The sequence below is a fragment of the Perca fluviatilis genome, chromosome 16, assembly GCF_010015445.1.
Source record: "Perca fluviatilis chromosome 16, GENO_Pfluv_1.0, whole genome shotgun sequence".
In the NCBI taxonomy this organism is placed as follows: Eukaryota; Metazoa; Chordata; class Actinopteri; order Perciformes; family Percidae; genus Perca; species Perca fluviatilis.
The window spans coordinates 30,359,833-30,504,011 of record NC_053127.1 but is presented as its reverse complement, the minus strand read 5'-3'; the positions used below and the strand labels follow the sequence as shown (position 1 = coordinate 30,504,011).

The following is a 144,179-nucleotide window of genomic DNA, read 5'->3' as shown; positions in this document are numbered from 1 at the left end:
CAACATACTATACTATGACTTTTTCCATCACTTTTTTCGACATACTACACTATGACTTCTTTGGACATGCTATAATATGACTTTTTCTCACTTTTTACGACATAACATGACTTCTTTCAACATACTATACTTTGACAATTCATCACTTTTTCGACATACTATACTATGACTTTTTTATCACTTTTTTCGACGTACTGTCATGACATTTTCCAAAATGCTATACTATGACTTTTTTAGAAATGCTATAGTATGAGTTTTTTCAACCTACTGTATTATGACATTTTATCACTTTTCTCGACATACTATAATATAATTTTTTTTGACATGCAGTACTATGACTTTTTAATTGCTTTTTCCAATATACTATGTACTATACTATATACAGTACACTACTGTAAGATCCAATGGCATTATTGAGTATTTTCATTTTACCAGAAGTAATGGATGGACAGAAGCCACATGCAACCAAGGACATCATATCCTATAATCATTGTTCATCCTCCTTTCTGTAATCAAACAGGTCAGTAATATCATGTTGAGAAAATAAAATGATATTTGGGCGTCCCGTTACCCAATTTGTGACTCAGGTTAAAAGTTTGCTTACATTGAATTGGTATAATCCTAGCAATCTGGCGGGCACAAGAGAGCAATTTCAAAAAAATGTCTTCAGCAGTTCGAATATTTGAAACATTTCTGCAGGACTGCTTTCCCTTGAGAAGATTCAGCAAGTTAAGGCTGATGTTATACCTGCCTAATAATAGAAAATTAACTACCAGTGTGGAGGAGATTTTCTTTTTTGTTAGTTGGCTAATTAAAGTAACCTGTGGTGTTGTACTTTCAGCATTGCATCTGAGTAAAGACCTATTTCAGAGTCAGTGAATCTGGAGCTGCTGGAAGGTAAAATTGTTTGTGTTCCCATTAATATCTATTACTACTATCTAATACATAGCTTGTTATCAACCCCTGTTTTAGATGTAAGTTAAGTTAAATGTTAGTTAAATGAAAATAAAGGTACTGCTGAATGTTACAATATTTTTCTGTGATCATTATATGCACTCCCTGGTTCTCATGTTAGATATGATAATAGGGAATCACGTGTCAGGGGTCCCAGCCAACCTTTATCACAGGGCCTGCTGCAGTGTTTTCACCCCCTTCTGTATCTTCAACCTACAATATCAAGACACAGGAATAGGCCTGGATGCCCCATGGAATAGTTTTCTGTAATGGGATATCACCACTTTTGAAAAATCTATACCAGGTCTGTGGTTCATCCACTCAATTAATTATTTGATTTAATGTTAGAAAAGAGAAGATTGAGTTAATTACAAGCTCAAGGCCAGTTCAGTTAAATAATCCAAAATACGTATGCAACCTTTTATGTGACTTAAAAAAAATAAATAAATAAAGAGCGTAATAGATGTTAATAAATCCATTTTATTATGATCTACTTCACATGCTGCACATACTGTGTTCAGTAATGGACAATAGGACCCATTTCAGTCGCATCCACTAACTGGAACAATTTTGTAGAAAGTAAATCAACTTGCACTCCTTTACAATGTTATTATTTATTTATGAGTGTGTGTGTGTGTGTGTGTGTGTGTGTGTGTGTGTGTGTGTGTGTGTGTGTGTGTGTGTGTGTGTATGTGTGTGTGTGTGTGTATGCTTGCATGCATAAGTGTGTGTGCTTGTACAGTTAACAAGTGTGAGCCAACTGAACAGTGATTGTTAAAATCACAAGAACAAGGAAATAGACACAATTGGAATCAAATCACAAGCACAACATCTACATTCTCTAGAAAGCTGACAGCTCAGAGAGGTTCATGTCATCAGGTGAACAGAAGTGATGGAGGGGAGACCCAATACAAATTAGACATTGATTTGATTTTAAAAGCATCAGTCATACGGCGTAAAAGCACTGGCGACTGTGTGGGATCATTTTACCCAGCCAGAGGGAAATGCCATTAACGGAGCTCCAGTAGAGCTGCAATATCGTTTGATTATGACGCCTTGCTAAGACTGTCCATGAAATCATGACCCAAGCAATCACAGCAATGCATGTGGCTTTATATTCCCCCTGAATTAAAGATAATCAGTTTTTGACAATTTATGAGAAGACTTCTTTTAGTTTGCTGTTAACTTTACATGGGTATAATACACTGATTGTGACATAAGAAAAACTATTAAAACTTAAAGCTCTACTGCAGCTACACAAGTGTCATTGAAGTAAAAAACAGAACCAGCTAAATGATAGATGACAGATTTAAATACATACAGTACACCCATCATTTGATAATGTATTCTTTTTGTATATATCATTATAAGTTAGTAATTACACACAGACTTTCACAAAGATACTATTTAGCTCCAGACCACCCCGCCCCCCTACCCCCACCCTTACTTTTCAGTTCATGGCGGTGCAGTTTGATGACATGCAAGACCAGGCCCACATCAAGTGACGAGGCAGCTGACAGCGCCCGCTCTATGACTTCACATCCTGCTTCTTTTTCTGGAATTTCCTGAACTGCGACTGGATGGCGACAGCGGCCTTCTCCGTCTCCGGGTTTTCCATGTCGATGTCAAAGTCCTCGGGGAGGTTGTTCTTGTTCTTCTCATCTGTGGAGAGGAGGTGGGGGGGGGGGAATGGCAGGATTGATGTGTGTCAGCAGCTTTATGAATCTCCAGGAGTGAGAGTCCTAAACCTCTTATCCATCCATCCATCCATCCATCCATCCATCCATCCATCCATCCATTCATCCATTCATCCATTCATCCATACATCCATGCATTACCTATTCATAGTAAATTGCTGCTAGTTCAACTACATTCACATTTGCGTAATGATTCAAGTAGTTTTAATTACGTTTTGGCTGTTTTTAAATTAATTTAACCCATATTCAAACAGTATTCTTTTTGGTTTACCAGAGAAGAGACTTCAAGGATAAGTTATTTTATTTCTTCCTTAATTTTGATGTATTATATTGTTGAGTTTAGACAATTATTTGACACTATAACTCAGAAAACCCTCTGTTTAGTTAGCTAAACAGAGGGTAAACTCTGGGAAAAGAACAAATTATTTCACATAAACATTATTTCACAAAAAACAACACAGTTTTTTTTTTGTCTCTGTTGCAGTTTTTAAAGAGTGAGCACATATCAGACTTAAATGTCTTTAGAGATGTCTGAAATTCAATAAAAAGGACAGTCCAGAAGCCCACACATTGACAAACAAGGCTAACTGCTCTCCGCAGTCTGATAGAGAACACAATGGTCTTTTATGACAGAAGACAAACTCCTCTAATCCTCCAATTATAAATAGCAGCAGACTAATAGTCAAACTTCTTTCTTAAAGAGCCCCTATTATTCTCCTTTTCAGCACCATATTTGTACTCTTGGGGTTTACTACAAATAGGTTTGCATGATTTCAAAAAATCATATTATGTTTCTCATACTGTCAATTGCTGTAGCTTCTCCAACTGAAACACTCTGTCTGAGCTCTTGGCCCACCCTCCTGAAAAGCCCTGCTGTGATTGGTCAGCTGGCCCACTCTGTTGTGATTGGTCAAACAAACAAACAAATAAGCAACAAGACGGGCTGTGCTTGCTCAGGCATCACCTATAGGCAGCACATATGGAAAACTGGGCTGGCTTTCTCAATCAATGACATCACTAATTGAGGAATTTCAAACAGGAATGTGGGCGAGGCTTTTCAAGCAGTTGAGAAAAAGTGCTGTCTGTGGGAGAGAACACTCAATTTGGAGTGAAATGTGTTTTTTTGTACTTTATACATCTATTACACACACAAACAACTATACAACACACTAAATGAGGGGGGGGGGTGATCCAAAAAAGCTCTTTATTATTGATACTGTAGTGTATACCATCCTCCTGTGTGAAGAGAACAAGACATGCCTCGTTGAAATGAGAAGAAAAAGATACGCTGCTGATTCAAAGGTATCTCACAAAGACATCCTGCACAGCAAAACCACATCCTCGGTGCTGAAGTAAATAGTGAGGAAGACTGAAGCCAGCCAAGTCGGTGCTGACTGCTCAAACACCCAACATGCAGATTAAAACAAGTGAAAAGCAGCCAGTTGTTTATTCGAGCAACACAGTTGTCATGCAGTACAGTGCTCCGTGCGTGACTGTGCTGACCTGCAAGCTGTGATGTAGCATAAACAAAGATTTTTCCAAACGGCACACTTACGTTTAGATGGAACCTTTTGTTGACCTTGGCATTGACATGGCAATGAAAACAAATTCATATTTCATGATTGCAGAAGCCACACACACACACACACACACACACACACAAAATGACAACCGCTCCACAGGGTCAATGCCCTTTACTCCACAGAGAGCGTAGGACTTTATAAGTCTGCACATCACAGTTTCAGTAATGTGTTTTGCTGCTGCGTGAATGAATCACATTGCCACAATGAATGATGGGATTATTTCCATAAGAGGTTTGGGAAAGGTCATGTTCAAATTGGTTCCTGTGAGACTTAAAGCAACCTAAGAGTATATGGACAATGATTGATGAAGGCCCAGTCTAAAGGATACTGAGCACCTAAACCACAAATGGGTGACCTGTGAAGTCAAGCAATGCCTATGGATACTGAACCAGGGGCGTAGCACTAAATCCCGGGTCCTGTAGAAAGGCATTCTCTATTCATTCTAGCATCTTTTTGGGCCCTCGGTACTCAGTCCCATTTCCAGTCCCAGTCCGACACCCCTGTAGTCTGCGTATATCCACAACGTTCCATTTCCGGGATTGCACCGTTGCCGGCGGAAATTCTGCTGGATGTCACTCTTTTCGGCCCGATGTCCGTAACCTTCCTCTTTCTTTGTGTTGGCATTTGAAACTCTTATACTCACAACTCAACTACATAATTGTCTCGAAAGAAATGTCAAAGGTAAGAGTTTTCCTCGCTTTTTTGTTCCTTTTTTTGTGTATGAATTACATTTTCACATCAGGGTAAATCCATCCATCTGTCCAATCTGAGTTTTCTGTTGCACGACTTAACCAACTTTTGAACGAGCACGTTCCACCAAAACAAGTTCCTTCCCGAGGCTATTTTGCTGCGGCACCGTGGCTCTGTCCGGAGCTTGGCGCCGCCCAAGACGATTGTGATTGGTTTAAAGAAATGCCAATCAACCAGGGTACGTTTTTCCCTCATCCAGGAATGCTGTGTGGACTAGTGAGACCCTCATCCACAGCGCTGTGGAGGAAGGTCTGGCAAAGCGAGACTACCCCCGTACTGAACCACAGGTTAGACTCCAATATATTACAACAAACAATGGAAAAAGAAACATATTTATTTCCTTCAAACTGTAAGCTGCTGTGTCCATAGAAAAAGGCTAAGTTATTTATTTCCATACAGACAGGATGCCCTGTCAGTCAATCCCTAATGGTCATGACAGCTAACAAGAAAAGAAGCATCTTTCAATGGAAAGACTTGAAAAATGTTACTGGGACTCCTGTTCTATTTCTCTTTTTAATAAATTCAAAGAGATACAATACAGGATATTAGTACATAGGCAACACAGAACCCCTCTTGAACAAAATGTATCTTAGTAGATATGGTTTGTGTATTAGCCCTTGTGCTGTCTTCCCGTCAACCTTGAAAAAAACTTTTTTGACGCCTTTTATTCACAGTTTGTTTTTGCTTTTTCCAACGTTAAATGCGAGAAATTGTTAAATTTTTCTTCTACACATTTTCAGCGCTTATTTCTACGTCACATATTTTCTGATATAAAACAAAAATTGAAGTCAGCACAAGGGTTAAGTGTAAATTGACAGCTGGAACTTACATGCATCATTTGTTTTTAGAGTTGATCAAATATAACTACGCTCTGGCCATGCACAGCCAGGAGATTAGTACTGTTTTTTTATTAGATTTTTGCCTTAAAATTACATTCTAGATATTTACTATGTATGGGGTACCAATACAATTCTTACCAGGTCCCCATTCAAAGACAGATATGTAAGTACAAGGGAACACAACAAGAGGTTAGAGAATGAGGGAAATGATTGTGTTTAAGTGGTATTTAAATCAAAGTTGTTAGCACCTAATACATGATTACAGGGTACAGTAATATTGTTACTGGTAAATTAGAGAAATGGGTTAACAGTGTTGTAATTGTAATTAAATGAAATTAGTTATTTGTACTTTTAAATTTAAGAAAATGTACTTAGCAAAATGACATTTTGATCATGTAGTGTAGTGTACAGTATTTTTGCTGCCAGAGAACAAAACATTAGGATTGTTCCGAGCATTTGAATAACTCCCAGTAATTTTCATTTATTTCTAGTTCCCTTCAAAACACAAATTTGTTACCCTTACCATTAGGTACCCGGGGTTACCATGGTACAGCAGGAGCACACAAATAATTACACAAATATTAGACAATTGTGAGTTGTAATCTAAAGCTTTAATGTTAATGTTTGTAATTTTACTTGGCCTGCATCTTCAGAGGAAACCTTGGACTCACGTAGATCTCAGATGGACATCCTTTCTTTATAGCATGAAAGACATACTGTTCTATGAAAAACCTCCTACAGAAATTTAAAAGGCTCAGTTCCAAATTAAAAGGAAATGAATGGCAACAGCTATATGGATCTATGAGCGCCTCTGATAAATCGTTGGCCCAGTGAGCTGATCCAAAAAGGGAAGGGCGTACTACATCGTTGGGGTCCTGACATTTCTGTGGATTTGCCTCTACACAATAGTATGGTATGAATGTTTAGTTTAGTATGTTTACATGCAGGGTTGGGTCAGATTACTTTGAAATGTAATCCATTACTGACTACAAATTACATGGTAATTTTTGTAATCAGTAACGTAATCAGTTGGATTACCCAAAACATGTAACGTAATCTGATTACTTTAGGATTACGCTTAGATCACTTCAATAAATATGCACCTTAAGTAAAACAGAAGTGATACATTTTTCTCATTATTATTTCATTACATCTGTATCAACGTTACCTAAGCTAACTAACAAGTCGAGTGATGTTAGAATGAATCCCAGGATAACCTTAAGAGAGCCATTAAAAAAAAAATCCAATATAACATTATGAGCGGTCGACATAACGTTTAGCCTAACCATCGCTACCATGATCAACACTGATGTGGCAAATGCAAATTTAACCTTCACTAAATGGTGAAATAACTGAAACCATTAGTTTATCATCATTGGACCACCCCACCTGATAGCTAGCAATGTTTGAACGATGCCGAGCATGTTCCTGTAATGTTAACGTTAACGTTCAATTTACCGCCAAGTGTTTCTTCAGATTTGAAGTAGATGTTAGCACCGTTGATAATACTTGCACTTTTGGTTTGCACAACTTGCACACAACCATTCACATTATTATTTTCCAATGTCTTTCAATTGAAGTTGTGGCAATATTGCCAACTAGTAAACACATTTTTCCCAACTGAAACGGGTCTGTCTTTCGACGTCAACGGCTTCTCCATCTTGAGTTTTGATTTGAAATTTTTTCTTGTAAAGAAACTACACAGGCAATTGGATGATAGTGACATCTAGTGGACAAAGGAATGAACTGCTTGTCAAATTAAAACAGGCTATTGTAAAAAAGTTGCATTGTTTGCATGATAAAATGTAATCAGGTAATCCCCAACAATGTAACTGTAATCTGTAATTTTTTATTATTTACCTGATTTTTGAAATCTGATTATGTAATCCAGATTACATGTAATCTGTTACTACCCAACCCTGTTTACATGTGTATAAAATGTATACATGTGTTTAACATCTTTACTGACAAGGGAATCATTTTTGTATGACCTCCATTTTGTTGCCCTCTCTCTTATATTTTATTGGGCCTGTGATGTTTAGTATTATGATAATGTGTTGAGAATTATAGAAAAAAATCTATTTATCTTTAAAAATAGTTTTCCTAAACTGTACATTTGTTTGAGTGAATTGGAGTTCAGTAACCTTCCTAAACCAAAAACATAAGAAGGCGGTTCAAAGTGTGAAAATGTCAAATGAATTAAATTCCCGCCTCTATCAAATTCAATTAAGCTGCCTAAAATCCCTCCCGATCACTGCCGGATGTTCCCCTGCGGACTGAGCCTGAGCTGCAATACACTTCATCATCCGAGAAGTTGGGACAGAAATCCATTTCAACACGGTGTCTTAACAGTGTTATCAGCAGCCGCAGAGAGAGAACAGAGGTGACATGTGGTCTCCAGGTACATAGAGCTTCTTTATGTGCAGAATGGGTCTGTGGAGCCATTTAGCGGTGAATGGGCTGCTATTAACCTGCTGCATCCATTGTGTTAGGAGAAGGTTGACTTCAAGGAGTGGAGGAGATTACATTCAGTGATTCCTCAGTGTATTCTATCATAATGCCGCCATGAAACCTAATTTTGTGCAGACTGCAAAAAGCACTTCAAAGGTACACAGTATCTGCTTGCATGGTTCAAACTTGGATAACCGGTAACACAACACAACCTGCTAAATGAACATTCATGACATACAACATACAGCTTTTTTTTTTTCCAAAGCACGGTTAACATCTGTTAATTCTGCAAGCCAGAGAGGAAATGTCAGACTAATTTACATGCGTCTCACCTGAGCTGAGGTCATGAAAAAACATGATTCCCTACTCTGAGATTAATTAGAAACAGGCTTTTGTTCTTGCATACTTCAATTTTGCCAGGATGACAGTTCTGCATTTAAAACCATTTATGAATTTCAAAGGATCCTGCCAAGTACCACAAGCCCAATTTTTCGGTTTATAGCTTAAGGGAGTTGGATTACATTATTATGCCAACAATACAATGGCCCAGTATGCAAAGTAGGTCTCTGTCCTGTGAATTGTTACCATGGTAGAGGAAACCTCTCTATCACCATAACCCCTGTGGTATATGATGTTTCTTATGCAAAAGCACAGAGATATTCAAATCAACTTCTCTGTCAAATTCTCTCAGATTTTAATATGAAATGCAATACGTTTGGGGATGTTAAGACATTTTAGAAAAAATAAGTGAGCTATGTATACTGTTTGAACAAACTGAACAAATGTATTGTTCGCAGGATAAGCCCTTTGAGATGCAACACTCTTTTTCAACAGGGTCCTGATTGCATCTCACCAACTATTAAGAGGTGTACACGGCACACAAAACACAGCAACAAAGAAAAAAGAAAAAAAGAGCACTTACAAAATACATGAATTCATAATTATAAATGTAAACATTATAAGCAAGATAAATCTAATTTATGATAAGAAAAGATTGGTTTTGAATAATCCAAAATATGTTGTAGATTGTGAAGATAAATTATTAAACCAATGGAAGCCTAAGCAGTGTTTTCTTCTTCTTCTTCATACCAGTTTATGTCGGGACAGATAGAGGGGACAGTTTAGACTCAAATTTCTTCTCATTAAGAAGAAGCTTTTTGGCATGAAACCATGTCTGAATGATGTATACATAATTGTGTCATCTGCAAACAGATGAAAACTACAATCATAGATGATTGATTAAAGATCACGTGAATTAATACAATAAATGTGATTTGAGGATTGACCCCTGGCAGACTCCTTTCTTTCTGTTAACAAATGCGAATTTTAACTTTACACATTTATCACTTTTTTTAATTATACTAATAATACATAAAAGTCAAGGCAGACAACACTCCAGGTCACGTTTACATTTACTTGTTGATTAGGGTCTATATTTAAATCTATTTACTTAATGAACTATGTTATTCAAATCAAATTACAATCAGAGGAACTGTAGAATTTGAGTTTTGATTTCACCTATACTAATATTGATATAATATAATTGAGCTGTCCATTCTAGTTCGTGCTTTTCATTCAAACAAGAGCACATTAGTAACATTCTGTAGTTCTGCATGGCTGTACTTTTCAGACTGAACATGATGAAATACCTTGGCCAGCAGATGGTTTGCTGTTTCCAGTCGTTGCTCCAGATGCTTGTCTCTGCAAAGCAAACAGAGAAAAACATAATCATCATCATTTCTTTTTTTTTTTTTTAAGGATAACGAAAGAACACCCTGGGCCCTATCTTGCACCCAGCGCAATTGACTTTGTACACCGATGCATGTATCATTCCTATTTTGCACCCGCCGCACAGCGGACTTTTCTCTCCACAGACTCACGTTGGTAAATTAGGGAATGAACTTGCGCTCCCGGGGGCGGTTCAGCGAAAAGAGGAGGCGTGTTTAGGCACAAACGTTGCCTGGTGCTATTTTGCAGTTTCAGAAAACATTTCCACCACAGACCAGGAAAAACCTGGTCTAAAGTCAGTGGCGCGTTATTCAGATGCTATTTTAAGGGCGCATTGTGGTTGCACACCGCGCATACACTTTGCTTCTCTCATCTCACGGACCCAGCAGTTCCCATTTTTGCAAACCATACTTAAACACAAGGAAAAATATGACATTTCCGTGAATCACATGCAGTTGATGAAATATTAGAGGACTTAAGGAGATGTGATGTTGAACTGTATGTGCCGATGCCATAACCCAAATGCCCCAGCAGCAGCACGGGAGAGGAGAGACAGAAGAGCTGCATTGTCTATAGTGAGGTAATCTCGGTCTAATATTAGACTACATTTCAAAAATATCACCATGCATTCATAACCTTGTGATATTTACATTTTGTCAAAAATAAAAATCAATAGCAAACATCGGTCTCCTCGGCTGTGAACCGCTCCTGGCATGCGCCCGTGGATTTATTAAGAGCGTGCGCCTAGCAAATCCACCATTATAATAGCAATCCGCAATGGAACAAGCGCGCCTGTTTTTAAAGGGAATGTGAGATTAACTGATTGGTTTATAGCACGTTATGCCCAAACCACACCTATGAGTAATGTAGCTACTTCAGACCAACCCATTTTTGATTTGCGTCGGGTGCAAGAGTCATTTATCTCGCCGGTATAATAGCAACAGCGCCCGAGATCCGCCCACAAAGCTACTTGCATATCAAATGTGGAATATGTCTTATGTAGCATCCTAAAGTTATCGTCACACTAAAGCCAGTCACACTGAACATGTTGCAGGACAGCCTCTGCTTTGTATGAGGGGAGCTGGAATGAGACGTGGATGTTTCTGCTGGAAAGGCACGCTCACTCTGCCGGCTCTAACAGCTTCCGACTGTTCTCCCCTGGCAGGCTGGTGCTGCTCTGCAACATTACAAGATGCACTCAGCTTCCACTACCGTGTGTGTGCGAGAAGGTTTGCTGCAGATGCATCATTTAGATCTTAACATGTTCCAATTATTTACTTAACATCCTGTTTGTTTTTTTACCAAGACCCATGTGTTATCAATGTAAGAGCATCATTCATACAGTTAAGTGTTGTGGGTGTGATTTGATTTGATTTATAGCACATTATATTTCGCTAATTCACCTGCCCCAAACCAAATTATTAAACCGGTGCCTTCAATGAACTTCAAATGCCAAAGCAGTGTTTATGTATGCGAGTCAGGTGGGAACAAAGCAAAATCAAACTGGCAAAAGAAACCCAACACCTTCCTCCTATGTCCCTGTGTGCCACCACGAGAGCCAGCGGAAGAGGAACTTGTTTGGCAGCGTGGCCATCTGTCTTCTCTGTTTACACGCAGAACTCAAAGTGAGTCAATGCCGCTGGGATTCCCAGCACCACGCTCACTCACTCTCATCTGCTTGATTGTGCTCACGTATTCAGCGGGGCAAGAGCGGTGCCACACAGTAATGGCGCCATACATCACACCTCCACCCACCAAGCGTCCAGGCGTCAGGGAGCAGGGCAACAGTGTTTGAGTGATTGTCACATTGTGCAGTTGAAAGATGCAGTACATTGTCGAGAAATGAAGACAAATACACTATATGCTGAAATCAAAAACCAGCTGCAGCTCACAACTTTGTGATGCTCGTTGCTGTCCTTGGACTCCATTTTCTTTTTCACATTTATTCTTTGGTCGTCTCGTTTTCGCTCTCTCGCTTTAGCCTTTAGCTTTAACTATCACAACAATTAACAATAAGGAGATGGACCATGGCTGTAGTGTAGACCCACCAACAAAAACTGCATGGGAGGAGCTAATCCAAGTTCAAACATTTAGACGTGTTCTGTATTCAGCTACAAAATATTTGTAGACTTCTTGAGAGGGCTAAAAAAAAATCTCCCTGATCACGCTAAGAGGAGGTGTTGTGCTATTTGTGTCGGTGGTTTGCTGGCTTGTGATGAAAGTATCCAGAGTACGATTATTTTTGTCTCTAACAGAGTCTGTATCAGTCATGCCACACTGTTACTTCAAACCTCAAAAGTTGTGACTGGAAGGCAACAATAAAGTGATCATGTTATCGTACAAACACTGAGGAAGTGAATCCTTTGCTGCTCGTCTTTTCTTCCTTTCTTCCCTATACAGCACTTAGATCATCATCATTACCATCTCCACCTCCCTCTGTCTCAGACTCTCATTTTTTCTCTTTCTGCCTGGATACAGTTACATAACAGCTCCAGTCCTAATGTGCAATGGGATAACTCTCCACACATTAGCACTTTTTTCCCGCACTATTCCCTTTTCCGCTCAAGCGTTCCTTTCCAGTGGAGGTTTTATCTCACTTATTCCAGCACATGCTTGGCTTTCATGTGCCTGATAAACATGGAGGGAACAGCGAGAAGAAAGGAGCATTTGCATAAAAATTCATACGAGGATTTTCTGAAGCAGTGAGTGAATTTCAAATGAGATGTTTGCCATGGCCCATCTCGGTCTTTGCTCAAGCTTGGCACTGCTTGATTCCCATCACTTGCTCACTTCTAGCAGTTGAGGAGGTATTGTCGCTCTGTTTGCCAGCAGCATATTTACATAACAAAAGGACTCAAAACCTCAATGGGAGTTTTGAACGGTAAAAGAGAAAACAGTAGTTGAGCGGGAGCAGCAATGCTGATGTTTGCCTTTTTTTGTGTGTGAGTTCAAATCAATTACACTGTAGGATATCACAACTGAATGATGTTTCCTGAAATAAAGCACAGCACAGCCTCTAAACCTAAACTCATGACAAACTGTCAGAAGCAAAAGCGTCATGTTTCCTCCCTGGCAGGAAGGTTTTTTCTTCATACGTTCTTCATGAAAAGATCTCACTGAGAATAAATACACATCACACTTTGCCAACTTTCAGTTTTACTCAAAGATTATGTAACTTTTCTAAGGCCACAGTGCTGCCTGCCTCCTCGTTAAAAGTCTATTTAAAGACCTTGAAAGCCACAGAAACAATCACAATCTGATAACTCTGATGCTAATGGTTAACCTTCTAAACAGTGCTTATAAAGACCGAAGTTTGTACTGAACTGAACATAACATCTTGGGCTAGCGACAGACTGAACGTATCACTCAACTTAAGAATCAGAATCAGTACTGAAAGTCGTGGCCGTTTGAACAGTAATGTGTTTAATGTTGCTTTCAAACAAAACGTAGTCTATATCGTTGACGTGTCATTCACGGGATTGTCCCTGTCCTGTCGGAAATTCCGCCGGATGCCCCTCATTTTCGGCCAGATGTCCCTCACCTTCCGCTTTCTTTGTGCACTCTAAACTCTCGCAACACATTTTCTAAAATATGTCACATACATTACAAAAGCTAAAGATACTGTTTCCCTGAAACTTTAAAGGAATGGGCTTCACACATCCCATCAAAATGATGAATGAGAGCGGCATGCTGTCATTGGAGCACATCTGAACACCTCTCTCTGTCTGTGGTCGTCCACTTTTCATTAACCCTCACACCTGTCAGCTGTGACCTGGACTCCATCACATATCTGTCTCATTTAAAGGATCACACCTTGGCCATTAGCACTGGCAAAGGAGCAGGTGCCACAGGAGCTTTACTGTGGTGTCTGATTAGAAAAACTAAAGATCAGAAATGCTTTGTAAAATGCTTTACAAACGATTTTAAAAGCAGACCAAATCAACAGCAGTTTGGAGGTAAAAAAGTATGAAGAACTTTGAAAGTAGGTGAAACTATGATTAGAGTCCCAAATCAGCGTTTTAAATGGTGATCTGACAGATGAGATTTGGCCCGGCTAAGCCTCTCAAGCAGGTTACTGTGAGCTCTCAGAGCATTGATGGCAGAGGACTCTTTTTAATCTACATTTGGGAGAATTCAGTTTGGACCTAAATATTTTTAATCTCGCTTTGGAACAGCCAGTAGCAACCTGCTGGGTTCACACAGGGTTAAAGGATGTTTGAGGTAATGAAATCATCCATTTGTAAAAGCTGCCCTGTGCAGCATGTTTTGTATAATACGTTGTGTATCTGAAATAACTGCGTCCCGCAACCAATCAGTGTCCGGTGAGGAGCTGCTGGCAGCGTGTCAGCGGCGACTGTTCGCTCAAAACAACAATAGCGTACGTAGACAGATGGTTCATCCAATCACCTGCCTCTTTTTTAAAATACCTTCCCTTTTCCAAACAGTTTCCAATGACGGCTTCTTAGATAGCTCTGTGTTAACTGGCACATCAGGTTAGGTGACTGGTGCTGCGGATGTGATGATTTACAACACACAACTGTTTCCTTAACATAGGGAAGTTACAACTCTGGTGAACACCAGTAGTGTCTCACAACAAGCTATGTCCACTGGGAAGCCACCATATAGCCTAGTCCAGTATTTAGCAGTGTGCTTGTGGCCCATATATCCAGTCATTTTCTTAGCAAAAGCAGTGGGTGATTGCCACATACAGAGACAGGCCAACGCACCAACTATCTAAAAATGGCTGAACTCCACCTTCATCTGCCATTAAGAATAATACATTTTGTTTGCTGGCTTGAACACTTGCTTTCTGTATAGTGATGTCCTCATACCTCTTGCTGCCATTTGGGGTCACCATGATGCAAATTTGCAAAAATGTTCATCCATCCCACCATCCTTTCCTTTCTGGAGCAGCTTTTGCTGTGCAGTATTGCAGTACAATTCTAAATCTGTCAACAGATAGTCTCGCATTGCCAGACCTTCCTCCACAGCACTGTGGAAGAAGGTCTGGCTAGTCCACAAAACATTCCTGGATAAAAGAAAAACGTGAGCTGGTTTATTGGCATTTCTTTAAACCAATCACAATCGCCTTGGGCGGCGGACGCAGCAACGGTGCCTCTGGCAGGAACTTGTTTTGGTGGAACATGTGCACGTAGGGAGGTGAGCTTTGGAATTAAAATGGCTGTTGAGTGTGTGATGAGAATTTTACTCCAAAAAAGGATAAATACAATTTGATTGTCGGTTCGAGCTCGGAGGATGTTTCCTGCATAGACCGGAGTTTAGAATGCCAACACAAAGAAAGTGGAAGGCGAGGGACATCCAGCAGAATCTCCGGCGGCACCTGAACAATCTCGTAAATCACACGTCGTCGATAGAGTCTAGTCAACAGGTAACCCATACCAAGACACTAAATTCAGGGTGATATTGTATTTTTGCTCCAGTTAGAATGTGAGCAGCTGCACTACACAGGCTGCTGATAGGACACAATCAAAACTATGAAAAATCATGTATGCTACCCTGGTTAAAAAAGGTTAAAAAGCTTGCACAACAGCACTCACGGTTTTAGATATTATCACCTCATAAAGTTGATATGGCGAACGGGTTGGCAAACAGCTGCCGGCTGCGGGCCATAAAACCAAAAGGATGATCTGAAAATCTCCGTAGAGCTGAGAGGAACTGTAGAGCCGGGTGATGATTTGCTTTCATCACTACGAGCGGCACCGTTCACATACAGGTAGCTACATGGTCAATTGTTAATATACGCCCTTCTATGTCATCAGGGGACCCTTAATTAAGTACATCTTCAACTATTTATCAATGTTTACACTATTGTCGGGCTTAATAATTCAAACAATGACTAAAACATGTTTTCTATGTAGCTGTATAAGCACATACACATGCACCCATGGCCACCGTGAAACCACAGAGCCCCTTCCCCCGCAAAAAAAACAAATCCCAATCTTGTCTATTGATATGGTAACCTGTACAGTCAGTAGTATTGTATGTATTGTATTGTATATGTTATTTGTAACAACTTGGTTAATCCTTTCACAGGCTACAGTTTACTATTTGCATTGACTGTAATAGTATTACTATTATGCTCATTTCTGCTGCACAACTCCCAAAGCAACAGACACTCTTCCAGGCCCGCCAAACAGCACAGCTTCTCATTAGGAAGCTGGACGAAGATCACGGGTCTCACATGCCTTCAGTGCCAATAATGTGGCGAGCTAAACTGAAGCTAACAAAGTGCTGCTGGCTGGTGTACAGCGTGTGCAGCGATGCCGTGCCGTCAGAGTCCCCGAGGAGGAAGCGCAGTGTTCGCCTGCACTCAGTCCCATATGCTGGAGACGGAGGTCTCCAGCAATTACATTGCTAATGATGATGTCCTTCTGTACAGTGTATGTGTCGCAGATGGCTCTGTCTGCCATGCTTGACTTGACTAACAGTTTACAAAGCTTGATAAACACTAGAAAATGTTATTTTCTTTACCCTTGAGCTACTGAATCAAAACCCAGGAATGTTTTTATAATTATGTCTGTCTCATGGCAGAAGTCTAGATGTAGTATGCTCAGTGTACAAAATATCAGTATCAGCCCTCAAAGCTTCAATATCTGCGGATGTTTTTACAGTTTTCAAAGGTGATCCACAATGAAAATCTGCGGAATTTAGCAGACTGTTTTTTTCTGCTTGTGGTGGAGATGTTTCACATTCTGAGTTTAAAATTTTTTTTTTTATTAATTAGCTTAAAATCTGCGCGGAAAATTCTGCGGAAAATTCTGCGGAAAATTCTGCGAAATTCTGCGTCTCCAGATTCCGTGTGGCTCACAGGTTATATGGATCAAAAAAGGTTAGGGGCCGTAGGCTGCGCCGTGTGCTAAGGTGCATTATCTTGGGTATCCATCCTTTAAAATTATCCTCACTGATGTTTTAGATTGAAATACATTGAAATAGAGGACATGTTTTTGGGTAGGCTATTGCATTTAATAGCCTAGTTGAGTTCATTACATTTTTCATTTTTTCTGTTTACTGATTTAGGACAGTAACAGTGATAATTGGTCTGCTGTTGATGCAGAGTGCATCCATACAAATGAATTATATACAGCTGTCGGATTGCTTTCCAGAATCAGCAATCAGCAAAGGCTCAAATTTGCATCCACAGAGCCAGGATGAGTTGCATCAGTGCCATTTCCATCACCGCTCTTTATGTGATGTTCACATGTGTTTATAAAACACTACACTGGCATGAAGGGTTGGCGTGGACATGGAGGAAATTGGTGAAATAAATAAATTACCTTCCCAGCGTGTGGGGGGGGGTTGGGGGGGGGCTATTTTTGGTTCTTATGGCAGCTCAGGCTCCCCAGAGAGACACCATGCTGCACTCAGGATCTATTAACAATTTAACGAGGAGACAGCAAAACTAGGTCACAGACAGCTCATCCCAGCACCCCTACAACTCCTTAACAGCTTCCCCATCATCAGACTGCAAACAACCGTGGACAGCGTGGAAGAGTGACACTGCTGAGGAATGATTTACTGAACGATGGTGGATGTTAGAATAATTTACATTATCAAAGGATAGACGGAACCACTGAAGTTATATCAAAGTTTGTTTACTTGCAAGTCAAGTCAAATTCAAGCACTTACAGCAAAGCACAAAATATGACTGTAAGCCTCGAACAGTAGCTTATTTATGTGTGAAATATAATTATAACAGAATTTGATGTCATAAGTTGTCTATCTTGTCAGTTGAGATGTTGTCTCCTCTATCTGGTCAGACTCGATGGCGTCCCCTTTATCGGGTTAAAGAGACGCATGTTCTGTCCTCGAGCCCCAGTCAAGATAGCCATATTCGTGATCCGTGATAAGCCATATTCCAGGTGGAGGGTGGGGGTGTGGCCTTGACCAACTGCAACTTTGCTCGTTTGAAAGCCATGATGTCTCTCTCTCTCATGGGTGGGCCAAATTCTCTGGCAAATCAGAGAAAGGGGAGGTAACCTTGCTCCTTATAAGGAGCAAGATTCCAGATCGGTCCATCTGAGCTTTCATTTTCTCAAAGGCAGAGCAGGATACCCAGGGCTCCGTTTACACCTATCACCATTTCTAGCCACTGGGGGACCATAGGCAGGCTGGGGGAATGCATATTAATGTTAAAAAACCTCATAAAGGGACATTTTCATGCCATGGGACCTTTAAGGAACTGTTAAACAGCTTTTGGAGATGAACAGCAACTTGCCTTTCTTTAAAGCGATAGTGCACAACTATTTTATATTAATGAACGTCCGTTACATTCAAGCCATTGCCAAATGAGTTGATACAAAGCTAACTAAGACTATCAGCTCCACACAACTCTCTCTGCATTTCTCAGTATGACTATGTTCAGAAACTGGTGCCACCCGGCGACTTTAGCGCATAGCAGCTCGAGTGATGCGTTTCACGTCACCGCTAAGAAAAAACAATGGCAACGTTCAGCTTTGGAGGCAAAGAGGACATAAGAATTACAATATAATTACCTCTTCTGTAGTCTATACCGACGACGTTTCATTTCCGGGATTGCTCCGGTGCTGCCGGATATTCCGCCGGATGTCCCTCGTATTCGGACGGATGTCCGTCACCTTCCTCTTTCTTTGTTTCTTTGTTCTTTGTGTTGGTGTTCTAAACTCCGGTGGATTTCTGAGGACTATGGTTAACTGCTCCTCAGATCTCTGCAGGGTAAATCCAGACAGCTAGCTAGACTATCTGTCAAATAGGAGTTTTCTCTCGCACGGCTAAAAGAACTTTTGTACATAAGTTCCCTCTCGAGGCTATTTTGCAGAGGGACAGTTATTGCGTCCAACGCAAGATGATTGTGATTGGTTTAAAGAAATGCCAGACCCTCCTTTGCAGCGCTGTGGAGGAAGGGTCCGGCAATGCAAGACTACCTCTTTTGAAAAGTCCATCATGTTTTTGTTAAGATTATTTTTGGGGGCTTTTTCTGCCTTTAATGGACAGCTAGGTGAGAAAGGAGAGAGAGAGGGGGAAGACTTGCAGGGAATCATCACAGGTCAGAGTCAAACCCTGGACCTCTGTGTCGAGGCACAAACCTCTAAATGTATGTGCGCCTGATCTACCCACTGAGCCAACCCAGCCACATCCGTTTTTAAATCCTCCGTGTCCTCCTTGAGCTACTAGCAACTGCGTGGAGGAGGTGTAGGGGTGGTGTGCGATCATGTGGATGCACCAACAGTGTTGTTGTCATTGCTTAGAATTCCTCATCCATTTTAAACTGTTTTCAGTGTATTTAAAACCTGACATTTTCCTAAATAAATGCAGTTTGGTAAATCAAGCACACACGACAGAAACTACACACCATAGCTTTAAAGATGTAACACACTGTAGAAGACATGATGTCACAGTGAGATATTTACAGCGCAGGTACAACCAAGTTTAAAATAGAACTTTCTTTATAAGTGATCTGAAACATTTGTTAAAACAAAGCCCTTGTACAAAGTTGCTCCGGTTAACCAATGCAGTACAAGTACATTTTCTCAAGTACTGTACTTGAGTACAAATTTAGAGTACTTACCTGAGCATTTCCAGTTTCCTCTACGTTATACTTCTACTGCTATACTTCTACACTCCATTTCAGATGGAAATTGGCCTCATTTATCTGACAGCTGTAGTTACTAGTTACTGTTCAAGTCACGGTTTAACATGTCAAACATATGTTTTCAAAAATATTATGCATTCTTATGAATTAAACTACATAACAGTATATTAAGTAGTTAAAATGAGCCGTTCCTTGACAACATTAAAATCATAAATGACATGAATGCATCAATAATGATATTCCAGCAAAGTATCAGCCGTCAACACTTTGCAGCAGGCAAAACAGCTTCCTAATGAACTCCAGAAGAGTCATTCGTTCCAATAAAGACTTTGAATTGAGCTACTTCTCATTGTTCTCCTGTGAAAAGTTGTCAAACTCATTAAGTGTCTTCAACAAAAGCAGATTATTATTTCATCTGCTACGGGAATTTCAATAATATAGAAAATAACAAAAGCAAATTCCAATTCATCACCAGCACTTAAGGAAAATAAGTGAACTGTCAGTTGGTGTAATATTGGAAAATGTCTGTCCACCTTAAAACTGTGTTCCCGGTAAAAAAAAAAAAAAAAACAGATTGTGTATGTGGCAGTGTCCTCTTCTCATGCATCAAGGCTGTTGTTTCAGAAAGAAAAGCTAGAAAATGAAAGCTGGCTGACTTCCTTCTCATCTTTATCTCATGCTGACACGTCCACTAATTAAAGTCAGTCAGTTACACAGCAGACTGCAATTTAATTGGTAGTATTAATCTTGAAGACAGCTTTGCGGTAGAAAAATGGGTAAACGGGAGTGACTACTGGGAGGACAACTATATTGAAGCGCAAGTGACTGATAAAGTTCGCTCAAACATTGTCATTGCCATCCTTACACCCTGCCTCTATCACGAAAAAATGGCTAATGTTTAAATATTGTGGTAATGCTCATATACTACAGTCAGGTCCATAAATATTGGGACATCGACACAATTCTAATCTTTTTGGCTCTATATACCACCACAATGGATTTGAAATGAAACGAACAAGATGTGCTTTAACTGCAGACTTTAATTTGAGGGTATTTACATCCAAATCAGGTGAACGGTGTAGGAATTACAACAGTTTGTATATGTGCCTCCCACTTTTTAAGGGACCAAAAGTAATGGGACAATTGGCTGCTCAACTGTTCCATGGCCAGGTGTGTGTTATTCCCTCATTATCCCATTTACAAGGAGCAGATAAACGGTCCAGAGTTCATTTCAAGTGTGCTATTTGCATTTGGAATCTGTTGCTGTCAACTCTCAATATGAGATCCAAAGAGCTGTCATTATCAGTGAAGCAAGCCATCATTAGGCTGAAAAAACAAAACAAACAAAAACATTAGGTGTGGCTAAATCAACTGTTTGGAACATTTTTAAAAAGAAAGAACGCACCGGTGAGCTCAGCAACACCAAAAGACCCGGAAGACCATGGAAAACAACTGTGGTGGATGACCGAAGAATTCTTTCCCTGGTGAAGAAAACACCCTTTACAATAATTGGCCAGATCAAGAACACTCTCCAGGAGGTAGGTGTATGTGTGTCAAAGTCAACAATCGAGAGAAGATTTCACCAGAGTGAATACAGAGGGTTCACCACGAGATGTAAACCATTGGTGAGCCTCAAAAACCATTGTGGTGGTGTATAGAGCCAAAAAGATTAGAATTGTGTCGATGTCCCAATATTTATGGACCTGACTGTATAGAGTTTATGATAAAATGGTTATTTGTCAGATTAGAGATGATTACATAAGAGTTTCAGCATGAGGACATAAGAGGATGGTAACATGTCAAAGCTTCTCTAGGCCTTTGCACAGTGCTTTAGCAGCCAGCTACGAGTTTACCAAGACGTTTTCCTGGCATCATATTTAGCTACTCACTGGTATAGTTAAACTCAAAGTCGATTCATTTAAATGAGACTAGTGCGGTGGCCTTTCAAAACGTGTCTGTTTGGAACAGGACGATTGCTTGGTCTGTGGTATTGCAGCTCGCAGCGTTCTCAAGAGCCGTTCATCCAAACAACTTCACACTCAATACTAGGCTTCCTTGGGTCCTTAGCAATATGCCTGCCATGACATAGTTGGACCCAGGGTCCAAAATTAGCACCTGCCACATGCCAAATGCGAGTAAAAACCCGGTAACACTTTACTTGAAGGTATCGACATAATCGTGACATGACACTGTCATAACTATGACATGACACAAACGTCATAAACGTTATAACCAAGTCATGAACTTTTATGACTTCTGTCATTAAGTGTCATTTGGTTTGTGTCATGACAAGTTGACATTGTTTGGGTTGTCTTGATTATGACAAGTTGACATTAATTAAAGTGGCATTACCAAAAGTTGTCTTGGTCATGACAAGTTGACATTAAATTTCTTTGGAGTGTCCTTATTAAGACAATTTGACAGTAAACAGAATTACATTATGTCAAGTTGTCATGACAAAGACATCCTTTGGTAATGTCATCCTGGTTAATGTCAAGTTGTCATTATAAAGACAACCCAAACAATGTCAACTTGTCATGACGAAAACCAAATGACACTTAATGACAGAAGTCATAAACGTTTATGACTTGTTGATAACGTTTATGACACGTTCATGATAGTGTAATGTCATAGTTAAGACAGTGTCATGTCACGATTATGTCGATACCTTCAAGTAAAGTGTTACCAAAAACCCTATGTCGGCGAATAAAATAAATGACATCAGCTGCCATTGGCGGGTTGCTGAAAGAGGCCTACAGTACTTTTCTACAAACTCAACACTACAACATTGATGGACAATGTTTTGTTTCGCATCGACTCTCTACACTGGTGGCAGCTTGCAACGTATGACCTTCAATGGTTGCATTGCAATTCTTTGATTTACCCTTGCTATCAACCATCGCTATGGTTATGCTTACTTTATCTAACTAAGGTACCACAGATGAGAATTTTAAGCTAACCGCAAAAATAGTCTGCAAGTTTGTGGCGGCACATTGCTGGAATAGATCAACCGAAAAGGAAAAAATGAAGCACACAGTGGAAGTACGCACAGATAAGGGGAGATTGAAATCAGTCCACAGACTGTTATATGCAACCAATACAGTCGGGGAAGGTCTCAGTTTTTAAGTTACAACCGTTCACACATTGGCAATACTGTACAAAGTGATTCATAAATGTAAATTGCTTCACATAGTACCTTTTAAATGCTGAAAGAAAATCAATAATATACAAGGGATTTTATGGATATAGTGTTTTCATCACTTGACAGGTAAATTTTTTCTTAATATTCCTTTAAAGTGTAATGCAATATTGCAGATTAAATCAAGGTGGTTTCAAGTGTATTAGAAGGCAGTCAGTGAATGTTAACCAGTCTCCCTCTGTGAGATTATATGCAATTCCCCCGAGAAATGATGTGTGACATTTTAACAGCTTGTGAGCAAAAGATGATGATGCTGCTATAGCACTGATCCCGTTTTGGTAATTTAGGTGTAATCTGCTCTATTCTTCTCTTGTGTTGACCATTCACATCCCACTTCTCACTCCCTGATGTGTGTCGTTTTCTCTCCGCAAAGCCCGGCAGAAGCCCAGATTACCCCGGAGGCCGGGTTACAGCGAGTAAAGGCACCACCAAAGCCTGCTGACAGTTTAGATGGATTACAGATTATTTCAATGTAATCTCTGTTCATTGTTTAAAGCGGGATTAGGGTCAGTCTGCATGCCTCACAACAAATCACAGAGAATTGAAGATTCAAAATGTGTTTCTCAGGTCAACAAGTGAGAAAAGATTCACATTAAATCAACACCCTCATTTGATATTTGAATATTTGCTCCAGAGTTGCAGAGGCTTTTTCTTTCTAATCACCACTTTAGTCTGGATCGCAATCACTTTATCAGTCTTAAATCAACAACAGGGAGTTTTAAAGAAAACCATCCCGACCACATTTCCCCATCTCAGCTTGCTGTCCTTTTCTTTTACCATGATCAGCAACTTCTAACTATCTTATCTCATTAATTCAATAAAAAGAGCTCTAGTCCACTTTGGATGATGAAACAAATGGCTTTGCCAAGTATCCACCATAGCCCCCACTTTCTGTAATTAATGTACGGTGTAGGTGAACACAAGAAACCAAATGTCAAGAGACTTAAATGTTGATGTATTGATTGAAGGATAGGTCGCCTATATTTAAGCAGATATCCTCCTCAGTATTAAAGCAGATATCCTCAATAATTACATTTTCAAACAGATTTTATGCAGATAACTAAGAAATTGTGGAAATATTTCCACCTAATCCAAGATGAGACTCTTGACCCAAATGCATGACAAGCCTTTGATGAATGAGTTACTTAATTACAGAGTGAATGTAAAGTCACCACTCTAAACTTGTATCAGTCAGAAGATACACTTCTCAATGAGGGTCTCAACGAGAGTCTTAAAGCCCTGCTACTGGCCCCTACCAACCATGTTACCAAGGCGATTTGACTACGACTGACCGACGGTGACTTCCTCACAGCCCAGTGCTCTCACTGATGGCCAAAAAATATTTAGGGACAGAACAGAGTCGATGATTAAAAATGTAACTAACTGAGTTTAGTTGTTTTACAGGTGATCTAGACAGATATCATTTTGGTGTGAAACTAACTGGTAATGGGATACGGAAGAAATCATTATTGTTCCCTGAAAATCAGAAAAGTGGAACTGACATATCTTGGCAACCGCACACACACACACACACACACACACACACACACACACACACACACACACACACACACACACACACACACACACAGTTGGCTGGAGCCTCTCCACTGAGTGCCATCTAATTAAAGTTTTGTTGAACAACCTGAGGCTTAAAAAGAGGAGGAGTAAGTCTCCAGATCATCCTGCGAGCCAAACAGTTCAACAGCAGGCACCAATGACACTGTGTTATACTGAAATATTCACATCAGATGGGTTGAAAAAGATGCTTGTTTGCTATTTAAAAGTCAATAAAACTATATACAGTAGGTTGTTTATTCTGACCCTTTATATGACCCATTAGAACGCTTTGCATCCTCATATCTAAACCAGACAGGAACAGTAACAGTTTTAAACACATCGTTAACGTTGTCAAACGGTTGCAATTTGGTTTAGGCACCAAAACTACTTAGATAAAGCTACATTGTGTAAGAATTATTCCCATCTAGCGGTGAAATTGTATATGACAACCGACTGAATATTACTTTCTAGCCCTTCCCATTCCGAGCACGTTTTAACTCTTACGGTGGCCGAACCCGAAATTAGCTCTTAGTATCTCTGTCGTTTACACGCAGCTGTAAAAGCGCGAAAGGCGGAGGTATGTCCCTCATTGGCTAATGTATTTTAAAGATGGAGGCGCGACATGGCTGCCGCCATTCGAGCGACTCGCTCGTATGTATTCTGAATGATTCTATATGGCAGATTCTACGCTTAAGAGAATATTTTGATTAGTTGGTGGAAGTAATTACATATGAATGAGCACATATTTGTGAAAGAACAAAGGGGTTTTGCAAAGAATCAACTCAAAAAATTACACAGTGTAGGTTTAAGTTTGGAAAAATATCATGGTTTGGGTTAAAATTATACTTCACTTACTTCTTAATTATGCAAGGTTTTTCCTGCATAGGGGAATTTTTGGCGCCCCCCTCCCAAAGAGGTTTTAGCCAGCCCCAAAGGAAAATCACCAGCGCCAAAATGATGAGAATTGAGAATAAAAACAGCAATTCAAATTCTCTCTGAAAGGGTTTAAGAGCAATTGACCAAACAATTGTTGAACAAGGAGAACATTAAATTTCAGTTTTATCGTCCAGAGTCAGCTTGTCTCCCGGTGATTTATTAAAGGTCCCATGGCATGAAAATCTCACTTTATGAGGTTTTTTTTAACATTAATATGCATTCCCCCAGCCTGCCTATGGTCCCCCAGTGACTAGAAATGGTGATAGGTGTAAACCGAGCCCTGGGTATCCTGCTCTGCCTTTGAGAAAATGAAAGCTCAGATGGGCCGATCTGGAATATTGCTCCTTATGAGGTCATAAGGAGCAAGGTTACCTCCCCTTTCTCTGCTTTGCCCGCCCAGAGAATTTGGACCGTCCATGAGAGAGAGAGACATCATGGCTTTCAAACGAGGAAAGTGGCAGTTGGGCAAGACCATCCCCCCTCCCCCCTTCAGAGACTTCAGATACAGTATTAGGGGACCACTAAGGCCTATATAAAAGAGACTTCAGATACAGTATTAGGGAACACTAAGGTCTATATAAAAGAGACTTCAGATACAGTATTAGGGGACCACTAAGGTCTATATAAAAGAGACTTCAGATACAGTATTAGGGGACCACTAAGGCATATATAAAAGAGACTTCAGATTTTTTTTTTTTTAAACCAGTTTTGTTAATTGGGTTTTTATTTATTCAAGCATGATATACATTGTTGTTTATCAAATTGTCAGAAATAACAGGTAATGCTTAGATTTCTGTCAAATAAGGTAATTTATTCTCCACTTTACTGTACGCGGATTAATCATGCTTACTGTCGTGTGTAGTCAACCCCGTCAAAGTTGTAATAGCTGCTTGAAAAAATGACTTATGTGGGCGTTTTTTTTGATGATTATCATACGTTACTGTATACCACAATCAGCATTAGATGGCAATGATTTTGAGAACTATCTACACAAATAGGTAATATGTGGTGAAATTGCAGAAACGCACATTGTTAATGTCAGTCTCCATGTTGTCATCATTTGCTAGATAGTGCAGTCTGAGAATGCAGAATTGTTCATCACCATGGCGACAGACCACCCATTTAAGCTACTTTCACCACAGGAACCTCAAATTGCTTGTTGTTTATGGACACAGCTAAAAAAAATCAGCTGCAGCAGTACCAACGCAGACTAGGATGAGGTTACAGCCTCATTATCCCAGCACGATAAAACAATTCATTTGGCAATAATATTGATTTGTTGTAAAGCAATTATACATGTTGTGTGTGATTTATAGTATCTGATCTCCCTGGCTGTGAAGCAGTTTGTGTTGAGTGGATTGTTGTAATGCAGTTACAGTGAAACATGGCTGTGGGCTTTTATAGATGATATACAGTCTGTACTTTCTTGAGATGATATTAGCAATGTTCAAGAGAAACAAGCTGCTATAATCTTTTCTTGATTTTTGTAGTGACACTACAGATCGGTCGATTGAATCAACTGATCGTTCAGTCGACAAAATCGTTTCAGTGTTAGTGGAGAATTTCTTAAGTCAAGGACTGCCCTAATCCTTGTGGCCCCTTACAAAAAAAGCAGTGTTTAGTTGGGGGCCATTTTGTTACATTTCTATGAGTTGTTAGCAGTTCCACCAAAAGAGTGATATCCACTAGATTTTTTTTTTAGATGGTTTCAAAGAGGTAAAGCTATCCAATATTTATCATAAAACACACTGTCAGCTTTCAAAGAAAGGCCCTCAAAACCCACCTTGTGTGTTTTTATCTATCTTGCAATTTTACTTTTTACATAGAATACAAAAGCTAATTTTTGTATCCTATGTAAAGTGTCTTTGAGGACTTCGAAAAGCGCTACATAAATCCAATGTATTATTATATTTTCATATGACAAATAGACTAAATAATCCCTCAGGCTTTGAAGACAGGCAGGGAGTGGTAATTAAGCGAGAGTTCTCTCTTCTGTCTAGAAAAATGCTCCAACCTGGACAGGGGAACGTCATAATGATCTAAAAAGAATTTATCCTGATGAGCACAAAGGAACCATAAAAACGTTGTGTGAGTCTGAGCAGAATAAAGGTATGCCAGAGCAGTGGAGTGTGGAGGCAGACGGAGCTTGCCATTGATTTTTTTATTTCATTATTCATTCAGAGCAACGTCCTCTCGTCTTGGTTCTATTACAGTATAGGCGTTTGAATCCATCACCGACATGAGATGCAACTGAATTCCCTGAGTTTTCCTGTGTGTAATGTCTTATTTATAAGATCCACTCTGTACAGCAGTACACCAGAGGGGAGGGGAGAAGTCAGCAGCATGACAGTACCGTGCGTGTGTGACAGTGTACAAAAACTCTGCATTAAAAGATTCATAAGGATTGAAGTGGCAGCTGGTGTTCATAGAAGTTTACACGCAAACAAACAATTACAACTTGTTTTACTTTATTTCATATTATTGAGGAATGTCTCAGCAGGTTTTACAGATTTACAGAGAATATGCTATACACTGGTAAAAGCAAATGAGGTTTAACCATGTATCCAGCTAATTTAAATAGCTCACGTTACTGTATTGTGTGAAAAGTTAACTTTATGTAATATTGTATGTGGCGTTTTCTTTATTGCGGGGTGTAAATGTTCCACCAGAACAAGTTTCTTCCCGAGACTATTCTGCAGAGCCAACATCACTGCGTCCGGAGCTTAGCGCCGCCCAAGACGATTGTGATTGGTTTAAAGAAATGCAAACAACCCAGAGTGTTTTTTTTCTCATATCTTACAATGTATCTGTGGTAGCCAGACCTTACTCCACGGAGCTGTGCAGATAGGTCTGGCAATGTGAGACTAGACACCATCCAACATGTACAAAAGGATAAAGGTATACAGACTATGAATTGTGTGCTTTCAGTCAGTCCAGTTCCTTGGGGTGAGCCAACTCGTGATAAGGTCTTATTGGAGCCAGCGCTCCCCCGTGCACGCTGGGAGAAGGTTTTATTTTCTGGGATAGAGCTGGGCAGTATATCGATATTAGATAGCCTATATGAGGCTAGATATCGTCTTGAATTTTTCATATTGTAAGTGTTGTCTTTTCCTGTTTTTAAAGTATGCATTACAATAAATTGATGTCATTTTCTGAACTTACCAGACTGTTGTAGCTGTCTTATTATTTGCCTTTTCCCCCACTTAGTCATTGTATCCTCATTATTAGTGATTATTTATCAAAACTCTGATTGTGTTATTATTTTTGTGAAAGCACCAATAGTCAGCCCACAATATCCCCATTGAAGTATTTGGTCAAAAATATTGTGATATTTGATTTTGTCCAGATCGGCCAGCTCTACTCTGGGATAGCAGCAAACCTTGAATAATTCAGTGACTACAGGATTTTCTTGTTGCCAGTGAATCATCTTCCAGAGAAGAGTCTTGTGGGGGTCCTTTCTAATCCCCACTCTGACATTATCAGAACACCCCCCCACCCCCTTTCCCCCCTATCTGAAGTCCACAAACAAGTTGCAATGGCTCAGCCCCATGAAATGATGCTTAGACTAGCCGTGTAGGTCAATAGTGTCTCTGCTTCATCGGGCATGTGTTCATGCTGGATTGAGCTTTAGTTTGAAATGTCAGACTTAAAGCTACGTTAAACCATATTTACCAACAGGGATGTAGTTTTTATTTCATATTATCATGGACTGTCACACATCCTGACTGTTTGTCATTTGAAGCACTCATGTTTGCTGCCTCCCACAGTCCTTAATGTACAGTATGTTGGCCAGTCAGCAGTGCAACTGCACATCAGTCACCATCACAGAAACACAGAAGGAGTAGGCTGACTTGTGCACAGTGGGTAACTGTTAGGTTCAGTTTTGCAGAAAATGTGATGTGCAAAAAAAATAAATTATTATTATTATTATTAAATAAACTGTAACTCATTTAAGCAGGCAACATTACATTTCACGACTCTATACAGGTATGCACAATCAAAGATTAAGTTATCAGAAGTTCAGGTTGTTGAACAAAGCGCGATGTTAAAAGGAAAGTGCTGAAATATCAGAGTTGATGAAGGAGAACATGAAGCAGAGTACAAAGAAGCACGTACCTCACTCATGGCTGCGCTGTGTGTATCTCTGTGCTGTGACTGAAGGAAGGCTACAGTCCTCTCTCTCTCTCTCTCTCTCTCTCCGAGCCGCTCTGCTCTCACTCTGCTTTTATACCGGCGCTCTCCTCTCCACACTCCCATCAGACCAATCGGCACGGGGCTCCTTGTCTCCAGCTCGTAGCTCTACAATGTAGACCAGGATTTATATTTCAATAATCGGCCATTTGTTTGGCTTGTTTCCCGTTTGTGTTGTCAGAGGGATATAAGTAGTGGTGGAATGTAGCTAAGTACATTTACTCAAGTACTGTCCTAGTACGACTACAAATTTGACGTACTTTAGGCTTTTTATTTCATGGTACTTTCTACATTTACCCTGCTACATTTCAGAGCGAAATATTGTACTTTTTACTCCACTACATTCATCTGACAGTTTTTCTTACTAGTTATTTTACAGATTAAGATGTTTGCACACAAAACACATGTAGTTTATAAAATCCGACTTTTACTTTTAAAAGGCTACTTTAAGTAGCCTACATTTCCTGATGCTTTTACTTAAATAACATTTTCAAAGCAGGACTTTGACTTGTAACAGAGTATTTACACTGTGGTATTAGAAATTTTACTTAAGTAAAGGATCTGGATACTTCCACCACTGGATATAAGGGCTGATTAAATTCAAGCACAATAATGAAATATCTACATTCCCTGTTGAATAACGACTGCATTCATATGAACAAATACTCTGCACAGTCTGCACATATATTTAATAACATACACATTAAATGTGTTTATTTTCTTAACCCTTATATAGCCTACAATAGCCCACAAAATGAGTCAGAGGTTGATATTGCTGTTTCTGCGCATCTGCATGCACGCATCCCCCACACTAACTGACTACATGTCTTTAAAAGGTAATCACCCTCCCTTGGACTTCTTTTAGTTCTGTGAATCACAATGGATAAATTTAGGATTTTTAGAATTCAATCATCCCTGGCGCAGCTAATCATAAAGACAAAGAGACATTCCAAACAAATCATTGGCATGTCTGTAAGGTGATGGGGAAATATATAAGAACAGTAAGGTCTATACAAATTTTCAAAAGGAATCTTCCCAGTGCATGTGGTCCACCACGTGTGAGAGAAGGGAACTAGTGAAGGAAGCCACCAAGACGTCTGATCACTGTGAAGAAGCTAGAGGAAGTGATGAAGTCAAGACCACTTTAGTCTCCCATTGCCAGACCTTCCTCCATAGCGCTGTGGAGGAAGGTCTGGCTACTCCACACAGCACTCCCTAACCCTAGTGAACCATAGTTCTCATAAATCCATCGGAGTTTAGAATGCCAACACAAAGAAAGCGGAAGGAAATGGACATCCGGCCAAAATGAGGGACATCTGACGGAATTTCCAGCGGCAACGGAGCAATCCCGGAAATGAAATATCGTTGATATATACTAAGACCATCTAAACCGAGACCAAGTCATCACCAAGACCAGAGTGTATCAATACAGAGACAAGACCAAGACTTTGAGGGGTTGAGACCGAGTCAAGACGAAGACCAAAGCAGGGCGAGACTACATCAAGACTAAGACCAAGGCAGGGCGAGAACGAGTCAAGACTAAGACCATGGCAGGACGAGACCGAGTCAAAACTAAGACCAAGGCAGGGTGAGAACGAGTCAAGACTAAGACCAAGGCATGGCGAGACTACGTCAAGACTAAGACCAAAGCAGGGCGATACCGAGTCCAGACTAAGACCAAAGCAGGACGATACAGAGTCAAGACTAAGACCACGGCAGGGCGAGACCAAGTCAAGACCAAGACCAGTCCCACACTGAATGCGACGATACAATGTGAAAAATATTAACAATAGGCACTCTCCAAATTGACGCAGAACAACCACAGAAAACAAACTAGAATTCTTCTTCATTCAACGCTGTTATTGCCATAAGTGTATCTGAAAAATGCCTTGATAAAATAATCACAAGGGATTGCAGAGGTGAATTTTATGTGTAGGTGTTTCTCTTTGTTTTCAACAAAGAAAAACACTAAGGGGGAGAAATGCATGTTGTGAAATGGGGAGAACAGGTTAACAGTAACAAATTTCTAATTAAAAAAATTATTGGTTGCATTTGAAGCATTGATCACAGTAATGATGTCAACACATTATTCACACATTGCACAGGTAATTTAGTGATATCCCAGCAGTTGTGTTCTCGACCGGTCCTGAAATAAAATCTGGAGTCCTCTTTATCCGAGACCGAGACGAGGCCGAGTAAAAATGCTGTCGATTCAGAGACGAGACCGAGACCTTTAAAAGTGGTCTCGAGACCAAAACCAACCTGGAGTACTGCAGCACTGGCTAGAGGGTTCCACGGCTGATAAGATAAGAGCCGGGAGATGCTGTGCATAACAACTGTTGCCTGGGTGCTTCATCAGCTGCAGCTAAAGGCTGTTGCAAAGAACTCACGTGACATTTGGCCAGGTGTTTGTCAGAAGGCATGTAGGAGATTTGGACACAAGGAAGAAGGAAACAGCATGGCTTTTACCCTACGGCGTTTAGAGTAGTGATGATACTAGTGATGATAGCAGTGTGATGACGTGGGGAATCTATGCAGCAGCAGCACGCCTTGGAAAGCAGTGGTGAAATGTGCTTAAGCATAAATCTGAGGTACTTGTACTTGAGTCTTATCTTTTCGTGCCACTTTCTACTTCTACTCCGCTACATTTCAGAGAGAATTATTGGACTTTTTACTCCACTACATTAATCTGACAGCTTTAGTTACTACGTTACTTTACAAATTAGGATTTGTGCACACAAAAAACATGTAGTTTATAAAATACAATGTCTAAAATGTGAGGCTTTTTCGGCTTTGAGTACATTTCCTGATGATACTTACATACTTTTACTTAAGTAACATTTTCAATGCAGGTCTTTTGCTTGAAACAGAGTGTGGTATTAGTACTTTTACTTAAGTAAACAATGTGAATACTTCTTCCACCACTCTCCTATGGAACCAGCTCCCGATCTGGGTTCGGGGGGCAGAAACTGTCACCTCATTCAAGAATGAACTTAAAACTCTCCTATTTGATAAAGCTTATAGTTAGGGAGTGAGGAGTTGCAGTGTTCACCTAACTGGCCCAACTGCTTCTCTTCATAATTGTTAGATTAATAATACATAACAAAGTAGAGGGAGGCAGGCCAGCCAAGCCAGATCCGGCAGGGGGAGAGTTCTAAGCCCGAAAAAGCTACCTCTCCTTATGACCTGTCTCTCTTAGTTACCTGTTATAGTTACGCTGTTATAGTCCTAGACTGCCGGGGGACTTCCTTCCTTTGACACACTGAGCTGCTCTCTCCTCTTACTATTACTGTTTCTATTACTGTTACTATTACTATTACTATTTGTGTCGCGCCCCGTCCCAGAAATGCTTGTTACTAATCCTAGCTTCTGGGGAGTTTACTCTCCGGAGTCCTTATGCTTTTTTCCCCAGCGTATTTCCTTGGAGAACGTTTGCACCAAGACCCTGGTTGCAGCTGTCGCCGTGGTCCTGCTGCACTCCCTGCTGAGCTCAGCGATGCCCTGCAATGTCATGCTGCGTCCTGCTGAACCCTGCAGCTTCCCGCTACATCCAGTCACTGTTCCATTATTAATGTGACTACTATCGCCACTGTTCATCACACCCCCAACCGGCTCGTCAGACACCGCCTACCAAGAGCCTGGGTCTGTCCGAGGTTTCTTCCCAAGAGGGAGTTTTTCCTCGCCACTGTCGCACTGCTTGCTCTTGAGGGAATTACTGGAATTGTTGGAATTGTTGGGGCTTTGTAAATTATAGAGTGTGGTCTAGACCTACTCTATCTGTAAAGTGTCTCGAGATAACTTATGTTATGATTTGATACTATAAATAAAATTGAATTGAATTGAATTGAATTGATGAAAGGCTTGTCCTGGTAGAGGGGCAGTGAATACTGCAAGATAGAAAGGAAAACCTGCTGCAGTCTGCAAGAGAACTGCCACTTTGAGTAGATTGATTCTCCATCAATGACCCCGAACATGAAGCCAAAGCATCACAGGATTTGCTTCAGAACAGCAGCTGTTTAAGTCCTGAAGTGGCCAAGTCAGAATGCAGCGCTCAATCCACGGTGCTAGATTATCTTTTTATTCTTATCAGCAAATCCAATTAAAGACCTCTCCAGAGGACTCTCTACTCTCCAGAGAATACAAAATTAAAACGACATTGGCCATATTTATCATAATGAAAGGATATGTCCCCCAGTGCAACACTATGCTCTTTTTATTTCCTTAAAGGCACCTAGAGTTCTATAGCACAGAGAAATAAGCAATATCAGGCTGATCTACACAAACAAAATTCACTGTTGTATCCTATTGTACCCATAAAATAGGATTAAGACCTACTTTATTGATCCTGCAAGGGGAAATTACATTCATACGATAAATACATTTAAGGGATGTATAAAACTACATTATGGTGAGAGTATATTTCACCCGTCCTTACCAAAACCAAATGCAGGTCTCTTTAAATGCTTTTATTGATTTAGTGGAGGACATATTTCCACGCGTGTGCATGTGTGTGTTTGTGAACAGTCATTAATCAGGCTGAGTGTGGGCATACCCTAAATCCGTCACATTTTAATCAGAACGCTCAGCTGCTTAGAGATCCAGCAGAGCCAGTGTCCCTCAGGATCCATGTTTTGGGCCTAATTGATCGCCAGTCTCTCTGAGCATTGATTTATTTAGATTTCCCATAGACACAGAATCGTATCAGCTACTTGAATTAAAGCCCAAGTCTTGAGCAGTTGTTTTTAATTACTTTGTTATATACTGTGCAGTACCAGTCAAAAGATTGGACACACTTTCTCAGAATGGGATAGGGTGTGCGAGTTATACGCCCGTTTATCAGTTTTTCATGTGATCCATGTCGTACAGACAACCCTCACATTATTCTCTAATTAATATTTCATTCACACATTTAACAAGAGCTTTATTTTCTTCTCTTCAGCCAATGTAAACCTGGGGTTTGATTACATAACGTGACAGAGTGCTGTATGAGTTTGCCGTGCAGGCTGTAGCAAAGCAGTGTGTAGAATACATGCAGGGAGTGCATTCAAAGCATAATCAGTTCCTAAGGCAAAGAAAGCGTAATATTATTTTGGTTGATTTTAAGTCTTTGAACTCATTGCTTGTCTAAAGCATGTAAAAAGACTGATGCTTTGCATTCTAGCAGAAGTTATTCTATTTCAAGCTGCTCAGGGGCATTTCGTGGGAAGACTTCAAAGAGGAGAGAGCCTCCAGGATTACTGACCACAGTCACTTTAAACAGTTTCCACTGCCTTCAACAGATTGTGTTGCACTGCAAACATATTCATATGCATTGTTGGATTGCAGTAGATTAAATGAACTGTCTTTTTGTGATTCAGGTTATCACTGAGTGTTACCTGGATATTTAAAGCAGCTATAATCCATATTTTTAAAAATAACAAAGGATCAAAAGGTGAAAGATGTTGCTCGTAGTGACAAACACAGAATTATCACCCGACTCTGCAGTTCTCTTTAGCTCCACAGAGTTTTTTTGTGTCGTTGAGCACACTGTTTCGGTTTTCCAGCCTGCAACTTTACTGTTTTGGTTGACTCTCACAGCTCTCATAGAAACATTTTTGCAGAAACCCCCGTCCCCCCCGTACACCAGGCCTACCTGCTCAGCACCAAACAGCTGACAGGGAAACTTACATAGTCGAGCATTAAGCAGCTAAACCATTCATTTGAATGGAGCCAATCCAGCAATGCAGCATGGGAGGTGGGGGGCAACACTGAGGGCAACTGCAAAAAAGGCAGTGTCGTCCAGTCAAAAAAGAACCAGGCTCAACTGCACTTCAGTGGCCAATCACATAAATGCGGTCGCACATTCCTGGTATATCCACTGTTTCTACGGTTTACCTCACGATCGTCGCAACAAGAGATAGAATAGTTTGTCACTAACTTTACAGAGTAAAATCATCGTCTCTGTGTCACGTCTAGGGAATAGCAGGCTTAAACCCAAAAGTGCAGAGTATGGAGGCGAGGAGGCAGCAGGACGATTATTAAAGTTTAACAAATAAATAGTTTATAAACAAAAGGTGTCCTAAAGCAGGCAGGAAAAAACTGGCAACCGAGATCCAAACAAAAACCAACAAACTGGGAACACCAAAAGCTAAGTGAAGCATAAACCACAAAGAAGCAACTCACGGGGGGTAACACAGGGAGCAAAGACAACGATCACACAAGAGACAAAGAATAAAGCTCTGAGATTAAATACACGAGGTAACGAGGGTAGTAACGAGGGACAGGTGACATGAGGGCTGAGGAACAGGTGAGACACATCAGGGCGGGGCAGACAATCACAGAGGTGGGAAAACACACAAGGCAGGAAGTAAAATAAAGACATGACACAGGAGAAACAGACACTACAAAGTAAAACAGGAAACTGAAGCATAAAACACGGACAGAACAAGGAAAGCTAAACGGAGAACACGGGTAACACACAACGATGAAACGAACAGGGAAACAACACAAAAAGGGAATGAATAAAAACAATAAAACAGGAAAAACTACAACTGAAAACTACAACTGAAAGCTACAACTGAAAACCACAACTGAAAACTACAACTGAAAACTACAACTGAAAACCACAAAGTGACACTCAAGCTGTGCAGTGTTTTAGCATCTGATAAGCCATTTACAGATCTGTTTTTTGAACTTTTTTTCATGTTATTTAATCCCCACCAGTCCAGCCCCTTGGGTTGTTTTAACACAGACACTACTCACATGCTTGCTAAGATTGGATATATAGATATATTTCTTAGGTGTAAGTTGAGACCAGAGCTACGAGGAGAGTTAATATTGGGCTTACATTTACAGTATGAGGTGGCCAGAAACAACTCTCTGTCCGTCTACTCCATGTGTATATAGGAAACTGTATGCTATTTGTAAGTTTGCCATATCAACCTTAATTCAGTCCATTGTAGTTCATAAAAGATGCATAAGACAAACTGAAGTCTAAGCTTTAAATAATATTACTATGTCTTGTGTATTGGTTTTGAAGTTCTATCAGCCGTGCATGATAGTTAAAAAGAAAAAGACAGTCTAGAACGTATCTTTACATTCAAGTTTACAAAAGGTGACAATATGTCTATGTTGTGTTTACAGCTTGTTTTTGCGGCGCCGAAGGGGAAAAAAAAAAAAAAATTTGGGGGGGGGGGGGTTTTTTTTTTGTGGGGGGGGGGGGCCCCCGCTGTGCGTCCGTGTGTTGTGGGGGGGGGGACTGACAATATTCAATCATATCACAGAATAAGGATTTTTTGTTATCCACTCTATAAGTCTGATAATTGGACTGAAATTGTAACATGTTATTGACACAAAAAAAAATGTGGTTCTGGAACAAGGCAGATATCTATTTTTGCTGCATCATGAACATTATTTATAAATGATAGAAAACACACACAGTGTGCATAGTGAGTCATTATTGCTGCTGGCAATAATAAAAGGCAATCTCAGGACTCCTCCTTTAAACCTTTTGGACATGTTTTCATTTGCAGCACATTGATAGATGCGGTCATTAAAGGAGCTGCGGTAGATAAGAATACAAAATAATGATGTAAACAAGGCTGACAGGGATCTACTGGAGTCAGGGCTCCGGCCTGTAGATAGGCAACTAAAGATCACTTCTTTTTTAGTAAGTGAGGAGAAATCACAGTGCCATAGTTTAACAACAGTATTCATTACAACAAACAAGACCATACAGTAGCTGTGAAACTGTTTCTGCTTCTGTTGGCAGGAAGTTGGATGCATTGTTACAGCACGGAGGGAGAAGATGCTGTTCTGCAAGTTTATTCGAATCATCATCACAGTTACAACAAAGATGGGCTCATTTACCTTCAGAGTAAATTGAAACACATTTTCACATGAATCTACATATTTATGCTATAGGCTATACTTATTTTTCAGTGCCCCCATTTCATGTGGATCTCCGTCTTTGGTTGTCTTTTGTTGTGCTGTGTGTATAATTGTCTTGCAAGTATGCCTTGCCGTACCACAAATTGCCCCTCTGGGACAATATCAATAAAGTTGAAGTTGAAGTCATCCAGGGGGTGTATAGAGAGTTGGATGCAGCCATTGATGAGCTTATTAGCTTTTAGAATCAAATCTGCAAACTGTTTCTAAACTCTAAACCTATACTGCCTCCCTGTAAATGTATGAATGTTCTTCAGAACATTGACAATCTGACGAAGTGAGAACTCAGCTGTGCTCTCTCTGTGCAAACTAAGTTGCAGGGTTATCCATTACTAGGTGCATGGTAAGTACCCCCTCTTTCTGCCTGTCTGTCACCCAGCTTCATTCTGGCTCTTATAATGCTGCTGAAGCATTTATAGATAATAGCTGCTACCTTCAGACCTGCTATTTTTGGTATTGTTTCTAGGAAGAGGCATATTTAAAAAAAAAAAAAAAAAAAAGGGGAACTTTGTTATGGCAGTTTTGAGTAGTGCATCAAACTACTTTGTGAGGTAAGGTCTAAATCAGTCCCATTTGCATTGCTAATATGATAAATCAGCATAACCTCACAGCATGATGCAGTGAGTTCCACCTGAAATAAAAGACAAAAGAAAAAAAGTATTAAAAAAAGAATAGCTGATGGTTTGTGACACACACACACACACACAGATTTCTATTCCTTTTTATCTGTGCTGACTTCAGTCAATCCTGATTATATAACAAATGAAATCTCCACACTGCATTTCTGCTGTAACTATGTATGTAGTGATGAATTACTATTGTTAACGTGTCATCAATGCTACCCTGCAATTCTCTGTCCCTGAGACAAATCCTTGGGCAGCCTAATAAAGTAAAAACATCTCCATAGCAACCTCAATCAACCAACCAACCTTTTGTTTTTGTGTTTTGCCATTTCCCTCGATATCACTGCAGCCGATGTGATTTATTACAGAGACACTACAAAATAAAACACTAAACAGTTCTTAATGTAAGAATATAGTGATGAACGCTTTTAAAAATAAAGATTGTTAATCTAACATGCATGAAGGAAGAACAGAAGTCTTGCCCGGAGAAATGCTTTACAGCAGAGGCCCCGATTTTAAAGGTGCAACCCCTTGCTTTTACTTACAGAAAATCATCAGTCCACATGCAGCACTTTGCATTGTGTGTTCTGACAGGCTGTGGCTTATGCCAGCAGGCTGTGGCTTATGCCAGCAGGAGGCAGTCATGCCATCCCGGCTCCCTGCACAGAGCCAATTTGGTGATTGAAGTCTGCTTTGGGAGATTAATTTGCTAGACATTCCTTATGTAATGGTAAAACTGCTTAGTGAAGGGCCCTGAAAGCCAGCAGGACTTGACAAGCCACACTATACTGTATATGGCTTATCAATAGTCATTACCACAGCTCTATTCGTTCATTTGATTAGCTCTAGTCATTAACTCTTTCAGCCACTGCCAGTCTGCTGCTGAAGTAAGTCTTTATGAGAGCCAAGAGAGCAGTTTTTTTTTTGCTGAAAGCATGATCAAATTACAATACTGTAAATAATAATGACACAGAAAAGCCAAAATAAGCTACTAATGATTTCACCTCACAGAAAAACCAACCAGCTACCTGAAGTAATATCAAACAACGTTAGTCTCTCGGAAGAGTTGATAAAATGTAAGAGGATCTGTCAGGAGTTGATGGAGACCAGAACAGAGCTAAAAGAGAGTGACTTACATTCACCAGGCAACGCATTCTCAAGAATGGGTTCATAAGATATCGTACTATAACTAACGCACTACAATTCATCCTACAAAATAGGCGACCGGCCGACGTAAAAAAGCCACCTCACAGAAAACCTGACCAGCCACCTGAAGTAATGTCAATATCAAACAATCTTAGTCTCTTAGAAGAGACAATAAAATATGAGAGGATCTTTCAGGTTCATGCCATTTATCCCATGTAAAAGACGCTTACTTGCACTAATGTGATTTCCAATATAGAAACACAAACAGAGCAGGTAATCGGATTTAGTGTTGGGTTTCCCAGACTCGAAGGGTTCTTACTGCAGGCTCTAAGAGTAGAGCGTCACTACCCGTCAAGGCAAACATCCTCAGCCTTTCAGCTCTCCACTGTGTGTGCATCACCCTCATCATTTGTCCAGACACAGATATGCAAAACAATGGACATGCCGGCAGAACTGTACACTGTATGATGGTATGTCCATGTATCCATTTCCAAAGAAAAAAGAAAATTCCTGCAAACACTTTCATGTCCTCTGCATTGGTTTATTGGTCGACGTTTTCGGTCACAAGGACCTTTCTCAAGACACGTAGTCACCCTGCATCCATCCATTTTCTGCCACTTGTCAAAGTCAAGATACCATTCTGTATTATTTCTTAAACCTGTAATATCCATCCATCCACCCATGCTATAATCAATCTTTATAAATTAACAATGAATGGAATGCCTACGTGGGTTGCTCATAATATCAAACCCACAGAGCGTTATCTGCCAAATATGCAATTCCCCTCAACCCTGTGAAGCATTTCAGCCTATTTTAGCTCATTGTGTTGGTTTTCTGGCACGGAACTGTACTATTTGGTTCACTCTCATCTTTTCATCAGCGTTGTTTCTAGATGCAGCAGGCATTTCTGAAAATAAAAAGCTAATAAATTGACTGCACACTACCTGCTCAGCACCACATAGCAGAGAGACAAAGTTAGTAAGTTGATAGTGGAGCAAGACTGTCCTCCCCCAAAAACATCCACATAGGTCATTTGTACAGGCAGTTTATTACGACCCATATTCATAGTAGCTGCAACCTCTAGTGGCCGTAGTAATTATGACGGGAGCAAAAGAGGAAGTAAGGAGACGTAAAAGAGTAACAAAGTCCGAGCACCTATGGAGGAGGTTGGGGTGGATGGATGGATGGATGGATGGATGGGTCAGTCAAACAAACACAGGACTTACACCCAGGAGTCCCCTGTTCATGTCCCATGTGGAACGAAAAGTCAATGTTGACTTATGTTAACTTGCATATATAATTTGAACTTGTAAGTTAAGTTACGTATGCAGCTACATTAAGTTTGTGATGTTCTACCTCACATTCTTACAACTTAAGTTCTGCTCTTTTCCTAAACCTAACCAAGTAGTTGTGATGGTTTTATGTCACTCCTGTGGGTCATATTAGAGGAAACAAATTACCTATGTGGTCATATGGGTTGGAGGACTTAAGTGGAGTATGTAGCAGCTGAAAAGCCAGGTATATTTTCTCAGGAATTGGTGGAGACCAGAATGGAGCTAAAAGAGAGTGCCTAACATTCACAAGGTGGCCAGCAAATTCAACTCCAAATATACTGTATACTGCTCTGTATTGTTTAAAAATAAGCATTGCTAACAAGTGAACCATATCAAATTTAAACCAATGGTAAACTAATTTCTGTTGTCTTTATTGTCATCCTTACACAATTGGAAAACTACTTGTAAATGAAATAATATTAAAATTAAACTGATTCTCATTTCACTGGAAATGTTTTAGGATCCATTCAAGGAACTCTTGGACCACCAAGAAAAGATTTGTCCATGTCCCTTGGTAAGCCTTGGGCAAATGGACATTTTGTGAAACTTCTTAGTTCAGGAACTAAGGGAACTCATGAATCTGCTGATTGGCTGACAAACATAAGCCTCAAGGTTTCTACAACTTATGTAGGCTGAAACATTCATTCACAAACTTATACCCAAGAGGCAGACCCTTCAAATCTCCACTCAGACTTGCAGTGGCTATTTGAAAATAAAGGCCATATTAAATCCAATTAGGAATTAAATTAAACACCTAATTAGCTAGGCCTGATAATGTGAAACTCTGCCATTACACAGGGAACATCATGTTATCACATAATTGATCCACAGTAAGAAATGCCATTTCTGGCCTGTATCTGATCCTAAAGCTCAGCTAGGGTGAGTTTGCACCCTGCTGTTGCATATTGGCCAACAAGTCCAGCTTCATTTGTTTCCTCACCAAGTAAAAGTCATCTGTGTTCAGCTGGCTTAGCAGCGCAGAAACCATGCTGACTGGTCAGACTGAATCTGACCTATTGATGGCATTAAAAAGTTGAGTATAGAATGCATTTCCATGATAGATATGCTTGTAGTGTTCAACACATAGAAATTGAATAGATAGACTGAATAGAAAGGTAATTTCCATTCAAATCAATATAGCAGAATGGTCAGAGAGGCAGCCATTTTTATGTGTGCCATTGCCATGGTAACGCATAAACTTCCGTAAAAGCTGACTTGCGGAAAGTCGCGGAGGAGAGGTTAAACAGTAACGGACATACGAGCAATGGAGCAGTAACATTACGAGGCAGAGTTGGAGCCACAAAATGAGGCACATTAACTTCATGCTTTATCCACACAAAGCACATTGCTATCGCCACATGAGCTTTGTTCGGCTCTTTTTCTGTGAATGATGCGGCGAGGGGGTACGGCGGAGTTAGCAATTCAACCCTGGCTGGCTTGCTGGTTCCGCCGTGCTTTCAAGCTGCATTGGTTACAGAGAATGAGCAGGGCTGGGTCTGCTGACCCGTTGCCGCTAGGTCTAACTGTTCCTCCTCACTCCCTGCAGCTCCAAGAATGTCTCCCGAGCAGCGTCGGCCGCTCTCTTCCCAGCGAGCTGCGACCCAGATTATGGCCCCACTGACTCACCATGACAACTAACAACCATCCGCTGTTTTGTTGTGTACCAATGAAATGACCACGGCAAACTGTGCAATGGCATTTCTATCCGTTTTATTTCTATCTAGATCAGTGATTACCTTTTTGGCTTGTGACTCCTTAAATTGAAACACTGTCTTCATGTGACCCTGCATCACTGACTGCAGAAGTCTCCCAGTTCTGACCAGTTTTTCTTATGTTATTTGAATATTGTAAAGTCTACGAATAAAGAATAAAATCTGATGATTTAACTCTCATCAATACTTTATTCCGTACAGTGCATATTGTCTTTATTTATCAAAGATTCCAAGACAGAACTTCCACTGTAAATGTAATGATTTACCTCTAATACGTAAATCATTATTCAGTACAGAACTTAGTTTGTTTATTCAAGTAAGGATGTCCCAAAGTAATTAACAAAGTAAGCACTCATGCCTCCACAATTCAAATAAGAACTTTCTACTGACTTAATTTGCATGAGTGTTTTTTGTTTGTCTTTAGTTCAGAGCTTAACTCAAGTCAAAATCTTCATTGGAACTCTGCTGACTTGACTCTCCTTCCTCTGATGAGAAGTGAAATCGTCCAGAAAGAAATGTTTAAATATATTCTACTTGATCTGAGAGTTTAATTGTGGTTGTAAAAAACAACAAACTGGTTAATGCACATGTGGTGGAAGAAGTATTCAGATCCTGTACTTAAGTAAAAGTGTTAATACTACACTGCAAAAATACTCTGGTACAAGTAAAAGTCCTGCATTAAAAAGTTACTTAAGTAAAAGTACGTCAGTATCATCAGGAAAATGTACTTAGAGTATAACAAGTAAAAGTAGTCAATGCAGAAGAATCCTCCCATTTTAGAAATGGTGGAACAGCTGTGTGTTTAATGGTCTAAACATTTCAGCTGGACTTGTAGGCCATTATATTGTTGGGTACTTTCATTTATAATAAAAGATTGTATTCTATAAAGTACATGTGTTTTTAGATACCGTCCGGGGACATAAAGATGTAAGATCAAGCCCCGCCTGAGATATACCATTATCTATATATATCTATATATATGTATACCATGTTATCTTTTGATGTGTGTTTTAGTTGCCTGTAGGCTGTTGAACTGACTTTAGAAGTGATAGAGGAGCTGATCATCTGCACGCCTTCAGTTAAAATTGGTTTTAATGGATACAATTTGAGAACTGTTACCTTAATTAAAAATGCATAAAAGTTTTTTAAAACCTATTTAAATGTACTTGTGTGTCATATTAGATGGCTTTTGTAGCGCCACCAGCAATGATTAAGTTTGGCATGGACTGGACTGGTGTGCAAAGTTTGGTGAGTATTTGTGCATGGGAACATGGATTTCTTAGGAAGAATAATAACACTGGCAAAAGCAATAGGGTCCACGCAGCTTCGCTGCTCAGCCCCTGATGAAGTAACATGAATTTGTGGTAAACAGTAATTGCAAATGAATAAACTGAATTTAAACAGTAATGTAATTTTTTGTTGATGGTTGAAATTTTGAGACAAATAAAACCACACACAAACATACATTCATTCATTCATTGATTACAGTATCTTCTGTGTGGTTTACCTCAGGCGGGGTTCGAACACGCATTTCATTCGAATTCACATTCACATCTGTATTAGCTCCTTCTTATCAAACAATTGAATATATGTGTTTTTTTCTTGAGGAGATAATAATATATGTGACTGAAGCACTTTACAAACTTAAGTCATGACAGGGATTAAAATAAAGTAAGGTGGAGGCAGGTCATATGTATTCAATAAAAGTAGCTTTGTGAAGAAAAAAAATCCTGGTGTGAAGCAATGTGTGAAGAGCTCATCCCACTCCATCTGACAGAAACATTCAGTATCTAGTCCACCTCACTAAGGCAAGGCAACTTTATTGATATTGCACATTTCAGCAACAAGGCAAAGTGCTTTACATAAAACATTAAAGAGCAGTGACAACAGTTCATTAAAGAGAATGTAAAAACTGCTCAAATAGAATAAGACAGGCATAAGACACAAATAAAAGTTACAGTGCAGTATCAGAAAGGAATGGTTACTTTAAAAAGGCAGCATCAAACAGAAAAGTCTTCAGCCTTGATTTAAAAGAACTGATAATTGCAGCTGACCTGCAGTTTTCTGGGAGATTGTTCCAGATATGTGGAGCATAGAAACTGAACGCTGCTTTTCCATGTTTAGTTCTGACTCTGGGGACAGAAAGCAGACCTGACCCAGAGAGGTCTGATCTGATCTGATCCACTTTCTTAGTCTTAGTGAGGACTCGAGCAGCAGCGCTCTGAATCAGCTGCAGTGGTCTGATTGATTTTTTAGGGAGACCTGTAAAGACTGCTAAAGATAAATGCATGGACACGTTTTTCCAAATCCTGCTGAGACATAAGTCCTTTAACCCTTGATATATTCTTGAAGGTATAGTAGTAAGCAATGTTAATCCAATACACCTTTTTTTGTCCAATTCAGCGAATATCTCCTCATGATCACCTAGCTCTATTTTCTGTGTGCACTGAAAAGAAAAATCCCCGGTGTTCCTACACAGCCCTGGCTGTGTGAATGCAGAACAGAAAGGAGTGCACAAGCCACAGAACACTATTCCAGCCAATCGGCAACAGGCTGCCACCGTTGATGGTAGGGGGGGAGGCGGTATGTGAATGTGCTGGCCAGCCGGTAGTTATCTGTCCGTGAATCTAGGGGGCGGAGCTTCTGAAGGGGGGGCGGGTTGTATTTGTACAGCAGTTGAGTTCAAACATAAACGGTTTAGAATCAGAGTAGTTTCCTGTCTCTGTGTCATGTGGGCTTTGCCACGGCCATGCCTCTTTAGGAGACAGGCGGCAGGTCCTGAGTGTGTTGATTCCAACGAGAGAAGTGAACGTGAACACAGATTATGAACGATTCTTTCACCCATAGTCAGAAAAGTATACACTCACCTAAAGGATTATTAGGAACACCATACATACCGTGTTTGACCCCCTTTCGCTGTCAGAACTGCCTTAATTCTTCGTGGCATTGATTCAACAGGGTGCTGGAAGCATTCTCTAGAAATGTTGGCCGATATTGATAGGATAACATCCCCCACACATTACACCACCACCACCACCACCACCAGCCTGCACAGTGGTAACAAGGCATGACAGATCCATGTTCTCATTCTGTTTACGCCAAATCCGGACTCTACCATCTGAATGTCTCAACAGAAATTGAGACTCATCAGACCAGGCAACATTTTTACTTGTCTTCAACTGTCCAATTTTGGTGAGCTCGTGCAAATCGTAAGCTCATTTTCCTATTTTTAGTGAAGAGGAGTGGTACCCGGTGGGGTCTTCTGCTGGTGTAGCCCATCCGCCTCAAGGTTGTGGCTTCACGAATGCTTTGCTGCATACCTCGGTTGTAACGAGGTATGTTATTTGAGTCAAAGTTGATCTTCTATCAGCTGGAATCAGTCGGTCAATTCTCCTCTGACCTCTAGCATCAACAAGGCATTTTCGCCCACAGGAGTGCAGCATACTGGATGTTTTTCCTTTTTCAGACCATACTTGTAAACCCTAGAAATGGTTGCGTGTGAAAACCCAGTAACTGAGCAGATTGTGAAATACTCAGACCAGCCCGTCTGGTAACAACAACCATGCCATACTCAAAGTTGCTTAGATCACCTTAACTCTCGCGAAATCTGGCAACACAGAGAAGCTAACGTCAGCTAACATTCGCAATCGCCCTAACAAAACTAATCTCCGTGATGCTAAATATGTCTTTTAGCTGTGTAAATATCTAACGTTAGCAAAAGAACATATAAACAAATTACTTAAATATACCTTTTCATCTATCCACACTACATGTTCAAACGAGGCCACACCCATTTAGGAGACAGGAAGTGTGTGGCGCTGCTTTGGTTCAAACATCAACAATCTATTTTGTGCTTACTGCACCTTTAAGGTGATAGTAGGCAGACTTTGCAATTGTCTTACAGTAATGTGGGTGTTGTCATTCATGTCTGAGTCCATGACAACACAAATTTCAGGCTTTTTCCTTTATTTGTCAGTAGGGTCATAGAGGTCCTGCTTGAAATGTAAGGGAAACAGAGAACTGGAAAAAAATGGAAACCCAAAAATTTGACTTCAGAAATTGTGTTGTTCTGCCTGTAAAATGCATCATCCATGCCTTCATTCCCATTTCCCCAGACTGTATAACTATATCCATGAGAGAGAAAATACATGCTCCTTAGGTGACAAGGTCATAGGTTTGAACAAAGACTATTTGGAGAATGCTGCTGTGTCCAGTGCAAGATGATGACAAGGAAATACCATACGTTATATTTCCATTCAGGCAGTTTATGGGTGACAAAAATGTGCTAAAGTGTTGGTAAAAGTAAAAGTTTAATGGCCTATATTTTATGCATAGTGCGCAGACATACCGCGCAGAAAGAATAAATTACAAACAAAACATTGCTGACGGGCTAACAATTTATACATATAAAAAAAATGCTCTTCATGGTGACTTTTTGAAACACTTGCATGTACAGTATATTGCTGTATGTTAAAGGATTTATTGGTTAATTCATTGTTTTATCACATCCTAAAAAAAGTGTCTTTAAGGAGGATTACATTTTAGGACATTCACAGATGTAGGAGAACAAAGGAGGTTTAAAATGGTCCCTTTTGAATATTTAATTTGAATTAACACCGGCAATAAAAAAATATATATATGGCTTAGTATAAGCTGCAATAGCCATTGAACAAAAATATAGCCTCTGTCCTGTTAATCAAATATGAGAACAACCAGAACAGGTTGTGCTGGTACAGCTTCAATGTTTAAACAATGTTTAAATCCTAATTGTGCTCACTTTGATGATATAGCAAGTATTTTCTGTGGCACTGAGGAGGATTTTGCAATCTAAATGGGTTTTCTAATATATTTCCTATGATTTCTAAAGTTTATGTTCTGCAAATACAGCTTTTTACTGGCAGTGAAGGAAAACCATGTCTCCTCTGCCAAACCCTGGACGTTACTGCAGTACATCAGTCTTTGGTCTGGGCAGATTCAGTCCTTCCTCCCACCTTTCTCCAGCGTTTAGAAGGCTTCCAGGTGCTGTGCAAGTTCATTCCAAAAACTCCTCAACTTCTTGGTCCTCTGTCTTTACACAATGGTGACATGTCTGTGTTTCCTGAAGCCTGATTGGTCCACAGTGTTAATGTTGCAATTCGCTGCCTGGATACCATACACAGGCACCTAAAAATCAAAAGCAAATCACATTTGACATTAATAGCGTGTCTAATTTAGCTATGATTTGCTGTTAAAACAGTGCAGACTCATATTTTACCAGCCTTGCTGTTTCTAATCAAAGATTATATAACTGTGTAACTATTGCTCCACTGAAAAGGCAATCATCTCATAATTACTGTAATTGTGGATTTGAAAAATAGACTATATTTGTTTATGAGGTAGCTCATTCATTACTGAAATGAGTTGAATGATCAAGCAATGAATTATTCATGCATGATAAATGCCACTTCAAATGATTAGCATCTTTATATTTAAAGATAATAAATTCCCATGGCTGGTAATGTCAGAAAGGCTGTGAAGCTTTCACAAACAACCACCAGGTCTTTGCCAGTTCCACAATAGTAAACACAAATATGAAAGACAAAGAAAATCTGCACTCTGATGAAAGACAGACAGAAAGTGCAAGCTAGGATTTTTTTGGTTAAACTTTTGGTTACATTTGGTGAATCATTTAGCCCCCTTCCCTGTTTGTTAGCACGTTTAGAGTGGTACCAATGCATGCCTGATGTTTTCCCGTTTAATTTAATACCATAGTCTTCATCCTAGCAGCAAAACTGAGCTCACTACAACCTCTCATATACAACCAAGTGAAATCAACCAAGTGAGATTATTTTCTAACGCGTTTAATGTTTCAAATTAACCTAACAGAAATTATTAAACACGTTAAGTTTGACAGCACTATGGCACAATAATTTTCCTAATCATGATGCACACCCATGTTGATAGCTGACTATGCAATTCGCTAAGATAGGGATAAAGGCAGCCTATTTTAATGTGCCCTGCTCCTGGCACTTACCAGTACCTCTTTCTGACTGTCCCTCATCATGACCATGACCAGGCTGTGGATTGGCAATAGCCGTGATAGCCAGACTAGTAGGCCTACTCTTCCTCCTCAGTTTCTTTTACACATAGCATATACAGTAAGTGATCGTATTAGCGGCCCCTGCTGTTGGCTGTTAGTATCGCTTTATTAGACTTTTTTGTGCCGACAGCCGTCGGTTGGACGGCCGTTCTGGACATTTCCCGAACGCACACATTGTCAGTCCGTCCCTGGCCATCTTTATCTGAACCTGTTCTTGAATCCCTATCTGTACAAGCCTGCCTGTCTGTAAGCTTATAGGTTGTGCGTGAAAATCCCAGTAACTGAGCAGATTGTGAAATACTCAGACCAGCCCGTCTGGCACCAACAACCACGCCACGCTCAAAGTTGCTTACATCACCTTTCTTTCCCATTCTGACATTCAGTTTGGAGTTCAGGAGATAGTCTAGACCTGGACCACACCCATAAATGCATTGAAGCAGCTGCCAAATGATTTGTTGATTAGATAATTGCATTAACAAGAAATCTTACAGGTGTTCCTAATAATCTTTAAGGTGAGTGTATAATAAAGGGAAAAGCCCCCAAAAAAGTAATCTTTAAAAAAAAAAAACATAACTGTAGTTATATTGTAGGCTAACTTTTGTTATGATGCAGAAGGAAGGGACTTTTGGTAGGGATAAAATGTAGTGTGATGGGAAAAATAAATCCCTGAAACAGACGCAGGATTGCTGTCTCGTGCATATGGTAATGGTTGAGCACACTAGAACCAGAATCATTTGCAACTATTTGATTCCTGTTTGTGGTGTTCAAATATAAAAAAGACTTTACTCTGCTCTCCCTAAAAAAATTACATAATTCTTTCTGAGCTCTCCTCCTCCCTAATAATGTGTGTACAGTCCCTAAGCCAAGCACAGAAGAGAACACTTCTCAGATCTTTGCTCTATGTTTCCTCCCCACCAATGCTGTGTCCACTAAACATAATGTCTGTATCGGAGGGGTGCCTCTTTATCACCCCCCGTGAACATTTTCTACTGCTTATGTTATGCTTGTTGTGTACCACTGAACAACATCACAGCCCTACCTGATAAACATTGGAGCCAATTGCCTGGCAAAAGCCACTGTCAGTGTGTTCACTGGGAGCCACACCTGTGAAAAGAGGAGAGAGACGAGAGAGGTGGTTTGAATTTATGTATCATGTAGTATTATTTAACTAGATAATGGCTTGGGAAAGCATGGTAGCATGATATAGCGCTAAATTGTCAAAGATTTTCATTTAAAGCTTGTGTGTTTGAGTACATGCACTTATTAGTCTTACTTGTTTGACCCTCCGACACATATCCTGTGTTGTCATACGCCCCCTTTCCTGCTGCGTTGACAACACTTAGCTGGCTCTGTGTCCTGCAACACACAAACATGAAGGACAACAGAGGATTTCACTGGATGTAGAAACATGCAGAAGCAGGTGCTGTTATGTAGCGGTCGAATGAAGTAGTGGCAAAATATTTATCATGTTTTGTGGCTTCTTACCTCATTTCATCTAGGTTGTTGGTTTCTGGAGAGGATTGCAAGATAAATTAGTTAATGTAAGTGTGATTTACGTAACTATTTGCAGAGAATTATATGCTTATATGCTGGATTTAGGACATACTGTACGGTGCAAGTTGTGTTGGACTGATAAACAATTAGGGCCTTACTTTTTTCTTTCCTGCGTTTGTAGCAGAATATGATTCCAATGATGAGCAGAACCAGCAGAGCAGAACCTCCAAAGGACACGACCACAGCTATCAGCACGGTCCAGTCAGGAGGCTTGGGAACTGTTGCAGAAGGAACAACCAGCACTCAAAGACTTATTATTATCAAATTAAACTCTCAAATTGAAAAGACTGAACACAACCAAAAGGGGAAAAGAAGCACAATATCCACTGTCAAGTTATGAAAACACATTGCATGTAACTACACTGAAAACACAGAAAGCACTGAAATTGTGTTGGACATACATTTCTATTGCTATTTTCTCTAATAAATTTTGTTTTTGATGTAAAATTTGTCGAGCAGGATCATTACATCATAATTACAGCTTGAATAGAGGATGCCAATGAGAGATTAAGTCTGGCATATCTCACATGGGCCATACTGAGGTTTGCAGCTTGCAGTCACAGACACTGAGGCTGCTGCTTATCCAAAGCCTCTCTCATCCTCCATAACCCCTTATCATTTACATACCGTATGTCTCCCATCCAGACTTTGTCCAAATAAATACACATCATAATTGGCTTTCTCTTTCCCCTCCACAGTGCAGGTTTCTGCAGGACTCTTTTACTTGTCAAGCTGCTTTTCAATCTTGGACAGCATGTTATCCATGCTATCTGTGTGCAGGTCCTGGTTGAAACCGTACACTCAGGATTTGTTCTGTTAATGTGATTTCTATACAGTATGTGTTAAATGGGTTTTTTATTCAATTAAAAGCTGATTTTATCAGATTATTCTTCAGTTACAAAGGTCATTATGTTCAGGAGTAGGGAGGGTCTATTTGTGGATCCTCGGTCATTTCTGAGACATGGACATAGAAATGTAAATGAATGCAGCAGAGAGGTATTAAAAGAAATGACATCATCTGAGATCAGGCCAAATACGGTAAAAATGATGGGATGAAGCCAATGCTGAAGTGCTGAAGTGCCTTAAAGCTGCATTCTATCTAATTTCCAGCAGGAGGCGACTCCATGCTTGCAAAAAGAAATCCGTTTCTATAGAAGTCTATGGAAAAGGACACCACTTCTCACTTGATTTATTACCTCAGTAAACATTTCCATAATGACTTTATGGTTTCAAGTAGTCTTCTGCAACACAGAATGATGTTCATTTTGTAAATTATGGTCCCATTTATTTTAAAACCATTTGCAACCATAAACACGAGCTTAGCCGCGTCATCCTCCCCATCTCCACACTATCGTCCAAAAATTGTCACGTCCGCCAATTGCCAATTGTTGTCCACAAACGAATGGGTGATGTCACAGATGTTATGTCCATTATTTTTACAGTCTTTGGATCAGGCAAAGCAGTAATATGTCTAACTTTCATCCGTTTTTTATATTTTGAAATTAAGGTTAATTGAAATGAAATTGAGTAGTCTTAAGCCATGGCATGGCTCTAGGATTTGCAATGTTGGTTTGTCGGTCAGTCTACTGCTTTGGCCCGGACTGAAACATCTCAACTTTTGGATGGATTACATTGAAATTTGGTGCACACAGTCCTCAGGATGAATTGTAATAACTTCAGTGGTGCCTTGTATTTTCATCTTGCGCCATCATCAAGTCAGAATTCAAATTTGTCTTTGGTTTCTGACCAAATAGCTGCAAAACTGATGACATTCCCATTAGCCTCAGCTGTACTTTGTGTTTAGTGCTAATTAGCACATATTACCATGCTACACTAAAAAGGGTAACATGGTAAATATTCACCTGCTAAACATCAACATGTGCCTAAGTACAGCCTCACTGAAGTAGTATTATTGAGACTACCCCCAGGCAACCAAAAGAACATTTTCACATCCTACACTTCCGTTTAATGGGCAACTAACTAAACAACAGTACATTTGAAATGTTCTAACATGGAAGAGCCCAGAGGCAGATAGGGAAGAGGCTTTGTGCCAGACACATTGAGAGAAAAAATGTTGTGGAAGCTCTTCTTACCAACCACCAAGAACACTGAGCTGAATTGAGGATTTGTTAATGCCTGCACAGTCGCCCAACACTCCACTGTGGTACTGCTTTCTGCCTGAAACTTCAGGACACTGGTGGAGTTGAAGGTATCCCCATCAGCCATGCTGGAGGTGTTGTACAGGCTGCTGTCTACAGCATGACCATTCCGGGTCCAGTTGATAGTAGGTGTGGGGTACCAAGCGGATGTTACACACCGGAACTCCACCTGTTGGCCCTGCATCACGGTCACGTTTTCTCCCGTGATGTTGACCGTACCGCGCTCTGAGAAATGAAAACAGGAAGTCAGCGTGTTTTTTAGGATTCAGTCATTGAGTGATGAGAACATATTCAAGTGTCATTTTACAACACTGGGTTGCACAACGAAATGTGAGTTGTAGTCCCTTTATGCTTCACAGGAAGAAAAAATATATTTTTTTATGGTGGATTATGGAGGATGAGTTGAGGAGTCATTCAGCCTAAGGAAAGAAGCTGCTCTGTAGTCCGCTGGTATGACAGCAGATACTTCTGTATCTCTTGCCAGACGGCAGCAAGGTAAACAGGCTGTTGCTGGGATGGGTATTATCTTTTAATATCCTTCGGGCTCTGCACAGGCCCCTCTTCTCACTGACATCAATGATGCCTGGTAGGTGGGTACCAATGATGTTCTGGGCAGTTTTAATCACCAGCTGCAGACCCCTCCGGTCCTGGGCCGTGCACAAACCATGATTTGTATTTGACTCATTGTTGCGGAGATCAAAGCGGGCATAAAATGTGTTAAGGTCTAACAACGTGGCCTCACACACAGGCTACAAAGATCCTGTATGTTCTGGATCACCCACCACATATCCTTGGTGTTGTTGTTGAGGTCTCTCTCCAGTAATAAATTGAATTTATATAGCGCTTTTCACGAACTCAAAGTCGCTTTACACGGTAGGTATAGATAACGAAGACAAACAAACAAAAGTAGTATTATTGAGACTACCCCCAGGCAACCAAAAGAACATTTTCACATCCTACACTTCCGTTTAATGGGCAACTAACTAAACAACAGTACATTTGAAATGTTCTAACATGGAAGAGCCCAGAGGCAGACAGGGAAGAGGCTTTGTGCCAGACACATTGAGAGAAAAAAAGTTGTGGAAGCTCTTCTTACCAACCACCAAGAACACTGAGCTGAATTGAGGATTTGTTAATGCCTGCACAGTCGCCCAACACTCCACTGTGGTACTGCTTTCTGCCTGAAACTTCAGGACACTGGTGGAGTTGAAGGTATCCCCATCAGCCATGCTGGAGGTGTTGTACAGGCTGCTGTCTACAGCATGACCATTCCGGGTCCAGTTGATAGTAGGTGTGGGGTACCAAGCAGATGTTACACACCGGAACTCCACCTGCTGGCCCTGCATCACGGTCACGTTTTCTCCCGTGATGTTGACCGTACCGTGCTCTGAGAAATGAAAACAGGAAGTCAGCGTGTTTTTTAGGATTCAGTCATTGAGTGATGAGAACATATTCAAGTGTCATTTTACAACACTGGGTTGCACAACGAAATGTGAGTTGTAGTCCCTTTATGCTTCACAGGAAGAAACATTTTTTTTTATGGTGGATTATGGAGGATGAGTTGAGGAGTCATTCAGCCTAAGGAAAGAAGCTGCTCTGTAGTCTGCTGGTATGACAGCAGATACTTCTGTATCTCTTGCCCAACGGCAGCAGGGTAAACAGGCTGTTGCTGGGATGGGTATTATCTTTTAATATCCTTCGGGCTCTGCACAGGCCCCTCTTCTCACTGACATCAATGATGCCTGGTAGGTGGGTAACAATGATGTTCTGGGCAGTTTTAATCACCAGCTGCAGACCCCTCCGGTCCTGGGCCGTGCACAAACCATGATTTGTATTTGACTCATTGTTGCGGAGATCAAAGCGGGCATAAAATGTGTTAAGTTCTAACAACGTGGCCTCACACACAGGCTACAAAGATCCTGTATGTTCTGGATCACCCACCACATATCCTTGGTGTTGTTGGTGTTGAGGTCTCTCTCCAGTAATAAATTGAATTTATATAGCGCTTTTCACGAACTCAAAGTCGCTTTACACGGTAGGTATAGATAATGAAGACAAACAAACAAAACAAAACGAGATTCAGGCAGAGATGAAAAGGGGAGGGGCGTGGGGCTAGGGATAGGCAGTGGTAAAGAGATGGGTCTTGAGGCGAGACTGGAAGATGGTGAGAGACTCAGAGATGTGGATCTCTTGAGGGAGTAGTAGAGGGAGTTCCAGAGCCTGGGAGCTGCCCTGGAGAATGCTCTGTCCCCAAAACTGCAGAGGTTGGATTTTTGGATACAGAGGAGAGCAGCTGAGGTGGATCTGAGGGACCGTGAGGGTTGGTACGGGGAGAGGAGGTCAGTGAGGTATGAGGGGGCCAGATGGTGGAGGGCTTTGTAGGTGAGGACCACAATTGTGTAGGTGATCCGGTGGGAGATATGAAGCCAGTGGAGTTGTTTTAGACCTGGACCAGTTGGAGTCGGTTGATGTTGGTAGAGCTGATGCCGAGAAGAAGTGAGTTGCAGTAGTCCAGTCGGGAGGAGATGAAGGTGTGAATGATTCTTTCAGCGGGGGGTGTGAGAGAGGGTCTGATTTTGCCGATGTTGCGGAGGTGAAAGAAGGAGGTTTTAATGACATGACGGATGTGGGGCTCAAGGGAGAGGGTGGAGTCAAAGATCACACCAAGATTACGGGCCTGGGGAAATGGGGAGACAATGGTGCCGTTGATGGTGAGAGTGGGGTTATTGATTTTGCTAAGTGTGGATTTGGAGCCTATGAGGAGGAATTCTGTTTTATCGCTGTAGAGTTTGAGGAAGTTATGTTGCATCCAGGTTTTAATAGCTGACAGACAGGAGTTCATGTGGCAGAGTGGAGGATTGTGGGGGGATTTGGTGCTGAGGTAAATCTGGGTGTCATTGGCGTAACAGTGGAAGTCCAGGTTGAAGTCTCTCCTAATGACTCTGCTTTGCCTCCTCGAGGCCAGCTCTCAGTCTCACTCCGGCGGTGTTGTATGCTTCCTTGTCACCTGACTGAAAGTCAGTTTTTTTGCCTCTGGTTAGGTCCCTCACCTCTTCATTTATCCAGGCGTTTTGGATTTGGAATGATTGTATTGTCTTTGTGATTAACATATCATCAACACATATGCTGATGTACTATATGATGATGATGATGATGATGATGATGATGTGTATTCCTCAGTAGTGTCTTGGCCTATTAGGTTGTTGGCTTCAGTGCTATATACTAACATTGGAACGTCTTAGGAAATGGCTGTGATACATTCCCATTGTAAATATTCCATTAACATTGATTAACAGGGCTAAAACACTTATACGTTGATTATAGCGCCCCCTAATGGCTGATCTTTGCCAAATTTGGTACAGAGCCTCAGAGCAGCATGCCGAACAATCGTGTGGATTGCATTTACTGTGGCAGAGATATTGCAATTGCAAATTTCCCATTGAAATGCATTGAGTTATTGGCCAAAACAAATAAACGTTGCTTATAGCGCCCCCTAAAGGCCGATCTTCTCAAGTCCTTTGCTGATAACATTTAATTTGGCAGAGATATGATAAAGTTAGTGATTAGTAGCTAGCTAGGAAAATTTGTTTGGTCGTCAAATGCGCATACTTTAACATAGCAAAATAACTTTTGGTCAGGTCCATCAGGAGATGCTAGCTACCAGGTTTCGTGCAGATCAGTCGCACGGCCTAGGATGAGTTCGAAAAACTTGGTTTTGCGCAATAACGAAATAACTTTTGAGCGGAAATGGGCGTGACCTATATCATCTGATTCAGCTTTATTCAAGGAAGACGTAGATGTAAAGGCAAAAAAACATTATAGCGCCACCTAGTGGTCCACATGTGTAATTTTTGGTAGATGTGGTCCATGACCTATATACCCTGTAAATTTAAAGTTGTTCACATTAGTGTAAGTAGTAAATTTAGACTTGGGTCCCATAGGCCACGCCCACTTTGACCCCTCAGTACTCCACTCTAGGTTTGGCCTCAGGAGTGCCCCTAGATGGTACCCATCAAATTTCGTAAAAATCGGATGAGCCGTTCATGAGATATAAATGTTTTGTACTTGTAGCGCCCCCTAGTGACCACTTTTGTGGTGGGGGACCTTCAGAGGGTCATGGCAAACAAGAATCTAAAGATTGGCGTTGATAGCATTTATTTTGGCCGAGATATGGCAAAGTTGGTGTTTTCATAGTTAGCTACACAAATTTCTTTGTGCATAACATGCACACTTTTTATCCTATCAAAATTATTTTTATTAACATTTTGTCAGGCCCATCAGGAGATGCTACCTGCCAAATTCCATGCCAATCGGTCTCACGGTCTAGGAGGAGATTGAAAAAGTAAGTTTTTGATAAATCACAATTTTTCACGAGTAAAAGTTAGGCGGAAATGGGCGTGGCCTATATCACGTGATTCAGTTGGATCCAGGGAACGCATGGATATATGGTTTTTGAATCGGGCCAAACCATAGACAGTATATAATGGACCAACAGACCCCGTTGCTCTGGATGGAGACCAGTGAAGGCTATTAGAAGCACTTTTCGGGTGATGGCCAGCTTTACTGAGCAGTCTCCAAATGAGAGAGACAGCATAAATGTGACGTGAGCAACGTGTCTGAAAGTTGTAAGTCTTCTGGTAGCTGTGCCACGAGAAATCTCAATCATTCCCAATCTTACAGAGAAGGAGAGTGTAGGTATATGTAAGGAGATAACATGGGCACAGGCTAATTATTGCTAACTAAAATGCTAGTTAACATTAGTAATTAATCCTAAACAGCTCATGTAAGTCGAAACTGCCTGCAAGCTTATCCTGTACTATATGGTAATTCCTCTACTATGTGACACAATCGTTAGCCTATTTTTACAAAAACGTTTGCTACGGAGCCATAACGTGAGGTACAAGGTAATGGAGCCTTTTATACATTGTCGTGTTTCTTTAGAACTAAACGATGGACAAATAGAGTCTTTAAACGCTTCAGATGTAAAGTTATTCGTCAAGTGGCGCCAAAATGAATGCTAGTCAGTGGAATGCTAGCGGGAGGTGATGGCCAGGTAGCAACAAAATGGCGCCATAGGAGGTTCAAGTTCTGAAGCGAAGCTAACCCCCTTGGGCCAAACGCGTTTTTTCTGCTATAGCACCACCTAGTGGTGGAAGTGGGTCAATTGTTGCGCCTGAGGTCCTTGCAGAGTTTTGGACCAGTCCTGAAAATGGCAACCCCCCACCATGTACGGTTTAGGCTGTAGTCAGAGTTTTAAGCGGAGAAGAATAATAATATGATGATGATATGAATATGAATATGATGAATATGGGGTGAGGCTATTTGCATCCCTGGTACAATTAGCAGTGTATGCTATTTGTACCCTGGTGCAATTAGAAGTGCTATTTATACCCTGGTGCAATTAGAAATGAATGCTATTTGTACCCCGCCGGTGGACACAGCAATGTGTTCTATTAATACCCGGTCTGGTACAAATATCAATGTATGCTATTTGCACCCCTGTTCATTTACAGTACCTTGGCATATAGTTACACACAGTTATCCATACTACTCATATATTACACCTTTTTGGAATATTATCTCCCTGACATTCTTACCCTAACCATAATCAATCCCACTCCTGTTGCCTAAACCTAACCAACCCAACCAGAGCAGGCAAATTCATGAGTCTTCCCCTACCACCCTGCAAAAAAAAAATCGCGTTCGCGGACCCTGACTTGCGCAATTGCATGCAAATTATCCAATCCAAAATTAAAAAAATAAGATTGCCTCACAGGTGAATTGAACTCCGAACTCCCATATTAAAGATAAGCATACTAACCACTCACCTAGCAGTTCTTACAGAAGGTTGTATAACTGTTTACCACTTGGTTTCTTCAAGCCTCAGTTGCTAGGTAACGGTACTGTATACAAAAAATAGGTACTAGCTAACAAACTAACGGTTGTATGCTTTCACTGAAGACAGAAAGCGCAACTGTAGTATCCATTTTCCGCTAGAAATTCAATTGTTATAAACTTTAGAGACAAAACTTTGCCAGTTTCTGCGGTCATGGAAGATGAACGTCCGCCATGATTGCGGTGCACGCGAGCAACGTGTTTTTGTTGTTACGTCACAGGGTGTGAATAGCTCAGCTGTGTGGCCGAGGCTATTCGTACCGGGGGTGCAAATAGACACTCCGATATGGTTAATCCTTAGAAAAACAATAGGGTTCCACAGCCCTGCTGTGCGAACGGCGTAGCTCTTGCTACCGCCGGTTCTTGCAGATTCGGGCTTGGACCCCCTAATGAATGATCTTGGCAAGCTTCATGGCAGCCCCAAAAGTGTAGAAAAGGTGTGCTTCCCGTAGAACTTTGACTGATCTTGCTCTTTTCCTGAAGCTATTGAATGGAGAATGGATCATATATCCACTGGTTGGTCTCAAAACGCATTATGGGTGAGTTTTGAAGCTTGTTTGAAGTGAGTTTGACTTTTTTTTGTTATCATTATTTATTATGAATATACATTCATTTGAAAGTTTTAAACCGCCCCATACGGCTTTAAAAAAACATGCTCTGTCACATAGTTCTCTCTCTCTCTCTCTCTCTCTCTCTCTCTCTCTCTCTCTCTGATCTTCAGACTCTTCCTTCATATCACCACCGCCATTGTCTAGATAGGGTGGGGGGTGGGGGGGGGGGGATATCCTTGTATGCATGGCCTCTATACCCCTTATAAATTTCACATTGCAGTGGAGTCTAATCTCCAAAGACTAACATATCAACCTATTATGCGCCATGCTAATTGAACTTATTACACTCTTAAAAGGCTCTCCTGATTGAAATTCCAGTTCTGTGATACAGTCTGTAATAGTTGTCCTCACTGACTCTCCCACTGAACTTCCCTCTTTATAGAAGCAAACCAACAATAGCTACCATTTTAATCATTCAATACAAATAAAATTTCAGTGAAATGGAATGGAATTAATTGTATTTCTCCCTGAAATAAAAGTTGTTATCCTCCGAGCCATTCCTGAAGTAGAGTTCCCTGCATGTTTCCATATTTTGTCTTAGTATGGATGAAAATCACTGTAAATTGACTGTCATGCACATAGGTTCTCCATGGGGATAATGAGCCAGAGACTGGCTCTGTAGTATCACGCTACCAGTAGTGGATGGCAGGTAAGTGTGTGTGTGTGTGTGTGTGAGTGTGTGTGTGTGTTAAGCACTTATATAATAATACTGTTTTGGTCATCTTGGTTCATCAGGTATTCTTTTGGAGCTCACTGCTGCCCTCCACAGTACATCACAGTCACTACGCCTCCATCACAACTGTATTGAGAGCTTTTTATAGAGCGAATGTAGAAATTAAAAATACGTTTTAGAACATAAGTCGGATGGTGCCTGGCTGAAGGCGGTGTGCATATATATTTCAGCCTCGCTGAGAAGAACCCTCTCCTTGTTTTTGTTTTTTTTGCACTAGTTCCGTTCAGTTACTTTATATCCCAGATGGGAAACGTTCTTGGACTTCAGACGTCACTACGTATTTATATGAAGAGATTTTTTTTCTATTTATTTAGTTATTTAGATGCATGATTTGTTTAAAAAAAACAATTATTACATTTCATTTTTGTTATTTAAGATCAAATACTATTTCAGTTGCACTTTTTTCAGTCATTTGTCTGTAGCTCATTCCTTTAAAGAAAATCCTGAGAAAATCGCATCATGAACATAAAATCGTATAGAATCGTGAGTTGGGTGTACTACGCTACAGCAACAATCTCTACAAAAACAACCTCTAAATTACATGTGCAAGTGAAGCCGAACTAATGTACGGGGTATTGAGGAGTTTTTACTCATTTAGCTCTTGAACCGCAGTACTCTGAATCTACTGCCTGAGGGGAGTGTGAAGGGCAGCCACAAAGCAGCATGGGTCTCTCACAATACCAAACACCACCTTGCCCCAAGCAGAGGTGTCAATAACCTTACTTAAGTGGAAATTTTGGGTAACTATACTTTACTGGAGTAATTATTTTACAGCAGACTTTTTACTTCTAATCCTTACATTTTCACAAAATTATCTGTACTTTCTACTCCTTACATTTTAAAAATAGCCTCGTTACATCTATTTCAGTTCAGCTTGTTTTCATTCCGGCTTGTCATCATTCAAAAAAAACTATCCAGATAAATTGTGCCATCCGGATAGAGTGAATTTGATTGTGGTTGGATGAGAAGTATAAACATATACCATTCCGACACCCTATTGGTTTGTACGCGATCCATCGCACCTGCACATGACACAAATTACGTCACACTCCAGCAAGGAAATAGCAGACGTACTGTATGTAGCCTAGTACGAAGATGTCCATGGCAGAGACTCAAGAGAATTTGAGCGAAATGTCCCGACCAAGCACCAGCGAGGAGGTTGGTAGCCAGGAAGACCAGCCAACCCTTCTACATCCCTGGCCGTACCAGGAAGACCAGCCATCCCTTCTACATCCCTGGGTCGACCCTGGAAGACCAGCCAACCCTTCTACATCCCTGGCCGTACCAGGAAGACCAGCCAACCCTTCTACATCCCTGGCCGTACCAGGAAGACCAGCCAACCCTTCTACATCCCTGGCCGTACCAGGAAGAATTTTTAGAAATGGTTGGATGCAAAAACAACTCCTTTCGAATGTGCTGCAAGCTCTGCGCACCCAAGTACCACAAGCTAATTGTTTCCAAAACTCACCGTCTAATTTGAAAAAGCATATTAATATTATTTTTTTTCCCCCTTACATTACTTTTACTTTTATACTTTAAGTAGTTTTGCAACCAGTTCTACACTTTTACTTGAGTTGATACTTCAACTTCTACAAAAGTCTTTTTAAACCCTAGTATCTGTACTTGAATGGGAATACTTTTGACACCTCTGGCCCCAAGTCATTAAAGATGATAGATGTTCAATTAGCTAAATAAAGAGAAGAAAATAAGGCATAGTACTTACTTATTATAGTTTAAGTCTCTGTATTGTATTTTTTATTCTATCTTCTTCCTTTTCCTCTTTCACTCTCCTCCCCACACAATCCCAATCCTTTAATTCAACTTCATTCTTCAGTGTTACTGTGTGTCTCTATACCACTATGACCCCTGTGGTTGGTTTCCCTTGTCATTGTTAAACAATGTTATTTGTTAGCACGTTTGTTCAGTCTTGTTCAAATCACCAATAAAAAGAATGTAAAAAGATGCTAGATCTTCAATTCACCTCGAGAGATCGTGGAGGGGCGACCCTCATCCTCAACGTCATCGAGTCAGATTACAAAGACAAATACAGGACAACAACACAGAAAGTACAATCGTAAGAAATATAGAGAGACAATCAAACAGAATTGGTAAATTAGGACAATAGGGATGCAAAGAAAATGCAATGATGTAAAGCAGTTACAAGTAGAAGTTTGCAGGTTTAGAACCGGAGTTGAAGACGATGCATGTCTATAAATCACATCAGCTAGATGTTAATGAGCCTACCTTGTACCTCCAGCTGTGCTGTCTCTGACCTCCCCCCCAGCAGGGTGCACATGACTGGCCCAGACTCATTGCGGCTGACGTTATGGATGGTGAACTCCACACAGCTGGCGTCACCACTGGAGCAGAATCTGGCAGAGAACTGCTCTTTGGATAAAGTTACGTCACCGCTCTCAGTGATGATGAGAACCAGAATTCCTTGGAAAGTCCATGTCATGGCCATCCAGTTTCCTTGCACAGTGGCATTAAAGCGTGCGTCGGAGCCTTGGAGCACGGCAGAATTCCGCGGCTGCAGCTGGATCAGCCCAGACACTGCTGAATGGAAACCAGACGACATGTCAGCCAGGAATGATTCAGAGTGGACAGGGGCCACTGTGAATTCTGGGCCCTGTAGAAAGGCATTTTCTATGGGCCACAGCTATTCATTCTAGTATGTTTTTGGGCCCTCCTCACATGAGGGCCCTGGGTACTCAGTCCCCTTTCCACCCCCAGTCCGACGCCCCTGAGAGTGTATCACAGAAGAAAGAGAAAGTCTTTGGATCTATCAGGCGTCTTTAGTTGCATCTTGCCATCTTGTATGAACTATATAAAGACTTGACTTGGGTTTAACCCTCTGAGGTCTAAGGGCATTTTCACGTATCTTCTTAAATATATTTACCTTTTTAAGGAATTTGCATATAACTGATCCCCATGTGTTTCATAACAAAATGTTCAGAACAAACTCAGCTTTCCGTGTAGTGGCGGACACATTTTTTCTACAGCAATGTGTAAAGAAATAATTTGGCTTTTGATAAAGTTGATGTTGGCTTTTTGAAATTCCTCAAATCTCTTATGAAAACAAACCTTAACTTACGACGTGTTGTACGAATTGTTTCGGTGCTTGAAATGAGTTTACAAAAGTCGTAGGTTAATACGTATATGATTAAAGTAGTAAATAAAGATGTGAAATGAAATTTTGTAATGTCACTTTTTGAGTAGGAGTTTTTGTCAAACATCGTTTAGACGCGCCGGAGCGTCTTTTCGTCCTCAGAGGGTTAAATGTACATTTTGTTCTACTGAAAATTGTCACGTGTGCTGTGATGACTGAATATTGTTTAATAAGTATGCTGCAGAGTATTATATTATATTAGCTATCACAAAACATACATTAATACATTTATTTTATTTCAACTCATTACTGACTCCTTATTTTTGTGTAATTGATAGAAGGAACACTGATAAATATAAATGCAAAGTTTACGTAATTGCTGGAATAATTGCTTGACTGTGTGATTTTTTTTGTTTCTTTTTATTGTTGGCCACAAAATATCAGCAATTTAAATATTCATTTTAGGCTCAATGATACAATTACTGGACTTAATTGCCGGAAGAAGAAACAAATTTAAGTTCAAATGTATTGACAGTAAAAATATTTGTATGCAGTCCAAGTTGAATTCCGATTCACTGAAAAAGTTAAACATTAAATGTAGTTAATCATGCAAAGGAATGCAATGTGAGAAACTACAAATAAATCAAAATAAACGAGTTTCGGTAACACTTTACTTGAGGCTATCTACATAAGAGTGACATGAACACATGACACTGTCATGATACATGAACTCTAACCCTAACCCTAACCCTAACCCTAACCCTAACCATAACCATAACTTGTCATGACAAAAACCGAATGACACTTACTAAAACACACGTGTCAAACTCAAGGCCCACGGGCCAAATCCGGCCCCTTGCAGATTTAGATCCGGCCCGTATATCAATTTGGGTTCATAATACATTTTGGCCCGTCTAGTTGTGCGCCAAACCAACAACACAGGAAAGTGTTTTTTAAAACTGTAATTACGTGTCATTCAAAGCAGAATTTGGGCAGATTTGCCGACTCTGAGATTGTTTTACTTGATTTGCTAAATTCTACGATTGCTAAGGAACTCTTTTGATGACTTTTGTAGGGCTTCATGTCAACAAAAATGCGACAAAAAAAACATACAAAAATGTCGGAAAAAGCAACAAATTTACAAAAAGGTGACAAATGTCTGAGAAAGCCACAAAAAAGTCGGAACAAAAAGGAGGAAAAAAGCTGCATGTTAAAAAGAAGTGACATGCAGTAACAAAAGAATGTCAATAAACTCTCCACGTCTGGCCCTTGGTGTGATTCTCTTTTTCCAGTGTGGCCCTCTGGGAAAATGAGTTTGACACCCCTGTACTAAAAGAAGCATTATGTCATAAACGTTTATGACTTGTTTATAATGTTTATGACACGGTCGTGACAGTGTCATGTCACTCTTATGTAGATACCTTCAAGTAGTTCAAGTGTAACCCAAGTTTAACTGAACTTTGGCTGACCTCTTGATAGAGGACAAAGGGAAGGCCGGCATGTTGTGGAGACACATGTGGCTCTTTGTTCCTATCAGTGACAGAGACATGTTAGGGTTTGCTCAAGGTAATTACGAGCAACATTGGCTGGGTTTTGTTTCGTTTTTGACAAGACTGAAACTCAAACACAGCATTAATCTGGACTGATCCTTCCCGTGGCGAGCGTTACAGCTGAGCCAGAGTCTGAGCATATTTTCTTGGATGTTTTCTTGCTATTGTTGCATTCTTTTAAAAGTAAAACCGCTCCGCTGTGTCCTTCTGTCAGGCTGTTACATGTGTCTAAAATGAGCAGGACTGTTTACATTTTCATGGGAATGATTAGATTTGCAATAGTGTGGTTTGGTTCAGTTTTTTTCTTCTTAAAAAGGTAGCACCAAGGGTGAGCAAGCTGGCTAATGATTAATAACTATCAAGAGCACAATAAACACCTGACTGCTTTAGTGTTACTTTAAAAGTACTAAAAAAGTACAAAGCAGCTTTGCCCTTCACTTCTGACTCAATTTGCAAATTTATTTAAAATCATTCACATACTATTAACTATTAGCTGACACAAAAGTTGGAAGCAAATGTTCAGGACAGACGAAACATTTAAAAGACAATATTACTGAAGTCACACTTGCAGTTGTTGGTCCACTTGATTTATTCTTACAGGAGTTATGTATCTAGGGGATTTAAGCAAAGCTCTCTAAAACTGCTCTTATTAAGGCTCTGCACATGAGTAAAATATATTCCTTGTATTATCATAAACACTATGTTGGACATACTTCAGTTAGTATTTGGACAACAAATTGAATAAAGTGCAAGAACACAGAAACATATTACTTTTATGTTAATGTTTCTACCTTCTGTCCAATTCAGCGGGTTCGTACAGACTTTATATACAATTATTTGAAAAATGAATGCTGACCTCCGGTTGCACACAGTAATAAACAGATGCGGAAGAGCTTTGGCCGTGATCTCCAGGAAACAGTCATGCTAGTGTTGCTCTCCTGAAAAGACGAAAGAGAGACAGCTGTGAGAATGCTCAGCAAGTCCACTGTCCTCTAACGTGTTCAGAAAAGGCTCCAAAAATAATAATAAATCCCATCTTTGTGTGCACCTATCTTGGTTCGTATGACCACAAATGAAAGCTGGAGGTGGACAATCAAAAGGCATTTGACGTGAGCAGTTACTGTTAGGGAAGGTGACAGTAGAAGACTTTATCAGAAGAGGTTTTATTGCCACAATAAGTACACTTATGTGGATTCTGCCTTGGTGAAAGATGCATACATTAAAAACAAACAAACATATTAAACATTACTATGAAATAAACAATACAGAAAATATATATACATACAAAGTAACTGTTGCATTGCAGCTGTTGCGTTGTTCTACACGCTTGTTTCATATTTCTGCTTTTCACAAAGAGAACGTAGCAGGTCAGAGCGTTATATAATTCCATCACATTCACACAAAATGAATGTATCGGAAATAAAAAAAAAAATCCAATTGTATCCCCTCTGTTCTTGTTACTTCCTCACTTCCTGGAAAGGGTTTAACGCGGTAGATGCTATTGTCACGCTTTTACAACTTTGCCACCGTTGATATCAAGACATACACCTCTTGTACTATAAATCGTCTCAGTAGATCAGTAAGTCTCTGCCTTTACAAATAAATATTCCTCAGAAGTAACCTTCAGCTGAACGGACTTACTGCAATGAGAGCTCCCGCTGCGCTGTGTGGAACGGATCAAAGCTTCATTTCCTGAAACAGCAGGTGAGCGTGCAGGACTCCACCTGAGGCGGTGAAACTCTCCCCAGGGAGCAAGGTTCAGGTCGGACCGTTGAAATCTCAGCCCTTATCACCTCCGTATACCTGCCAGCCAGTGAGTAATCATCTGTGTGGCTGTGGGTGTGAGGCTGACATTTTTCCCCTGCTGGCAGAGCACACACACGTAGATTATTCCAGGGTTGGGTGTTTGTGAGTCAGTCTGCTCGAGTCTGTTTTTATTGCCCGATGCTAGATAAATACTGTTATCTAGTGTATGCATTTTTACGCTTTGGAGTAAATCTTTTCCACCATGACATTGTTGCAACATGTCCTTTTCTACCTAAATTCTACCTAAAAATAATACCTAAAAAAAGTTTTATGTCATTCTTTTAAAGGGATTAACAGTTCACTTCCAGTTGGGAAGTAAAACAGGAGGGAAAAAAACTAAACTAAGTACATTGTGAAATTAAAGACAACAGTCAGAAAAATAGTCTGTCCAAATACATTCCAATTCTTTCTTGTACTGTGAGTGATGGAGTCCTAGGAACAGCATTTTCTGACAAAGTCAGGACAGTTTCGAATTTCACTTTTTTCTTTGTCCTTATCTCACTGGTTTGAAGTTGGTGAGGCTCAGTTAGAAAAAGGCGATGTCATGTAGGTAACTGCAGGGACTAGAAACGTAAATATAGGTTGTATTTTGCTGCTTGCACAAATGACCTGTGGGAGCCTTTTCTTTCGACGGAAGGACAGTCTGTTTGTATGTGCTCATGTGAGCGCACACACACACACACACACACACACACACACACACACACAACACAAACACACTCTTGCCCATTGCTTCGTGCTGTTCTCCTGGTCAACAGATGGTGGCAGGAATGCACAACAAAAGCATAGGAATGTGCCATCAAAGGCAGTGAGGAAGAAGACTTTAAGCAAGCAAGATGGATGTAAACAATGCAAGATTTAAAGTATTTCTTAAAAATTGGCTTAAAGGAACACGCCGACTTATTGGGAATTTAGCTCATTCACCGTAACCCCGTAAGACAAGTCCATACATACCCTTCTCATCTCTGTGCGTGCTGTAACGCTGTCTGACGGCTCCAGCATTAGCTTAGCCCAGCACAGATCCTGCAGGTAACTGGTTCCAACTAGCCTACTGCTCCGAATTGTGACAAAAGTGACAAAATAACGCCAACATGTTCCTATTTACATGTTGTGATTTGTAGAGTCAGCGTGTACAAAAACAACGTAACATGAGACACAGCCATTTCTATCCCCAAAACAAACCAGGAACTATATTCTCAGACAGGCTTGCTGCGAGGATATCACTCCGCTTAAGTACTATATTCTTCCGCCTGAGAATATAGTTCCCGTTGTTTGTTTACGGTTAGAAGGCGGCTGTGCCTCATGTTACGTTGATTTTGTACACGCTAGTGACTTCTAAATCACAACATGTAAATAGAGCAACTCGTTTGCGTTATTATCACTGTCACTTTCGGGCAGTAGGATTACTGGAACCATTCACCTGCATGTTCTGTTATGGGCTGATGCCGCTGGAGCCGTCAGACAGCTTTACAGCACGCACGGAGATGAGAAGGGTATGTATCGACTTGTCTAACTCTGGGGGTTACGGTGAATAAGCTAAAGTCCCAATAAGTCGGCGTGTTCCTTTAATAAAAGTATGACGACGTGTGTGTTAGGCCTCAAGAATACACACAATGCAAGGTGGTTTGGTAAGATACACTGAATGTAAATATAACTATTGTTTCCAAGACTCCAGAGAGCACCTTTAAGTGCTCGTCCAAACATACCAAAATTATTTTAAAAAATTTGCCCCGTCTTCCCTGGCATCGTTTCAAGAATGTTTGCGTCCAAACGGATCCATTTGTAAATGACTCAACACGCTACTTCATATTCCAGGCCTATAGGTGGTGCTGTTTCTGTTACAGAAATTCACCAAAAATGGAGAAGAAGAGGCAGAGCATGCGCATAAAGCTTGTGCGCTGTATACAAACAGACAGTAGAAGAAGAAACCAAACAGCCCTAGTAACCCTAATAGGCTCAATATCTTCTCCAGCAGGAACACAAGCATGTAGTCCGCCATTGTTGTTGTTATGAGACGTGGTCGTGAGGTAAGAGGTCAAAGGCTAGAGGTTGAAGGGTGTGGCGATGACATCAATACGCAAGTATGTGGTCCAAATGAAGACGCAAGGGCGGCGTTTTCCAATTTTTCAAAAACGTGCGTCTTCAGGCAGTGCGTTGACAGGATTCGTTTGGACGATCGGCCAAAACGATGCAAAACATGTGCGTTTACGCCAAACAGCGTTTCCGTGTGGATTGCCCCTACGTTTTTTTTAGGGGCGATACCTCAGTCAGCAACTATTGGAAGTTGCTCGAGTTAATTCAAATTGCGTGAATGATCACAGCTTCCTTGTCATTTATTATAGTGCAATTCAGCAGAAACACTGCGTAGTGAGACAGGTGGCCCTGTTGTTTCAGACACCCTGTAAGTGGACTTTCATGTTGCTTTTATTGCACATATTGGCACGACTTGGTTCAGACTTGGACCCAAATGCAGAAAGGCGAGGAGATGGACGCTGTAGGTACAGTATGATGGAGTTTAATAAAGAACACAAAGAGAACTTACAAACACGTAAGCTTATAACTGTCCAAACAAAGGGAAGAAAAACCAGGGACGCGTGAAGACACCGGAAAAATCCCAAAACACAGAGGTTCAGGAAAAACTCCAGGAACAAGGGGAAACATCAGGGACACAGAAGACAGCCGGCACAGGCAGAGACTTCTTGACGAAACAACAACACCAGACAAACAAAGTACAGAGACTAAATACACGAGGTAACAAGGGTAGTAACGAGGGACAGGTGACATTAGGGCTGAGGAACAGGTGAGACACATCAGGGCGGGGCAGACAATCACAGAGGCGGGAAAACACACAAGGCAGGAAGTAAAACAAGACCTGACACAGGAGAAACAGAGAGACTACAAAATAAAACAGGAAACTGAACTAGGAACAAAAAACCATGAACAAACAGGGAAACAGTGACACACAGGGAAAGAATTGACAAAATAAAAAGAGGAAAAGCCACATCTGAAAACCACAGCTGTGACACATATGACATCACCTGACAGCTGAATGTTACCTCGCACACTCTGAGTTTACAGTCAACAGTGGTGGAGATTAACTACAATTCTGGAGTCTACTTTACTTCAGCATTTCCCTTCAACTACCAAATGTTGTACTTTTTTACTTCACCACATTTATTTAACAGAATAACATTTTACACACAAAATGTATGTATAAATAATAAAATGAAGATATAGAAAGAATGTTACAATTAGCTCCACCCCGACCAACTACAATATCAAAATGCTGTCCAGATATGATTGCAACCGTAATACAACCCCAAATCAGAAAAAGTTGGGACAGTATGGAAAACACAAATAAAAAAAGAAAGTAGTGATTTCTAAATGTACTTTGACTTGTATTTCATTGCAGACAATACAACAGCACATTTTACGTCACAATTTAATGTGTTCCTCATGATTTTTATTGTTTTTTTTCCTCAAAAAAACTAAATTCCTATTTTGGTTCTTGCAACACATTTCAAAAAAAGTTGGAACAGTAAAGCGTTTACCACTTTGTAATGTTGCCATTCCTTTTCACAACACTTAAAAGACGTTTAGGGACTGAAGACACCAAGTGATGAAGTGTTTCAGGTGTAATTTTGTCCCATTCTTGCTGCAAACAAGTCTGAAGGTGGGCAACAGTACGGGGTCTTCGTTGTCGCATTTTGCGCTTCAAAATGCGCCACACATTCTCTATTGGAGACAGGTCGGGACTGCAGCCGGGCCAGTCAAGTACCCGTATCCTCTTCCTCCGCAGCCAGGACTTTGTAATGTGTGCAGAATGTGGTTTTGCATTATCTTGTTGAAATATGCATGGACGTCCCTGGAAAAGATGTCTTCTTGAAGGCAGCATATTGTGCTCCAAAATCTCTATGTACTTTTCAGCATTAATGGTGCCATCACAGAAGTGCAAGTTACCTTTGCCAAGGGCACTGACACAACCCCATACCATGACAGACCCTGGCTTTTGGACTTGTTGCTGGTAACAGTCTGGATGATCCTTTTCTTCTTTGGTCCAGAGCACACGGCGTCCATTTCTCCCAAAAAATACCTGAAATACTGATTCATCTGACCACAGTACACGACGGCGCTTCCGGACACTGTTAACATAGGGCTTCCTTTTGGCACAGTACAGTTTTAACTGGCATTTGTGGATGTAACTATGTATTGTGGTACTTGACAAAGGTTTGCCAAAGTAGTCCTGAGCCCATGTGGTGATATCGCTTATAGATGAATGACGATTCTTGATACAGTGCCGCCTGAGGGATCGGAGATCACGGTTGTTCAGCTTAGGCTTGCGCCCTTGTCCTTTACGCACTGAAATTCCTCCACATTCCTTGAATCTTTTAATTATGTTATGCACTGTTGAAGGTGAAATAAGCAAATGTCTTCCTATCTTTCTTTGAGGAACATGGTTTTTAAACATTTCAATAATTTTCTCACGTATTTGTTGGCAAACTGGCGATCCTCGGCCCATCTTTGCTCCTTAAGGACTAGACATTTCTTGGATGCTGCTTTTGTACCAAATCATAATTACAATCACCTGTTGACATCACCTGTTTCAAATCACATCATTATTTAACCAATTTACCTGATTACTAGCCCTAAATTGCTCCTGTCCCAACCTTTTTTGGAATGTGTTGCAGGTCTGAATGACAGGAAAGGATGTATATTTACAAATGAAATTAAGTTGACCAGACAAAACTTTTGTGTTCACATTGTCTGCAATGTAATACAAGTCAAAGTACATTTAGAAATCACTACTTTCTTTTTTTATTTGTGTTTTCCATACTGTCCCAACTTTTTCTGATTTGGGGTTTTAGAATAATATGATCACAGGGGCATAACGAAGACTTTTACTTTTGATAGTTTAAGTACATTTTGCTGATGACCTGAACAATACAATACTCCCAATACCCCACAATAGACATTATCGAATGAGTTGTAGAGAGTTCACATAACGTGAGCAACATACAATCCTTCAACTGACCTAAAAGCATGAAAACTAAATCCCGAGTACTTCACTTACGGAGTACTTTAAAGAGCACCTTAAACTTGATAGCTAAGAACGTTTTACTGCTCATACTTAAATTGAATTTAGTTTGCAGGATGATTCTTTGTTCTGGAGAGTTGTTAGTTGTGTATAAACTTCAGTGGGCTGGAGTCGTGTTCATGGATGTACTGACACCGACTTAAGCTTCTTCCCACCACAGAAAGCGTCCTGTCGATAAGTTCCCGACCTATGAGCTACTCAGACTCAAATCAGGCGTATTTATAGTGTCAGTGCTATAAATCAGTCAGTGCAAGTACTGAGAATGTGATGATTATGCCTTTCTGGTGGTTGTAATCCCACTTCATGTAGTGTTTTACGCCTCAACAGAGAAATCTCTCCTCCCCGCCTCCCCTTTATGCATGCTTGATAGAACTTACTACCAAACTGGAGCAACTTTTGTGACAGAATAACTATGAAATGATTCCCTATTTAAAACTACTTTCAATCATTTTGTCTGCCAGATAGTCCATCTACTGTCAATAATTGAAGTTCTCAGGAAAAGAGGGCCATTTCATTTTCTTTCTTTTTTTTTCTTAACTTATAATTCCATTTTCTTTCAGTTCTAGTTCAGTCACTGTTTTATCCCAAATGGGAAACTTTATCTGCAGTCAGCAGTGCAAGATAAGGCGAGACACAGCAGGCAAACACATACAAACATTGTACAAATAAACAAAAGGTCAACAATACAAAGACATGAAGTACAGAAATGGTTCCTGTACGTACATTATATACAACACAATTTTACACAACGCCACAGGAGCAACCTCTGAAATTTTTACATCACATGTGCATTACATGTGTCTTTGTAGGCTGTTTACCTCGGGAAGATCAGCACCACAATTGTCTTTCCCTTCACGCTGTATGTTGGACATGCAGATGATCCTCTGGCCCTGCAGCAGGTTGATGAATGAAGGGGGAAGGTTTCACACCCCTACTGTGGACCTGAGGGCCTATGGACCTGGGGGCCTGTGGACCTGAGGGCCTGTGGACCTGGACCTGAGGGCCTATGGACCTGGGGGCCTGTGGACCTGAGGGCCTGTGGACCTGGACCTGAGGGCCTATGGACCTGGGGGCCTGTGGACCTGAGGGCCTATGGACCGGTGATACGTACATTCTTATGTATGTGTATGTGTGTCAGGCTGCTACAAACTCATCACCACCAAGTTCATCTGGACAGACAGACAGACAGACAGACAGACAGACAGATACAGCAGCAGGTATAAGACACACAACATCCACACAGAATAACAAGCAATAATAATAATAATACAAAAAATACCAGAACACCTACTCAAACTTGAAAAACAATGTACAACATAAATACAAGTAGAGAATAAAAATGTCCAACCAGCGTATAACATTCAATGTCTAAAATTCACTTTTTTTTCTATTTTTATTTTTCTATTTCTATTTTTATTTTTTTATATTTTTACCAGCATTTGGCTAGCAGATGGTGCTAATTTTGGAGCCTGCATACATAGTATAGAATTATGAAAAATACAGAATACATGTGTGTACCACATGGTGTAACACAGGCTGCTGTCGCTGTAGGTCTGAACCGATTTGTAAACTGAGCTACAAAATACTTTTCATAAGGAGCTGGTGCTTTTCATCTCAGCCACAAGATGTCACTGTAGGATCATGTTCAGACAAAAAGCTGGGCTTTATTCATGCAGAAATGTATACTTTATGTATGCGGACATTTTACTGTAAAATCCACGTATGCATTTCTATTTTATTTACATCTGTTCACAAAACATTCACATATACATGGTGCCAACATTTTGTACAAACACACAAAATGAAATTGTGTAAAATCTTACTCTGGAAAGTGCACAGCGACAGCTGTGAGATAAATGTAAAGGGGTAAAGAGTGTAATATTTCCTTCTGAAGTGTAGTAAAATTAAAGAGATGCATTTAGTGAAAATATTTAAGTCAAGTCCATTTACTTTAAAATTGTTAGTACAGTACTGGAATTAATGTGTTCCTCTCCACCACATACTGTATGTTGGAATTGGGCTGTCAAAATGAATATAATATTTTGTCTTTTCTGTCCGTCTCTAAAATATTTTCAAAAACCCATAACATTATATTGAACATTTTAAATATGTAGCAGATAAAACGACCATCCTGCTCTGTGGTATAGGCTAATACATTATTCAATCAATCAATCAATCAATCAAGCTTTCAAACATAACAAGATGCAACTCAAGGTGCTGTACGAGGATTGGATGAGAGCAAAAACAGAAAAAAAAAGATTTAGAAACTAAAAAAAGTAGATTAATACACAAGACTAATGCACACTAAGAGAAATGAAAATATGGATGAAATATGAATAGCTAAAACAGTCAAATGTTGAAAACAATATCAATCATAAAATAAGCAAAACCGTAAGAAATTAAAAACAATAACCTATACATAAGTATAAACACCAAAACAATAAAATGATAAGACATTACGTGCAAGCCAGACTGAATAAGTATGTTTTTAGTTTACAGTTATTACATTGTATGATAATACAGATTTTAGATAGATAGATAAATAGATAGATAGATAGATAGATAGATAGATAGATAGATAGATAGATAGATAGATAGATAGATAGATAGATAGATAGGTAGGTAGGTAGGTAGGTATATAGATAGATAGATAGATAGATAGATAGATAGATAGATAGATAGATAGATAGATAGATAGATAGATAGATAGATAGATAGATAGATAGGTAGGTAGGTAGGTGGTAGGTATATATAGATAGATAGATAGATAGATAGATAGATAGATAGATAGATAGATAGATAGATGGTAGGGGTAGGTAGGTAGGTAGGTAGGTAGGTAGGTAGGTAGGTAGGTAGGTAGTATAATAGATAGATAGATTTATAGATATAATAATAGATAGATAGATAGATAGATAGATAGATAGATAGATGGATAGATAGATAGATAGATAGATAGATAGATAGATAGATAGATAGATAGATAGATAGATAGATAGATAGATAGATAGATAGGTAGGTAGGTAGGTAGGTATATAGATAGAGATAGATAGATAGATAGATAGATAGATAGATAGATAGATAGATAGATAGATAGATAGATAGATAGATAGATAGATATACAGTAGATAGATGGATGGACTTTATTAACTGGGAAATGACTGCGTTACAGCAGCAGGTATAAGACACACAACATCCACACAGAATAACAAGCGATAATAATAATAAAAAACACCTACTCAAACTTGAAAAACAATGAAAAATATACATACAGTCTGACTGCAGTTCCCTCTTTTTCCAGGGTAAAAGCTGATTAAGAAAAACAAAAAGGTGTCCACTGAAGCTGGAGAAGAACTAATTAAATAATAACATAAATTAGCAGCCAAAGCGTTTGGAAAGGCCTTTAGTGTAACAGCCTCCTGATCAGCAGATGTCCCACGATGCAGCAGTGCATTCTGTTCTGTTTCTAGGCTCCTCTTGGCCAGCAGTCATGCATGGTTTTATGAGGGCTGCAGTATAGTATAGGCTGGAATGTCTCCAGACACAGCTGGTATTGTATACGCAGAAGCGAGCAGACAACCATGAAAAACAGGAAGTAGATAGTGGGGGAGGGGGAGCCCCAGCAGTCCCTCTGATCCCCTGCATATAGCCCGCGCTGGAAGTCATTCAGAGGCCTCTTCTGCCACCAGAGCCCCCCCCGTGTCAGAGATCATCGCTCATAAGTAATCACGCATGCTCGTCTTTGACTTCTCGGCCAGCCTATTGTTTTTCATTTCATTGTTTGCAGCCACAGATTAGTTCCATTCAATTGCCCCGTTATCCGAGACAATAAGATATGACCCCACAATGCAATGCTTTCCATACAAAAAGGCACGCCTTCAGAGCATGCATTAATTGCCATTGTGGGATTTGTTTTTGTTGTGTCAGCTATTGGCTAACCAATGGTGCAAGCCGACTAAGGGTTATTGTTACTGAGTGTATTAAGCGGTGTAGCCACTGCTGGGGCAAGCCGCCGCCCTCTGTCCCACTAAGGCACTTAGCTCCACCTCGACCAACTACAATATGAAATTGCTGTTCGGATATTAATGCAACCATAGTCTACATCGACGAAGTTTCATTTACAGGATTGTTCCGGTTCCAGGTTCCGTCGGACGTCTCTCATTTTCGTCCGGATGTCCGTTACCTTCCTCTTTCTTTGTGTTGGCATTTTAAACTCTAGGACTACGGTTAACTGCTCCTCAGATCTCTGCAGGGTAAATCCAGACAGCTAGCTAGACTATCTGTCCAATCGGAGTTTTCTCTCGCACGACTAAAACTACTTTTGAACGTACACATGTTCCACCAAAACAAGTTCCTTCCCGAGGCTGTTTTTGCAGCGGCACCGTGGCTCCGTCTGGAGATTCGCGCCGCCCAATGACGATTGTGATTGGTTTAAAGAAATGCCAATAAACCAGAGCGCGTTTCTCTCCCATCCCGGAATGCTGTGTGGACTAACCAGACCCTCCTCCGCAGCGCTGCGGAGGAAGGTCTGGCAAAGCGAGACTATAATAATAATTAACTAATATGATGTATTAGACATGTAACAGAAAGAAGCTGTTTATTGAAGAAGTAAATGTTGCAACCATCTTTAAACCAATCTCACATTTCACATTTCCTCCTTTAAAACCATAAAGTAAATTCTGCAAGTTTAGTTTTTGGTGATATATGGTTTGAACTGTTACATACCTAATTAATAACACAAAACATCATAGAGATTACTACTGTTCAACTGATTGCACAAGAGGCTACTATAGCTGCTGTGTAGAGGTGAACCATAACACTTGTCCTTGTCCATGTGTGGGTTCACGCTGTGAACTCTTCTGCAGCCCCCTCTCTCCCATACTGACTGGTGTAATCTGGCTTTACCCGCCCTCCATATGGGAAGGCTGCATTCGCTGCATGGGAGAAATCCACTTAGTAAGAGAGGGTGAGAGAGAGAGAGAGAGAATGTGACTCAGATTCTCCTTACATTCGTCTGATCCATTCACTGTCCCCATCCGTCATCTCTCTGCCTGCCTGCGTCACATACTAACCCACTGTGACCAATGGTTGCTTTACAGGGCTGCAGGGCACAACACACCTGCCCAGTCCCACCTGTTCCTGTTGCACTAGACTTAGCATATGTGTGTGTTTCAGTGGTAAGATGTAACTAAGTACATGTACTCAAGTACCTACTTGTACTTTACTTGTGTCTTTTCTTCTCATGCAGCTTTCTACTTCTACTCCGCTACGTTTCAGAGAGAAATATTGTGCTTTTTACTCCACTACATTCATCTGACACCTTTAGTTACTCTACAAATTAAGATGTTTGCACACAAAACACATGTGAAGATTTTTCTGCATTAAGTATTTTTACTTTTTGTACTTTAAGTACATTTTCCTGATGATACATACTTTTATTTTCAATGCAGAACTTTTACTTACAGAGTATTTGTTACAGTAACAGTGTGTGTGTGTGTGTGTGTGAGAGAGAGAGATAAATGAACAATTTACCATCTGTCAAAGAGGCTTTGGATGAGGTCAGCTTTACCTTCATCCTGTCACCCTGCCCTGAGGATTACACCATCACATCTCTCTGTTCCACTTACCTCTGAGAAAACTTAGTGCTCCATCCATTCATTCTTTCACTTTGTGCCACAAACAAAAACCATGAGGTTACTTGGCATTATCAACTCAAACCCTATTACACAAACTGCCTCCTTATTCTCTACTGACGCCCGAAACTCAGCCGTAGCTTCAGCCTTTGGACACACAGACAAATGATGAACGTCGTTCCTCGAACCCGTACTGTGTTTTGGGGAAAGTCTTGGTGTGAGCTACAGAGTTACCTTAAACTAGATTATGTTATTAGCATGGAAGATTATAAAAACAGGATTAAGGGCTATTTGACCACACAAACATCGCTTATTTCAACATTTTTGGCAGGTTTTTTTCCATTAACACCAGTATATTCACCACTAGACCTATTTAATTGCACTAGTTTTACACTTATTTTTTGAAATTCATGGTCAATAAGCCTCAATTTTAATAATTTTTTAATTTTTTTAAAAAAAAAAAAGGTAATGGATAATCACAGATCTGTCAAAGTTTAGTCAGGGTAATGCTATAAATTGAATAAGACACCCAAACTTTTATGAAAATAGAGATCTGATCCTTAATTTCCTTTGTGAAGAGCATCTTATGGAACCATCCATGTTATTTAGGGGCAATTTGGTTAAAAGAAACCCAAATTTATGATATAGAAACTTTGAAAAAGGGTCAAATTTAACCCGAGGACAACATGAGGGTTAAAGCGTGATTTATGGCGTGATTTAGGCTCCACGCAGAGCTTCCGCCGTAGCCTACATAAGTGGCCTGAAGTTTATACCTGTGCGTTGGTGTGTGCGTCGATCTCTTTAAGAGAATAGAGGGGCCGGCGTGTGTGTGTGTGTATGTGTGGGGAGTGTGTGGGAGAGCGAAGTCTAGAGTCATATTGAGAGAAACAAAGTGTCTCCTCTGTGCTTTCTGATTTCATGTTGTTTATGGAGAAGGAGAACCAGGCAATGAGTCGGGGGGGAAATGCAACGCTACCACGCCACGGCCGAGCGACGTGCTTCGCCGCGACGCGTAGTTACATGTATAGAGAGGTGCACGTCAGGCTAGGGTCCAGGCGTAGGGGTAGCCACGGCGCGACACAGAAGCATAAATCAGGCTTAAGTCTCTCATTCTCTTGTTCTCCCTCGTATCAGAGATTTTGAATCTCATTGGGAAATGTACTGGTAAAACAAAATGAAAAATGTAAATAAAGAATCCCCTCCTTCTGTGAGTTAAAACTATCCTTTTTCAAAGAATGAGAAGTTGTTGGAGTCACTTGTGGCCTTGTTCCCTCCTCCCAGTGTTCTTAGGGGGGGAGACGAGAGAGTGAAAAAGGAGGGAAAGGACAGCACCAGGCAGCAGCTGTGATGAAGGGGCTCCCCCATACCCAACACAACAACAGCATTGTTATCTGAGACCCACCTAACGCCCTCCCCCCTCCCTCCCTCCGCCCTTCTGCCATGTATGTATACATACAGTATCTTTACACAGAGACTCCCGCGGAGGGCTGCAGGACAACATGCTGATTTTCATGTCCTGCAAAGCCCGTTTTACAAGACAAAAGGGAGAAATGTAGAGGCAAACAGCTCCGCAAGTTGCTTTTCAGTTCAGTGCTAGGTGGAAGAACTTCCATTATCAAACTATATGCAAGAAGATTCAGGATGTTTGTACCCATATGCACAGTAAAGACAGCCTACACAATGCAATACATAGCTTACTTTGCCAGTCTTCCTTACACAGCAACAACTAAAATTAAAGCTGCAAGCAGAGAGGAACAGGCCCTCGCACTCTGTGCACGTCGGGGGTGCCGGCACCTCCCAGTGGCCGTGACCGTTGGATACTGCATGCAAGATTTAAAATGAATTCCCTCCATAAAGTCAAGTCGAGTCAACTTTATTGTCAATTCTGAAACGTGCAAGACATACAAGAGGAATCGAGAATGCGTTTCTCTCCGACTCACAGTGCAATAATTACAAAAGATCAGAAATATATACAACACAATAAATACACTCGAAATAGTGGGAAAGTAAGGGACAATTTTTAAATGAATCCAAATCAGAAAATGAGTTACTGCCAAGTAAGTACCACTTACAAGGAATTTGCCATGGTGGCTGGTGCATACATAAACATAAATAAACATATTTACACATTATTTGAAATGAACGATAAGTGTCCGGAGAACAAGGAGGGAGTTCAGAGTCCAGTATATGTATCTGTGTACTGTGTGTGTATGTCTGTATATGGACTGGTTTGTGATGTATAGCTACTTTAAATGAGTAGATCACACACTTAGGCTATGTTCAGACTGCAGGCAAAAGTGGCCCAAATCTGATTTTTTTGGGGGGGTCAAATGACCAGAAGTAGTGTGAACACTCAAATCTTGCCCAGGTCGGATTTTTTCAAATCAGATTTAGACCACTTCCATATGTGGTCCTGAATCAGACCCAGGTCTGATTTTTTTCAATGCAGTCGCAGTGTCAACAACCAAGGCGGATTTGATGCGACTTTTACGTCAATCTACATCGACATTTGTCATAATTCTGCGCCGGTGGGAGTTAGCCCTAGAAAAACTTGACTAGGCCTACAAAATGGAGAACAGTGATGGAGCTAGTCAATGGAGGGAGAGAGAGGTGTTAGACCTAATTAGTGTATGGAGCGATACTTCAATTCAATCAAAACTATTAGGGCCATACCATAACCGCTCCGTTTCTGAAAAAATAGCAAACGAAATAGAAGTACGGGGACACAGGAGAACGTGGCTTGGTCTTTTGCACATGCGGGTCAGTTTCGAAACCGCAAAAAAACAGTTCACAATGGAATGGCTTGAAATGGAATTTTAAAAGGTAATGTGAACAGCCAGACAAAAAAATCGGATCTGACCAAAAAAATCGGAATTAAGCATTAAGACTTGCGGCGTGAACGTAGCCTTAGAGACCTTGCTGTGCCTTGTTCCTCCGTTTAGAATTTTGCTTGCCACAAAGAAAAACCGTGTTTCCGTGTTGCTCTGACCACAAGGATGATGAATGCCACGCCCGACTACATAGAATCAGACGTCTTCTGCCCCTAAGTGGCTAACTCAGCTCCTTGTGCTACATTCTGTCCACTATTGTATCTTTATTTGACCCTTTCAGAGGGCGTCTGCTTTACGAGCAACAAGTGATGGGTCATTGTACAGTACTATTTAGTAGTAGTAGAAATATCACAATGTTAAAGTAATCCATTACAAGTAAAACTCCTGCATTCAACATTAGACTTAAGTAAAATCACAGAGGTATTGTGAGCCAAACGCACAGTATCACAGGGTAAAATAACCCCTTCCACAGTGTTATATCATTACACATATTATATTATTGTATCACCATTACTGCTGATTTACTGTAATACCTAAAATCCTAAAGTGGAAAGTAGCCGAACAGCTACTTCCCACAGGCTGTTAGGATTTTAAATGGACTGTGCCCCCTCCCACTGCCATGTTTCCTTACTGTGCAGCTACCTGCCTGAACTGCACTTTCTTTGGACTAAACACACTGCTATTCTGCACAAGCTGCTACTCTCCACTGCACTTTAATATTCTGTGTCCAAACTCCTGTTGTATGTTTATAGCTTTTATATCATATTTTATGTTTTTATCCTATTTATTTACTTGTTTTATACTGACACTAGCTGGGGGAACAATATTTTATTTTTGCATTTACGGAAGTACACATGACAATGACAATAAAGTAAATCTCTATGCTGTATTGTGTGTATTGTAGTTCATTTTAACTCCTTTGTAAACTTTGGAGTAGTTTAATCTGTAACAATGCATCATTTTGTCGCTGTCGGGCAGAAACCTTGCATCTCCATATTTGGTTATTTAATTTTTTTTCTCATAGATCAATGCTATCGGTCACCCTTTATGCCTGTTTGTGGCTTTTACAAATATACAAAGTGACGAGGCAATTTCCCCTGACTGAGGTAAATAGCTCCAAAAAATATGTACAGTATATTTCCTGAAAAACAATGGTTTTGGACATACAAGGTTTTTACCCGACCGCAACGATATGTAATCTGATCATATAGTTTGTACATAAGGTCTTAAGTATAGCTGTCAGATGAATATAGCATAACGTACAGTATTTTCCTCTTTAAAATGCAGTGTAGTGGAAGTATAAAGTAGAATAAATACTCAAGTGATGTACAAGTCCTTAAAGTAATCTACTTAATAAAATGTCCCTGGTTACATTCCACCCCTGTATGTATTATATTTCATTCTCTGCTCATGAGTTGAATGGATAAGACAGCAACAACACAAATAGAAAGCAGAGATGTTTCTTCCACAGTGAAACTGCAAAGGCAGGATTTCTTAATACAGGGGTTGTGTGTGTGTGTGTGTTTACATCAGGATATGGTGTCTAGTGACTTGGAACTGCACACAACTGGCTTACAATGTTACAACCAGATTCACGAAGATCTGTCTTTTCAACACATCAGCTGTAAGATCATGTCTACAAACATGTTTATAATAAAGTCATTTGTCATGAAGCGGCCCCAAAGGCCCTGACACACCAACCCGACGGCCGACCTTCGGCAGAAAAGTACTGCCTCCCCGAGTTGGTCAAAAAAGTGCCTTGGAACACACCGAAGTGACGCCGACTTGAGCGTACGTTCTGCGCGAGACCTAATACGTCCGGCAGCTGATTGGACGAACGCGCCACGTGGGTCTGGCCACTCCCGGATTTTACAACCGAGCATAATGGCGGCTTCGTTCGGAATAGGATCTCATAGTTTACGAAGCTAGTTCACCGAAACGTGTTTCTGAAAACATTGTAAGCGAGAAATAGGCAGTGCAGTTGCTGAATCTGTCTTCATTTTAGATCGACAAAGGTCAGTTTAAAAGATTTTCATCAGTCAGGCTCATCCCGCTCATCATTTCCAATTTAGCACTACACCAATCAGATTGGCCATTGAGTCCGACTACCCGCCTTCCGATTCAACATGTCAAATCGGGCCAAATGAAGGCCGACGGCTCCTCCGACTGACGACGGCACGGAACACACCGAACAGACTCGAGTCACCGACCTGTCTGACGGCCGATAATCGGGTTGGTGTATCAGGGCCTTAAACGGCCTTCCGTAGTGTTGAAAGAAAAGTTCTCTCAGGTCCGATTCAGTGGCTGGTCCGGATGAGTTTTATTCACTGTGCAGTGGAGACAGCAGTTCTCAAGAAGCTGATGAATTCTCTCTGCCCAGGAAGAGTTTCTAGCCAGGGTTTCATACAAGCTAACGGGAAACAACAGAATAAACAAAAGCTGAGAAGACAGTCACTCACAAGACTATGTGAGTAGATTTGCTTTGACCCCATACCGTCTGCTCAAACTACTGAAAAACAAAGGACCTTTGATTAGTTAAGGTGTGAATTCCTGTTGGAGCCCACCTGGGCTCTAGATAAAAGGTCTCGCTCACAGTGACCCAAAGTGAAATGCTTTGTTTTAACACGAGGCTAGAGAAAAAGGCAGAAAGACTTAATTAAATCAGGAGCCACTCAAAGTTTGTTGATCAGGTAAAATGATAGGAACTTAATCAGTGAAAAGGAAGAATATTTGGATAAAATGAGACTGAAAACTGTTAGGTAATGCATTTTCTTCTACAATAACCATTATACACGATACAGTATTCCTGGGCCTGACGGTTATTTCTGTATCACATATCACATCAGTGCCATAAGGAAATTTGTCCGAAATGTCATTTTTCAGTCAATTTGAGCTTACATACAAATGTGATAGACAGGTCCCCTGCTCTGTATTTTCCCTGAAGCTCAAGACAACATGGGGTAGAAACCTTGTGTTTGTCTATACAACCAGCGGGACTGGTTGCTGTTATCAAGGTTTACACTTTTACTCATAGACTGTATAATATGAATGGACGTGTGAGGTGTGTGACGTCACCCATTGGTTGGTGGAGATCTGCTCTGAGTCGTCGAGTTTGCCGTTGTGGGCGCAGCCATCCTGGTTGCGGATGTGACGATTATAGACGATAGGGAGGATTCAGGGAGGAGCCACGTTAACTTACACACTTTCACTGGCATCACATCATAGCCACGCCCTAAAACACCCCCTGCTTTATCGGCGATTTTAAAATCAACGAGACCATAATTCAAAAAATTAACATCATTCTGTGTTGCAGAAGACTTAAAACTAGCGATTGAGACCATAAACTCATTATGAAAATGTTTACTGAGGTCATAAATCAAGTGAGAAGTAGGGTCACTTTCTCATAGACTTCTACAGAAATCGACCTCCTTTTGCAACCGCAGGAATTCAGATAGAATGCAGGTTTAAGGAGTTTCTCCCTGCTGGAATTCAGATAGAATGCAGGTTTAAGGCACTTCCGCATTTGCAGCACTTCGCCGAACCGGATGCGTTGTCCATTAATATTATACAGTCTATGCTTTTACTACACAGGATGATTCTGTTGCAAACTGCAGATGCTTCATTAAAGCTGTTTTAACAATACAACTTCATTTAATACAGCACCTTTAACAGAACAAAGTCACAAAGTGCTGCACAAGAGTAAAGCCTCTGACACACCCACCAGACGGCCGACCCTCGGCAAAAAAGGGAGTTGGACTGATCAGTCTCCCCGAGTTGGTCAAAAAAATGCCTCGGAACACACCAAAGCGACGAGACGTAATACATCTCCATAACAGCAGGCGGCGCTAATTTGTATTGTTGCCCAGCTGATTGGACGAACGCGTCACGTGGGTCTGGTTTCTCCAGAAATTCAAAGCCAGACTGTCATGGCGGCTTGTTCAGAACACAATCTCATATTGTACTAAAATAGTTCACCGAAACGTGTTTCTGAAAACATTTTAAGCGAGAAATAGGACATGCAGTTGCTGAATCTGTCTTCATTTCAGATCGACAGTTTAAAAGATTTTCGTCAGATGTTGAGAGACTCTAGTCACGCTCATCCCGCTCCTCATTTCCGGGTTAGCGCTCTACCTCATTTGAGTCCGACTGCCAGGAGTGCCCGCCTTCCGATTCAACATGTCAAATCGGCCAAAATGAAGGCCGACAGCCCCTCCGACGGACGACGGCACGGAACACACCAAACAGACTCGAGTCAGTGACCTCACCAGACTGTCCCACGGCCGATTAACGGGTTGGTGTGTCAGGGCCTTAAGACTAAAAGTAAGACGACAAAACGATAAAAATAACAAGCGATAAACAAGAATAAAATAAAATAGATATAAAAATAGAAAGAGTAAAATAAAACTTAAAAATGAACAAAATTACAATGATGAGACAGAGGCCAATAGGTGAGTCTTCAGCTGCTTTCTAAAAGCAGAGACCACAGAATGTAGGACAATGGAGGGGGCGTCCCACAGGGTCGGAGCCACCATTTCAAATGCACGCTCACCTTTTGTTTTAAGTGGCAACAAGAGAAACAGGCACTTCATTCATGAATTACCCCGTTTACTGAAGTGGACCAGTGGGGTGAAGTAAAGCCGCATGTGACTTGGCCTAATTGTTTACACCTCTGTGCTCACGGGGAGCAGGCAGATAGCTTTAATTTGGAAAAGATATGTGAATCTATAGGGTGTCAAACGGGGGGATGGGCCGCATGTCTCTGCTGTAAATTTGCAACCCACCAAGGGCATAACTCTGGTTTCAACATTGGGTGGGGGGTGGTTGAGATCGTGAATTTAAAAAAGCGACAAAAACATCTAAAAAATTGTCAGAAAAAACCTTTGGAAAAGCGATGCGACAATGCGTCAAAAGGCGACAAAGATGTCAAATACTGTCAAAAAAATTCTAGTAAGGCAACAAAAACTCTAAAAAGAAAAAAGCAACAGGAACGTTTAAAGAAGCGGAAAAATTTCGGAAATAGCGACAAAAACACTGAAAACACGAAATTAAAGAAGGAACAAAAACTTCGGAAAAAAAGCCCAGTTTTGATTGTTGGGGGGGGTTGTAACCCCCCATCCCCCCATAAATTACGCCTATGCAACCCACTATTGTAGATGAATGTATTTGTTACATCACACCTTGAGGTCTGTTTTTTCCTCCTCACGTTTATGAGAATTTTGTTTTATTTTTATATTTATGAAATGTATTAATATGAGGGCAGCAGTACAGTAAAACCTGGAATGTGTTGCCACACATTAGCTTCAGTTAAAATAGATCTTGTCATTACACTGTCAATGTCTGACTGCTTCTCTGAACCTTCCGAGGTAATACACCTATTCCTGCTCCATAAAACAATCCTTAAAATGGTGTGCCATAACAATCCTTGCAGCAGTATCATTTCCATATCTCAATACATGAAAAGTATACGGCCTTGGATAGGGTATGGCTGTTTGGCAAAGGGAGCTGGAATAAATATGGGATGATACAGCTTGCTATATATATGTATGTATATATGAGGTAGGTGGATAGGACAATACATACAGCATATACAGTGTGCATGGATTTGTATTGGCAGTGATGATATTTACATGATTAAAAAAAAGTGTGTTTATTTAAACTATAAAAAGTATAACTTATCCATGCTGGAACTTTAAAAAGCCTTCCCAATATCTTGTGAAACCTCATGTGTGATGACTCCTTGGTGGCCAACAACCAAAGCCCAATACCAGCCGAGTTTTATAATTTAGCACCTGAAATTTGACCTGTATGTATGTATTCAAGCCTTTGTTAGCAATAAAATGTCCCAGACAGGTGTGAAATTGGAAGGATACTCCAAACAAAATTACATTTGGTGTGTTCACAAACTGCTGTCGAATGCGTCCCTGCAGGAAATGCCAGTATACAGTGAACAAGGTCTGTTGGTTTGATGTTGTCAGACAGAAGAGCTTGATGTAACAGTAGCAGCAGAATAGCTCAACATACCTTACAAAGGTACTTTATTAAACGCTCTTGGGGAAATTCAATGAAAAGAAGTAGGCGTGAGTAAAGTATCCCTGAATGGAATTACTTGAAAACAAACGGCCTACAACCAATCACATGACATTGCTGACCACTTGGAGATGACCGAGCCAAATGCAAAAAAGAAAAAATTTCAAGTGTAAATTTTGTTTAAAAAGATACAATGGCCTGCTTGCCTTAGCTATAAAAATGATTATTTTGGCAAACTGAGAATAAAAATGTCTTAGTACACAATAACCGCCTTACATAAACACTAAACAAGCCATATTTCAGAAAAAGAAATATGAAAATAAAATGGAATAAGAATTAGGTCTGGGTATTGGTAGTCAATATTCTTAATTGTTCTTAATTTTGCGTTTTAATGTATGTACCTATTGTAAAGGCTTAGCTTAGGGTTTAAATGCTGTGGCTTGCGGAATTGGTTTATGCTTTATACTTACTCGCTATACAAATAAACATTAAAATCCAAAAAAGGACTCAATAGTATGGGAACTTCTCTAGTCAAACAATACCTGCATTTGAACCTTTTTGCACCCAGATCTAAAAAACAACACTATTTGTATAGTTTTGCTCGCAGCCAATCCCCGCAAGCGTTCTTCGCTTTAATGCGACGTGTGATTGGCCCACGACTGCAGCAGCTATGACCCATACAGTCTGTGGTGTGGTGAAGTCGAGCGCATTTGAATACTTTCAAATATGTATTTGTGTAAAAATTATTTGGATGGGGTGTTGGTGACATTTTATCCGACTGAATACTTCCATTCACATGATGGGTATTGAATGAAGTAGAAGAAAAAGGTACCAAATGAAGTACTCTATTGGTAACAGTATCACTTTAAGGGTACTGGTATTTGTAATAGTATAATACCCAGCACTAATAACCATCTTCTAAAACAATAATAGTGGACTGAAAGCTGCAGTAACCTGAAGTTGTTTTGAAGATCCCCTCCACTCAAAATGTGTTGTATGTTTATGTTGCCTAAACTATCTAGCCTAACTTTGACTTTACTGACTTGTATCTGTGCAAAGTTTGTCACTAGATAGTTTTCACATTCCTCTCCCGAAGGGAGAGATGTCTGTGCACTTCCCTGAATCTGAGATATAAACATACACCAGATAAGCTAGGTTTCCCAGACTTCACAGGCTATTTTGCAGCGGCACCAAACCAGAGCATGTTTTTCTCCCATCCCGGAATGCTGTGTGGACTAGCCAGACCCTCCTCAGCAGCGCTGTGGAGGAAGGTCTGGCAACGCAAGACTAGTGTCTGACTGACGCCGGGTGGAGGTAGGAGGCCCAAACTACCAATGCTGCATCCTGTCCATCCTGTCTGAACCCAGCGTGAATCTCTTCGATGTTTCTAGCCACCTTGATGCGAGCTGCTCTTTCACCGGTGAACACAGCGTTAAGTAGCGGTAGTGGGCAACGCCAGATCCAGAAATGTTCAATGAGAGAGAAAGAGTAGATGTGCTTCCAGCGCCTTTTCATAGTTTTGCTTTATGTGGAAAAACCATGTTAAACAAAATATCAACCATAGCAGAGTATTTTTACATACTTTAAAACGCTCCTGGAGGGGGGCTGTAAGTATCACCTCATCCAGTCAGAATAGCCAAGTATGAATTAAGAAGGTTTTGTGTTGTTCCCATTGATAAAAATGTAGCCTGCTCAACCACATCTTCCTTTCTTCCTGTCTGATTTGCAGTGCAAATAGATAAATGCTGTTGTGTCAAAGTGGTTTTACTTAAAGGAACACGCCGACTTTTTGGGACTTTAGCTTATTCACAGTATCCCCCAGAGTTAGACAAGTCCATACATACCCTTCTCATCTCCGTGCGTGTCGTAACTCTGTCTCACGCCCCCAGCGCTAGCCTAGCTTAGCACAGATCCTGGAGGTAACCAGTTCCAATTAGCCTACTGCTCCCATTAAGTGACTAAATAACACCATGTTCCTGTTTACATGTTGTGATTTGTATAGGTTTACAAATAAAATGGTCACTATGCTTTTAATATCTAGTAATTGTTGACTCTATTACTCCAATTCTTAGCAAACTCCAGGCGAACTCTCTGCTCCTCACCACAGGGCTTCAGGTGCTGTGAGCAAATCACTCCGCCCAAGTAGCAGAAGTAGCAGTGCTTCGCCTTTCTGTGAATATAGTTCCCAGTATGTATACGGTTAGAAGACGGCTGTGTCTCATATGACCTTGTTATTTGTACACGCTGTGACTATACAAATCACAACATGTAAATAGGAAAATGTTGGCGTTTATTTTGTCACTTATTGGGAGCAGTAGGCTAGATGGAGCCGGTTACCTCCAGCATCTGTGCTAAGCTAGGCTAGTGCTGGGGGCGTCTGACAGAGTTACGACACGCACGGAGATGAGAAGTGTATGTATGGACTTATCTAACTCTGGGGGATACGGTGGATAAGACAAAGTCCCAATAAGTCGGTGTATTCCTTTAAAGAAGCTCATTGTTGAGAGCATGTTGCCTCCATAATGTGATGTATTTCCTGCTAAAACAACCGTCCAGAATGCAGGGAGGGATCATTTCAAAATCCAAGCAGTTAACGAAAGAAGAGAAGCATTTTTACTTGATTATTTAATCTCTGACGGTTTTGCAGGTTCAATTTCAGTTTTTCACCTAATATACTGCACGTCATTATTAACATATACATATATAACATATGGCATATCCTAACATGCCAAACATTTTCATAATGGCACTTTGACCAAAGCAAGTGAATACCCTAATGTAGAGGTTATCTATTGTCAGTTGGTTTACTACTCTATTCTCCTCTTCTTGAAATACAGTGCAAAAGAGCTGAATAATGTAAAAAAAATAAAATAAATAGAGCTCGAGGTGGGCACTTTGTTCAAATGTCACCAGCTGAGGATAAAATAAAAATAAGGTTTATTAAATAAATTCACGTGTCCTCATTCCCAGCAAAATACAAAATAAATATTAATATTATTATGTATTATATTATATATAATATTATTATTATATTATATATATTACAATTTTTGTCAAAAGTATGTGCTAAATAAGTCAATATCTCCTACACATGATAATGGCTATTTTTGGTACAGTTCCCATAGAAGGGGAGAAAATTATTTTAGCCTGTATTAACTGTATTATTAGTATAAACATTAGTATTAACATATTATTTTATGAGGAGCCTAAGCAAGAAAGATAGCCAGAAACAAATGATATTCTGAGAACAACTGCAACAATGACTGTGTTGTAGTTTTCTCGGGGCAGAGGAGAAAAAGGAGGGAACACAGGATCATTCACCCAGGGGGAAAATGAATGAAAGTCTCCGTGCTGAAATGTCTGAAATGACTTCAACACAAAGGTGGCGCGCCTCCGCTGTTGTTTCCACTGGAGTCATGTTCGGACCGCACACTCACAACGGAGCAAGTGGACGACGGTGACAACACGAAGAAAAGGTTGCACAACAGCGCACACATTCTAAGAGCTTTGCCCATACGTCTCCTGCCCTGTCGCCATTTTCCCCAGCTAAAATACAAAAGACTTGGCTGGAGGAGCACACACCCCTCTGCCAATCTTCTGCTAATAACACAAGCCACATTCTCTTTTGTCAGTCGTGTTTAAAGGCGCAACATGGGATTGTGTTTATGCTATCCACAATGCTCGAACGTGTCAAAATGTAGCATTTAGTGGGAAGTACAAGCATTTCACAGCAAGCTGGAAGGCAGGCAGATTAAATGACAATTCTGCCTGCCTGCCTTGTTAGCAGATGGCTGCACATAAAGACAAATAGCTCGCCATTTCTGTTGACTGACGTGTGACGTATCCACACAGGTAAGAGTACAGATTTCAAATCGTGTTGCTGACCACCGAGTCGTCCAATCAGCGGGCAGCGGGGGCGGGGTATAGCGTCGTCAATCATGCAGGAACTATAACGGTTTGAATAGGGAGGGAGGGGGAGAATCCAATCCGGTTTGAGCTAGTTCTTCTTCCAATGGAACATTAACGTCTCGCTGCGCTGTATTAGACTGGACTGGTACAGCTTTATCCAGAATATACTGTATTTCCTCTTGTATCGAGTAACGTTTAGCTCTGTTTTGTTTTACACAAACCAACCATGCCTAAAAGGAGCAAAGTGAGTAGACCAACGTCTTTTATGCATTCAGTAATACAGCATTTATAACCCCCAATTGCAATTTGTAAGATGGGCTTGTTACAGCTTGCGGTCAGAGTTTTTAAAATGTTGCTGCAAATGTCCGTTTTCTGTTCTGGGTGAATGTCAACAATGTAGCGACTTGCAGCCAGGAGTTTAGTTGTTGTGTAGCGTCTGTTTTGATTGTCTCAAGTGGCTGATTCTCGGTCATATCTCTCGTGCAGTGATTATCTTTGTGCCTGGGGTTTTCCGCAAACGGTGACATGTAGGCTACAAATGCAATTATGTTTTAAATAGACTACATGTAGGCTATTTGCAGCGTAGGACAAAGCGGGGTCGTTTTCTCGGACGATGGATTGCTTTTCTGCAGAGAAAGTTGGCGGCATATTGATTGTTTCCTACGGGGGTCGTCACGCTGGATACTAAAGTTTCCCTGAGAGAAAATGGGACCGACATTTAAAAAAACGTTATATTACCGCTATTCTGCGGGGCTATAATGATAAGGTTGTTATTTTTGTTTTGGCACCTATACTTGTTTACGGCTTTCTTGTGTAACAAAACCATTTTTTTTCTTTTTTTAAACGTCATTTTATGCTAATAATGCGAACGTCTCTGCTTCATAAACCTAGCGTGCATGTGTGTTTTTGTTCATGCATGGCCGCCTTTATTTTCACCGCGGAAAAATGCATTTCTTGGAAGGCGTCCGTCGGGATATCGGAGTGTCTTTCTGTATTGTCGGCTCAGGCCAGCGGTAGGGTTATGCAATGGTGAGCCTCCGTCAGCAAAGCGCCGCTCTTGTTGCTGGGGGTTCTAGTAGATTCTGCTACCAGATTGACAGAGTCGCTGAGCATCTCGGAGTGACTCTTTTCAAATTCATGGCGGGAACGCTCGCTACACCGCTCGGTTTTTTTTTTCTCCGTACACTGGCGATCCCATTTATTACCAATGAATGGTTGTGTCGCGAGGAGGCGGAGTCCGCCCCCTCCTCCCCTCCTCCTCCACCGGAGTTTTACTGGGAGAGCACGAGCACATGACGCTGTTTTTAAACTATCTTTTCACGTATGCTGTTCCAGACGCCTTTCGCAGTCAAGCAGGTCAAAGGACACTTCCCTTCGTGTTTTATTGTTTGTGTGTGGACAAATGTTCTGCAAGGATTCTTTTTGATATATGTTGCTAAGTAATGTCCCTAGCTGATATGGGATATTAGATATGTAAACAGGCTAGAAGTAAGTCGTTGAAGTCGTTTTTTTTTTTTTTTTTTTTTTTTTTTTTTTTTTTTTTTTTTTTTTTTTTTTTTTTTCTCTCTCTCTCTCTCTCTCTCCATTGTTCAAGATTTTAAAACAAATCTCAGCCAATCACAGCGCTTGGTCTAAACTGAATCATGTATGCAGCTGGATGTGTAGCCATAGGCTAATGTTCTGTCTGGAAACGCCCACTTTTGAGTTACATAATAACAAATACTTAAAGCCCATGCCCACACACCCCCCACCATGGGCACACATTAAAATGCAGGCAATTTCCTTAACCTGATTTTTCTCTTTTTGTTTCTCTCTCTCTCACAGTCAGGAGAAGAATCAGCGGTAAGGAAAGCTTCAACATATTTTCATATTTTGTAAACATATCTGTGTGTTATTCATTTATAAAATAAGGAGACAGTTAGTCTATTCGCCCACCAGGGGTCAGTAGCACCCCATCAGTGAGAGCCATTGGCTATGTTAAAAGTAATCACCCTGTTTCTCTCTCTCTCTCTCTCTCTCTCTCTCTCTCTCTCTTTTTTTTTTTTTTTTTTTTTTTTTTTTTTTTTTTTTTTTTTTTTTTTTTTTCTCTCTCTCTGCAGCCCAAGAGGAGATCTGTAAGGTTAAGCGATGTAAGTAGAGACGAGCCCAGAGCGTCCCAGACAATATGCGCGCTGTAAACTGCATTCTTAGTGCTGACCATGCTTTTTTGTCCCCCACAGAGACCTGCAACTGCAAAGGCAGAGGCCAAACCTAAGCCAAAGGTGGGACCTTGTTTTGATTACTTGTGACTAGACCGTCAACTGTTGACCGAGGGACTAACGTGGTTAATATTTTTTTTGTTTGGCAGAAGGCACCTGCTAAGCCTAAGAAAGCAAAGGAGGTGGAGAAGGCCAAGCCTGAGGAGAAAGCACCAGAGGCCCCCGCTGAGAATGGCGAAGCCAAAGCCGAGGAAGAGGTGAGGCTCGCGGCGTCAGACATAAACGTGCAAAATAAAGCTCAACTCCTCGGTGATTCAACTTTGACACTTATCGAATTTGTTTTCCAGGCACCGGCTACAGACGCAGCTGAAGAAAAAGATGAGGCAGCAGAATAACGTCGCTCAAACCACATCTTTTACCAGTGCTCCCTGTACCTCTTTTCTTGTACAATTCAGGGGAATATTTTTATCAACTATTTTCTAAATACAGGTTTTTTAGTAGTTTGATTGTAGAGAACACTTTTTTTTAAATGAAAAAAACAACAAAAAAAGTCATTTTGGAGTCGGGAATTTCGTCACATCCCACAATTTTGCATCGCCATAAAAGTTGCGGTCATTGTTGTTACTGTCAGTGGATTTCATTTCAGTTTTAAATGTGAAGGAGGGGGGAGGGTGCAGGACAGGTTACCGTGTCAACGCGCAAGCACAACGTTCACAGGAGCTGGGACAACAACCGGAAGAGCGTGTCCGCGGGGACTACATTCCATATGCTTTATAAGGGACAGTGTATGTAATCTGTGCCGGGGTGGGGATGGACAAAGTCACAGGGCAACTCATTGTTTTATTGTTTATAATGAAGAACAGTGTTTTAGAATGTTTGTAAGCTTTGTTCCTATATGTTAACTCTTGTACTCATGCCATTTTTCTTAATGAATCTGATCAATAAAGCTAAAATCCCTATTACTGGAGCTCTCCCTATTAGAGCTGTGCATCGCTAGTTTGGTTGTGTCTCTGTTCTGTGATAGCATCGCAATAACTTTGTAAAGCTGCTGTGAAAAGGGTTTTCAATCTTTCTATATGCAGTGGGTAGTGGTACATTGTAAGGATGGTAAAAATGGAATTTGTTTTCGTAGCCAAGCTAATGAGGTGTGTAACCATTAAAAAAAAAAAAAAAACCTGTTGAGACTGGCTTCTTAAAGGCCAACAAACAAAACTGTACATTTATTTGAGATGTCAAATGCATACCAGCAGTAGCAATATTCATGTGGGTTTTAGATCTCTGTATCAAGTACAAGTGTGCAGTTCCTTATTTGTTTATAGATGTACCTGTGTAATGATTGTTATCAACGAACCAATAAAACTCTGTTGGTAGTTGTTACAGCACGCTGTTTCATTCTGAAAAAGTTGGTGAAGTATTAAGGTTGCTGATACAAGACTGAAGAAGCAATAACTGTTAAATAAAGTTCAATAAGTTGCTGAGGCTTTGGGGAAAAAATATACTGATATACTACCATAAAGCATGTTATATTTATCAATAGTGATATTCTGTATCAAGACTAAAATTAAGGCCATTTTGGTAAAGGGACCCAAAATACAACATACTGGAGGATGTTAGTATAACATTTCATTCATTGGCACATATAGGCTAAGCCTTTATATTTTTATGTCAGTCCATGGTGTGGCACTTTTAGAGGACTAAATAAGCATAATCAAAGCGTGATTTTAAACAAACGTGAATTATTTAACTATTACTGTAAACCCCTTATAATGTCCCCCGTCATTTGAAATGAAAAAATAGTTTCAGCACCATGGACAGCTTCTCATTGGACCGCTGCTCTGTCAGCTGCATTGCCTTTTACTGTACTTGTCCTCATATCGAGATGCATTTACGTGCCTTTTTGTTTTTACAAAAGTATATTTAGCCTCTGTGTTGGTAAACAAAGCGATATGATGCCGTGCGCCCTGACGTACCGCCGATGTAATCGCGGTAGCACGTTGTCTTCCGGCTCTGCTGTGATTGGTTTGCAGAGAACGTAGAAGATTCTGTCCACCGTTTTCTTCTTCCCGGTGAAGGTGTCGGATGGTTCCGCGTTTTCACGCAGCACTCAAAACACGGCACACCGTACTTAAACCACTTGCACACAGAACTAAAATGACTGCCTAGAACTACAGCTAATGAAAACGCCAAGAAGAAATCCCTTCCTAATGTGGTTATATTTTAAGTAACGGGGGGGGGATCAAATGCCCAGTTTTTGATACATGCAAACATGCATTCTGAGGTTCAACTGAAGCTATTGTGAGGATTCAGCAGTGTGAGTCAGTCTCTCTCCCACAGTTACAGACTTTTCATTAAACATCCGTCTTTGTGCAGCAGTGTTTCCCCGCTGAGCTGCAGTGAAGGCAGAGTAACACAAAGACAAACCTTTGTAGCAACAATAATGTAACTTTGTAAAATACTCGCATGATTTATATAACTCCTAACCAATTTGTGCACATAACAAGGACTGGATCACTTACGTTGGAATTGCATGAAAAAGTCATCTTTTCACATCTGGGTATGAGAGTATTGTTTTGGAAAAAAAAAAAGTGCACCTATCATTTAGCCATAGGTGTGACATGAGCAGACATTCCTCTTCCAGCTGTGGCAATGTTTATACATATTTAGTGCAAAGAGCTTTTTCAGAATTGGCTGAAGCAAGAGACACAATCTCACAGTAAGGCTGCCGCTGGTAAGTTCAACTACTGCCAGTTTATTAGATGTCCTTAACCCTTCAAGTCCATTTTACAATCCCAGTAGTTGGAGTTGACAAAACTCCCATTTTTGAGATGAGAACGTTAACAATACACAATCTAGTGTTGTAATGTCTGTACACAACTACAGTGGCAGTGACAGGACACCTGTAGCACAGGTTTGATGTTAATCAATCCTTAAAAACATCTCCGATCACAAAAGCTGGCAAGACCAGTGGTGGAAGTAGTATTCAGATCCTTTACTTAAGCAAAAGTACTAATACCACACCGTTAAAAAAGAAATAAAACTAAAAAACTCTGTTACAAGTAAAAGTCCTGCATTGACAATGTTACTTAAAATGTTCATATTATGCTTTTTGGCTTTTTCCCCTTTCCTTTATTGTGTTATATATATTTTTGTGCATGTTATAGGTTTACAAAGTGAAAAAGCCCAAAGTCCCCCCCAAAGGGACTTACCATCTCCAACAGAAAACACTGTTCACCAACTGCTCCAAACAGCTCTATTGTAGTCCAGCCTTTACTTCAGAGACAAACACTCGTCACTTTGGAACACACGTTATAATGCTCGCCTAGCTGCTAGCATGGCACGCCCTCATACTCTGCTTCTGACTGGCTAGTAGTCCTTACCTAGCTACTGTCAGGGCACGCCCTCATACTCTGCTTCTGACTGGCTAGTAGTCCTTACCTAGGTACTGAGCATGTGCGACTCCCAACAAAGATGGAACAGAAGTGAGATGTCTCACTCTGTAGCTAAAACAGAGAGAGCTCAACACACAGGGTGAAAAGAGGAGCTGCAGCAATGTGCAGTACAACAAAAATATGGTGTTTTCTGAAAATTAAACCACATAAACCTATTCTGGTACAACCTCTAAATACAATTATGAACCTGAAAATGAGCATAATATGAGCACTTTAAGTAAAAGTATTTAAGTATCATCAGGAAAATGTAATTAAAAGTTTTAAAAGTTTAAGTACTAAATGTAGAAGAATCCTCCCATTGTAGAAAGTGTAAAGGATCCAACCAGTTGTGTGTTTAATGGTCTAATCATTTCAGCTGGATTTGTAGGCCGTTATATTGTTGGGTAGTTTCATTTACAATAAAACATCATATTTTATAAACTATATGTGTTTTGTGTGCTAAAATCTTAATTTGTAATGTAACTAGTAACTAAAGCTGTAACAGATGAATATAGTGGTTTAAAAAGTCCAATATTTCTCTCTGAAATGTAGCGCAGTAGAAGTAGAAAGTGGCATGAAAAGAAAAGACTCAAGTAAAGTACAAGTACCTCAACATTTGTACTGAACTACAGTACTTGAGTAAATGTACTTAGTTACATTCCACCACTGGACAAGGCCCAAGGAGTTCTGTATCATGTAGCATATAACTGTGTATAAAAAATAACATGCTCTCCAATTCATTGTAGTGAAATAATGAGCTTATTGCATTTTTTACAAATATGAGGTATTCGTAAAATGACCATGATACATGCTACCACATCTGTGCAAATACCCAGACAAATAATAGTCTAGAATATACAGGCCCATCAGTAAACATTCAATAAGTTAAACAGAACTGACCTCCACTGAAGGCAAGGTATCCGATGGACCTTTTTCACAGCAGACATGTTGACTTGTCATAGTAGGAAAAGCACAGCTGAAAATGATAACCTTAAAGGTGCCCTGCCACACATATTTCATTACTTTGTGGTAATGTCTGAAGTTCTACCATGGACTTGTTTCAAGCCATTCTAGCGTGGTATAGGAAGAATCAGCTCGATTTCTGCCAGTTGCCATTAATATTCAACAAGCTCAGCTGTTTGAATCTGATTGGCTAAGAGCTAGCCAATGAGAGCCTGGCTATCAGCATCCTTTACCCAGCCCAACTGGGCAAGCTCATGAATAGTAATGAGCTCAGGCAACACCACGTCAGACTGACCAGCTTTTGTAATTGGCCTGATTTCTCCGCTTATTTCTTTTCAGTGGCTGACAGAGGAGGTAGCAGTTCATTTTCACATTCACAACATAACACAAACACATATGGACCTAACATATTCCAAAAAATGCAAGTAAAAACGGTTTTGTATGGCAGGGCATCTTTAACAATGGCTCAAGTCCATCAAGTGTCCCAGTAAGCTATTTCAGTGAGTCAGCATGAACAATACCAGGGCCTCCCCTAAGTGGATTGCAGCCATCATTAATGCTTTTGAATACACCTGTGCTTTTCCTACTCTCTGCCGTTAAAAAAAGGTCTATGAGCAGCACGCACCTACTTTATCTCAACAAAATCCACTCGAACCTCTACATATGTTCATGTCCGTGTTCTTTTTAGCATACGGCCGATTGAAAATGTCTCTACATGAAAAACTGCCTCTAGGATGAAGTGGAAGCATTCAAGTGTTTGGGATTGCTGTGAAGCTCGTGATTAGTCTGGATCAACGGGAGATCATACTTCACAACGAGAAAGACCCTCCGAGCTATCACGCTAACGTTACGGGCTGAAAAATGGCAAGTTTGGATGGAAATTTGGATGGTGCAACACGGCAGGCCTGCGTGGTTCTTTCGGGAAATGACTGTAAAGATTTACAAAGAATATGTTGACGGCATTTCCGCTCTAACTGGGAGGTTTTGGGACTTATTGGTGGGAATGCTGTGGGAGAATGAGCAGATGACTTTAAACCATGTATCCAGCTAATTTCAATAGCTCACGTTACTGTATTGTGTCGGCAGTTAACTTCATGTAATATTGTATGTGGCGTTTTCTTTTGCGGGGTGCAAATGTTCCACCAGAACAAAGTTCCTTCCTGAGAAGGTTTTGCAGACAACCCAGAGTGTTTTATTTTTTTCTCCTATCCCAAAATGTACGTGTGGTAGCCAGACTATCTTGTGATAAATAATTATCATCTACTATCGTTGTGCGGATAAACAAGAAAAATCTAAGTGTGTGTGTCAAAAGTACCTGCTTGTGAATCTAAAGTTGTTAAATGACTCACACCCACCCTGAGCATCTACAGTACATCAACCCAATTAATTAGAAACAAAATGTTGGCGATTAGTCTGTGTGACAGTGGTCCTGTTTGGTCAAACTGATGGTTGTGTTAATGTGCAGTATTCTGTACACCGAACCGTCAACAGTGCGAGAACACAGTCCGTCTCGTCACATGACGAGACATCAACAGTCGGCTCACTTTCAGGAGGACACATTAGTCCATTTTCACTGCGATCCGTCCCATTTTGGTGCGCATGTTGCGTGCGAAGAAGAAGCCAATGGTGGCGGCGGCCATTATCACCTCGGCTACCCAGAAGGCCATGTCCCAGCTGTGTTGTTTGGCAATGGTGCTGAAGGGAAGCCCCGCCATAAAAGCCCCCACTGCAACGAAAGAAAAAGCTTGTTTAGTCATACGAGGGTGTCAACGCTGGAATACTACAGAGAGTGGAACAGATGTTACTGCTGCTCACGTGAATCTGCAGCTTACCATCAGTCTTGTATGAAGTTCTTGAAAGCAATACTTGAGCAAAAGTACAAGTATCTTACCAGGAAATGACTTTGGTAGAAGTTAAAGTCACCTTTTAGAATATTACTTGAGTAAAAGTTTTATCTGATATTTAATGTACCTAAGTATCAAAAGAAATTTTCAGATATAAAATGTCCTTTATTTACTTAATTGGGGCTTCCTTATAGTAAAGCGTAGTATTCAGGGTTTCCACACCTGGGGGTGTGGCCTTGACCAACTGCCACTTTGCTCGTTTGAAAGCCATGATGTCTCTCTCTCATGGGTGGGCCAAATTCTCTGGGCGGGCAAAGCAGAGAAAGGGGAGGTAACCTTGCTCCTTATGACCTCATAAGGAGAAGATTCCAGATCGGCCCATCTGAGCTTTCATTTTCTCAAAGGCAGAGCAGGATACCCAGGGCTCGGTTTACACCTATCACCATTTCTAGCCGCTGGGGGATCATAGGCAGGCTGGGGGAACTCATATTAATGTTAAAAAACCTCAAAGTGAAATTTTCATGCAGTGGGACCTTTAAAACATCAAATTCAAAGTCTGACATCAACAAAGAGAAAAACATACACAAGAATCCTTCACCCCAACATATCAAATCATACTACATCTACTTAAGTACAGTAACAAAGTCTTTGTACTTTGTTACATTACAACACTGCTTACCATTTGCCATCAGAGCAACAACAGCATGAGAGGTTCCACAAAAATTTGAAGGAGCACTTTCACTGGCGATCACCCCAAACAAGGCAATAGGTCCGTAAGAAGAGAATCCAAACATAGCACCGAGGAACAGGATCCAGATCTGTGTACGACAGTAAGAGAACGTACAACACGGTGTTCATGAAAGCTTACTAGAGCCTTATTCACACGGGACTAGCATCACCAGGGGACATCCTGGGATTTAGAAATGAAAAATAATGTTACAAATAATCGATACAGCGTAGTATCGCAATATTTTCCGTGGCAATACTGTATCGATACACAGACGCCAAGTATCGATCTTTTATTATATGGGTCGGTCAGTCTGTCTGCTTGACAGTCCCATTTTGCAGCAATAAAATTGAAGGGAGATGAGCAAACAGAAATGTATCTTTTTAGATAAAACAGACGTTGGCAAAGTTTTCCTTTTGGGGACATCATTTGAAACTGGGAACAATTTGAAGTTGGAAAAAAGGTAATAAATTACAATATATCACAGAATATTGCAATAAGTTTAATATATACACTACCGGTCAAACGTTTGGGGTCACTTATAAATTTCCATTCCACTCCATTCCAGACAGAATACCAGCTGAGTTTTTTTTTTCTTTTCAGGGCAGCAGCTTTGAGATTACATTATGTGCTTACATGATTGCAAAAGGGTCCTTGACTGTTGGAGAAAGAAGTGGCTGAAGAAACGCTTGAAATTCATGCTTTTTGGTCTAAACGTCATACCCAAATTAAAAGTGGTACAGCTCCCATATACTTTGACACTCAGGGGTGTGCCTGATATCATTGGAAAGGTGATTGATGTGGGTTTTTGTTTGTGTATTTGAGAAGTGTTGTATTTTGTAGTTTTTTGGCTTTTTTCTTTGCACTTTTCAAATGGAAATAAAAAAAAACAGACATATCTGTAGAAAAGAAATCATAAAAAAATCAATTTTTTAGTTTTTTGGATTTTTTCTGTAGTAACCTGAGACATGTGGCTAATGCCCTGTGTTGTCTGTCACCTGCCAGATGTGTTTACAGCAGTGTATTTTAGTCAATTTTACAGATGTATGACTTGGACGGAAATAAAAAAAACCTCCATTCTAGCCTCTGTGTCAGTAAGGCCTAGAATCACCCCGACATTTACAACAAAAACTTGAGTGTTTCCTTTTCAATGATATCAGGCGCACCCCAGAGTGTCAAAGTATACGGGAGCTGTACCACTTTTAATTTATGTATGACGTTTAGACCAAAAAACATGGAATTTCAAGCTTTCTTCAGCCACTTCTGTCTACAACAGTCGAGAACCTTTTTGCAATTCTGTAAGCACATAATGTAATCTGAAAACTGCTGTCCTGATTAAAAAAAACAATGCAACTGATCTCAGCTGGTATTGAGTCTGGAATGGAGAGGAATGGCCATTTCTAAGTGACCCCAAATTTTTGACCGGTAGTGTAGGTTTATGTTTAAAAATCGCAATAATATGGTATTGTGACTTAAGTATCGTGATGATATGGTATCATGAGGCCTCTGGTGATTCCCACTCCTATAAATTACTAGAGGTCTCTAAGCCCAATTTGCACTGACTAGTAATAGCTGGGGACTTCTAGTAATTTGTAAGAATTGCGGAGATCGTATGTGATCTCAATCCTGTGCGAATCTGCCATGTCTGTAATTTGTTAAGTAAAAATTCTCATATGTGTGCAAATAACCGACCATATTTCGCCAAACACAGAGGTTGTGCGATATTATTCCTGTGCGAATCGGCATCTGTGATTCAGGGTTGTATTGGCTGCGTTGCCAATTATAAATGAATGCCTTCACAGGATATGTGGGGGATATTGTCAGCAAATCGGAGTAAAATGCCAACTTCACTTATCCTGTGCGAACACACTGCACAAGACACATAATGTGGGGGTGTCATCTCTAAATCACATCAAGTCCCCTAGGTCAGGGATCTTCAACAGGGGGTCCGGGACCCCTGGAGGGGTCCTCAGAGTCAATGCAGGGGGGCCTCAAAATTATTGTTAATTTAAGTTTTTTCAAAAAGAACACATATCCAACATATTTTTAGCAAAGATAAATCCCCACTGCTTACTGCTAACCCTATAGGTAAGGTAATCACTAAGGCCATCCACAGATACAGTTCATCCTAAGGGTTCACTGTGCCACATGTACTGTATGTTTAACAATAAAACATGATTTAGAAAATCATGCCAAAAATGATTAGGCTATTTTAAAAACTTAGTATTCTATGCAAAAAAAGCTATGTATGAAGGCTTTAGACCGCCCACACGTTATTGTCGGCCCAGTTTAATATGCAACTTCATTTTATACATAATATGTAGTAGGGGGTCCCTGCTCCAATCTCCCTTACAGTTAAGGGGTCCTTGGCTTAAAAAACACTGACGATCCCTGCCCTAGGTAATACTAGTCCTGTGTGAATAGGGCTTAGCTTACTAAGATTTGCTACCCATGAGCCCCATTAACATTTTCGAGCATACCTCTTTTTCTGATACACCAATGAGGACAGAGACGGGGTGAATGACTTGGACCCAAAGAGGAGCCTCCTGAGCAAAGAAAATAAGCTCTTGTTATTTTTTTCAAACACCGGCAGCATGTTCATTTCAAGCATTTTTACATAGTAATAAAAGCAATTATGTCACGTCTAGGGATGTAGGCTTGGACCCTAAAGAGCAGAGACGAGGAGGTAGTGGAAGATTTATTCAATAAGACGGCTTACAACTAAGGATGTCCTGAGGCAGGCAGGAAGGCAGGCAGGCAGGCAGGCAGGTAAAAGGAGTTCCAAAACACTCAGGAAACTAAAGACTAGGGAATCAAAAACCACAAGGAACAGGGCAACGTAGGGGGGTAACAAACAATGATCTGACAACAGACAAAGAAAGCACAGAGACTAAATACACGAGGTAACGAGGGTAGGAACGAGGGACAGGTGACATGAGGGCTGAGGAACAGGTGAGACACATCAGGGCGGGGCAGACAATCACAGAGGCGGGAAAACACACAACGCAGGAAGTAAAACCAGACCTGACACAGGAGAAACAGAGAGACTGCAAAATTAAACTAAAGCATGAAACATACACGGATGGAACTAGGAAAACACAAACAAAGAATACAGGAACACAGGAGACACCGAACAAATGAGGAAAGAGGGAAAGAAATAACAGGAAAAACCACAACAGAAAACCACAACCATGACAAAATAAGTTGCAAGTACCTGTGGGACTTCAGGCGTGATGGTGACTCTGAAGAGGTGCATGGACACATACATCCCGGCCATCATGAGAATGAGCAGGCCGTGGCGGGGGTTGCCGTGGGTGCTCAGGCCTTGCTGGAGGAAGTCAAAAAAGAGGATGATTGAAACCCTACTCAATATTCCCGGGCATTGTTGCCTAATCCATCCCTGCCCGTTACTCACCCGAGCTACAGCTCTGTCAGAGAGTAAGCCCGCTGCCAGGCTGCCCACAAAACCTCCCACCTCCAAGGCACTCATGTAGGTGCTGCCTGCGGGCAACACAGCCGGCGTCAGTACACAGAAGCAGCCAGGCTGAAGTGAAAACCAGTGAGAAGTAGGGCTGAAGGATGGGGCGGGGGGGCGGCTGATTTATTTGATTTATTTTTAAGTTTAGCTAAAGTTCAATATTCCCTGTGTAAGAGAAAAAAACAAAAAAAAATAAACAATATGGCAAAGAACAATCATAGATAAATCTGCTCAATTTCCACAGCAGCATCTACATAGTGCACCTTCTACCATCATGTTAAATAAAATCATAAAAAAGAAATGAAACATCCACTGAAATTTCTGTTAACAATCTGTGATATGTAACATTATTCCAGCATTTATCTTACAAAAAACAGTAAATATAATAATAACAAGAGGAGTAAAAAAATGTTAAACAAAATGTTACACCAAACATTCAACTAAATATTGCATTCGATTAATCGCGGTCTTCACGATCAGCTTTCAAATGGCGATTTTCGATTTGAAAACGACGAATCGCAACAACGGACAACTAAAGTGCATACCCATGAGAACAGTCTGGCCTTTCTCCTGCATGAGGAACAGCTGTCCCCAGTCAGTGGCAGCCGTCTTCACCCCGAACACCACCAGGTAGCCCAGAGACAGCACCCACAGGAACGGAGAGAGGAGGAACTCCCTCAGGGTGCTCTCGCTGGTCCCTGGGGAGGTCAAGTACAGACAGGGACAGGGACAGGGCTGGGTTATCATCACAGAAAACACAATCTATACCGACAGCGGTACCAATATTGTCAATTTGATTCCGGTTCCTAAAGCGTACTCAAAATCCATTTTGCCAAAAAGAAATTACAACATTGCACATTACGGTACAAATCTTGTTTAATCAAGTTTTTATTTTAGTTTCTCACATGATTTCCAAATCTTTTTCAATTGTCCGTCTCCCTTACGCCTATGTGACGCACGCTGTAGTCAAGCAGTGGTGAAAGAAGTATTCAGATCCTTAACTAAAGTAAAAGTACTAATACAACACTGTAAAAACAAAAAATACTTTGTTACAAGTAAAAGTCCTGAATTAAAAATATGTTACTTAAGTAAAAGTATGTAAGTATCATCAGGAAAATGTACTTAAAGTACTTAAAAGTAAAGAAAAATCCTCACATTTTAGAAACGATTAAAACAGCTCTGTTAATCTGCTCAGTCGGGTAGAAAGTGGCATGAAAAGAAAAGACTCAAGTAAGGTACAAGTACCTCATATTTGTACTTAAGTACAGTACTTGAGTAAATGTACTTCGTTACATTCCACCGCTGTAGTCAAGCCTGTCAAAATACAACACAAACGCGTGAGCCCCGTCTCTGTGCAACGTTGAGTTTCTCCTGCGTGTTTCTACGATGTGTGACTTTAAGACAGCCAATCAGAAGCATTATGAGATCTTGGTGCTGCATGCTTATTGGCTCACTGACGCTGATGAGATGTACTCCTTAAGTACTGCAATTTGGTACTGAATGACAAGGCATTTTTCAATACTAAGGAGGCAATAAGTACGGTCCCAGGCCCTAGACAGGGAGATACGTTCACACACTTTAAATATCAGCAATGGGTCAATATACATGCAGTACAGTATGCAGTAGGTGCACTAGTATGTGTTGGTTATACAGCAGCATGCCCATCACACTGTGTAGTCCAGGCCCATCTAAAATCAGTAATATGTGTATGGAGTGTGTCTGGTATTTATCTGCTGATGTTGGTATCTGACTGCTTATACTGTACATCATTTCTGAAAGATCCAATGATTGTAAAGCATCTATGCTATACACAAAACGATATTCTAAAGTCTTGTGATATTGTTGGGAAAACCGTTAAGTTAATATGCTGTTAAATAGAAGGCCAAAATGAATAAATGCTCTTCTTGATCAACTCACTTCAACCACACATTTGATAGAATATTTGGTGGCAGATTGGCATGTGGTTGCAATACGTTAGACCTCTGGAACGGTCTTTCTTGGTCAAAACGTTAAAAAGGCTGGGGCAAAATAGATTTGATATGCATTATGTACTTTTCAAATAACAAACAGACAGACTAGAGAGCAGTTGTCAATTATGAGGTACTGACTGCTCCGCCTGGTGGACATTATTGATGTCAGCATCGGATACATTATCGAAGACCTAAGCTGCATCTCATGGCCCAAATTTGATAGCTCCTCGACTCCTCGGTCCTCGACGGAACCGGAAGTTTTTCCGTCCCTCCTCAGAGGAAAGGACGTCTCATCTACCTAAAAACACATTTGCGCGTTTCCTCTCTCCTCGCATGATTTCCTCGGTGGGAGGGACTAAGATGCGAGGAAGGAAGGCTAGGGGAGGACTCGGGGAGGAAATTTAAGCAACATGAGATGCAGCGCTCCTCTGCCTGATCTGAGTAATTATCCCAGCATGCATAGTGATAACAGGTTAGGGGTTACCGTTGTGACAGAAGTGATCATGGTTGTCATTTGGGAAACACACCTCCAGTCTACTCCTGTATGAATGGGACTGTCGTCGTTTGGCTTTTATGTCATCTGGGCTTCGTGACTGTCTAAACGCTATTAGGGACTGGTAGGCAGAAAATGTCTGACAGCTCAATGCTGATAAGACGGAGGTTCTGGTTGTTACTCCAGAAAAGGTCGTCCCCATGATCACACAATGTATCGGCCCTCTTTCTTTTGCTGTCCGCTCTAACCTGCGTAATTTAGGGGAAATATTCGATCAGTGTTTCCCAAAGCCCAAGATGGCGTCCTCACGTCTTGTTTTGTCCACAACTCAAAGATATTCAGTTTACTGTCACAGAGGAGAGAAGAAACTAGAACATATTCACATTTAAGAAGCTGGAATCAGAGAAGTTTTACATTTTTCATTACATTTATTTTTTTTATCTCAAACCAATTAATCGGCAATCTAAATATTTGGCCATTAATTTAATAGTTGACTGTGGATTCATCTTTGCAGCTCTAATGTGAAAATGAAAAACCAATGCCAAATCAGCCACGTATTTGTACATGGCGCGAGCCATGGGATGTCCTCATTAATCAAGTGTGTCCCAGTGAGCTTTGACAAACCTCCACATACTGCAGTCTCAACAGGCTCCTCAGGCATTTGACTAAATCGCTAATATCCCAAGCGTTGGTGTTGGGGGAGACCCACTGTTGTGGATGTTCGAAGCAAAAGGGATGGCACCAAGTGAATGACATGCTTTGAGGTAACCATCTTCAGCCTTTCTGCCCACTGTAATCCGTTTTTTTTTTTTTGCAGATTATCTGTATCCGTGTTTTATTTGCCTGATAACTGATAAAAGTTAATGAATTAAAAAGTGCGCTACTTTGGCTCCTCTACAGCTCTGTGTCTGTCCCTCTGCTTCGGTTTCACTCACCTCTGAGTCTAACTTAATGTCCCCCCCCCACAACAACACCATCTGACTATCTTTTACTGCGTATTATGTTGAAAGTTTCTAATTTATTAAATAATTACTTAAGGCATTTGAACAAAGTTGTGCGTTGGAGTTTGTAACATTCCAAAATCTTAATTTTGACTTAAAGATTTTCATTTTCTCTGTAAAAATGAGTTTATATGGGTTCCAAATATCGGTTTCAATAATTACTGATAATCGGTATCGGCCTTGAAAAAAACAGTATCGGTCGACCCCTACTGCTCACCAACTCCTCTCTCTTCTTACCTCCCTTAGCGCCCTTCTTGACTGCTGCCTCGATGCTGGGCAGGCCCACATCCTTTGGCTCGTTCTTTACAAACGCCACACAGACAAGGGAGAAGGCAGCACAGAAAACGCCTGACATGGTCAGGATGGTCCTCCAGTCGTAGTACTGCAGGAGCACTGTGACCAGGATTGGACCCAGACTTCCAGCCAGGTTCATGCTGCAGGACAGCACAGACCACCATGTTCCAAACTGGGAGGGCTCAAACCACTGATTGGGAAAGAGACACAGAGCAGAGAACAGTCAGCATATCCCAAATCCTACAATGCAGGCAGAGCACGCAGACTTATTTCACCTTTGTGTTTACAACTATTATAACATTGTACGTTCTGTTGGTTACTCTTCATGTCGCACCTTCCTGTAGCAACCCACGGGGCACGGTCGAAATAATGCTGATTCGCTTCATTTCATTATCTTTTAGAGGAAATTGAGGCAAGGTCAAAATAGCAGAAACATTACAAAAGTTTGAACTAATAATCAACAGACTTTTACAGGGATGTAACGATGCATGCAAAATCTGTATAAATGTGTAAAGATTACAACCAGTTTAGATAAAAAATAAATCACAATGCAATTTTTAAACAGCCTATTGCTTAATTTACATTAATTGACACTTGTTTGACCTCAGATGTCACTAGGTCTTAGTTTTGTTTATATGAAGAACTTTGTTTTGAAAATCGAATACTTTTTCATTTAAATGTTGTTATTGAAGATAAAATACATTTCCGTGGCACTTTTGAAGGGAGTACACATTTTCCCAAAGTGCAACACTGGCTAATACAGCTGAAGGCCGCCATAAGCATTCATCACACAGCACAGCATAGCCAACATAGTAACCAGTAACTTTAGAATCCACTGGGCAAACACTTAAGGCAGCCCACTGGCTGATTCAACACCATGCTGATCCACGGGTGTGGATGTTAACTCTCGGTGGAACAGGAGCTACAGACAAAAAGAGGTTAACGTTAAACTCTCAACAGACAAGGAAAACACCAAGTTGTTTTTCCTTTTAGAAAGATCTACGTAGGATCTTCTATAAATACTTTCTCCTGTAATCTGATGCCCTTCAGCACGCTGAACACATGCCAAAGCCTATTTATTCCCCACCTTTTGAACACTGCTACGTTTAGGGCTTCTCACAAGCCTTAAGTTGTCTCCGAGCAGAGAATAGCAGGATGTGTTAGGGGGTTTGTACGTGCTTTCAAAGTCCTGCCGGTAATGCACACCATTGACCAGACCTTTATGATCCAAAGCTATTTGCAGGGCCTTCCCTGCCATTATAAGGTTTAGGTGCAGCACCTAAACCGAATGAATTTTCTCAGATCCAATGATTGTAGTTGGTCCCCAGTGGACTTCTTTAGCATGTTCTGTCTTTTAAGCTTTTTGAGTGTTATTTATTTATTTATTATCTCCTGTAGCTTTTCCAACGATAATGGTCCAAAATGATGTGAAAAGAGACGCAAAACCACCACAAAAGGGACACAACCCGAATACAAAGAGACGCCAAATGACCACAGAGAGCCGGAACAACCCCTAAAGCAAACAAAATGACCAAAAAGAGACACAACACAACTACAAGGAGACGCAAAAACCCACAAAAGAGACAAAAATCCCACAAAGAGAGACAGGGGGGTGCCTTGACTCCCTGCCAAATATGCGCAACTTCTTCCACAAAGCCAGGGAAAACACTGTATTTGTATAATGTGGCATTGCAGATTGTTAGGCAACGCTGAAATCTCTCAAGCCACCACCCCTGTTGATATCAGGACAATCGGTGTCTCAGACAGCTGGCACAGGCTGACATTTCCTCAAACCAGGCAATGCCACCTCTGGCCCAAAGGTCAGCACTGTCTGACAGCAAGGAACAGGTTTCCTCCAAACACCTCCAGCAAGCAACAGGCTGAGCGCACTATGTGTGGCAGCACGTGGCTCCCAGCCTGGGGTTACACCCTTTCACTAGAAGCCCAGAATAATAGCAGCAGGCATCACGGGCAGCCTGCGTGTTCAGAGGGACTTCCATTGGCTCTGAACTAGGGCTGTTCGATTATGAAAAGAAATCATACTCACAATTATTTTGGTCAATATTGAAATCACGATAATTTAACACGATTACCCGCTGACTTTTGGAAAGATGTTGCATTTATTGATTTAAGAAACAGTGACACAGTTAAAGGGTAATTTTCGGGGGGTTTTCAACTATCTTTGAAATTGGTCCAGTATTAAGTGAGAACGCTGTGAGCAGCAGCCGCAGACTGGGCTGCAATAAAAAAAATAAAATAAAAAAAAATAAGGATCTTAACCTTTAACAGAAAGGTCGACCTCCTTTGAAATCCTTTCTATAATGTTGTCAGACACTTAAAATATTAATCTCAGCCTGTCAGTGTTAGAACAAGCACTACAACGTAAATACAAGCTGGACAATCACCCTATTAACTTACATTGTAGCTTGTTTCTGCGCTGCCAACTGCAGCGATCTTGCTTAATACTGGACCAATGTCAAAGATTGTTGTTCCCATCAGTCATGTAGACACAAAAATATAGGTTAAAAAAAAAACAAAGTTACCCTTTAAACAAATAAAGTGAAAACACCTTGAGTGAAACTTCCCTTAATATTTTTGCTGTTTGAACTTTTTTTTTTTTGTCCAATCAGAACACAAGACAAAATAAGAGTTTACTTGCAAAACGTTATGTGCAAAATAATTGTTTTTCTCGATTATTACACTTTGTGATCATCAGGAGCCAAAATCTAAATCGCAATTAAAATGTGATTAATTGCACAGCCCTACTCTGAACATTACACTGTATAAGGGAGCTGTGTTGCATGAGCTGGCGGGCAGGATGGGATTACCTTGCGCAGCACTTTGCCACACGGGGGCCAGCCACAGCCTTGTCCCAGGCCGTTGATGAACCAGAGCAGTGAGAACATGGGGACAGTGGAGGACCAGGAGAAGGCGACGTTGATGCCTCCCACCAAGAAGAGTCCGATGGAGAAAAGCCAGCGGGCGCTGATCTGATCCGACAGCACGCCGCTGATGAACTTACTGATGGCATAGGCCATGGTCTGGCTGCTGGTGATCAGACCTGCAGATACACCATGAAGGGCACTGTTAAAAGCATTGTACACAGAGAGACTAACCTTACCTAACCAGAAGGTACCTCAAAGTTGGATTACAACTTCAGGGACAATTTGTGGGACATCCTGTTGTGTTCTTAGGTCAACATTCTAAATTGTCAGTTACTTTGGGTTATAAACAAACACCTACACAACTAATGGCATTCCCATCAGCTGCAGCTGTACTCTGAGTTAATAAGCTAACGTTAGCATGCCGACATGCTAAACTAAGCAAGTGAACATGGTAAATACTATAGCTTCTAAACGTCAGCATTGTGGCGGCCCGATCTGTACCAGAAACCTGATTTGCTCTATGTGCGTAGATGGTTGAGGTTAGCCTTTGGCCTCAAATAGTTAGGGTCCGCATAGCCTTTAGGTAAGGGTAATAGGTCAAAAACGGGTTTACAGTACAGATCGGGTGACAACATGGGAGTAAAATGACCTTAGCATTTAGCTCAAAGCACCACTGTGTTTACCACCTCTGTCATATTGGGGGGCAGAGCCTAAACAAAAACTTCACATAGCAAAGTACTGTATTAAACCAGGGGTCAGCAACCCTAGGCCCGAGTGATGGCGCACTAGCAATATGTGTGAATACTAATAAGAGAGTTATTTTGGAAATGTTCCAATCTGCATGCCAAAGGACCTCTTTTACAGCCATTGACTGAGCACAGCCTGTTGTTTACGGTACTTTGATTGACTTTATCCCCCATCTACTACTCTGCTACTACTACTAATAATCTCCCTACACTGCCTCTGATTGGCTAGTACTCATTGCCTTCTTCACAGAATGCAGCGCGAAAGACAAAAATAGCACTGCCTGAGCGGGCTAGGTAGTTGATAGCCGGCTTAATGCTGCTAATATGGCACACTGATTAACAAGAACATTTTAAAGATGGCACTTTATATTAAAAGGTTGCTGACCCCTGTATTAGACATTAACACATCCATGTGCATGTGCAGAAGGTGGGGTGTGCACACTTTAAAATCATCAAGCAGTGGGTGAATAAGCTTAAACAGGCTGGAAGCAGTTGCATCTCTGTGTCCAGTAGTGTTCAGCATGCCACACTGCACGCAAATGCCTTTGCACTGTGTATGTTTGGCAAGCTAAATAAGCCCGATTTAGGCATTATTGGGCAATGATTTTGCCAAACAATAGCCCCATTACAGACATAATTATAGCTTAAGGAAATATTGCCTAACCACACCAACAAACAAACAATAAGCTCTAGTATTATCTAGCTACTTTCTCACCCAAGTCATCTTTATCCAGTTGGATCTCTTCCATCACAGAGGGCATCACGAAGGAGAAGGTCTTCCTGTTGAAGAAGTACAGCGCGTAGCCCATGAACATGCAGAAGAAGATGGTTACTCGGTAGTAACCGTAGCCTGTGGCCCCCATGATTGCACCCGAGCTCAACTTCAAGGACAACGAGAAAAAAAAAAAAAATTCCTCCTTCCTCTTTTCAATTAGGAGAAAAACTCTGGATAGGACTCTTCTTGCAGGCTGGACGCTCCGTCTATCTGTGAGGCTGCTGCTTGTAGAAGTGATGACTGAGGGGGGGAAACCTTACACCGATCTGAAAATGAAAACAGCATAATAAATAACATACCTAATGACTAGTCATTCTGGAATTGCCTAAGTGGGCATATAAAAGATGATTTAAGGATATTATGTTTGCACTAGGGCTGCACAAAATGGGGAAAGTATGTTATATGCGATAACGTTGAATAATGCAATAAGATAATAAAGATAAACAGATATTAAAGTGTAGTTCTGCATTTCTGCTGCTTTTAGTATTCTGCTAAAATATGGCAAATTGCTTGTTGAATTTAAAACAAATGAAATCATTTCAAACATTCTTTTATTGAACAAATTAAACATTGAATTAAATATAAAAGACAACACTAAAAAGAGAATGACAGTTATATTACAAAGTACTGATATTTTCTTTCAACTTTCACAAAAAAGTAGTGTCAAAAGAGTGTCTATTAAGATATATTTCACGATGAGTTTATTGCGCCAGTAGATATTGCGATGACGATAAAAAATAACGATACATTGTGCAGCCCTAGTTTGCACACACCCCAAATCTGATCCTTGACGAGACTTGATGCTCTATGTTAACATTTAAGGGATTTGTCTTAATGATTAAGCAGTATTAAGTTTGCTCTCATAGCAATATGTGGCTGATCTTTTCTTCAGATACAGATTTTTTTTTTTCCTTCATGTTGGTGTTATGAGTCTGTGTGTTGGTGAGTTGCCCTCCAGCCACCTTGTTATTTACAACCCATCATCTGATCCAGGTTCAGGATAAAGTGACATTCTGGACCAGTTTCAGTCTGCGGTCACTTGTCATATAAAAAGTGGTTCCTTTAACTGGCGTGGGCTGCGTGCAGGTCTCCAGCCGGCAGCGACCCTGAACATATCAGGTGTCCTACGCAGCTGGACCTTCAATTTAGGAGACCTAACGTTAGGTGGTTGTAATTTTAGAAGAATAAATGTTAGGAGGAAGTCCGAGGACCTCAAATGACCAGTAGCCTAAGTATAATTCCCAGTCCACTTAACGTTAAGATGATATGCTCACTGTATGTAAACACTTCAACTCATGCTGAAGTTGGACTCTGACGGAGGAGGCCTGTGACAGAGATAGGCTAGCATACAACAGCATCGCATATGCTAATGGTCTGATAAACCCACCAAAAAGAGACATTCTCGCCCCCGTTGGTACAAAATACCCCCCAGTTTAACGTTACTCATGGCGAACTGATTTGTGGGGCGGACCTTGCAGCTATCTTGAGTGTCCTTCAGGCCTACGTTTGACCAAATGCTGACATAAAAGCAAGACACGTCGATGTTCGATGCCGTCTGATACAGCGGTTGGCCCTTCGCCGACTCGCTGCTACCGGCTGCCACGCTGAATGAGGAAATGCCTGTAAAGCTAGCTAGCTGGTTACCTTTCATCCGCGTCCCTCTTCCTGATCCCATCCATTGAAAAGAACGGCGCGCGTTCATGAATCTGCAGCTCTTGAGCGCGTCACCGTGACACAATGACTGAAACGAGCCAGTCAGCCACCGTGGCAAAAGAGTTCATGTTGCACCGCGGTTTACGGATGCTGTTTAAGTTGTGTCAGGATGTCTGCTGGTACTCACGCCGCCAATCTCCATTTCAAATATGCGACTTTAAATGTGTCATTTCTCACGACACAGCCAACATGAAACCCTTTATGGACTAATATCGTTTCGAATTAAACAGTTGACCCTGCAGATTAGGTCGGCATCTATTATTATTATTATTATAATAGATATATTACCGATATAAACTATAACGTAGGCCAGGGGTCTTCAACGTTTTTTAAGCCAAGGACCCCTTAACTGAAAGAGAGACGGAGCAGGGACCCTCTACTACATATTATGTATAAAATGAAGTTGCATGGTTAAGCGGTCTAAAGCCTTATACATAGCTTGTTTTGCATAGAATACTAAGTTTTTAAAATAGCCTAATAATTGTTGGCATGGTTTTATAAATCATGTTTTAATGTTAAACATACATGTGGCACAGTGAACCCTCTTAGGATGAGCTGGATCTGTGGATGGCCTTAGTGACCTTACCTATAAGCCAGTAAGCAGTGGGGATTTATATTTGCTAATAATATGTTGGATTTGTGTTTACTGATGTTAATTTCTGAAAAAACTTAAATTAACAATAATTTTGAGGCCCCACTGCATTGACTCTGTTGACCCCCGGGGGTCCCGGACCCCCTGTTGAAGATCCCTGCCTTTATAGACATATATGCCATAATCTCAACATTTAGCTCACACTGCTCACTTCTGCCCTCCTCTGTTTGGCTAGAGGAAGTTGAACTGCCACTGAAATGACTGCTCTTAGGTGTGGATAGTCCTACATGCAGACTCAAATTACTGTACATAGGCCTGCATATCCTACAAGATAATCCAAATACCCATCCCAACTTGAAACATTGAAAATTAAAGAAACATTCTAGTGTTGAGTGTTGTTTAAGTCACCAGACTGTGGACTGTAGTTCTATAACGAGGACCAACCTGTAGCACTCAAGTCATTCAACAGGATTTGTGAGTTTGAAAAGCTCAGCACTAGAAGCCAGAAAACAAAGATCAAAGCCCAGTTTAAAATGTCTGGCTGCTATAATAAAAAAAAAAATATATATATATATATATATATATTGTTCTGATGAGTCTGCGAACGTGCATATGTATCGGGGGTCAACTTCTCTTGAGAAAGCCTGTGTGGCAGACTAACGGCTGACGGTTGGACTCCAACTGAGACAGCTCCCATGTCGATACAAAGATGATTTATTGCTAACAAGCACTTTGGAATCTGAGGGATACAAGCCCACATATAAATATTTGCATTTATTAATTTATTTTTATTTTTTTATACATTTTGGCCTTTAATGGAAAGGACAGTTGCAGACAGGAAAGCAGAGAGAAGACATGCAGCAAAGGTCAACAGGTCAGATTCGAACCCTGGGCCGCTGCGGTAAGGACTGAGCCTTGGTACATGGGGCGCACGCTCTACCAGGTGAGTTACCAGTGCGCCCCGCGAATATAAATATTTATCCGTGTAACTTTACACATAGATAAATACTCTGGACAGTAGTTCCTGTTCTCAGATAGGCTACATTATTATTTACAGGTTTTCATCAGTTTTTTTTATCACAGTCAAGCTCTCACCTCAGGGATACAGGCCCAGTCTGACTTGTTCCCCCAGTGATGGGCTTTATAGCTGCAACGTTAACTTAGATACTGTAACCTAGTAACCATATTAAATATAAAATAACATCATACAAATATGAAAATAGGAGAAATATGTACACATTTTACACACAGTATTACAACTACCAAATCCAGGTAAAATAACTGGCAAAAACAATTAAAACTTTAATTGTGTTACATGTAACATGCAAGAGGCATATGTTACACATATACAGTTATTAATACACTGAAATGAGAGGATCTGGAACCAGAAATAGAGCTGTAGCAGGGAGAAAGTGCAACCAAGGTTGTTGGATTCACTTTAGCTTCCATCGCCAGCTGGAACGATGCTGTATCAGGTCACCTTCATTAAGCCCTTTTCAAAGCTTATATCACCGCAAGAAAAGGGCAAATGTTGTCTCCTGGGTGTTCGTAAGGATTCAAAGAGTGGGATGTCCTCAAACACATCATCTGGGCCTGTCTCACAAAGCAGGATTAATGAAATTGGATGGCTAACAGTGCTTAGGACAAACATAAGTCTGTATCAGACGTGGAACTAGGGCTGCACAATATATCGTGTTTTTTTTGTTTTTTTTACCGCATCGCGATATCAACTGGCGCAATAAACATACAAAGGCTGCGGCACATCGCCAAAGACACTCAGAGGTTTGTCGTGTAAGCTGAAAGAAGATACAGTATCAGTAGGAAACTGCACTTTTATGTTACTGTCATTTTTTTGTGTTTTACGTCCAATTCAATGTTCAATTTGTTCCATAAAAAAATGTTTGAAATGATTTCCTTTTGTTTGTTTTGAATTCAACAAGCAACAGGTAGTATTTGGGCAGAATACTGAAAGCAGCAGAAAGGCAGAGTTGAGTACACTTTAATATCCGTATATATATGTATCGCAAGTAATATCGTTATCGCCATATTTAATTCATCCATCCATCCATCCATCCATCTTCGTCCGCTTATCCGGTGTCGGGTCGCGGGGGGAGCAGCTCCAGCAGGGGACCCCAAACTTCCCTTTCCCGAGCAACATTAACCAGCTCCGACTGGGGGATCCCGAGGCGTTCCCAGGCCAGGTTGGAGATATAATCCCTCCACCTAGTCCTGGGTCTTCCCCGAGGCCTCATCCCAGCTGGACGTGCCTGGAACACCTCCCTAGGGAGGCGCCCAGGGGGCATCCTTACCAGATGCCCGAACCACCTCAACTGGCTCCTTTCGACCCCAAAGGCAGCGGCTCTACTCCGAGCTCCTCACGGATGACTGAGCTTCTCACCCTATCTCTAAGGGGAGACGCCAGCCACCCTCCTGAGGAAACCCATTTCGGCCGCTTGTACCCTGGATTCTTTTCGGTCATGACCCAGCCTTCATGACCATAGGTGAGGGTAGGAACGAAAACGACCGGTAGATCGAGAGCTTTGCCTTCTGGCTCAGCTCTCTTTACGTCACAACGGTGCGATAGATGGAATGTAATACCCGCGCCCGCTCGCCGATTCTCCGACCAATCTCCGCTCCATTGTCCTCACTCACGCAAACAAGACACCAAGGTACTTGAACTCCTTCACTTGGGGTAAGGACTCATTCCCTACCTGGAGAAGGCATTCCATCCGGTTTCCTGCTGAGAACCATGGCCTCCGATTTAGAGGTGCTGATCCTCATCCCAACCGCTTCACACTGGCTGGCGAACCGATCCAGTGAGTGCTGAAGGTCACAGGCCGATGATGCCATCAAGACCACATCATCTGCAAAGAGCAGCGATGAGATCCCCAGCCCACCGAACTGCAACCCCTCCCCACCCCGACTACGCCCGATATCCTGTCCATAAATATTACAAACAGGATTGGTGACAAAGCGCAGCCCTGGCGGAGGCCAACCCTCAGCTGAAACGAGTCCGACTTACTCCGAGAACCCGGACACAGCTCTCACTTTGGTCGTACAGAGATTGGATGGCCCTGAGTAGAGAACCCCTCACCCCATACTCCCGCAGCACCTCCCACAGTATCTCCCGGGGGACCCGGTCATACGCTTCTCCAAATCCACAAAACACATGTAGACCGGTTGGGCATACTCCCAGGCTCCCTCCAGGATCCTTGCGAGAGTGAATCTGGTCCATTGTTCCACGACCAGGACGGAATCCACATTGTTCCTCCTCAACCCGAGGTTCAACTATCGGCCGAACCCTCCTTTCCAGCACCTTGGAGTAGACTTTACCGGGGAGGCTGAGAAGTGTGATACCCCTGTAATTGGCACACACCCTCTGGTCCCCCTTTTTAAAAAGGGGAACCACCACCCCAGTCTGCCACTCCTTTGGCACTGTTCCAGACTTCCACGCAATGTTGAAGAGAAGTGTCAACCAGGACAGCCCCTCCACACCCAGAGCCTTGAGCATTTCTGGACGGATCTCATCAATCCCCGGGGCTTTGCCACTGTGGAGTTGTTTGACTACATCAGTGACTTCCACCTGGGAAATCAACGACAATCCCCCGTCATCCTCCAGCTCTGCCTCTAACATGGAGGGCGTATTAGTCGGATTCAGGAGTTCCTCAAAGTGCTCCTTCCACCGCCCTATTACCTCCTCAGTTGAGGTCAACAGTGTCCCATCCTTACTGTACACAGCTTGGATGGTTCCCCGCTTCCCCCTCCTGAGGTGGCGAACAGTTTTCCAGAAGCACTTTGGTGCCGACCGAAAGTCCTTCTCCATGTCTTCTCCAAACTTCTCCCACACCCACTGCTTTGCCTCTTTCACGGCAGAGGCTGCAGCCCTTCGCCTTCCGCGGTCCCTGCAACTGCCTCCGAGTCCTCTGGGATAACATATCCCGGAAAGACTCCTTCTTCAGTCGGACGGCTTCCCTGACCACCGGTGTCCACGACGGTGTTCCGTGGGTTACCGCCCCTTGAGGCACCTAAGACCCTAAGACCACAGCTCCTAGCGCGGCTTCAGCAATGGAAACTTTGAACATTGTCCACTCGGGTTCAATGCCCCCAGCCTCCACAGGGATGCACGAAGCTCCGCCCGGAGGTGCGAAGTTGAAAGTCTGTTGGACAGGGGCCTCCTCCAGACGTTCCCAATTTACACCGCACTAACGTTTGGGCTTACCAGGTCTGTCCAGAGTCTTCCCCACCCCCTGACCCAACTCACCACCAGATGGTGATCGGTTGACAGCTCTGCCCCTCTCTTCACCCGAGTGTCCAAAACATACGGCCTCAGATCAGATGAAACGATTATAAAATCGATCATTGACCTTCGGCCTAGGGTGCTCTGGTACCAGGTACACTTATGGCATCCCTATGTTCGAACATGGTGTTCGTTATAGACAATCCATGACTAGCACAGAAGTCCAACAACAAACAACCACTCTGGTTTAGATCAGGGAGGCCGTTCCTCCCAATCCGCACTCTCCAGGTGTCTCCATCGCCACGTGTGCATTGAAGTCCCCAGCAGAACAATGGAGTCCCCCACTGGCGCCCCATGCAGGACTCCACTCAAGGTCTCCAAGAAGGCCGAATACTCCGAACTCCCGCTTGGTGCATATGCACAAACAACAGTCAGAGTTTTCCCCCACAACCCGCGAGGCGTAGGTGAGGCGAGCCCTCCACCGGGTACCGGAACTCCAACGTGGGCGGCTCAGCCGGGGGCTTGTTAGTATCCCCACATCCGCCCGGGCCTCACACCCTGGGCAACTCCGGAGAAGAAAAGAAAGAGTCCAACCCCTATCCAGGAGAGTACGGTTCCAGAACCGAGACTGTGCGTAGAGGTAAGCCCCACCAGATCTAACCGGTAGCGCTCCACCTCCCGCACCAGTTCCGGCTCCTTCCCCCACAGAGAGGTGACGTTCCACGTCCCCAGAGCCAGCGTCTGCTGCCCGGGTCTGGTCCGTCGAGGCCCCTGACCTTCACCGCCACCCATATTTAATTCAATTCAATTAAATTTTATTTATAGTATCAATTCATAACAAGAGTTATCTCAACATACTTTACAGATAGAGTAGGTCTAGACCACACTCTATAATTTACAAAGACCCAACAATTCCAGTAATTCCCCCAAGAGCAAGCATTCAGTGCGACTTAACAACGTTATTGTAAATTTTCCTCATATCGTGCAGCCCTATCTGGTACTGAAAAAAAACTGTTCTGTGCAGTTTTATCCAACTAAGTCGATTTAAGTTTTGGAACAGCTCCCAGGAGATTTGACCTCTGTCAAGCAGTGGTGGCCTGCAAAAGTAGAACACAGAGTACCGGTCAGAATGGCTGCGTAATATGCAACAGTCCTTAAGCATTGAAAAAACTTTGGGGGGGTCAGGTTTACCTCCACACCTAAGGGAATGGTTCGACATTTTGGGAAATATGTTCATTTGCTGTCAGGCCGGGAGTGAGATGAGACGATTGATACCACTCTCATGTCTGCTAAATATAAAGCTGGCTAGCTTAGCTTAGCATAAAGACTGGGAGCAGGGAATACAGCCAGACAGGGGGAGAAAATCATTTTTACACTTTGGTGTTTGCACTGATTAAACAAATTAAATATAATGGGAATAGTGAGTGACTTTCAACAGCTGATTTATTTATTATTTCTGAAAACATACAGCTGATTTAAGTCCCACTTTTTCACGTCTTTGCGCAGTCTTTCCCACTCTTCAAATTGACCTCTCCAAGTTGTATCGATGATTCATTGCTCCTATTGGAAAATGTCACAGCAGACTTTGTTATGATTGTGTATTTGTTCTGTTTCCTGTTTTATTTTGGTAGTCCGTTTTTTCCCTCGTCATGTCTTGTTTTACTTCCTGTCTTTTGGTTTTCCCGCCTTTGTGATTGTATGATGTCTTTCACCTGTTTCCCAGACCTTGTGTCACCTGTCCCTTGTTAACCCTTGTTTGCTTGTGTATTTAGTCTCTGTGTGATCAGATCCGTGTTGCTGTTCTGTGTGGCTCGCTTTCCTCTGTCAGTGGATTGCTTGCCACTGTTTCTGTCTGTTCCTGTTTTTTTGAAATTCTGCCTGTTCCTGCTTTTGTATTTTGTCTGTGGGTGGTTCGTAGTCTACCCTTTTTGGCCTGCTGTATCCAGGACTCCTTTTGTTTGTTTGGATTTACATTAAAGGCATGAAAAATTCACTTCATGAGATTTTTTAACATTAATATGCGTTCCCCCAGCCTGCCTATGGTCCCCCAGTGGCTAGAAATGGTGATAGGTGTAAACCGAGCCCTGGGTATCCTGCTCTGCCTTTGAGAAAATGAAAGCTCAGATGGGCCGATCTGGAATCTTCTCCTTATGAGGTCATAAGGAGCAAGGTTACCTCCCCTTTCTCTGCTTTGCCCACCCAGAGAATTTGGACCGCCCATGAGAGAGACATCATGGCTTTAAAATTAGCAAAGTGGCAGTTGGTCAAGGCCACACCCCCACCCTGCACCTTGCCCCCCCCCCTCTCCTCCTCAATAGCTACAGACACAGAAATGGAAAGCAAGGAAAGCTCATTGTGGGATTGGCTCTACTGGCTGTAATTCTGCACCAAGGCTGAATTTCGGGAAAGAGACTTCAGATACAGTATTAGGGGACCACTAAGGTCTATATAAAAGAGACTTCAGATACAGTATTAGGGGACCACTAAGGTCTATATAAAAGAGACTTCAGATACAGTATTAGGGGACCACTAAGGTCTATATAAAAAAGACTTCAGATACAATATTAGGGGACCACAAAGGTCTATATAAAAGAGACTTCAGATACAGTATTAGGGGACCACTAAGGTCTATATAAAAGAGACTTCAGATACAGTATTAGGGGACCATTAAGGCCTATATAAAAGAGACTTCAGATACATTATTAGGAGACCACTAAGATATAAAAGAGACTTCAGATACAATACTAGGGGACCACTAAGACCTATATAAAAGAGACTTCAGATACAGTATTAGGGGACCACTAAGGTCTATATAAAAGCATCCAAAGAGCACCATGTCATGGGATCTTTAAAGTTATCCTCGAGCTTACTCGTGTGTCGGCCGTCTCTGCATTTGGGTCCGACATCCCCCTTTTCAACGTAACAGACTTGTCATAGTAGGAACAGCACAGGTGTTACATATAACATAACAAAAGTCTGACTACTGCACTGTATACAAAGACTTTGGAGATTCAAATAGAACGGTGGAGGGTAAATATTCTATTTATAGTGCACCATGTAGTAAACAGGGAGGGACTTCAGACACAGGCCAGGACCCTGAAACTGAAGCAGCTGAATGGAATTCCACATTATTTTTTATTATTTAAACCTGTGCTTTTTCGACTGAGGGACTGTTATGAAAAAAGGCTATTGAACTGCATTTGCTTCATTTTGTGTTGCTGCATTACCCTCTTAAGCTGATATATGTAGCATATTAAAAAGTCTCTATAGTCTCCTTTTTTCTTTTTTGATAATGAGGATGATGATGAGGATGAGGAGGATGAGGATGATGATGATGATGATGATGATGATGATGATGATGATGATGATGTAATTTATGCTCCTATGTTGTTAATATTTCTTTGTGTAAGATGACTGTCACTGTGTAAAATAAGTTTTTTAACCATGATGGAGTCATCACAAGTAAGTACAGTAAGCACAGTATATGGCTGACCAAATTTTTGTAAAAAATAAATAAATAAATAAAATTCCTTAACACCTTTCATTATTGGCAATCTGAAGGCCCGTACACAATCACTGTCCTACACCCTCATACCTTTATTATAGAACACAGAGTTTAGTTTATTGGCCTCCAGAAGCAAGCCAGCTGTATTGTAAAGGACCCCACTCACCTTGGACATCACCTTCTATCCCCCCTGCCCTACAGGAAAGATACAGAACAATCAAATCCAGAACCAACACACTGAAAAACAGTTTCCTGCCCTCCCTCCCTCCCCTTCATCTCCTCCGTCTCTAAGGCTAATGTGCAATAAATCCCAAGAACTGAAAGTGCAATAGCTGAACTGAAAGGGCAATAACCTAATTTTTTGATATAGTGTGACCCCATTGTGTTTATTTATCCAGAATTTTTACACTTGACTTTTGATTTCTTTGCTATTTTATATATGTGTTATTTCTATTGTCATTCCAAAGAGCTGCTAAAGTTTTTTGTTGTTGTTGTAAAACAATGATAATAAAGATCTATTCTATTCTATTAACTTTAACCAGAGAAGAGGTCTACTTTTTAAAGTAGTTTTTATAATCTGTAATTTTACTTTACTTAAGTATGTTTTGTTTGAAGTATTGTTCCTTGCACATTTTGAATCACATCCATTACTTAGTAAAAAAATAAATAGTTTTGGCATATTTTTTATTGTTTTGGTCACTTTTTGAAATTTTTTTCCAAAAAAAAAACTTTTGAGTTGTTTGACTTTGTGCCCTTACCAAGTAAGTATAAATATTTTTAAAAAAGTATATTTAAAGTGCCCATATTATGAAAAAAAACACTTTTTCTGGGATTTGGGGTGTTATTTTGTGTCTCTGGTGCTTCCACACGAATACAAACTTGGAAAAATCCATCCATGCTGTTTTGAGTGAGATACGGTTTCTGAATGTGTGCTGCCTTCAGTCTCCGGGTGAGCTGGTCAAAATCAGCAGGGCTGTCTACGTCATTGGCCGAAACATTTGAATTCTCTGAGTCTCAGGTTCTGCAGGAGACTCCCCTCTTTCTTCAGGATCCGATTCTGGTTCGAACAAGTATGGTTGAACTACTGCCGCCATGTCCGTAACTTTCACACGTAGTTCTATCTAGTCTCGTTAGTCTACACTCTCCTAATGTCACTACACTAATGTCTGTGCCCAAGCACTGACTAAGTGAGTGTCTACTGAGCATGTGTGACTCCCAACAAAGATGGAACAGAAGTTAATAGGTCTCACTCTGTAGCTAAAACAGAGAGCTCAACACTGGGTGAAAAGAGGAGCTGCAGCAATGTGTAGTACAACAAAAATATGGTGTTTTCTGAAAATTAAACCATGAAACCCTATTCTGGTACAACCTCTAAATACAATTATGAACCTTACAATGAGCATTATATAAGCACTTTAAAAAGTAACTAAGTAACTTTTACTCGGAGTAAAATATAAATGAGCTTCTTTTTACTTTCACTTATGCAGATTTTTTATACCAGTAATATTACTTGTACTTAAGTACAAGTGCATTAAAGTAATAGTACTTTTACTTTAAATCTTGTTGTACTCTTTCCACCTCTGTGAATGTCTTGTTCCCTGTCTAAAGCATTTCTATTACAGCAATGTATGTGCACATGCACTTCCTGCCAACAGATGGAGCTAAAGGAATGTGTTATCTGTAGTGGGTTGTGACAGAGAGACATGTTTCAATAGATGTATTCATGTTCAGGTTAGACCGTTAAAACTTCGGAGGTCCCTGTGTTGAAACAACCTGATGTTTTAGGTCTATTGATATAATGAGCTACTGCTGCATACCGTCTTTGTTCTTTTTGGCATTGAGAGTGATGCGTTATGCCTTTCACAGCTGAGAGTTCTGTGTGATTTTCAGTTTATTGCATATTCAGAGTCTGAAATCAACCACTGGGCTCACTGCTCTGTATTGATCAATCACTCAAACCCTCACCGATGTGGTATTTGTCCCAATGGGTGGAATATTCGCGGTACGGAGAATGAAGTTACACCTGGTGGTTTTTACTGCAAAGTAAAAAAAAAAAAAAAAGTAACATTAAATACAGTGTGCTCAATTATGTCATACTCACAATTAAGAGTATTTCAATCATTCATTGGCTGGTTTTCTATCTCTGTTTTTGACACTAACATGTGGACAGGAGGTTTGTTCAAATGTTACTCTCAGTGTTATAATGTGATTTTTTTCTTTCCGCCCAAGAAGCCCCATTTTGACTTTTCTAAAAGACCCCAGGTAATCCCATTACACTTGTTTCTACTCTGCAACCTGCGGAGTTGAAGTATTGATTATTGGTAGTGACAGCCTGCAGTATCCACAGAGAGACAGAGTGTACTGCAATGCATCAAAGCGCTTGTTCTTTCGAGTACACAGTATGCACAATTTATATGCTTGTCAATAGGGAGGCAGCAGTGTTTGTACACTATTGCAATGATGCAACCTACATACACACCTCAATCTAGTTTTAAATTATTCAACACATAGTCCTACAGCCAGTGGTGTAGTCTACGTGGTATGCAGTATACCCAGTATACCGACTAAGAAACTCCAGGATTTCCATTTAACTTAAAAATGTGCATTAATAAAAACTATGTACAAATAGCATTCTTTTCACTGTTAGTCTCGTTTGCTGTTGCAGGTCATTTATTATCATCAGATGGAACATTACACTTAAAAAACGTCCCCGAAATTGACGTATCGGTTCCTCTGTGCTGTGTTTAGCTTGTTCGTTATGTTGTGTCACTTATTAATGTTAAAATCTAAATAAAAAAAGTTGAAAAAATAAAAAGTCCCCCAAATTGGCCCTCAGGTATTAGCTTTACGCCAGCAGGTGTGGTATAAACACTTGCGCTTTTGCCATAAGGGGCCGCTAGAATCAGCACAAACTGAAAGTTACAAATAGCCACTTTAAAACCAGACCGTCATGGCGGCTCGTTCAGAATACGATCTCATATTGGACTAAAATAGTTCACTGAAACGTGTTTCTGAAAACATCTTAAGATCTTGAGAGACTCTAGTCACGCTCATAGACAATATATAAGAATGGACCAACAGATCCCGTTGCTCTGGACGGAGACCAGTGAAGGATGTTAGAAGCACTTTTCCGGTGAGCGCTGAGCGTTACTGAGCAGACTCCAACTGAGAGAGACGACCTAGATGTGACGTGAGCAACCTGTCTGAAAGTTGGAAGTCTTCTGGTAGCTGTGCCAAGAGAAATCTCAATCATTCCAAATCTTACAGAGACGGAGAGTGTTGGTATATATAAGGAGATAACATAGGCACAGGCTAATTATTGATCACTAAAATGCTAGTTAACTTCAGTAATTAAACAGCTCATGTAAGTCGAAACTGCCTGCAAGCTTCTCCTGTACTATATGGTAATTCCTCTACTATGCTTGGTCATGACACAATCGTTAGCCATAACGTGAGGTACAAGGTAATGGAGCCGTTTATACATTGTCGTGTTTCTTTAGAAATAAACAATGGACAAATAGAGTCTTTAAACGCTTCAGATGTAAAGTTACGCTCATCACGCTCCCCGTTTCCGGGTTCCAAACGGCTCCTCGGACGGACGACGGCACAGAACACACCGAACAGACTCAAGTCACCGACCTCGCCAGACTGTCCGACGGCCGATTATCGGCACTGTGTGTCCGGACATTTAGTCAGTTAGTCATGACAGTTTCGGAAACATGGGGGGAGGGGCGAGCTTGTTTGGTATTTACTTGGAACGTCAACAGAAGTGACGTCACGCAGGAACTCATAGTGCACCTTTAACGTTGTTATACAGTCACGGTTTGGTTAGGGTTAGGTTAGGCAACAAAACTGGTTAGATATAGTAAAGATTGTGGTTTGGGTTAAAATATGCATGTTTGTTACTTAACTTAACATACAAGTTAACTTGCACTGTTCTGTTTGTCTTTTGCGACGTTTACCCCACAGTCACATTAACTACAAAAGAGAGCGACATGCACTTGCTTGTCGGCGCTCCTGGGCGTGCCTAGCCTACTCCTGGTTGCTTGGCAACAGTAAACAGAAATTCTCCGGTGCTACCTTCAAGCACGTCTTAAAAGTTACTTCAGAGGTATTGTTAAGTCACAAGAACGATGTTTTTGGATTTTAAAAGTATTTATTTCTCGATAAAAGTAACAAAATATATGAGATAAAATGCCAAACATATCAGATATATACAGAAATACGATGTCCTGAAGCGTTTTCCGCCATCTTGATTTATTTTCTTCGACTCGAGCCACTGACCTACATCACGCTGCCCCTTAACTCCGATTGGCTGTCGCTTTGTCGCAACGCTCGGCATTTGCATAAAATAGACTCCTTGTCTATTTTGGCCCCGCCTTGGTCGTGGCAGCGGCGAGCTCGTCGCTTGTCGCTGGCAAACGGCCGCTCCCGTTGAAAATGAATGGTAGCCTGTTGCTTTGTCTCTGTCTCTTGTAGCTAATGTGACTGTGGGGTTAGCCCTGGATGCAGCGATGGTACCCTAGCAAAATAGATATAGAAGAAAAGGAAAATGCCGCATGAGAGACGGGCAAGATGGCAGGATGTATACCCACACTAACCGCAAATCAAACTGAAATGATGGACACTCATTATACTCTTATATTTGAATACAATTTGGGACTGTTTTAGTTTTCAGTTGCACCTATCTAAAGCTTCCTGAGCAACACCGATGCTTCAAATAACACATGGGCATAAAAGAACAGAACGAAATGGAGTCTCGGCTCATAGCACCTTTTCCTAGGAAAAGAAAAAGCTGAGCTTGTTCAATCGACTTTTACCAACAGCCATCAGGGTGTCACAGCAGGAGGGACAGGCCACATGCAGGAATTAGTTTCACATCCCAATTAATGCATCAAACTCTCAGGCCCTGCTGCTGAAGACTTGGCAGAACCATTACAGCTCGCCATCCTTCCCTGTCTCCTATCTCCCTGCTGTACGCTGTATGAATGAGGAACTCCCCCCCTGGGGCTGCACCTATTTCCTGCAGATCCAATTTCACATTGAGAGGCACTGTGTCAGTGGTGACACTGTCAAGGAAATGCCACACATCCTCACCGTCACCTGTTTTCTCTTATAATCAAATCACTCAATTTATTCGTGTTTTGGGAAATTGGGAGTTGACGCAGACTTCACAAGAGAGAATTCAAATATACAATACAATACACAATGCTCTCCATATGCAAATTCAAATTCAAAGGGGTGGGTTTATGCAAATGCATTGTTGAAAACACTTTTTCAGTTTCTCGTTTTCTCTTTTTTTTTTTACGACCTAGACCAGTGGTTCTCAACCTGGGGGTATGGGACCCCCAAGGTGGTCACGAGATTTGCCTTTTTCGATAAATAAAGAAAAAGCATGTCAATAAACTCCACATGTCTGGCCCCCTGATGTGATTCTCATTTTCCAGTGTGGCCCTTAGTGAAAATGAGTTCGACACCCCATGGGCCTACACTTTCCGTCCTAAAGCTGCGGGGCAGAGACCAATGGCAGCTAAGGAAGCAGATCACAGGTGCAGATGCAACGCACACACAAAGTAAAGATGGAAATTGAATACAAATGTCAATTTCTCTCAAGCGTTTATAAGAAGCAATCTGAGGATCTGCAGAGCAACGTTTGGATAATTGGATGGCACAAGCACGCTGACGGGCGATCTTGATTAGCTCTCTGAGCTACTGAATCCTGGTGCGTTCAGTGTGAACGTGGAATTTCATACCGACAGAAGAAACGAAGACGTGTGGATGGACGGCCACAGGCAGTGCAGCCATGCATACAGTGAGACGCTGTGATATATAAAGATGCTGGACTGTCGATAGGTTATTTACACAACTTATAATGCATGATAAACAGGAAGCACAATTATGATTAGACCGCAATCGCCGGATAGTTGTACCATCATTGTTAAATTATGCAGAAAAATCACATGCTGGCACAATTATTATGTAAATTAGAACAGATTAAATGAATGAGAGGATCAATCAGAGTGGACTGGAGTGGAAGTGAATAATGCTCCATTGAGTGTAAGAGTGCAGTAGCTTTCGCTCAATTTCTATTCGTCTCGAGACACACAGAACCACTTTTTTTTCCACACACTCACAGAGCATAATTCATAATCATCTCTCGTATAATTTCAGGCTGCCAAAATGCACTCTGTAAGTAACCATTTTATGAAGCAGTGAAATGTATGTGAGAGGAACGCGTCCTTGTTCCAGGTTTTAGAAAAATCATACAGCACTGAATCACTGTGTGCAGAGAGAAATGATATTGTCACATAATTGCCATGCAAAGTGAGAGCGTGTTCCCATTTCACTGATCAAACTAAGGCCTTACTTTAAATGTCAGGGGAGAGGGCGGACTGACATGTCACGCAGCGCCTCACACTGTTGTACAGTCAGTACGTTAGCAGTGCGGAGGGTGAATGTCACATGAACTCCTTTTTTTCTTGACTTAACAAATTGAAATGTCGCTCTCCATCCAGTAGCAGTGAGCTGACATTTATAGAAGTGGTTCCACTAGGTAAGGCAAAGCAGATGGATATGTCTTGTATGTGTATGTGCTTTATGTATTTTAATGTGGTAATGTTTAATGTTTGTTTTTATGACTGTTTAAAAGCCCTTCTAGGGACGGGCATTGGAAACTATAGCGATAGCTTTGAACGCTGTGATGCTGTACATTGGAGATTTGTTGCACAAATGTCTATTTCGTAGCATCTGTCCCTATTCAAATCAGGGCTGTTGTAGTCATGTCCGCCTTTGTCGAGTCCAAGACAAGTCCATGACCAGGACTAGTCGAGACCGGGTCAAGACCGAGTCCAAAGAGGTTCAAGTCCAAGTCAAGACCGAGTCCAAATGAGAGACAGTCAATACCGAGACAGAAAAAAAAAGAATCCTCTTCAAGACCACTCACTTACCTGTTCATAATTTATGTGACGTGAGAGACTGTATATCTTCTATTTGAAGATGATAATTTTGCTTTATTATTTGTAATGATCAAGAAGCAAGTGCAGAGTAATCACAATAGGATCGAATTAATTTTTTTTTGGAATGCTTTATTTTCATTTTCCAGTTTACAAGAACAGGAACAAACACAAACAAATAACCCCCCATCCCCCCTCCCCAAAAGGATGCTCCAATGTTTTAAAGTAGGTATACAATGTTTCAAGGTCAGTCACATTCCAACAACACATTATCCACATAATCTAGATAGGGCTGCCAAATTTTAATAAAGGTGTTGTATCCCTTTCTAAGATTATATGTTATTTTTTCTAAAGGCACACAGTTATTCATTTCTAAATACCATTTAATCATGAATAGAGGGGAATCAGACTTCCATGTTGCGGCAATACACTTTCTGGCCACTGCCAGGGCTATTTCCAAAAATCTTCTTTGAAATTTGTTAAGTGGTTTATCAATTTTCATAAAGTTCCCCAGCAAGCAAAATTATGGGTCAAAAGGTAATGAAATCTGATTAATCTTAGACACAACGTCACAAAAGTCAATCCAGAAATCTCTCACCTTCACACACAACCAAGTACAGTGTAGGAAAGAGCCCACATCTGCAGCACATCGGATAGATCAGGCTTAGACTTGTGAATTTTCTCTGGGGTCAAATACAGCTGATGAAAGAAATTATAGTGGACAAGCCTGTACTGTGCATTAATTAGGGCATATTATTTACTTAAAATATAAAATGGAAATGTTCCCATTCTTGAACTCATGACTTGTCCTGAAGAATTCATAATACAAATTGCTCGCTGACATTGTGTCTGTGGCCAAAATGAAAATGATTGATACCTGATGATTGAGGTATGTGATGCAGCCAGGCGTATACCCGGCGACCAATCACAACGCCTGTTCTAGATGGATTTTGAATTAAACCAATACCCACTTTCTGAACGAGCGCGCTTCGTCTATGGTTTTGTTTTGAAGGAGGTATTTACTTTAGAACAATAGCATATAGGGCTGGACTCTGTCGAGACCAACTAGAATATTTGGCAATTCCAATGGCCGGGTCCGAGTGCAAATACCAACGAGTCCAAGACAAGTCCGAGACAACAGAAAAGCGTCTCGAGTCCGGACTCAAGTACTACAGCCCTGATTCAAATAAACATGTAAACAAAAAAAATAAATCAATTAATATAGCACATTTCATACCCAAAGGCAACTCAATGTGCTTTACAGATTACACAGAGTCAAAAAACTTAACAAAAGAAACATTAAAATGCACACAGAATAAAAACAGTAAAAACAAATGAATTTAAAGCGATGGTAAAAAAAATAAAAAATAAAAGGTGGGTATTTAGCTGGGTTTTGAAAGTGATCAGCATTGTCTCAAGTCTAAGCTTTTCTGGAAATTTGTTCCACATTTGAGCAGCATAGAAGCTAAAGGCAGCTTCGGTGTGTTTAGTTTTGACTCTGGGAGCAGCCAGTAATCCAGAACCAGCCGGCCTGAAGGGTCTGCAAGGTTCATACTGGCTCAGGAGATCTGATAAGTATCTTGGATCGAAACCAGTGATTTATGGACAAGCATTTGAAGGTTGATTCTGTGAGAAACTGTATCTGAAAAGTAGGTTAAATTTAAATGTTGCATTCAAACCTAATGTAAGGTTTAAGGTTTAACTTACTAAAATACATGCCCGTTTAAAATGTTCCTTACTGTTACCTATTTACATATTTGTGTTTACAGAGTTAGTATTTACATATTTACACATTTATTTCCAATCTCCAGAATCTACCTCTGTGGTTTTTCCTCACATTTACCTTAGGCTACGTTCAGCTAGCGTCTGATTGGTGGGTTCAGCTACATGTGGGTGAGAAACCAGGAAGTGTTGTTGTTGTTGTGGAGCTGATGAAACGTGGAGAACAGTAAAGTACTGCTTAAGAAAGTTTCTTCTCATCAGGAGTGTTGTAACTAACCACCACATATCAAACCCTCACGTCCCGCTTATATTAGGGGCGTAAATCACACGTTATATCACAATACAATATTATATCAATTCTTAGGACAACGATATAATATTTACTGATATCACAAAGTCTGCCACGGTACGATTTCGATGCGATTCAATTCAGGGGCCTGCGATCGATATGAGACAATACATAAGCCCATTTAACACAATCAGTTACAGCACATGTATATAAATATATATATATATATATATACATACATACACATATATATATATATACATACATATATATATATATATATATATATATATATATATATATATATATATATATATATATATAAAGATTTGACAATTTCTAAAAAATGTAATGATATTTTTTACTTTGTATTGATAATGTTGGATAATTGAAGATTGAATCGATATATCGATCCAGATCGATGTATCGTTACAACCCTAACTAACATGTCTCTGAACTCTGTGAGGGTTGTAAAGCTGCACAGCAGTGCTTTGAGCTAAATGCTAACATTACTATGATAAAAGGCTCAATGACAATGATAACATGCAGGGGCGATTCTAGGATCCGACCTTTAGGGGGGCTCGGCCCCTAATGAGAATGTGACACGGATGCCAACCCGTTCTCACTCCAGAGCTTAACATAAAGACTGGAACCAGCTAGGTAACTCTGCGCAAAGATAATAAAAGCACTCAGCCTACCAGCACCTCTAAAGCTGATCAATTAATACATTTGATCTTGTTTCTGTAATGTTTAGAAAAACGGAAGTGCAAAGACAGCAAGTTATGGTTTTACAGGGGGTTACGTGCATTTGAAGGACCACTTGTCGTTACCTTAAGGTTGCCGGGCAAGCAGAGAAGTCTCCAGGAAGGCATCACATAATGAGGTAGAATTCTTTTTATCATTACACAGAGCCATGCTAGCTGTTTTGATTTGCTTTTAGTCTTTATGCTAAGCTAAGCTAACTGTCACCTGGCTCTAGCTTTATATTTAGCATGCAGATATGAGAGTGGTATTAATCTTATCTAACTCTAAGCAAGAAAGCAATTAAGTTAATTTCCCAAAATGGAAAATTACTCCTTTAAGCTTGGTAAACCTTTTTTTCAGATAAGATGCCCCTTGCCTGAAATAAAATTCTCCAGAGTGCCTTTTGATATTGAAAGCGTGCCTTTGGTATCCCTATTAGAGTGCAGACCGAGCCGGACCGCGTCCGACAGGCTGTCCCTTTTTTAACACATTTTTTTCCAACGTTTAACACACATTTTCACTAACACCACCACTACCAGCAACTTCTAACCACTATAGCTTTACACTTATTTTTGGAATTCATGGTCAATAAACCTCGTGTTTATGAAATTATACCTAATTTTTCAATTAAAAAAAAATTGAATTTATTAATTATTTTGACTAATATTAGAGGAGCGCACGTTGATGGATAATCAGAGACTGGTGTATGTCAAAGTTTAGTCAGTTATTTTTTTCAAATGCTATAAAATTGAATAAAACACTCAAAATGTAATCATTAAATTGTACTAGCGAAGAGCGTTCTAGGGAACCATCCATGTTATTTTTGGGTAATTTGGTGAAAAAGAAACCCATATTTCTGAGATAGAGATTTCCATAATTGTTCATAGCCTTGCGTCGATGGAGTGCAGGAACAGCTGTTCACATGTCGTCTGGAAGAAGGAAGACTGAGTAGTGTACCATCAAACTCACCGGCAGAGCTAAATGTCATTTACAAAGAGAGGATGACTCACTAACCTAGGTCAAGTTCCATAACATCTGGTAAATCCTCAAATCCCTACATATTTACATTCAATATATGAATATGTTAAATGCCATAATGGGTCATTTGTCTGCTTTATATTAAATACCACTGTTGATGCTTCGGAGTAAGGAAGAGAAATGAGCAAAATGTGTCTTCATACGGCATAAGTGAGCTATCATTTCATTTCAGGCACTATTTCCACATCATGGATGTGAGAAGATGTGAAATCATAAGAATGTGACACTCACACAGGTGACTGCTTGTTGAATATGCATGAGACACACATTCTGTAAGGTTGATGAAAGGTGTGTGTATTTCACGCCCATGCAAAGACTACTTTGCACACTCTCTGGATAGTCATGAGTCACATTCAGTCACATTGACATGCTCACTGTTCACTATTCACATATTTCTAAGTACCAGAGTGCAACCATCTGCTCAGAAATGTTTTTTAAGCCAGGGTGAGCCTTCAGGGTAGGTTTATTGAAGTCAAGAAAGAGCTTTTTTTTGACAAAATCACATGATTTTGTAGTAATTATCAGTAGTATTGTTTATTTTGCCTCCGGCAACTTGGCCCTTGTTTTCCTGGAAGGACAGTTAGTGAGTGTAACAAAGTGGCTTACAGGCCGAGGAGCCACGATGTCCTGTTTAAAACTTTCCATACTGACTAAATGATATCTCTGAACGATGACTGCAGGGATAATGTGACTGGAGGTGAAACTTAAAGGTATCAAACTCCTCTCCTGTGGAGCCAGCTCCCAGTTTTAGATCAGGAAGCAGACACCGTCTCCACATTATTTTTTTTAAGATTATTTTTTGGGCATTTTTAGGCCTTTATTTGACAGGACAGTTGAAGACATGAAAGGGGAGAGAGAGGGGGGAATGACATGCAGCATAGGGCCGCAGGTCAGAGTCGAGCCTGAGTCCGCTGCGTCGAGGAGTAAATCTCTATATATGGGCGCCCGCTCTACCAACTGAGCTATCCGGGCGCCCGACCGTCTCCACATTTAATGGCTCTGACACGCCAACCCGACGGCAGAAAAGGCAGTCGGACTGATCAGCCTCCCCGAGTTGGTCAAAAAAGTGCCTCGGAACACCGAGCGACGCCGACTTGAGGGTACGTTCTGCGCATGCGCGAGACGTAATACGTCTCCATAACAGCAGGTGGCGCTAATCTGTATTGTCGCCCAAAAAATGAAAACTGGCAGCTGATTGGACGAACGCGTCACATGGATCTGCTGCTCCCAGATTTTACAACCGGGCATAATGGCGGCTTCGTTCGGAATACAATCTCGTAGTTTATGAAGATAGTTCACCGAAACGGGTTTCTGAAAACATTTTAAGCGAGAAATAGGCCGTGCAGTTGCTGAATCTGTCTCCATTTCAGATCGACAAAGGTCAGTTTAAAAGATTTTCGTCAGATTTTGAGAGGCGTTAGTCACTCGTCATTTCTGTGTTAGCGCTCCACCAATCAGATTGGCCATTGAGTCCGACTGCCCGCCTTCCGATTCAACATGTCAAATCGGCCCAAATGAAGGCCAACAGCTCCTCCGACTGACGATGGCACAGAACACACCGAACAGACTCGAGTCACCGACCTGTCTGACGGCCGATAATTGGGTTGGTGTATCAGGGCCTTAAGAGCAAGCTTAAAACTCTCCTCTTTAATAGGGTCTTAGCTTATATTCAGGTTTGCCTTGGACAAGGGGGGGAGGATATAGGGGATATTGCTGTTGAGTTTTTCAAATGTATTTTTTTGGCATTCGGAGCACCACAAGCAGAGTGCCATCTAGTTGTATTACATTGGGGAGAAGGCAGACATATATACGGCTGATATTTCCAACACTGGGTAACTGACGCCAAAACAATCTACATCTAGTACTACAGGCAAGAGGATGAACATGTATTTTTGATTTCAGGGTGAACTGTCCCTTTACTAAATAAGAATTCAACTTACAATCCTCCCACGCAGTCCATTAAAGAAAGATCACTCTGCATTAGTTAAAATGAAGGACACGATATACTTATGCAGTTAAATGAACACAAAATGAATCTGAGGCGCTGTAAGAAACATCACCCTCATCTTTGTGTGCCAAAAAACTAATAAATTAAAAGTCAATCACTCTGTTCTAAACTGATTTATATGCACATAGTATCCAGTGTGCATAGCTGGTTTATCTGCATTAAAGAAGCAGCTGAACCTTCACCGTGTACTCAGCTGAGGGTGCAATACATGTGTGTGGCTTCTGTTGTAACTTTTAGAAACACAGCTGCAATTTATTCAAATTCAGAGTATGAAATCAAACAGAGGTTCATATTGCAAACTATTATTTATCTGCATTCTGTGAAATTTCGCTCTGATTGATTGAAGATTTTGCCATGACCTCAGTGGGCTGCACAGTGGAAACATGGGATGTTATCTCTAACAGATCATGTGTTCCAAACTCCTTCAGTGAAAAGATGAAGTCAAACCAACAGCCCTCACCGTCCTGAACACAACACATTCTTTGAATGGTGCAGTGACAGTAGATCAACTCGGTTATGTGGATATTCTTGAAGAAAAATGTATGTATACAGAATATATATACATACACACATACAATATCTCACAACCCAGAGTCCTGTTTCCGTGGAGGGTGGCAGTCATCTGAAGGTCCAGCACACTATCAGCTGAGACAATTAACTCACCTGGCACTGCTCTCGTTCGAGATGAGCTGCGCCTCCTCTGTAGAGTGGACGAGAGCAGGCGGCAGCAGCAGCCGGGGGCGGTGACAAAAAGACGCGGTCAAGTCGGACAGTTTCCTGCTTCTTCCAGCAGCCTTCAGGCTGAACAGGAAGTCACTGACACACTCACATCCTGTTAGGTCCGATACAGATTGAATGAAATGTTATCAGACCCATATATCAGCTCGTACAGTTGTACACTGTTGTTTTATCATGACAGAGTAGCTGTCAAAATGCTCCACGTGCCATCTGTTGCTGATGGTAATAAACGACAGACTGGATGTTCCGTAATCTGAACAGATTTAGTCATCTAAACTTCTAAACGTAACTATCAGCCACACTATATGTGTTCTGTACAGAATAAGCCTTTTAATCAGACAAATAGCAATTAAAACCCCTCCAATTCAAATACAATAAAAAGTTTATATAAAACGTATTTGTATTTATTATAATGTAAGGATCGCCATTAGCTGACGCCTAGACGACCAGCTAGTCTTCCTGGGGTTAAAAACAACATTTAATCAGACAATATTAAAAAACATTTCATGACATATACAGAACAGAAAGGAAATAAAGAAAACACATACAACAATATCTGCTTACAGAACTAAATAACAAAAAAAATACAAATTAAAACTAAATAAAAACAATAACAAGCCAAGCAGATAGAGAAATATCTTGAAATATCTTGAAAACAATCAGCAAACGTCATCATGTTGAGTCTATGCTGAACCAATCAGCTGTTAGATCAGCTGAGAGCCAGGCGTTTCCCAGCATGCCCTGGGTCCGCCTGGGTCTTGCAGTCGGTGGAAAGCAACTGTGGCGCCTGCCTCTCAAACCTTGAGTTTTGAGGTTACCGTTGCCCACGCGTGCATGACGTTAGAGCAAGTCGGGATAAAGTCGGACACAAATCTAACGATCTAGCGATCGCGGGTGATCAATTCTGCACAGGCCTGGCTCATCTCGAACGAGCATATGATCTATCCCCACACTAGAGCTGTAATCGGGCCTTAAAAGTTAGGTCCGACAAGGCCACGAGCCCGACAGAATTCGGTCCGAGCCCGACAAGTACATTTTGATTGACAGCTTTTTAAAAACCTGTTTACAGCCTGACATTATTCAAATGTGCACACACACACACACACACACACACACACACACACACACACACACACACACGCACACACACACACACACACACACACACACACACACACACACACACACACACACACACACACACAGCTCTTTTTGCCTTTTGTCAAGAATGAGTCATTCATACATTTTTTAACATCATTTATTCATGACTAACGTAGGCTACAGGCCACTTGGAAGTTGGAACAAAGAAATAAAAGAAGTCCTCCAGAGGTCAGCCTCCGTTTCACCTCCTCAGCATCCATTTTCCGCGCTAATCGAAATGCATCACCTGACCGCTCATTTACCGCGCAACCCGGAGTACAAGCCCGAGCCCGGCCCGAGCCCGCACCGAGCCCATGTACAACCCGTCAGGTCCCATCGGGTTCGGACAAAGATCTTCAGCTCTACCCCACACCTCTTTCCACTGCAGCTCATTGCAGACCACGCCCACCTCCACAACCACTTATGCCATTATAACTACTTATTTTTACCACTTTTTGTGCAAAGTAATAATTCAGTTGTTTTCCTCCTGTATGATTTCCGGAGGAAAAAAGGGGGGTGTGGAGGGGGGGGGGTGAACAAACACTCACATGAGCGGTATCTGTCTGCTGTCAAGCCAGTGATGTGTGGCCTGAGGGTTGTAAGGAGAGCTTGTCTGGCTGGCTTTCTCATCTGACTGATTACACTTGAAGTCAGATTCAGGCGGACTGCTGCTGTCACGGCCTGAAACAGTCAAGAGACATTTGAGCTGGTCTGTAGGGGTATATTTTTCTCATATTAAAAGAAGCTGCTGACAGAGCTGCGTAAAAAAAAAAAAAAAAATCTGATCTGATCTGTTACAACATGAGGGCTTATAACAAAAATATTGCATGTTGAATCACGCAAATCGATGCTATTGAAATGACAAATTACGGAGCAAGCTGTGAGGCTTCAACAGTATCAACAGTTTCCAGGAAGCCCAAATAAGAGACAGCCAGGGCGATGACGATGCAAGACAGTAGATGATAAACGTGTTTCAGAAGAAAACCACACGCAGTAGGAGGGAAAATGTCAAGTTGATTTCTCAACCTGTTTTCAACATTGATAGCATGGCAATTTACGAAATAGCAGGGGCTGTTTGTCCTGTCAACAATAGCCCGCTGCTCAAAAGCTGGTTTCAAACCAACCTTCAAGCAGAAATTGCAAAGAGCTTCTGAGGTTTCAAGTTGCTCTTTTTTTGCGAATTACTACCACCAGAAAGCAAATAATAAGCTGTTTAAGTTTAATATCCAGAGATGGAGAAAATATTTGAATACTACATCCTCATACCATGATCATATACTGTCTATAGACCTTTTTCACGGCAGACATGTTGACCTGTCATAGTAGGAAAAGCACAGGTGTATTAATGATGGCTGCATTCCACTTAGGAGAGGCCCTGGTAGTGTACATGCTGACTCACTGAAATAGCTTACTGGGACACTTGATGGAATTGAGCCATCGTTAAGGTTATCAATTTCAGCTGTGCTTTTCCTACTATGACAAGTCAACATGTCTGCTGTGAAAAAGGTCCATAGGAATAAGAAGGACAAAAGAAGAACACTGCAATCCTACAGGGGCAGGGCTATAAGGGGGGCAAAGGCCCACCTGAAATATGATTGACACCTCCCCCCCCCCTTGTGATTTCCATTGGATCAGAGTACTGTCACTTGGCTGCATGTTCTACCAAATTGCCCAGCCCTTGTTACATGACCAGTTCATGTTTCCATGACGACTGTCCAAAATTCTGGCACCATAGAACCAGCACTGTGGCAGACTGAGGCTTTAGAAAATGTGTATCGTATTCGGATATGCAATTTGTTTAAAATGAAAACAAGTGAAACTACTATTGAATGTGATGTTTTATTTAGCAGAATCGCATCATGTTGTTCTATCCTATTCAGTATTTCCTATATTTATAAGCTGTCCCCCCTGTGCACTTCAAAAAAAATCCTGGAATTACCCCTGCAATCCTATCCTCCTTATTGAAGGGGCCTGCAGCTGTACACTGCAATTTGTCATGGCAAAGATCGGAGATGAAAGTGTTAACCTGCTCATCTAATGCATGTGCTGTGAGTATGGGCAAGCTGTCAAAGCATAATGATCACGCCTCCGTTTGCTGGTATCCATTAATACATGGTGAGTTATTGCAGGCTTCCACAGTGGAACCCTGGGACACATACGCTTCATGCTGATTAAAACCTCACACTGTACAGCACTAATTGAACCGTTATGGTTAAGTTGATGAGTCCACAGTGATGCTGATGTGTCTCCTTTACTGCCTGTATAACGATTAAAATGTTGAAAATGTAGATAAATTCTGAGACAGAAAGTGAAGTAAATCAAAGACTCTAGCTCTAGTCAAAGACCACCATTGTCGAGTCCAAGACCAGGACTAGTTGATGTCCCAAGTCCAATGCAGTTTGAGTCCTAGTGTGGGAAATAAAGTTTTTTTAGACTGTTGTTTTAAAACTTATTATGTTAGTCTGAGGGATTTTAACTGAGAGACAGAAGATCAAAGTGCACTATTATCAAAGGGTCATGTTTTCCATAGTCTTGCATTGCCCGACCTTCCTCCACAGCGCTGCGGAGAAGGGTCTGGTTAGTCCACACAGCATTCCGGGATGGGAGAAAAATGTGCTCTGGTTTATTGGCATTTCTTTAAACCAATCACAATCGTCTTGGGCGGTGCTAAACGCCGGACGGAGCCACGGTACCTCTGCAAAATAGCCTCGGGAAGGAACTTGTTTTGGTGGAACGTGTACGTTCAAAAGTTGTTTTAGTCGTGCGACAGAAAACTCAGATTGGACAGAAAGTCTAGCTAGCTGTATGGATTTACCCTGCAGAGATCTGAGGAGCAGTTAACCATAGTCCTCACAAATCCACCGGAGGTTAGCATTCCAACACAGAGAAGGAGGAAGGTAACGGACACACGGCCGAAAAGAGTAAAATCCGGCGGAATTTCCCGAGGCAACGAAGCAATCCCATAAGTGGAACGTCGTGGAAATAAACTATGTTTTCCATACAAATAGTCAGGGTCAAGGGGGTCAGAATCTTTTAACACAACAAAGGGATGTGTGAAGTACATTAACATGACTTGTAATTTCGGGAAGAACTCAGGAAATGTACGTTGAGGACAGCAGACTATTGTCCTTTTGGTGGCTTAAAGATTGTATATCAACACAGATACTCTGGAGGGACGGGAGAGAACATTGGCATATTCTCCCGCGCGCATGTAGTAAAAGTTTAGATTCAACACACCAAGCGACGAACAAGAAGGAGAATTTCTACTACACTAGTCAAGACTGTGTCCAAGTGAGAGGCAGCGGAGGCAGGTACAGAAAGAAAATAACCCTCCTCAAGACCTTAAACTTACCTGTTGATAATTTATGTGATGCAAGAGACAGTATATCTTCTATTGTTAGATTAACATTTTGCTTTATTATTTGTAATGATCAAAAAGCAAGTGCAGGGTAATCACACTGTAGGATCGAATTAGGCCATATAACTTACTTTAAGTATGAGAAGAAAAATGTACTTCTTGTTGTGGAGGTGGCCGTGGTCTGCAATCAGCTGCAATGGAAAGATGTGTGGGCCCAGATCGTGAGAGCAGCGCCAGGTGAGTTCATTGTCTCAGCTGATTCTTGTTGGACTAATTACACTCTCTCTTTATAGGCAGTAGCGTGCTTGACTTTCAGATGACTGCCACACCACAGAGACAGGAAATAGAGCCCTGCACGGGCTTAAAGGAGAATTCCGGACGATTTTTACCTGAATCTTGATTGCTAGATTTCTCGAAGGCGGCGACGGGGGAGAAAGCAGAAGCGAGGTTGCAGGTCGGGCCCGCTAGCCCGGCTAAGGAAACTACCACACAGACCTCCACTGCCAAGCCTCCTACTCACCAATGCCAGATCCATCCCACACAAAATGGCGGAGCTGGAACTCAGCATAGCAAGGAACAACTACACACGGAACTGCTGCTTGATGATTATCACCGAAACCTGGCTGAACCCCCTCATCCCGGACGCCGCTGTGCAGCTACCAGGCTGAGCTAGCTACCGGCAGGATCGAGACAAGGTAGGCGACAGTCCAAACTTTGAATTTAAACGGTTTCTTCACAATGTCTGAGTTGAAAACGCATCTTATTGTCATGTAAGGGCCCTGTTCATGTTGCCCTTTTGTGTCTGCTAAGAGGCACAAAGGCACTCTTTAGAACAGAGGTCACCAACACGGTGCCCGCGGGCACCAGGTAGCCCCCAAGGACCACATGAGTAGCCCTCAGGCCTGTTCTAAAAATGAAAATTGAATATTGACATTATCTGTTTCCCACCTTGTTAAATCATTGTTGATAATTATTGTGAGAAATCATTAACATGATCAGTGTCTTCACATAGATGAGTATCACTAATCATTAATAATCATATATAACTAAAGGCAAACTGAGCACATTTGTTATTTCAGAAGAGTGTATCAAACTGGTAGCACTTCGTATGACTCAGTACCCATGAAGTAGCTCTCAATTTCAAAAAGGTTGGTGACCCCCTGCTTTAGAACATTCCCCTACAACTGGCATTTTAGCTAACTGGGAACTCTGGCCTTTAGCTGCAGCAACTCCAGTTTGCTAGCACCGATTTTGGTCGAATTTTTTTTCCTATCAGCAGTACTCTGAGACATCTAGCGATCAAGATTCAGGTAAAATTCGGCCGGAATTCTCCTTTAAAATGTTGGCCCTAGCCCGGCCCTGGCCCAATATGTCAGGCCCGGGCCCAACCCTTGACCTACAGCTTATCAGAATTTTCGTCCCGAGCCTGACTGTAGCCCTTTTTTTTTTTTTTTTCTCCTCCCGAATCACAGCCTATAGGCCATAGTTCAGTTTTGTTTATGATGGCAAAGTACTTATATCTTGTTTCGTTAATTAGTTAATTTAACATTAAAACACAAAATAATTTTTTTTTTGTTTGTTAAAGAAATGTTTTTGTTTTCTAAAGTGCCGACAGTGAGTAGTTGATTTGTATGTGTGATCAATTTAGCTCTTAAATCAACACTTACAGTAAGATTCTTAAATATAAAACACTTTAGGAATGTAAAAATGTTAGTTTAAACATTTATTAGCAATAAAACGTCCAGAAGTTTGACATCCTGTGTGTGTGTGTGTGTGTGTGTGTGTGTGTGTGTGTGTGTGTGTGTGTGTGTGTGTGTGTGTGTGTGTGTGTAAGCTGTCTTTGTGTCAGTGTGATAAGTTTTAAATCCTCTTTCTATCTTTATTTTTGAAATCACCAACCTCATAGTTTATTACCTTAGTGGTTCCTTCGGGTCCCAGAATCCGACAGACAAGGATTGTACTCCGTTTACTTTGTTGAGAATTGCTCTCTAAACAAGGGTTAATACAGCACCTTAGTCTTGTTTGTACAGCATTTTGGTCAGCTTAAATGTCTAAATGTGTTCTAGAAATAAACTTTACTTACTTACTTTACAAGAAAACAGCATTTAGAGAGCAATTCTCAACAAATTAAACGAGACATACTTATGTTGTCCTTGGGTCACTGGGACCCGGGGACAACACAAGGGTTAAATTACATACCATTTCGTTTATTTAGTGTATTTAGTTTATTGAATTAATTAAAATCTAAAGGAGGAGCCTAATGCAGGCCCGACATCCGGCCTGTGTGTGAATTTTGATGTTAAAATTGGTCCGAAGCCTGGCCAGAGGGGCATATATAAGTCTGGCCTCATCGGGCTGAAAATGCAGGGCTTTAAAGTGAGATATTGTTCGGTTTGTTCTTTTTTGAAAAGTTGTGAGCAACAACCTGGGTTCATGGTTGGAAAGCCATTTGAAAAGTGTGTGAGCAGTCAGAATAAATACTGTTGCTTGTAAATTGTCTGTCTTGGCGGTGATTTGTGCTGAGGGTAACCCTCAGTGGCAGCGAGTCCTGCTACACTTGTCCTGAAGAATCCAGAGTACAACACTGTGTCTGTGGCCCAAATGAAACCTATAGATGCCTGATGACTGAGGTATATGACGCAGCCGGGAAAATACTAGGGGTGGGTGGAAAAAAATCTATACATAGACACAAAGTATCGATCTATTATATATGTGTTGGTCAGTTTGTCTGCTTGACAGTCCCATTTTGCAGCAATTAAAGTGAAGTGAGATGAGCAAACAGAGAAATGTATCTTTTTAGATAAAACAGACGTTGACAACGTTTCCTTTTGGGGACATCATTTGAAATTGGGAAAAATGTGAAGTTGGAAAAAAGGTAATAAATTGCAATATATCGCAGAATATTGCAATATGTTTAAAATCGCAATAATACGGTATTGTGACATAAGTATCGTGATGATATCGTATCGTGAGGCCTCTGGTGGTTCCCACCCCTAGCAAATACCAGGCGACCAATTTCTAGATGGATTTTGAATTAAACCAATACCGGTTTTCTGAACGAGCGCGCTTCATCAATGGTTTTGTTTTTAAAGGAGGAAGTTACTTTAGAAAAAAGCATATATTGCTGACTCGGTCGAGACCCATTAGAATATTTGACGAGCCCAATGGCCGAGTCTCGAGACGCTGGAATGACTGTGGGAGTCCTCTTACTGAGGAGTGGCGCTGAGTTAATTACTGCCATTATTTCCGCAGTCTCCTCCCGAGATAAAGGTCTTCTCGCTCCTGCTGTCATTATTAAACACAAGGTTGTTTGTCTCCTTATGGCGTGGGAGGACGTGGAAATAAAAGCCGAGGGTCGGACTTTAACGCGGTGCTTTTTCATTTTGGGCATGTGCATAACTTAGACACTTAAGGACCAAGATGGCTGAAGACGAGAGACTCTTCCAGGGTTTGTATTTTTTTGTTGTCTGGTAATGAAGGGTGACACGAGGCTGGTGCAATTTTAAAGATGCCACGCAAGCGGTTTTAAACCCCCACACACACACACACACACACACACACACACACACACACACACACACCCACTGTCAAATTAATTGGGATTCTCTTCAGTGACTACTATAACTACCCTGGTCATGAAGGAGTCCACACTTCATACTGATTTCCATATTCACCTTTATTCCTTTAAGAAGTATGATGGAACACCGTGAAAACGTGTTTGCCTGGTAGACCAGCAGTAGAATAAAACAAATCAGGAGCTAACAGTTCGCTATTCACGTTCGCCTTTCTCTCCTCCGTTCGCGCCCGTCACCAAAACATCCGGTCCTGTATCTTGTAGCTTACCAAAATAAGTCGTCCGTACTGAATATACCAAAGGACAAAATACAACTCATAAAGAACCCGAAATTCAGTTAACAATGTTTTATAATAATGTATAAAACTGAAACTACCCAGCAATCGTACGGATTGCTTATATTAATTTTCGGTGTTGTCATGGCAACAAATATACACTTTCCAGCGTCAGCTACAACTACTGTAAACAAATGAGACTATGATGAAGATAATTAAAGCTACTTCCTCCTGCAGCCTGCTGCTCCCTGGTGTGTCTGCTTTACAGAGCAACATAAAGATTAGGGTTAGGTTTGGGTTCAAATGTAGCGTCCGTGATGGGCGCTACAAGGGACACGAGCACAAGGGGAACCCTGATGTGGGAAAAACACTTTAAACACTCCTTTAAAAAAACAGGTTTGGTTAAAAAGCCATTTAAAAAAGGACCCGGATATTAAAAGCAGGTTAAAAGAACCACTGGACAGGATGGTCGGCAGGAGTATAAAACTCAATTCAATTTAAAAGAATACAAGTTTTTTTATTTTATTTTCTAAAAGAGATTAAAGGAGCCACTGGACAGGACGGTCAGTGGGAGTTCTATTAATTTAAAATGGTCACCCCCATCCACCCTAGTCCCTCCATGGACAAATTAAAAGAAATACCGTTACAGTGACAATGAAAATAAAATAATACAATAAAAATTAAATAATACAATTATAATTTATGCACATTAGAAATATTTTGGGATTATAAGACATTTAAAAGGACGTTAAGTGCTTATTGCCATTGTAATAATAACAAAAAACACAAAGCTACCATAACAGGTTAGTAAAACAAGTGCTTGGATAAAAGTGCTTAGGGTTAGGGTCAGCTTTTGATAAAAGCCAATAGATGTGATATGAACTTGTAATGGCGTGATGGATGGAGATGTACATTTCTTACTTGCAAGGCAGGGTCTGATTTGGTAATCTCCCTTACAGTCATAAAAGCAATAACTCAGCAGAATGAAACTTGTTTCGTATCTCTCCAAAGGCTGGTATTGTCCAGCTACAGTATGAACACAGCAATAACACTATGTGTGCTTGGAGGCGTTGCTCATGGATGAGATTATTTCCTGAATCCAGCACAAAGCGAGAATCGTTAAGATATGTTTTATAATGAGCGTGTAAAAGTCAAAGCCACACAAAGTCCCTGGGTGCACAAAAAAATGGAAATTGATTTTGTTTACAGTGAACTTGTACTTGTGAAGCCACACTGAAAGAAATTACCATCAGTGTGTGAACACTGCAGTAAATGCTTTATCCAAATGAATAATTAAAAGGCAGATCCAGGTGATGCAGTTTGCTGGTTACACTGCAATACAGAAGCAGCCTTGGTAACCAAACAGCCATCATCTTTTTCCAGGACTGTAGTAGTGCAGAACTGCAGGTCCTGTTGATTTTACAGTACCTCTGCATTGTGCTGAAATGGCAAATAATGACAGGGAGGTTTTATCAGTCTTTTTTTTTTTTTTTTTTTTTTTTTTTTTTTTTTTTTTTTTTTTTTTTTTTAAAAGTGTGACCAACAACTGGGATGTTAAGGGGAAGATAGTGAAGCAACAGCAGAAGAGGCTGAAGAACCTCAATCATTAATGACCTTTGCGCAAAGCAATGACAACACTTCTATTACATATTCTTTACATTTAAACCCTGTCCACATTGCATATATTATTGAATAGGTTTTAGTTTTATAATTTATATTAGGATGCATCTTACTCAAATGCAAGGCATGTGAGATATGATAGAAATAGTCCAACTTTTGGGATATGTCTTAAATTTCCCCAGGCCTAATCAAAAATGCACCTAGCGTGGCGTGATGTTCGGAAGCCATTTGCAGCTATTGGCCATATCCGGACACCTCCAGTCTGACGCCGTTTCTAGTCTTTTTTTGCAGTGCTTTTCCTAAGCGTTCGCCACCGTGCAAAGTGCTAATACAGAATGAAATACCAGAGGGACATGCGAGACTGCAACATCATCTGCCTCACTGAGACATGGCTAACACCATCGATACCAGACCATACAATTCAACCAGCGGATCATCTCTCAGTTCACCGCATGGACAGAACGAGAGAGGCCGGAAAGTCTCTGTCTCATGGTGAACAACTACTGGTGTGACAACAGGAACGTCCATCATCCAAGGGCGCTGAAGGGTGGGTGCTAATGGTGCTGCAGTACCCCCTAGCGGCCAAGAGGGGATACCCCTGGTGATAGGGAGTGGTACGGTGTAAAATTATTTGATTCATTTATTAAGATATTTATTTATTTTTC

At 41.0% G+C, this 144,179-nt stretch overlaps 4 protein-coding genes and 1 long non-coding RNA gene across 9 annotated transcripts; 1 reads left to right on the top strand and 4 right to left on the bottom strand.

The window, feature by feature from the left end:
• Positions 1–1,414: 1,414 nt before the first annotated feature.
• Positions 1,415–29,561, bottom strand: pcp4a (Purkinje cell protein 4a). Of its 2 annotated transcripts, XM_039778667.1 has the most exons (4): positions 29,403–29,561; positions 9,924–9,975; positions 4,207–4,230; positions 1,415–2,616 (listed from the first exon to the last, which is right to left on the bottom strand). In XM_039778667.1, the coding sequence occupies exons 1-4, from the start codon at positions 29,541–29,543 to the stop codon at positions 2,483–2,485; spliced, it is 351 nt and encodes a 116-aa protein (XP_039634601.1). In that variant the 5' UTR covers positions 29,544–29,561; the 3' UTR covers positions 1,415–2,482. The 2 variants fall into 2 exon arrangements, with proteins under 2 accessions (XP_039634601.1, XP_039634602.1); XM_039778668.1 differs by lacking the exon at positions 4,207–4,230 and having other exon boundaries at positions 29,403–29,537.
• A 16,645-nt stretch (positions 29,562–46,206) lies between these two features.
• igsf5a (immunoglobulin superfamily, member 5a) lies at positions 46,207–72,224 on the bottom strand. 2 transcript variants are annotated; one of them, XM_039778646.1, is made up of 13 exons: positions 71,806–72,224; positions 71,628–71,751; positions 65,550–65,772; positions 65,194–65,248; positions 64,765–64,846; positions 61,494–61,805; positions 53,107–53,397; positions 51,945–52,235; positions 49,950–50,069; positions 49,783–49,807; positions 49,571–49,653; positions 49,337–49,401; positions 46,207–47,381 (listed from the first exon to the last, which is right to left on the bottom strand). In XM_039778646.1, exons 4-13 carry the CDS (start codon positions 65,242–65,244, stop codon positions 47,289–47,291), a joined length of 1,413 nt encoding a protein of 470 aa, XP_039634580.1. In that variant the 5' UTR covers positions 65,245–65,248; positions 65,550–65,772; positions 71,628–71,751; positions 71,806–72,224; the 3' UTR covers positions 46,207–47,288. The 2 variants fall into 2 exon arrangements, with proteins under 2 accessions (XP_039634580.1, XP_039634581.1); XM_039778647.1 differs by lacking the exons at positions 64,765–64,846; positions 65,194–65,248; positions 65,550–65,772; positions 71,628–71,751; positions 71,806–72,224 and adding an exon at positions 61,231–61,261 and having other exon boundaries at positions 61,494–61,706.
• A 300-nt stretch (positions 72,225–72,524) lies between these two features.
• Positions 72,525–75,014, bottom strand: LOC120544704. The gene is made up of 2 exons (XR_005636541.1): positions 74,079–75,014; positions 72,525–73,026 (listed from the first exon to the last, which is right to left on the bottom strand). It is a non-coding gene; the product is annotated as an uncharacterized LOC120544704 (long non-coding RNA).
• A 14,262-nt stretch (positions 75,015–89,276) lies between these two features.
• si:ch73-1a9.3 (non-histone chromosomal protein HMG-like) lies at positions 89,277–92,783 on the top strand. Its single transcript, XM_039777667.1, has 6 exons — positions 89,277–89,450; positions 91,031–91,048; positions 91,306–91,335; positions 91,426–91,467; positions 91,554–91,661; positions 91,752–92,783. Exons 1-6 carry the CDS (start codon positions 89,433–89,435, stop codon positions 91,797–91,799), a joined length of 264 nt encoding a protein of 87 aa, XP_039633601.1. The 5' UTR covers positions 89,277–89,432; the 3' UTR covers positions 91,800–92,783.
• Positions 92,784–96,282: 3,499 nt separating this feature from the next.
• On the bottom strand, positions 96,283–111,784 carry slc37a4b (solute carrier family 37 member 4b). 3 transcript variants are annotated; one of them, XM_039777664.1, is made up of 10 exons: positions 111,653–111,784; positions 109,949–110,274; positions 108,431–108,663; positions 105,546–105,792; positions 102,390–102,542; positions 101,782–101,867; positions 101,581–101,694; positions 100,847–100,912; positions 98,319–98,457; positions 96,283–97,521 (listed from the first exon to the last, which is right to left on the bottom strand). In XM_039777664.1, exons 2-10 carry the CDS (start codon positions 110,094–110,096, stop codon positions 97,355–97,357), a joined length of 1,353 nt encoding a protein of 450 aa, XP_039633598.1. In that variant the 5' UTR covers positions 110,097–110,274; positions 111,653–111,784; the 3' UTR covers positions 96,283–97,354. The 3 variants fall into 3 exon arrangements, with proteins under 3 accessions (XP_039633598.1, XP_039633599.1, XP_039633600.1); XM_039777665.1 differs by lacking the exon at positions 111,653–111,784 and adding an exon at positions 111,480–111,605 and having other exon boundaries at positions 97,355–97,521; XM_039777666.1 differs by lacking the exon at positions 111,653–111,784 and adding an exon at positions 111,396–111,414 and having other exon boundaries at positions 97,355–97,521.
• Positions 111,785–144,179: the final 32,395 nt, after the last annotated feature.

What these genes read in the sequence shown, in the direction of transcription:
- si:ch73-1a9.3 (XM_039777667.1), top strand. An exon ending in AGGCCAAACCTAAGCCAAAG is followed by an intron (nt 91,468 to 91,553) that starts GTGGGACCTTGT and finishes TTTGTTTGGCAG; the next exon opens with AAGGCACCTGCTAAGCCTAA. An exon ending in AAGCCAAAGCCGAGGAAGAG is followed by an intron (nt 91,662 to 91,751) that starts GTGAGGCTCGCG and finishes TTTGTTTTCCAG; the next exon opens with GCACCGGCTACAGACGCAGC.
- igsf5a (XM_039778646.1), bottom strand. Translation starts at nt 65,244, where the DNA reads ATGAAACAAGCGTGTAGAACAACGCAACAGCTGCAATGCAACAGTTAC. An exon ending in CTCAGTGTTCTTGGTGGTTG is followed by an intron (nt 52,236 to 53,106) that starts GTAAGAAGAGCT and finishes TTCATTTCTCAG; the next exon opens with AGCGCGGTACGGTCAACATC. An exon ending in TTGGCTCCAATGTTTATCAG is followed by an intron (nt 47,382 to 49,336) that starts GTAGGGCTGTGA and finishes TTTGATTTTTAG; the next exon opens with GTGCCTGTGTATGGTATCCA.
- pcp4a (XM_039778667.1), bottom strand. Translation starts at nt 29,543, where the DNA reads ATGGGAGTGTGGAGAGGAGAGCGCCGGTATAAAAGCAGAGTGAGAGCA. An exon ending in CAAACCATCTGCTGGCCAAG is followed by an intron (nt 4,231 to 9,923) that starts GTATTTCATCAT and finishes GTCAATGCCAAG; the next exon opens with GTCAACAAAAGGTTCCATCT. An exon ending in ACAAAAGGTTCCATCTAAAC is followed by an intron (nt 2,617 to 4,206) that starts GTAAGTGTGCCG and finishes TCCTCTCCACAG; the next exon opens with ATGAGAAGAACAAGAACAAC.
- slc37a4b (XM_039777664.1), bottom strand. Translation starts at nt 110,096, where the DNA reads ATGGGGGCCACAGGCTACGGTTACTACCGAGTAACCATCTTCTTCTGC. An exon ending in GTGGCAAAGTGCTGCGCAAG is followed by an intron (nt 105,793 to 108,430) that starts GTAATCCCATCC and finishes TTTCCCAATCAG; the next exon opens with TGGTTTGAGCCCTCCCAGTT. An exon ending in CAAGAAGGGCGCTAAGGGAG is followed by an intron (nt 102,543 to 105,545) that starts GTAAGAAGAGAG and finishes TGACCTCCCCAG; the next exon opens with GGACCAGCGAGAGCACCCTG.